The sequence below is a fragment of the Emydura macquarii genome, unplaced genomic scaffold, assembly GCF_026122565.2.
Source record: "Emydura macquarii macquarii isolate MOO-44397 ecotype Brisbane River unplaced genomic scaffold, CSIRO-AGI_Emac_v2 contig_1253, whole genome shotgun sequence".
NCBI classification, from domain to species: domain Eukaryota; kingdom Metazoa; phylum Chordata; order Testudines; family Chelidae; genus Emydura; species Emydura macquarii.
Window position 1 is genome coordinate 31,393,850 of NW_027131390.1, and position 144,179 is coordinate 31,538,028.

Consider the following 144,179-nt stretch of genomic DNA (forward strand, 5'->3'; position numbering starts at 1 on the left):
CTATAAAGCTTGATTAGGCAATTTGTACTTTTCATTATGGCCACTTATAGTACAAAAAATGGGGGAAACTAGTAAGAGACATGAATTTTAATATGAACAAACCTCGCTAAAGAGATGACACATATTAGTTCAGAAGCTATTCTTTATCTGTCTGGAGATGATGACAAACAATTATTTCATGGGATTAACATAACATTCTAATTATCACCAGCAAAACCTTCTGTGAAATTAAAGTTTCAAGATCGTTAAAGAGTCATGATATCATACTGACTGCTGTGTGTTCTGCTCCCAGTTATACCTGTGCAGACCCAATTTAACAGAGCAAAATTAGTTTCTAAAATACTATCATGGCCCACAGGCTGTAATGTGTCAGACCTGCTCAAAAGTGATTGGCTGTCATGTAAACAGCATACAGATGCTATTATTGTGCATTAATCATCAATAATGACTTTTCTCAGGGCTTGTCCAAACAAACTGTGCAGCTGTAGCACTTCACTGAAGACCTATGGCGATAGGAGGGCTTTTCCCATCAGCATAGGCACTCCACTGGCCAGAGAAGCAGTAGCTAGGTTAACAGGAGAATTCTCCCATCAACCTAGAGCGGTCTACGTTGGGGGTTAACTGCATCACTCAGGGCTGTGGATACTGAAGTAATTTCCAAGTATAGACCAGGCCTCAGTTTCAAGTATAAATTTTGGAAACAGAAAAATCATGAGTGTTACTCCCCATGCCATGTGAAAATTGTTAGGCCAGTCTATACTAAGTGGTGTTAAATCACTAATATATGAGACTATAAAAACAGTTTACATTTATCTCTACTAAAAACTGTTTGCCGAGCCCCCAAAAAAGATCTTTCAAAGCCTCTGATGATTTTTGAAAGAGATTTAACATCTGACTTTCACAAAAACAGTATAGATAGTACATAGAAAGTGCCATACAGGATAAAAGAAAAAAATGGTCCATCTAGTCTAATATCCTGTCTGACAGTGGCAGTACCAGAAACTTCAGAGGAATTTTATCAGACATACCTATAAATAATACAAACATGGTAAATAACTATATTTACAAAGTCTTAAACATTACTGCTAATGAGTAAATATTGATAGGATTAGTAATGCCTATTTTATTAATATTTTAAATTTTATTTAAATTTTAATATTTATATTAAATATATAAATATATTATATTAAATATTATTTAATCTTTAAATTTTAAATTTTCCAATGCTTTACAAATATTGACACACCATCAAGAAATTTTATTATACCATTTTACAGATCCAAAAAAGGAAGCGGCGAAGTTAAGTGACATGCCCAAGAATGACAGAGTTAATAGCAGGTTCAAGATTATTAGAAATAATCCAACTTCCCTCCTAATCAGAACTATCTTCCCAAAATCATCAGTACCATGTTTAACTGAATATGTTTTAAATATTACATACACACATACACTGAAAGTCCTGCACCTCTCAAGGATTATATCTGGGTACTCAATGTAGCTGGACATCTTGTGGAAAAGACTTAAGAAGCACCCACGATCAATATTTAAATACCATTTATATCACAAAGTCATCACATTGCAAGGTTACCCTGGGAAAGTGTATTGCCCTGAACATGGCAAAGGTAGGCAGAAGAGTCGGGACAAGAAGAGCTCTTTGTTGCAGGTGCTATGAAGAGAAAGTCAACATGGCCCTATTGAAATTTTGGCGGTAACTTCACCAGAGCCAGAATTTTACCCACAATACCTCACATATGGGCTACCCTATTCTTTCCATCCTAAAATGTCAGTCCTCTTCACTGAGTATGCAGATGTCTGAGGCACTATTTCAGGGAAGAATGTAATTCAAGATATCTGCAGTTCCACCACAGAGATGAGCTGGGCAGTTAAAATACCCTAACGATTTTCAAGCCTACAAAGTTTTATGAATCAGTTCAGATCACCTCCAATATTTATTACGTACAATATATTTTTATTCAAAAAAGAAAAAAATGTAATCAGCAAGAGAGCCAGTATCATTCATTTCAAAGTATGAAGCACAGTGATTTGACTTCTTCTCTGAACTGTACCTGAAAATGAGCATACTCACATTCCAATCTCTTTGAAATGTTCTAACTCATTTGTATCATTAGGTGTTATTTTCCTTTCACACAGGATTGTTAGATTCTTATTCTTCCCCTTTTCCCAGCTGGCTGGGATTCCAGGCACTGAATCAGTCTGCCCCAAGCTCACTGAACCAGTGCTCACTCCATATCCAGTCCATCCTCCTGTACACAGTCTATCCACCGTTTCTTGATGTCCTCTTGCTCTCGGCCCACGAACTCTAATCTCAGGTGCCTCCCAAACAAGATTCCATTCATACATCTTTTGTACATGCCCATACCATTGCAGCATCCTCTTTTGCAGCTTCTCTATTACCACAGACTTTGGTCTCACTCCTGATGACATCATTCCTCATGTGATTTGGCAACATCACCCATCTCATTTACCTCAAATATCTCATTTCAGTGGCTTCAAGTTCTCTTTGATCACTCCTGGTTCTGATCCATGCAGAATAGCTCATATTATCATGGTTCTGTACAGTTGCCCGTTAAGTAGTCTGGGCATCCATTTATCATAAATCACTCCACTTATCTTGCACCAGCATTCCCCCACACTCAGCAGCCTTGCTTGCTGTTCTCTGTCAGTGTCACCATTTACTGCTAACCAGTCCCCAAGATACTTAAACACAGAAACCTGATTTAAGTTCTGACCCTCGAGGCTGATATTCATATGTCTTGGTTTTGCATGAGTCACCTACATGACTTCAGACTTTTCTTTACTCATTTTGATGCCAGTTTGTTACTTCCAGGCATCAGTTGTCTAACCATATGTTCCTTACTATAGGCCATTAGCACAATATCATCTGCAATAGATCAGCTTTGAACCATCTTCCATATGGATTTGCTTTCTTATGAAGTCCACTACAATTATAAATAATAATGGACTAAGTGCTGATCCATGGTGGAGCCCACCACTTTGCAGTGGAACCATCATCAAATCCATCACCATCTGAACAAGGTCCTCCAACACCCAGAAGAATCACTGCAGAAGCACCAGCAGTCTAGGTACTTTATCTAATACTTTCTTCAGATCAAGGAAAGCCCATCCTTACTTGACATTTCCATCCAGCTTCTTTTCCATCAGCTGTCTACTGATGAACATATCTCTCTACTCTCTTCGTTTTCTAGAGATGGTTAGATTATTAATACAATTATTTGTATTACATTAGTCCCCAGGGGCTTCAAGCAGAATTAGGACTCCATTGCGGTGGGTGCTATATAAATTCATTCAAAGATAGCTCTTTGAGGCTGAGGCTCTCTCTTGAATAGAGTCATCGATGTGTAACTTAGGGCTTGTCTACATGAACAAGCCTGTTCCAAAAATGACTAAATATACACACAACAACAAACTATTAATGGACATTAGCAGGGTCCACACAGACAATTAATCCTAGCAGGCTAGTGCGGGGTAGATTCTCACCCCCAACTTGTCACAAACTAAATGTTCATGTAGACAAGCCCTCACAGATGGGCTTACAACCCAAAATTCATATCTGGAATTCAAACAAATATACCCAAAACGTGCGGTGATTTAGACCCATAGTTTTGGTTCCTATAATGGTGAAGGCAAATTGAAACTTTTAGGTTCATATTTCTATCACTACCAAAACTGAGGTTTTGTGCTCCTCACAAGCGTAATTAGTTGTACCCCTAATTACATCAAAGGCCTAACACTGCTCTCTTTACAACAATGCTGCTAATCATACAAGTAAGATGAGCATGATTTAATTTGATCTAACATTTAACTTTTACTTGTATATTGGCTTCTTTAATCAGGTTTTTCTTTTTACCTCTATGCAACACATCAGAAAGAGAAATAGGGACCATCAAAATTTCCCTGTTTGAACAGCTGTACTCATCTTGACCGGGAAACTTAGAAAAGAAAGAAGACAGCATGAACTTAAAGGGGGAAATCTAAAAAGTAAAATTAAATATTCATAAAAAATAAACAAGCATTTGTTGTCATGTCCTAAGCAGATTTCTTGACCAGGATTTTGGAATAGCTGGAAAAAAGACCACTTCCAAAGAATCAATGACAGGCTTTTCATGGAGCCTTGATTATGTAGGTACAGAATTATGTAGCCAGATCTTCAGCCGAAGCCATGCCAGTTTACAGCTGCTGGGAATCTGGCCCATAGATTTCAGCCAGTATTATGTCAATACCTGTTCAGTCATGCTCATATCTAAGTACTTTAATTGAGAGTCTTCGCACTTTGATTCAAGGAGCTCCAATCAACCTGGGACAACAAAATTGCTCTCATTCTTTTATGTCCTACTTTTCATGCTCATAATTATCAATGCTTGTTCTGGTAAGGAAGATCCTCTCAAGGGGGAGCTGAGACATCAAGTTCAAGAGAACTATATTGAACAATAAGCCCTATCAAAATGAAAGAGGAAGGCAATAATTAGTAGTTCATCCTATACTACTAAGGGTATGTCTACACTGCAGAGTGAAGTCGACTTCCTTAAAGTTGACTTTCACCTACCCATTTTTAGAAGTCGCTGGAGCGTGTACACACCACGGTCTTTGCGCCGGGCTCATGCATCCACACTCGCTATGCTTGTGTCGATATTCTAAGTACTGTACTGTGGGTTGCTATGAACTCGTCCCATGATGCAACACTCCTTCCCCCTCCCTTCTTCCCCCAAACAAATAGGAAATTGATTTTCATGCTGTTTGTTTATGCTGCGCACTCATCATTGCTGCAGACACATGGAGCCAGCTCAACTCTGCACTATTATTGTGAGCATCACAAATACATCACGACTTATCATTGAGTATTTTCGAAGTAGAGCAAGAAGCCGAAGGACAGGCAACTGTGATTCCATCGAGACTGCCCTGCTACAAACCATTGAGAGGAACAATTACCGATTGCTGCAGGTCGTAACACATCATCTGCAGTCCATGGAACACTGGTTCTGGTCCCAGGAAACAAGCACAGACTGGTGGGATCGTATCGTTATGCAGCTGAGGGATGACGACCAGTGGCTGCAAAACTTTTGTATGCGAAAGGCCACTTTCCTTGAACTTTGCTCAGAACTGGCCCCATCCCTGAAGCGCATAAATACTCTGTGGAAGCTGGCAACCCCCTACTGTTACAGCTCGGTTGGGAATCAATTCGGAGTCAGTAAATCTACAGTGGGCACTGCCATAATTCAAGTGTGCAGGGCCAACAATAGACTTCTGCTACAAAGGATAGTAACTTTGGGAAATGTGCAGGGCATAGTGCATGGGTTTGCCGCGATGGGGTTCTCAAACTGCTTGGAGGCCATTGATAGCACGCACATCCCTATCTTAGCACCTGCCCTCCTAGCAACTGAGTACATAAACCACAAGGGGTACTTTTCCGTGGTCCTGCAGAGCATTGTTATTTCACCCACATCTGTGTGGGGTGGTCTGAGAAGGTGCATTACACTCTGTCTACACTGATGCAAAATTGACCCAATAAAATCAATTTAGGCACTACGCCACTTGCAGAGGTGATCTTATTAAGTCGACTTTTGCTGTGACTTAAGTCGACTTAACAGCAGTGCCAGTGTAGATGCAGGCTTTCAGAGATTGATGTAAATGACGTTACATCGACCTCTGTCGCCAGTGTAGACCAGGCCTAAGATGACCTCCAGACTGAGACACATCAGCAAATGCCCAAGTGACAGTAGAGAAAAGGTAAGATACAAAAGTGCCACTAAGTGTGACTCTTATAACCTTTGAAGTGTCCACTACTAATGAGTTATAGGCATTAAATTATTATGCAGTTTACAGTAGTACATGGTAAGTAGATGCAGTCTGCCTTGTTTGTTGGAGATACTAAATAAAAGTTTAAATGTAAAAATGTATCAGTTGCTGTTGGGATTGGGGTAAAAAAATGTTACTCTAGTAATGAATCTTCTGTTATATCACTTTATACCCACTGATACATTTTTACTGACTCCCTCCCTATTAATATATATTTATATTTAAATAATATATACTTACATAAAATATAAATGTAAATATGTAATTTTATATTTAACCAATACTTTAAAAAGCTAGCTCTAATAACACAAAACTATCTATCTACACATTGAGAACTCATATGAGAAAATTTTTTAAATCATGTTATTTACAAATACTGTCACTTTTTCACCAGGTCCACGTCTATGAGTTATCTTTCAGTCGAAGCTGTCATTTTACTGACACTTCACAACATGAGCTTCAGCCTGATTATGTAGATCAGGATTCAAGTCCCCTTTGAGTGCATGAAAAAGTTGTGAGGCAAATTTGTAAATGTTTGGTTAATTTAATCAAATATTTTGCTGCATTCATATGAGAATTGGAGTTCCAAAATTTTGTGCTGCATCATCATCAGACTCACTTTGGATGCTTCTTATTTTATTGCTAATTATACACAGTGGGGATATTCATAAATAAAAGTCACTGTCTGGAAACAAAGATTTCGTAAAGTATCTGCGACTACAATAGGTTACCTCAGGTATGGAATATTTTATTTTATTCTATTTGAAACACACAACAAGAAATACATTTTAGAACCATCTGCACAAACTTGCCTGCACTTTACAGGACCTTCATTCCACTGAAAGTCAAAGACCCCCTAAAAAAAAAGAATGAACACTTATATTTTCTGTTAAGTTATCATACAAGTGATCCAATCCCACAGTTATTGTTACTGGATACCCCACCAGCTGAGAATAATGCTGAGAAGGACTAACATCAGAGAGGAAGTGGAGAGGATGACTATTTTTCTATGCTAACTGCCTTACTTATAAAAACCAGTAGCTGGAGATTACTTCATCTCTTCTTTTTTGGAAAGAGTAGTGTTCTCCATTGCGGTTAGGTTTATTTTATATTGACAGGGCCCAACAAGAGGTAAGAAACCTGTGGCCACCTAGGACTTCATGACTGTCACTGCAATGCACACCATAGTTATCTGGAACTCTACTGTGACACAATCAACAGAATTCATATCCTTGTGATGCAAAAGCACAGGCCCTAATTTGCTACCAGGTGTATAGAGCCTATGAAACACAAATACACAATTCTTAATTCCATCAAGCAGAGGTTAGTGGTGGGCACCTATGAGTTCATTGCCATTGAAGATAAGTAATAACATGTTTCTGCTTAGGTTACTTTTGATATTAGTGCCTTGATCTCTTGCTCAACCACTCTCATTCTAGCTCTGTTTCCATCTTATGTCAGTTATAGTGATCTCCTTGGTGGATGAAACAGTGGGGAAGGAATTTGAATGTAGAGAGAAGGAGAAGATTCTGTGTCAGACAGTCCTATGGGGTATCATTTCCCTGCCCCTAATGAGGACTGTGCAAGATTTCACATGGAGTTGGGCCTAACAAGAACCTAGAATCTGAATTCCTTCACTTGCTGGGAATATGCATGTTTGGATTAAAGTTTGCTTTAGGCTACACGCCCATTTTGCTAATGTGCTTCCACCACACCCAGCTCTTATTACCCTTGTATCTCCTGTACTCCCACTCATCCCATCACCTATCTACTTAGAGGGGGTCATCTTCATAATGCAGCCTTTCCCGCAACAAAGTCTCACCGTTACCATCAAGCCAACCAAGAAAGAGCACTGCTGCAGGAAGTTCAATTGACTTTGCCTGTTTTCTACCATATGAAGCAGAGATTTAACAAGAAAAGCTTGCATTGTGATTTATCCTAGACATTATTCAGTATTCAACATTCAATTAAGCATAATCAAGATCCAGATGTTGTCTCTTTGACTTATCTCTAGTTTTCTAGCTGGAGCTAGAGAAAGGGAGTCTTGGTTGTTACTGGGTGAATTCCTAACTAACTGTTTATTAGTTATTGGAATCCTCTTTGGCTAAAGATACTTACACAAAGGCTATGTCTACACTGACAGCGGCCAAGTCGCCGCCATCAGATTGACTTATCTGGATCAACTGAGCAGTCAGTGAAGACCCGCTCAGTCAATCCACAAATCGACGGTATTAATCCACCCCCGCAAGTGGCGTAGCGCTGCATCAACGGGAACACAGCTCCCATCAGCACAGTGCAGTGAAGACGGCATGCAGAAGAGAAGCACAGCAGTCGATAGGAGTTACACAAGTTTTCTGTGTAGTTTGCGTAACTCCCGTCGACTGCCGCCAAATCGCCGGGGTAAGTGTAGACCAAACCAAGATGAAGTAGTCAGCAAAGAGTACTGAATGATGAAAGACATTTTCCTCCTCCCTATCACAATGCCAGGCTGGTGTCAGTGAGGTGGATTTAAGCTTTGTAGGGAAAGTGCAAACAAACCCAAGGGAAACTGAGGAAATAACTATAGTTTTCTTTCATCCTCAGTTGTTTTCTCTAGGGACTCAGCTGAAGCAGAACTACCTATGAAATTATGAATAATCAATGAGCTGTTCAGCCTCTACTGCTTTCTAACTGGAATTGACCCAGATAGAAAAGAAAATTAAAAGCTGCCTTATCCATGCTTACCATTTCCTTTAAGTTCATAGAGGTAGCACTCTAACCAACATGTTTTCAACTGAGACCCTTCCTGCTGACCTTCCCTGGGAAGCTGAAAAATGTTTATTTGTTCCTTAGGAAAGGAAATTACAACAAAACATGAAAAACTTGTGTTTCAAGGCTTTGAGAGAAATATAAGTGCTTTTCCTCCTTTTTAAAGATGGATTAAGAAAATTCAGAGAGTATTATGAGGTGAAGAGTACACAGGCAGCCTTCCATTTAAAGTAAGAACAAACCAATACTTTTGTTCTTCTATTATGCTATCTCCTCCCTTCTTCCTATACCAACACCATAACCCTTCAGCCCAAGACAATGAATCTGCAGTTGAGGTTTGGTCACAGGCTATAATAGGACAATTAGTAAAATGTTATCCTAAATTGTGCCAGATAGATGGCCTGGACAAGCAGGCCTGAAGGCCAGATTTTGCTCTCAGTGAAGTTAGTATAAATTGGGAATTAATTGTGGTACTGATTTAGTTACTCCAAATTCACACCGCTGTAAATGAGAGCTGAATCTGGCCCAGTGAGTGGAGCAACACAGTACAGTATCAACTATTTTTTTCACATTCAGCTGATGGCTACATGCATTAATTCCCACTGACCTCAATGGGAGTTGCCCATGGGTGACTAATAGCAAAATTTGCAACTCATCCTTTACCTTCATCCTTACTATTAAATTGAAAAAAATATTTCCTGATTGTGTTTGTGATCGATAGGACAATTTCTGCAGTATCTTTGGGAGAAATATTGTATGAAGTGTATAACTAGTTCAGGGGTGGCCAAACTGTGGCTTGTGAGCTGCATGCAGTTCTTTTACAGTTAAAGTGAAGCTCACAGAGCCCCCGTGCCCTCCTAAAGTCTGCCTACCACACTGGGGAGCTTGGAGCTTCTGCCTTGTGGCAAGGTGGTGGGGCATCTCAAGGGTAGGTCAGTAAGTTTGGGCACCTCTGAACTTGTTTATGTATCGTTGCTGGCCAAAGATTGTTTGCACTGAGTGTAAGAGTCCTTCAGGAAGTGAAAACAGTAGGGGATAATGAAGGCAAATCACTCAGGTTGTTACACGTCCAGAGAGGTACCACCTCTTGGGAGGTTCACATTCTAGTTCAAACTGAATTCTCTAGAGACCAAAACAATAAAGAAAGGATTTTTGAATAAATAGCCTGTGCTTAAACTGAGTATGGGCCATCTCCTGATCCAGACAGATTGCCTGAACTCTTGCTGAAGGATTGGAAAGATTTTGACCAACTGGTGTTCACTTTTGTAGCCCCCAGAGAGAGGCTAACCACGTGTGCCAGACCCCCATCAGACCTCCTAGGAAAATCCACGGTGAAGTGGAGAGGTGATGGCTGATAGTAGGAAACCTAAATAGAGTACCCTTGAGGAAGACATGGAAGGGGAGATAAAAGGTGCCGCGAACACTGAAAATGTAACAGTATTAATGAAAAATTAAACAAAAAACAACTGAGTTATGCAAGCCAGTTAATAAGAGCAGGTGTTGTGAAGAGGAGAAGGGAAGGGAAGTGTAGTTGTTCATAAGAATTTAAAACTGCCTATCTCCTATTCAGGCTCAGCAGCTTCTCTCTGTCAAGACAGACATTAAAATAGTCGGTCTTGTTTACCTAGGCTGGATACCTCATCTATAGGCTTCTGTAACCCTGTGAAATACAAAGAGAAATACCCAGTATACTAACATTTCAGTTTTCTCTCCAAACCCTTCCCAAACAGTAGTTTAATCTCTTTTAAAATCTTGCCTGACTGTAGCGTTCTCCACATGCATTGATATCACAGTTAATATTGAATGCCTTCCAGTAATAAAGAAAAATTACAGCAAGGTATTTATTTTATTTTTCATTTCTTCTCAGATGTGAGTCATGCTTTTATTTTAAGACAAGAATTAGTTCATGGATAGTTAACTCATTGTATACCTCACAGAGATGGAAGATATGGTCTTAGTCTATTTTTTGTTCTGTGTTTTTACTGCTAATAAAGGGCAGGAGACTGATTTCCTGCAATTTCATGCTGATTAAATTCTGTATGAATCTGAGGCTTTTAATCATGGGAATTACCCTAGATTCCTTCAGGGATTTATCTCACAGAGGAACACGTCTGCACTTTCTCCCTGAAAAAAAAGCAGCCAGAAACAGCACGGAGGAGGGTTATCACCAATATTATTTTCCAGAATGCACTGCTTTTATAAATTGTTTGTCCTCTTAACACAAAATGCAATGATACATGCAGAGGGGTATGAGCTGGCATGAAGACTAACCCAATTCCTTTTTTAATTTCTGCAAACACTCATTTCTTGCTGGAATGGTTGAACTGAGTGTGTATATTATATATAGTTTCCTTCACAAGTGAGAGCATCTATTTCCCCTGACTTTCTTTGTGACAGAGTGCACAATCAAGTTCAAGCTGTGGGCAAGGCAGGAGATGTGCACAATGTTTTTTCTCCATGCTGGAGCCATTATCAGCAACAATAAAACCAACAGACAGACCCAGCAATATAATCCAACACTGCATCTCTCGGTTAAACCCATCCAGGAATTTGTATTAGGTGTGATCCACAGGGAAATACTATATTCAAAAGAAAGGCCATTTGGAAAACTTTTCATCTGCATCCAATGCAAAACAAAAGAAACCCAATGTGCTGCTAAATAGCATATTCAATCTCTACATCTGAGACAGAAAGAAATCTGGCTGATAGCTTAGCCCAACTGTCTGTGGTCAGATGCATTACACTTACCAAATGTATTTCTGAAGACATCTGCAACCAGAAACAAAACAGGATGAATTCAAAGAATTTCTGGCTCCATGAGAAAATTTGAAAAACAAGCTGATTCATCAACTAAAGTTAGGCAATGGAACAGACAAAATTTTAGGGTCACATACCAATTATGAGAGGTAGGGTGGTCTGATGGCTGGATTAGACTGGGTCTCCTGAGATTTGGGTTCTATATACACATCTACAGGGATACCATTTGCCATACAGAAGAGAGGCAGAGTTGTATGGGTTGTAGTTGGAAAGACTGGTCTGAATTAACTTAGATATGTAGGCATGAAAAATATCAGCAACATCAAGAAAAAGACAAAGCAGAATTTAATGGCTGCCTAGAGAGGGTACCTAGGCATTGCTGAAGGGTTCCAGGGACAATGGAAGGAAGTCCCGTGCTTTCATTCCTTTGTATCAAGGTAGGATATCTTAGATATTGGGAAGAGAGCAGTGGACCAGGAATAAAGACTGTTTTGGCTTGAACTTTTTCATACCCTGGAAGGAGCATACTATTACATCTGGTTGGAGGGCTGAACTACCCAGAAATTGAGGGGAAACTCAGGCAAAGCCAGAGGACAAACTAAGCAGCATCTACAATCGATGTTGGACCAAATAAGGCACTGTCACCCTGTCTAACTTCCATATGTCTTTAAAAACCATGACAAGGAAGAACTTCTGAATATTTTAAATAATCTCTACCAAACAGATCTGAAACTAGACACAAACAAGACTGACACAAGGAATGATGCTGACTGTGCCTTCCACCTTTTTCCATTTGCTTACTGATCAAGAGCTGACATAATCAGCATCATCTTCGACGGACCTTCAAGTTGCTCTTTTCAGTCAGTAGAGATGTTTATTTTCAGTGAAGGCAGTCAAGACTTAAGCTGGTATTGAAGGTGGGAAGCTGGTCATCTGCACTTAAAAGTTAATTGAGACACACATTTTTGACTGTAGCTATGTTTAGGCACTTGAAAAAGGGAGGTGCAGGTTTTCACACACATTTTTTCACAGACATTTTCCCACATCAAGACATATTTGTGAAACAGCTTAACAACAAGGAGTAATGTGTGCAAGTTTAAATAGAGAATGACTTAAAACTGGTAGGATGCAACATCAGGATTAGTATCAGAACAGTAGGAAAAAAGAATAACAGCTGGCTCAAAAAAGCATTTCCCTTTCCCCATTATCTTTAAGAGAACCAGGAGTATATTTCTGGAAATAAACTGGCTACAAATAAGTCATGCTTGATAAGGATTGCTGACCCACTAATATGGGGTTGGTAAAGACGAAGAACATAACTCCGAAGGAAAGCTTTTACTCTAACAAAACCATCTCTAATACGACATTTACCTTGCTGAGCTCAACTACAACAAACAAATAGTATTAGAGATTACAACTTTTTTTTAACCGTACCTAAGAGTAACAAAGTCATTTTTCAAGGGCTTGGTTCTACTCATTTCTACTTGTGCAAATTAGGAATATCTCCATGCATGGAAATCAATGGCATTATACTGGCTTAAAACTGGTGTGAGATCAGAAGCATGGTCACATTTTTTTCACCACTGTAAATCACGGATACAGAAGAGCCAAAGGGTAGTAGATATACAGGAAGAGTGCCGGCTCAGACATCACATCTGGGCTGAAAGAAAAATTGGAATGCTTAAAGGACCAAAACTGACAGCATGACTTAACACATTGGGTCATGGACACTTCATGTGCTCAACAGATTTGGGGGCTAGATTTTCAAACAATGTCCATTTGGATAGCTGTAGTGAGGCCAATGGACTTGTGCAGGTTTACAGAAGCTGAGGATCTGGCCCTTTGATCTTGAAAAGTGGAGGAAAAATTGCAGAGACATATCCCTGCAGGTCTTAGGGCAGGCGTGAAGAAAAAATAATTTTCCCATTCTAGAAAAGAAGGAAAATGCCTTCAATAGGGAGAAAAAAATGGGGAGACACACAAACCTAAAGAACAACATTACAAAATTTCAAGCAGTTGGGTAGCCATTTTTGTATTAACTTTTTCTACTTAAAATGTGACACTTCAATTCAGTCATTTGGCTATCTGTGACTCTGGCTCACTGTTCTCTTGTTCCCAGGCAACTATCACGCCATAGCTTCACATGCATTTTAATGTTCAACTGCCCTCATTTTAATGTATTTTTAAAGAGTCAAGCCCATGAATAGCCTAGTTTCTCCACTGCTAGATACTCCTTGGAATCTTGCTGCTAATATAAGACTCAGAGTTAGCAATCATTCCATCAAGAAGGTGATGAAAAGGCAGGGACAGCTCTACAGCAGAGTAAGTTGGCAATCTGATAACATAACACGTAGCAAGTGGCAGGTATAATTAATGCATAGAGGAAATCAAAATAATGTACAGCACGCGTTAAGTGGGATTTTGATGATCAATTCCAGTGATTTCAAGATAGCATGTTTGTTTCTCCCACCCTCTTTTCAAAGACTTTTTAAACCAATCCTTTAGTGATGACTAGTTTAAAAGGCACTAAGAACAGGGATGAAAAATTAAGGCTGCAGCTAAAGAAAATTTCCCATCCTCACTCTCTTTGCTCCATTTTTTACCTCAGCTCAGACCTGTATTTTTGAAAATCTGTATTTTATTCTGACAATGGACTATGATGTTGTATAATTGGCTTTGGCTTTATTGAGGCATCAAGAAGACAGACTTCCTGGGCAAAAAGCCTTGTTTAAAAGCAATTATAATTTAAAATGATAATTAGCAAAACAAAAGTGTCAGGAAGAATTTTTAAAACCGTATGAAAACCTGAGTCATGTACATTTCTTTCTCTCTCTTTTATTCTGTGTTTTGCTTCCTTACACTGTGTTTTATTCTATGCTGGTTATCTTTTTTTATATATATATTTGTTTTAAAATCCTAATGAGCAGTTTGAACACAAAAAAAGAACATGAAAGGTGGTGAGGATTTAAATATGACAGTTTTTAAAAATGTTTTTACCTGACATGAAAGTTCTTCTTTGAAAAGATTGTAACTCCCAAGGAAAGCTAGTAATTGGCTTAAAGTTTCTCTTTTCCTGAGACAAGAATGCTATAATTCTGGGGCACATATGTTATTTTATCAGGCATGCTTTCTCTCAAGCATATTTTATGCATTTCTTCTGTCGAACAATACTGCATACACAAACAGATTCGGTTTATCTGCTCTGTAGATTTTGGGGCCATAGCTTCTTTAGAGAATTGCCTTTCTCCCTATGCATCATGAGCTTTATTTTCAGGAGCTCACAGTATACAACACTTGCATTAAAGTTAACAAGAGCTGTGGGTACTCAGCTGTTTTGAATATCAGTCTGTATTTCAACTGACATCAGCTGTGCACTTTAGAAGAGTAAAATCAGGGTGTACATGGTGAAGCGTATCTAACTATGGACCAAAAGTTGGTGTGACTTCAACAGAGCCAGGATTTGTTCATCTTCTGAGCAGTAGGCAAGACTCTTACTTTTGCCAATCCTTTGCCAGATGTGTCTAAACTCTAGCACTGTCTTCTCTCTCTCATTCTGTGTGTATGCGCATGCACATTAAAGATTTTGAATAACATTTATTTTTAGTTTAGTCTATTAGATTTTCTGATTAATTGCAGCAGGGTTAGTGTTGATGCCCAAAAATGGATAGTTACAGAATAATGCTTGTTTTCATGGATTTTAATAAATACTTTTAATTGTTTGTGCCCTCACAAAGGGCATCTTGCAAGGACCAGTTGCTCCCCCCTACTTCTTTGCCCCACGGATACACAAGGCCTAAACAGCAGAAGGATCACCCTTCAATTGAGAATATTTTTAAAGTAATTAGAAACTGTATATACTTGAGCAACATCTGTGTAACATATTGCTTCCAAGATACACAAATATTTAAGTTGCCCTTCAACCTCTGAATCTATCTAGATTCTTGTCCGAGATTTTGTTCTTAAGCAGCTCCAAAGCCAAGTGAAAATGCTCATGTTTGAGTGTGTGCAGCTAGGAAGAAAGGGGAGCACAGCTGATCAAAGGGAGAGGAAAGGGAATGCTCTTTTCCCCTTTAGCAGAGGACGAGGAGCTGCAATCCCATGAAGCTACCTTTTATTTATATCCATGCTAACAGCTAAATGTGGGTCCCACTAAAGTGGGAGTTTTGTGTTGAACCTCAGTGGGAGCACGATTTGGTGTTAAATGTTTCTCTCCCATGAAGTGCTTAAAAACCCTAAGGAACATGTTTTGTGTGACTGATCGAAATATGGGGAACAGCTTAAAAATATTAACCCCAATTCACTGCAGGGTGTAAGCTGGCAGACTCCAGCCTACAGCCTGACACAAGGTAACGTTTGTCAGGGTGGTTGTGGCATCCTCCACTCCACTGAAGTACAAGGGCAACCAGCACAACCCAGAAGAGGGTGGTATTGGCTACGGAGCCATCATCAGGGCAGTTGGAATGGTGGTACCAACTCAATATATCCCTCTTGGAGCCGTCACCAACAGGGGTCTTTGTAAATTTAAAGCTGCCTTCTTCCATGGGCAACCCAGTACGGCTGATAGTGTAAACATCCCTTCCTCCATCAGGAACAAATTCCCCAGAGTGCAGCAGCATTCAATGGTGTGGCTGTTGAAGGGGGAATGTGTTTACGCTGCTACTCAAAAATGTAACAGTCATTATCCTTGAGAAAGTATTAAGTGACCCACCTTCCAGCTAGAGCCAAAAGGAGAGATAGAAAGCATCAGGGAACTTAACATAAGAAAGGAAATTGAGAAAGCACATTTTGTCAGTCAGATTTTTTGTAACCCTTTTTCCCCAAGCTTATAACTAGTACATTTTGTCACTTGGCTCTTTATGACATGCTGGCTCACCTTCCACTTGTTCCCAGGCAACCATCAAGGAGCTGCTCACATGATTAGCAGTTGTCTTGCTTTTTTGAAGGTTTTGTTGTTCTAACTAAGAAATAGTTGCAATTCCAAGAACATCTTGTTTTCTGTCAGCCATGGCATCTCTCGGAATTCTGCTGGCAGGCATGTATCTTATGTAAACACTCAAATTTGGCATCATTTTTAGACAAGTTTAGTAAGGAAAAATAATGATTTTGTGGTAGAACGTGTGGGCTCTGATGCTCTCATGCCTATATCTGCCAAAACATGTTAGAATTATAATTAGTGTTATAAGAAAAATCAAGACAACAGTTCATACACTATTAATGACCAGCAGCAACCAAGAAAAACATCTCTACTTACTACAGATATGATTTACTCATTCAACACTTGGAGAAAAAAATTCAGCAGAGAGATGCATTAAGATTAGGAGATAGCACAGACTATAAGCATCCTATTTTAAGTTCAAAAAGTGAGCAAATAATGAGCTTTTAAACTCAATTTTTCTAGCTAATAGAAGTCCTTTGCAAAGGCAAAGAAAAATCAGGAATTTCATTAAACAAAGCCATGACAGTTTTCATCAGTCCACAGGTATGAAATGCAAATGACATGGGAATTATAGATTTAAAAAATGTTTTACTGCCACACTGAAGACTCAAACTAATACTCTTGCTTACAGTTTCAGACTACACTAGTCTCTTGAATCATATTTCACAGGACAAGTTTTTCTACATGTTTTTACAGTTAAATGACTGTGCATGGAGATACAAAATGTGAAAAATAATGGTAAAAAAGGGTGAGAACTGTAGAATATACTGTACAGTTGAGAATTAATGTAGAATTTATACTGTGAAACATTTTCTTTTTTTCATGCACAAAATGTACATAGCATCTATATGTCACTAGGTAAATTAGTCTTACTTTGAATGCCATAAACATTTGTAAGTTTATTATTATAAATCTAGGAACATACTGATTAATATTTTGGAGTGTGAATTAAGTTATTATATAATATATATTAGATATTGCATAATTATAAACAGGGATTTTAGATATTGAACCAATTCAACAGAACCAGGAACCTGGTATGGGTAAATTATCCCTAAATACTTTGTGAGTTCATTTTCCTTTTACTGCACTGCTGAATAGCATCTAGTTTACAACGGGAGATAAAAGTATGGTAAAAAGGTAGCACATATACTATTTTTACCACCATTTTGTATAGGTTATTCACAATAAAAGTTAGAGCAATTATAAGGTGCAATTATAAAAACAAGGCCGGAACAAGGTTCAAAATAAAATATACATTATATTCATCCATGGTACTATGGGATAGAGATGTCACTTACCCTAATCAGATAAGGGGAGAAGCATAACAGGTAAATCAAGTAGTACATGTTAGATTATAATCCCAAAATTAAAGACAAGGTCCTTAGAAGTAGAACTAATGTAAGAAAGATAATGCACCTATGCTACTCTGAAGGAAATCCAAGGTAACTGTCTGCACTTGGGCCCAATTCACCACTGTGCTATTCCCATTTTGCAGTGGTACAAATTGACTGCTTTCAATGCAATACAATTCTTCGACCTAAGTTATCAACCAAGGCCTTGTAAAGTGGCAAACCACAACTAACAGAAATTTAGCCAACCAAATGCCAACGCTACAGGTTTTCTCTGCAGACTTTGTTTTCATACCTTCCTGTGGCGATAACCAGTACCCAAGAGTAAAATCCCTGCCTGTCTGGCTGCCCTTGTCTTATTCCCTGCATTCTGGGGAAATGCAGTCAGTCAGGGCTCCTGGATATACTGACTGACAGCCATCAGCACATGGAGGAGCTCATGTTCCCTCAACATCCCCAGGCTGAAAATTAGGAGCTCCTGCCAGCTTTGCAGCTCCTGACCTGACTTCCTTTGAAGTAACCTCCCCAAGCTTGGAGAAGGAGGTGAAAAAGCTGTGTGTGGTGGCTTCTATGGGACTAAAGATCTGGATATCTTCCTTGGAAAGAAAAGACACTAGGAACCACCCAACCCTGCAGGACTGAGAGGGAGATTACTTCCAGAATTGGTGAGGGTGGGGACCAATTAAATAATGATCTGGGCTACATCCAATTGTGAACAGAAAATTTGGTAGAGTATACAATACCAGTGAAGAGACAGGAAGTAAAATGGTGGCAGCAGGTAGGAACAGGAAGACAGAAAGAAATCCTTTGGAGGAGAGAGAGTCAAAACCTTTATTAATTGGTATTAGACTGTGGGAGGAGTAAGAATATTTTGGAGAGGAGAAGCCAGCAATTAAATTAAAGCAATTCCACTGTGAATTGACTTATTGATGTGGGAACTGCTGCTCCTCCCTGCCATAAAACAAAAAGGGGCCCCCATTCCTTTCACCGTTTGCCCTTACAACCTATCTCCTGCAGTTGTTGTCTTCATTTGTATGCAATTTAGTGAGAATGAGTAATTGTACCTACTTCTGCTTACATCATGCTGAGAAGTATGCAAGTGTGCACAAGGCTACTTTAACAGATCTGTGGAATTTCATGTTAAAGAGGAAGAAAGCTTCTGGTGTGGTTAAGGAACTCACTTTTTCTGCAGAGGAAAAAGGTGAGGTGGGAGGGGAACTGAAGACTTGAAGGCTGAGGAAGATAGACAGTCTATCCAGCTAACGGGCTAAGGAAAAAGTGGAAGTCTATCAATCTGAGCCTCACTTTTTTTTTTGCAGGCAGGGAAAGCGCTGACATTTTGAGGGATGAAAATCAAATCTCTTCTGTGTTTCGCATACACAGTCTTGTTTTCCTATTGATGCTATTACCAGTTTTAGCAAGGTGTGGATGAAAGCATAATATATGGACTCCATTTTCTTGAGTTATGTCTCTTCCCACACTCTCACATGAGTGGCTCTTGATGTCACGTCTGTTTTGAATTGTGGGTTGCAAATTTTGTTCCCATTAGAAAGATTTGTGTTTCTAGGAAAACAACACATTTGTAACAATTTACATGTTTGTTAAATCCAAAAACTTAAAACAGTTTTGCAGTTCTAGTACATGAGGAGAGTAATTTCAAGCTTTATGACATAAATAATGCATAACAATCTCATGAGAATTTCAGCACGCTTCTATGGGGGGTCACTGTTGCAAACGATCTAGAGGTGAGATTATGAAGAGAAAATTTTGTTAATACCAATCAATAGAGACTAAGTTACAAAATGAAACTATGTCAGTTATAATTGTATTGTTTATTACAATGAAAGGAACTAAATGAGTGGAAACAAGAAGCACTGAATATTGAAGGTTCTAATAAACTAAGAAATGAAAGGAATCCAAATACATTTTTCCCAGCACTCAACTTTATTTTTGCTACTGCCTGGGTCACTGGAGTCGAGTAGGACTACTCATGTGCTTACACAGATGTGCTCAAGTACCTTTCTAAATCAGAGCCTTTTGGGGATTTGATTTTACATTCTTTCCATCCACAGAAGACATTTATGGAGCTCTATAGGAGTTTTGGGTACACAGTAAATGCTGAGTTGGGATTCTTTACAATGTACCTAGCAGGCTCAGTAGGTCCCAGTCTGTCTAGCTCACAAACTAAGGGTCTCCACAGGACTGCCTAAATTCTGGCCCAGTGGTTGCTATCAGAGAATAGATTGCACATCATCCTACATCAGGATCAGGTGAACAGTCTTTCAGAAATATTCAGAATAGAACAATGAGAAATGTAATATATCAATCAATGTGCAGCAAATGTAAATTATAGTTGCCATGATACTAGCAAGTTTAGAGTTTATCAATTATTTCATCTCTTCTCTGATGTAGGCTACATACTAACTGTGAAGTGCTCTCTTCCTGAAAACGAATACCATCCTAACCTTAAAGAAAACCTTCATGTGCTGCATTATCGTCTGGCTTTAGCTTTTCCTGTTGTATATATGTTGGTGTTTCTGAAACATACTTATTCAGTGGAAGGGTTGCTACCTTCTGGGTTTCCTTCCTTGGAAAGAGCTCTATCCCAAAAGTGAGACATTTGGGCTTTTGGAGATGGTTTGTCTGCAAAAATGGCAGGTGGCTTTACTCTTCTATCATGAACCTTCTACTGTTGCCAAATGAGGACGTCCAAAGCTATATAGATACACTCAGCTTCATATTAACAGATAAAAAAATTGAGCAGTAACATCTTACTCAGATTACTGGGATGAGGAAGGCTGGCCTTGAGCACAGTTTTGATGGCCTGATCTGCTACGTTGAAGGAGGTGGCAAAGAGAGAGCTTGGAAAATGGTCCCATATATGGAACTGAAACACGGAAATTTTCCTTTTTTATCTGAAACAAAACTTTCAACCAGACATTGTTAGTGGATAAAATGGAAACACTGAACGCTGCCTACAATTACACTGTTGGAAACACAGAAGCTGACGTGAGGACAGGCAGAATGTGGTCAAGAGCCCAAAACTCCACAAGACAAGCTTGACTTGCCTCCTCTATTTGTGGGAAGAGAGAGGTCTAATTAGGTCTCAGACTGGAGCAGAGGTCAATAACCAGAAGTAGAGAAGAGTAGGTTAGTTTAAAGGTAAATGAATTCCTATAATGAAAGAAGGGGGACAGTGCATTAGTCAATCTGGATGTCTAGTGTACACCTATGGGAATAAATAAACATACTAGAAGCTTTTATCAGTATATAGTAATATTGTATTATTATCTGAGTAAATATTTACAACTCTAGGCAGATTAGCCTGAGCTTGACTCATAAGCGGGACATTTTTTCAGAAGCCTTGAAAATTTTATTTCATACATAACCAGTAATGCTGCTTGACCTTTAGCATGAGATTTTGAAAAAGAATTTATAGCTTGTTTGAATAAACATAGCCATATTTACAATTTACAAGCTGTGATGTTACCAGAAACCCAGTTTTCAAGTCTTTTTCCCCTTGTTGGTTATATGTCCAAAAATAGATAGTAAATAAAATTGTAATTCTTGCTTATTGAAAGGGAAAAGTACATATAATCTTTTATCATAAATGTTATGGCAACAAGCCAAATTAACTTTACTGGAACATTACAACATGATGTAATAGCTAATGATATACAGATGTAAAACTCTTAAATACTGTGTGTGTTGCTGAATGTAGAATATTATAGAAAGCGTCTCATCTTCATGCCATTTTACTAACTCAATAAAATAGAAGTAAATTTAAGGTCAGCTTCTGGTATAAACAAACCTGAAATCTTCCTATGATACTAAAACAGTATTCACAATACTAAGTCATATGTTCTTAATCTTAATAGATCACTTTCAGTATATGGAGTGAGATCTGGATAGTGAAAAATAGAACATAACTGCTCAAAAAATTAATCAAACCAGGAGATATCTTGGAAATAAATAGTAATGGCTCATCAGACAGGTTTAGCAACAACTTTTTCCTCCTTAATATTGACATGAAGTGAAACAGTAAACATGATGGATAAGACATAATATAAACTTGTCCTGCAAATAGGCATGCATGCACACAAGCAGGAGACTTCATATAACTGATGCAACAAAGGGAGATTTTCCCTAACATGGACAGATCAGTTACCTTAATAGTACTTGGAATACGAAGCTGGTAGATGGAACTGTAAACACCCAAGTTTGAATGCACGGCATAGTTACATATTAGCACTGTGGAAATAAACCACGGTATTAAAAAGCAGCAGCACAGTAGCAATTCAAGGGAAGCAGAGACACAGCTAGTATTTAGGACTAACCTTGCCACTGAGCACATTGTGGGGGACCTGGGAATACTGTTCAAATTACATACATAAAAATTTAATGAGATGCTAGGAAAAAAATCACAGATGTTTTCTACAGGTAATTCCAAATGATTCAAAATTCCTTAGCTTTAATCACTGATCAATATTCTCACATTAGGACATCATATGGTCCTGAGTTTACCAGTACATTTCCAATTTATCTATCATGCAATGTAAATATTTTAAAAATTAAAATAGTGCATCCATCTACTGTGTATATATTGTTGGCTACCTTAATCTGCTGTGTAATGAGATTGCATTTTACCGCAACAGTTTTATTTCAGTCATGGTTGCAGCGACTTAACACATTAGTGCCTGGAGACTTCATCAGGACTGGAGTTCCAGTTGTGCTGCTTCAGTAGTCTACAATCTATACAGTATGTATTGTTCCATATCTTCCTTCTCCTTCACATGAAAAGAAAGGACGTGCCTGTGAAAATGCATGACTTTTCAGTGTGGCAAAATCCACAAAATACTGTCTTCTTTAAGACAAAGCTACTAGAGAGAATGCTAGGGCCTTCACAACTACAGATGGGTGCTAAATAGTTCATGGGATTTCAAAAAGTTTCCCATTCTTAATCAGGACAAACCTGAGCCCTTTTAAATCTTTTTGCCAAAAAACTGAGACCCAGAAGAGCCAATATCCCAGATCTGATTCAGTCCTGGGACTTGAAAGTGAGACTCCTAAATCTCAGGTTTATATCCTAACCACTGGCTATTTGGGTTGATTCTCTTGTGCACGCTGCCACTCTTGTTTTAACCAAAAGTTCCATTCTGAACTGAGAAACCTTCCCTGACAAGTGTTTTGTCAAAATTTGCATGTTACAGCACAAACTTTTGGTTTAGATGAATCAGCGTTTCCCAACAAAAAGCATTTTATCAAAAAACTCCGAACCAGCTCTATTCCCCAAAAGCTGCCTAAATACAGTGACAAAGGGACCACTTCCTAGGACCCTCTCACTGTCCATACTCCTCCCAGGCATCCCACAGTTCAGCTGTTTAGTCTATGGAGATGTCATTAGCGGGCCTTCAAACTGATGAGCAAACAAGACCCCTTCATGATGTCTAAAAGCTGCGGAAGAAGAGTTACTGCAGTCTGGCATAATTGTATTTATGCACGCTGTGAAGTGAAAGTGGCTACGTTCAAAAGCTAACTCTTCCAACCCAGTGACCAGGCTATATATGAGCTCTATACTTTAAAAGAATGTAGAGCAGCTTGTGAGAGTTACACGACAGGGGAAAAGTTAGCTTAGCTACCTCTCTCCTCCACCTTTTCCCATGTCCTCCAAGACAAAATTTGGTTAGCATTTCCATGTATCTCATGCCCTCCATGCAGAGAGGAACAGATATGATACACTTGGTAAACTGCCTGGGGCTCCTGCGGGATTTAATTTGCTTTTTAAGTGTGCTGTTTATGTACATATAATGAATAAATACCAGGTAGAGAGTTTGTCTGTTACTATTGTACTCTTGTATCTATTAGGTGATAAATGTTACCTCCTCAACGCCAGTTAAGAACATGCATGGGTGAAGCTCCCCTAGCTTTTTCTGTTCATTAAGAGTTATACTGATTCTGGTTTTGCTCAAAATGTTATAAAGGCTACAAGTGTTTATAAGGCAGAGTTTACAATAAGCTGGATTTCAGTTTGTGTGTCAACTGGATGTATTTTTATCCCTCTAGTGTCTACACAGTTGATAGCTGTAGTCAGATAACTATGGAAAATTAAATGCTGGCAGGGATATGCACAACGTAGGCAAGTTAGGTCTCTGTAACGTGGAAGGATTTTCCTCCATGAAATTTTTAAAACATTAGATACAAAACAACAAGTCATTAATTGAGAAAGCCAACCAGGTCGGTTCCAGAAGAGTTTCACAAAAAACAGCTCTCTCTCGTCAATAACAGAGAGCCAAATCAGAAAGCTGGCAGTTTGACTCAGCAAATTAATGCACGAGCACATATTGCCAAAGATTTGAGAAATCAAAAGGCTAATTTTCAGCTCCAATAGCAAAATGGAAAATTCTAGGAACAGAGTTTTGCAGATTTTGTAGAGCTATGTATGTATTATCGCTCTCTAAAAAACATCATAGACTCCTTCAGAGCTAGTTCTTGCATTACACATCAGTTTATTAATAATCTTTCCAATATTAATTTATACTTCAAATGGAGCAGAATAGAGCCCTTACAGTCAGTACAGTCTACCACTTCAATAGGAGCAATAACAAGCAATGATAATGTGTTTGTGTTAGCACCTCACACATTACAAAGATTATGTACATTTTACACCACCTATGAGATAGTGCATATGATGGAAGTTATTGTAATATGTACTTATAGACAGAGAGTTAGGAACAATTATACCTTGGGTTTTTTTTAAATCTCTCTTCTGCTCTACAGGTAGAAGTTAACATACAAGAATGCCACATCTTCGATAACAGACTCATGGATCAAGGTTTCCTGAGTCAAATGAATATCTTGTATTTTCTCATACAATAATACATTTTATGCATCCATGCATGTATATATCTTTCAGGTATATAGCTTTCCATTACTACCTCTTACTGCACACAGTGATTAAATTCTGATAATTTGTCTTTTAAAATCCTGCTCTACCAGATAAACTGAATTTATCAGAAAAATTAGAAAGTTTAACACTGCAGGCACCAGTGACATCATGGTTACCATAGAAATAGGAATCTAGCAAAAAAAAAAAAAAAAAAAAAAAAGCTACAACATTTCTCTTTATCACCACCGCTATATTGCTAGTGCTCAGGTTTTCCAACCAAAGAAAGAAGGCCAAAGATCCTTACTACATGATTATTCAAAATTCCAAAACTCTTTATTTATGTAATACATACACTGAAAGAGAGGAGGGGGTTTTTATTTGTAACTAGCTTGTCAACTTCTGGAATAGTCACTTCTTCCTAAAATTAAATAATTTTAAATAGAGACAACAGGAAATGACATTAGATATAGGCCAACTCCTTTAGTCACTTTCAAGCCCCAGGAAACATCATGAATTTTAGACTTGGAGTCTATTTCCATGGGGTCTGTTCCACTTCCAGAGAATGAGTCTCAATGGGCAAAAAGAAAAACTCACTTAAAACATAATGAAAAATCGAACAGAGGAGAGGCAGAGAACAAGAAGACATAGAGCAAGATTAAATATAGAGCAAAAATTAACCAAAAAACAGGTCTGTGTATGTTGTACCATATAAGGGACAGCCAAACTAGTTTTTGGGGAGAACATTTATTCTATTCTAAGAAGCATACTCTTTAAATAGGAGTGTGTGGGGAAGGTTTGTGAATTCAAGCTAGATTTGCTAACTCAGAAATATTGTTTGAGAGTGTCACACAACGTCACACGTCTCACCTATCCCTATTCAACATTATGCACAACAGAACAGTTGGAGAGCCTGACACACAGCAAATAAAATCCCAACTCCAAGGTAGAGTATCCCAAATCGAAAGAGTCATGATAAAATAGGAAAATGGTCTCCTAGCGAGGATTTTTCCATACATGTACAAAGTTGCATTTGTTACTTTTAATAGCATGGCAATTAGCCTCTTAAAGTAGTATTGTGTTAACAGATATGTATATCTTTCTGTTTTGAAGGACGAGAAAAAAGCTGTGTGCGCGTTGTTTTTCACCTACTACTTCAATTTTCATTGTCAACCATCTGGCTTAAGACTGAATAAGCTAGCTGAGCTTCTGTCGTCAGTTAAATTTCTGAGCAAATAAAGACTAATGTCAGATACCAATTATTCAGCTCTGCTGTGCCTTGGTAACAAACAGAATTTCTCTTGACCATGACACACATTTTCCACCATCTCCAAACATATCCTCTAGCATTTTGGTGAGATTTGCATAATAGCACCATTTAGCTTTCCAAGGGGGAAACATAAAAAATGCATGTGATAAGAAAGAATGTCTCCCACAAAAGCATTGCACTGAACTTGTCAGATTTTCCAGCAAATCTTTTCCATAAATTGATGACTCTTTTGCAACCAAAAACAAAGCCTGTTCCCAAAAGAATATCAAGGTTGCAATCCAATCCTCTACTGCCTCTATTTGCCCAAGATGTGCTCCAAGATGTATCATAGTAGCAAAGATATTTTATTGAAATACATACTTTTAGTTAACATTCTGTCCATACTGGCATATTGAAATCTCTTAGCCTCCACAACCTTAGGAAATGGCTGTGCCCAGCAAGAACTTGGGTAGTTTTGAATATAGGTATGAGAAGATTTATTAGAATTTGAAATGGTCTGCTGAATGCACAAGTGGAAGCAAATAATGTCAATGGGTTTAAGCCAAGGCTGGATGATAGGCACAAAGTGAACATTCATACAAATACAATGACTGAAAAACATCTAATAGCTACGGTTCCAGGAAAGGTATATTTATTTATTTTCAGAGTTTCTGGGCAACTTTCCAGCACTCAAGACATTAGATACCATGGAATAAAGCTTATAAACATATTTTGTCTCAAAAAAAGATAAAACAAAATTAATTTAGGACAATGCAGAAAACATGCAAGTTATTTCCTCAGTGACGGCTTTTTCTCAAGCACACATCTGCAAAATTCCAAATGATCCATTCTACAGAGCAGTTAAGCAAAATATCTGTATTGTTTTTTCTCCCCTGGGTACTTAGCAACATCCTCAATGGACAGCAAGTATCTCGACTGTAAGTCAGTAGAGCTATGCCAGTTTACACCAGCTCAAATCTGGCCCAATATCTCTCAAAGAAGGCATCTGTGTCTGTTGATTAGGTCTTTCCAATCATCTTGTCAGGTTTAATTATTTAATTCTCCTTCCCACTTCTGTTCTGTGTGATCCAGGTTCTACTGAAACCCAGAATATTTCAACCATTCTTTTCAACTATCAACTCGATTATTCTGAATTTATGTTAAGTGTTATTTGATAGTTACATAGTGTCAGTTGAACATAACTGTTTCCTGGTTTTTTTGGTTAGCTGTTTTTTTGTGATGATACCGGAACAAAGGGGAGATTTTCAAAGGCACACAGGATAGTAAGGTGCCTCAAAGCTATTGCAAGTCAATGGAAGTTGGGCGCTGAACTCCCAGCTGACCTTTCAAAAACTCCCCCAAAATACTGTTTATCAATTGGCATATTTGGATCACAATTGTGTATTTATATTAAATCCATGTTAAAAGGGAGTTTTTGCATATAATTAGCAAAGTTACTTTATAATTATTTAAACAATAAGTTCACCAGGTAAAATTTATTTTTGTAAACACAAAAATTGGGCCAAGTTTTTCGAATGGTTGAGTGAATTCAAAATCCTTTGTGACAGGAACACAGAGTGCATTGAGATTCTCTTGATTTTCTTTATAAGGGATAGCCATACAAAATTTCACAGACATCAAAACGGATCAGTTCATCACAGTAGTGTTTTGGCGCAGCATGATTGCAAAATGATTTGTTATCATACAGCAATGGATAATGTTCTGCTTTTATGAAACAAGTCAAGAATTCCACTGTAACATGATTTGACTCATCATCTTGGCATCTCCTGCTGGCTATCTGGGGAATCAGCTCTCAGCCAGGCAGACGCCCCTCCGGTTGAGTCACAATCCCTTTTTTCCCCCCTTCTGGGGATCCTGCAGTTTATTCTCACCACTTCCCTTCCTGGCCACTGCAGAGCTGCCATCACTCCTGTGGTGATTGCGAGGGGTGGAGGGACCCATGCCCTCCCACTACTCCAGGTCCCAGCCCAGTGACCTTGTGTGTGGCAGCCTTTCACTGCGTCTCCTCACAACTCCTCCATGGATTTCCCTGGGCCACTTCCCAGCAGCCCCAGTACTTTTCTCCACCTTTGCTTCAGGGCCTTCAGCTATGCTGAGTCCCCGCATCCAGCCACTGCTCTGACAGTCCTTCCTTCAAGCTCCTGGGAGTCACTCCCTTTGCTCTGCAGCTCCCTTTTATACTGGCCTCCTGGATGCTGATTGGCTGCCACACAACCCCTTCCTACTGGCTACCCATTGCACAGCATCTCAAAGGGCCTTGTTAACACTTTCCCCACTAGCATGGGGCAGGCCCCCCCGCCACATCCACACATCTCTTGTTTTTAAATGCCAATAATTATCCATGACTTTGTGCATACAGAAATTTTTCAACTTGAGGTGAAGAATGTGCAAATAGGTGTGACAAGTTGCCTAAGAGTTCATTGAACCACCACATACAGATGCAGAAAAGGCAGAAGTCTTCAATAAATATTTCTGTTCTGTATTTGGAAAGAAATAGGATGATGTATTCATATCAATTGAGGATGTCCATTAATAACTAAGGAAGGATTGACTAAGTCCATTAATAAATAAGAGAGGATGTTCAAGAGCACTTACTAGAGATAAACATTTTTAAATCAACAAGCCTGTGTAACTTATACTCAGGAATCCTAAAGGAGTTGGGTGAGAGAAATTCCAGAAGAGTGGAAAAATGTTAATTCTGAGCCAATACTCAAAGAGGGTAAGTGAGATCACCTGGGTAATTATAGGTCTGTTAACCTGATATCAATCCCAGACAAAATAATGGAAAAGCTGACACAGGACTCAATTAATATATAATTGAAGGATGGTAATATATTTAATGCCAGTCAACATGTTTTTATGGAAAATCTGCAATCAAACAAATCTGATTTCATTCTTAGAGACTAAAAATTGTTGATAAAGGTAACTGCATAGGTATATTATAAAAGATATAACGTCGCTCTCCTTGTCTCTCTAGCTGTACTATATTTACACTTTTTGTAAGACATTTGACTTAGTATGGCATGACATTCTGATTTAAAAAATTGCACTATACAATATAAATAACACTTACATTAATGGATTAAGAGCCAGCTAACTGGCAGATCTCAAAAAGCAGTTGTTAACGGAAAATCATCACTGCATGGGGTCTTTCAAGGGATTTTTAACAGAGATTGGTGTAGACCTGACAGTACAAAATGTTTGATTCAATGATCTAGAGATATAACTAAAATCACTGTTGATAAAATTTGCAGATGACAAAGACTGGTGGAGTGATAAATAATGGCAGTAATACAGAGTGATCTGGATGATTTACTAAACTGGGACCATTCAAACAAAATGTGTTTCAATCCAGTCAAATGCAACGTTATATATGTAGGGAAAAGAAATTCAGGCCATACATACAGAATGGGGATTGTGTCCTGGAAAGCAAGGACCCCAAAAAGGATTTAGGGGTCATAATGGACGAGCAACTCAGCAGGGTTCCCTCTGTGATAATGTAGCAAGAAGGGCTAACGTAATCCTTCAATGTAAAAACAACTAAGTAGTGAGGTGATTTTATCTCCGTATACCTCATTGGTAGGACTGATACTGGAATATTGTGTACACTTCTGGTGGTCACATTTTTTAAAAGGATGTTAAAAAAATGGAGAAGGTGCAGAAAAGAGACACAAAAATGATTTGAGAGCTGGAGAAAATGCTTTACAGGGTGAGACAAATCTGTTTATCTCATCAAAAAGATGATTTAGAGGGTCAGTTGATTACATTGTGTAAGAACTATCATGGGAAGAGATATTGGATACTAAAGGGGTCTTTAATCTAGCAAAGAAAGGCATAAGAAGAACCAAAGGTGGGAAGCTAAAGCCAGACACATTCAAATAAAATATTAAGCACAATTTTTAAACACAGAGAATGATTAACCGTTGTAGCAAATTACCACAGGAAGTGGTTGATTCTCCTTTTCTTGATGTCTGTAAATCAAGACCGGAAGCGTACTTGAAGATGTGCTTGAATCAGATACAGTTTATTAGGCTTAATCTGAGGGTAACTGGGTGAAACTTAATGGCCTCTAACATACAAGTGCTCACACTAGATTATTAAATGGTCCATTCTGGTCCTTATGAATAAAGGGGCTCTGTACAAATCAGACAACCAGCAACAACACTGAATGAAAAAAGTCAACTGAGTATGGCTTGTAAGACTATCGCTGTTCTGGAAGTGACAAATCAGCACATATTGTGCAAGGTAACCATTGAAGGACAATGGAACATCACAAGCACAAATGCTTTCCATTTCACCAAAAAAAATTAATTTTTTTTATTTTATTTTATCTTTTAAAGGTATCCAGGATTTCAGGAAATAGTGAAGGCTTACTTTGTGATGTAGTCTAAATTATCAGTAGAAGAACATGAAAATGACTATCAACCACACTTATCTCCTCTTGGTGGAGTCTATGGCTTAGCTGTGCTCTCTTCACCAAAACTACTATTCATTTGCAAAACTAAAATAAGCCTACTGAGTACAGTCAGTTGCTACACCTGAAGTCTTTACCGTAAAGAAGTAGATTTATACTATATGCATGAAGCTGATCCAATAAAAGATATTGCCTCATTCACCTTGCCTCCCTAGATTTATCCTGGACTCTATTTTTAACACACAGGTATAGTAGGTCCTTATCTTTGCAACAGAGGCATGTCTCCAGTCTGTTCTCTTATAGGAAGGGATTTTTGACAAATTCAATACAGAGCACATGAGCAGTGGGTAACTCATGAGCTGAAAGTAACCAGTCAATACTTGTTACAATAAATGTCACATGATGCCACTGAATATTTAAGAACATAATGCTGAATTAAGTCAATTTGTTTTTGCTCCAAAGGTTATGATCAAATTTTCTGTAGTGTCCCAAGCAAGTATGAACCCAGTTTCTACTTCAAAATATAACATATACCCACAAAATTATCCTTGATTCCAATCCAATAAAAACACAACATAAAAGTTGATTAAACTGAGAGCTGAAGTGAATACAAGTCATAAACTATAGGGTCTTGGTCATTCAGCATCCATTAGGTAATTTAGGGTCTGCTTTGTAATCTATCATCATAATCCAATCATTTGTATATGCAGCAAAAGCTTTGTAATCCATGATCCATAACCAATCATTTGTATATGCAGCAACATATGAAAATGTTCTGTTCTGTCCTGTCATGATTCACTAATCACAAATTGATATTCATACCATTAGCACTAGCATGGCTGCCCCCTCTGCTGATGAAGCTGACAGCGGTTCACGACATACTGATTACGTGTGGTGACTTACAGACATCAGTACAACTCCCCTGGCTGCCTTCTGCCCTATGAAGATATTATATTAAGGTTTTTTCAAATTTTCTGAGGTATGAAAGATAACCTTCCCTCCTATGACATTGTTCAGCCAAGGATTTTCCAGAGTATACAAATGATATTTGATTCTAGAGCCTCTTCTGTTATGCGAAACAAATTCACCGATGGATATGGTACAATTAAAATGCATAGCCTATTCAGATATGCAGATGCAGAGAAAGAATTTTAAATTAAATCAGGCTAGATGAATTAACTATTGCTGCTTTTATCCTTACAATTCACATGGGCCGATCCTAATTAGATAACACATCCAAATTAATTTCTAGGTCTCTCAATAATCTTTTACATCAAAATCACCATATAGCATGATAAGCTACATTTGCTGTTCAAGAAATCAAAAGTATTAGACTAGCAGAAGTGTTGAAAATTAAAGAATCAAATCTCATTACACCAGTGTAAATTTGAAAGACACAAGGTAGGTGAGGTAATACCTTTTATTGGCAGCTCAAAAGCTTGTACTTTTCACCAACAGAAATTGGCCCAATAAAAAGATATTACATCACCCACCTTCTGTCTCATATAGCCTGGGACCAACATGGCAACAAGAGAACTATAAATGTGAAAACAACGAGAACCCTATAGCACCTTAAAGACTAACAAATTTCTGCGGGCATAAGCTTTCATGGGTTGCAACCCACTTCGTCAGATGCATGAAGTGGAAATCACAGATAGGAAGTATATATATATACGTCCAAGGGTAAGAAACAGTTTTATACCATTTTCACGAAGACCTGTACCTAGCTGCCAGACAGAGTTGTGCTGGCAGATCTGGAAGATTTCAAATCACATGCCTCTACTAGCTCCAGATATTATTTGCCTTCACAAACAATACAGACACTCAAATTCAACAAATTCGTAAGTTTCATCATATGCCTCCAAAACCCAATATTTATACCGCAGTCTTCTGAGGAATTTAAAAAAGGAAACCTGCCCCCCAGACCTGCTTTTTGTCATTTATCACTTTTACACATGGTGGAGTCAAAACACTTTGTTCTAGATATTAAATCTTGTTATATTACAGTTGAAGGACAAAAATGATGAAATTCAATTACCAAATGATTCAATATATAAACTGCAAGTAAACACACCCTTTGATTGGCTGATAAGATCACATGACCAACATGTTATTTTGTAAAAACAAAAGGCTTCAAACTAAATTTCATATCTCTAGAACATATTGGGGGGTAACTCAGACAGTATCTTCTGATAAAAAAAACAGAACCATACCTTTTGCTTTATCTTTTTAAGAACATGTAATTCAAATGATCCCAAATACATCAGAAGTATAGTATGGCCTATACCTATAGTAGAGTATGTTTCTGCATAATTCAGCCAGGTATCAAAACATTATCAAGCAGAATATTCCTTAGATTAACTTTAGGAATAATCACTGCAAGGGAATCTTGCTCAGCCATTGAACAGTGGAAACAAGGATCGAAGAAAGCAAATGGCTAGGAGGTTTAACTGAAGCAGTTTCATAGGAGAGAATTGCGAACTTGAGAAATGATTCTCAGAGGAGCTTAGGGACTGTAAAGGGGTTTATCCACTGCAGGAGTGCCTCCTTATGGCCCAGCCCAGTGTAGCAGCGGTCTCCCACCATGCCACCACCTATCAATGGCAACTCCATCGATGTGATTGTGTCTCTTCCTGAAACTTGGCCCTGGCTAGGTCACTCTTTTGTCTACCTCTTCTGGGATAACCAAATCCAACCAAGCTATAGTCCAATGAGCTTACAGCCAGTCCTTCCATCTGTTTTTGTGCTCCATGTGCCTTATACCCCTGAGCTCACAGGGTTTCACCCCACTTTTCTTGGTGGCAGGTAGGGGAACCCACCCAAGCCCTCCTTCTACTCCAGGCTCCATCCCAGGAACCATGTAATTAGCAACTAAGGTCACTCCCCCAGATGCTTTACTGCCTCCCTGGATTGCTTCCTACCTGTTCTATCCACCGTAAAGTGATAGTCCCTTATCGCTAAGGACTTGCCTGCTTTATGATCACCAGGCAGTCACACACCAACTGGGCTTCATTATCAAATAAGTCTGGCTTTCTCTTTCACTTGCAGGTACTACCAGGTATGTTAATTGGCCTCTCAGGCCCACATTAACCCCTTCAGGGACTATGTGAGGTACACACCCCATCATTGGATATTATAACAAAACATAAAAATATACTGCACAACTTTTGAAAATGTATCAATACCATCCAAGCCATTCTTCCCAATTTACCTTCTTTTCTATGATTTCATCCCAAAAATATTGGAATACATAATGTTTTAAAATTACTGTAATCACCAGTAAGATAACATACATTTAATATTAATAAACAAATCTATAGTACCGCTTCTACCAAAGTCCAATGTACTGTTTAGGAAATACTATTATGGTGCATCAGTTTCAGCATGAATTGATCTTGCCAAAACGTCTGGAACTAAACCTTGTTTTAATTATGTTACAGATTACAAAAACAAGGTCTAAAAGCCAAATTGCAAATTAGCACAGTAGTTTCAATACAGAAACTTAGCATTAGATATTGCTTACTGATTTGAAAATTTTTCTTCAATGCTTAACTATTCATTACATCTTTTGTTCAACTTATTCTATAAAAAAATCAATAAAGTAACTGAATTACTAAAAATCAGTTTAATAGTCTCCTAATGACAAACAGAGTCTGAACTGAAAAATGTTATTCACTTAGCTCTACAAATAATGTATACAGAGCATCCCAAAGGGGAGCAAAGAAAACCTTTATAACTCGCCAGCATGTATTGTGTACTTGTCACATATGTGTTTGAAAGAATATTCCAGAAAAAATTTGAAGTGTTTTGTTTTGTTTTGTTTTAACTGGGACTATTTCTTCTATTAGTCTATGAACCCAGGAGCCTTAGCAGGACCCAGAGGAAGCCACAGAAACTCAAAAAGTAATCTATTAACATTTTCTATAACAGTGATTTTCAACCTGTGGTTGGAAGATATCTGGAGGTCTACAGACTATGTCTAAGGGGTCCCTGAAATTTCAGATCCCAGAAAAGGCATTCCATTTTTCTGATCAAAAGTATGTGAATATCTCCACCTACAAGTCAAAAATGAGAAGTGTTGCTGTTACCATAAAAGCCAATAGTTCAGCACCCTTTCTCACTCTGTGCCAAATGCTGTGACGAGCAAACGCAACATTTATAGTGAAATTCTGTTCAGTTAGTTTTCAATTAGCCTAAGACTTCTCTGGTAAGGGTCCATGGACCACAAGTTGAATCGCCAAAGGGGTCCACACCTCCATTTGAAAATTTTTAGGGATCAGCAAATGAAAATGTTGAAAACCACTGTTCTATATCTAACAATTTCACAGCTTCAAGGTCCACTATTTCCACCCCTTTCAGAGCTAAAAGGAAGAGCTAATGGGAATCTCCAATCACCAGAAGGACAAAACTCCCATTTCAAGACTTGCAAGAATATGTGTCTTTAGATTTAGGATGTGATATTTTAAAGATATTTTAAAGATGATACTGGCCTAAATTGACTATCTTGAGTATCAGACAACCATAAATGGCAGTGGGAGTGGGAGAAATTCCACATTTGGAGGGTTGAGGGAAGAAAAACATTTGACTTTTTAAAAAAAATGATGGCTGTTTAAAACTTTTGAGGTAGTAGGGCTATTAGCATAAGTCCTGAGGTGGGGGAAATAGATAAGTGGGGAGAAGGGATTGTTAATGAAAACACACTCATTTGCTATATGCAATTATTTATATTATGAATAAAGAGGCTAAGAAAGGAATGCATAACAGTTAAGTGCTATATTTTATAGGTAGCTACTCTCTTATCTAAAACCAGCTTTACCACTGGAAGAAACTCTGTATAGAAAAAATACCTCCTTGACATTTCTTGAGCATACATCGCTGTGACTAGGCAAAGTAGCATAGCGAATGCCATCAATTCTACACAAAAAACAGATAAGAAACCTGGAGTTTGAACTCTGCCGAGAGCAGGGGACTTTGCTCATAGAAAATGTGTTGACAATGAGAAGGAATGACAGAATGCTAAAATCAGCAAGGCTTGCTTCAGGCTTTGATAGATTAGTGACGCTCCAGAAGAACACTCATTTATTCAGCTCCACCTGTCTTAACGTTCGGCTTGAAATCAGAGCTATGCCATCCTGATATTGTTCAGGAGAATGCTACAGATTGTCCTGACTGAACAATGAATGAATTGTGTTAATAACAGCAATTAAGGGATGTGCATGTCTTTTGCCTTTGTTATCTTCCAGGTCAGTAATAATGCAGTTTAGCTATTTGAAGTGCTTAGCTATCTGAAGACAAATTAGATATAGATAGAGCTTAGAGCTTTTGTAGATATAACTATATGAGTTGTGTTTATTTCCAGAAAATGCACTTATGAATGAGCCAATTCGGCAGTCTAAAACCCAGTGAGATTAGCACTATACTGAATTGCTGAGAAAATTATACATATGCTTGATAAACAGTTAGCTATCAGGGCAAAGATAGAGCAAGTATTTTAGGACTCAGTGTGCCATGTACTTTGGCAGCTGTTTTTATTTTCTTAACATACCATTTGAAAAAAAGATTGTATTTTCTCCCCACAAAGTACATTCCAAAAGAAGATATTAATACCAAAATATTTTTAAACAGGAGACCTGTTTCATATGTTGATAATATAAAATCATAGAACTGTAGGACTGGAAGGGACCTTGAGTATTTCCAACCTTTTCAGAGGTGAGACAGGACCAAGTAAACAGACATCTGTCCAACCTGTTCTTAAATACCTCTCGTGATGGGGATTCCACAATGTCTCTTGGAAGCTTATTCCCGTACATAACTATCCTTGCAGTTAGTAAGTTTTCCCTAATATCTAGCATAAATCTCCCTTGCTGCAGATTGAGCCCATTACTTCTTGTTCTACCTTCAGTGGACATGGGGAACAGTTGATCAACATCCTCTTTATGAGAGCCTTTAACATATTTGAAGACTGTTATTCTTTTTCTAAGAACTTAACATATCCAGGTTTTTTTTAACCTTTTCTCATAAGTAGGGCGACCAGATAGCAAATGTGAAAAATCGGGACTGAGAGGAGGGTAACAGTCACCTATGTAAGACAAAGCCCCAAATATCAGGACTAACCCTATAAAATCAGGACATCTGGATGCCTACTCATAAGCCAAGTTATCTAAATATTTTCTCATTTTTGTTGCTCTCCTCTGGATTCTTTCCAATTTGTCCACATCTTTCTTAAAGTATGTTCCAAATATACAACCTGAAGAAACTTTTTGGCTGAATTTTTTTTTGCCTAAAGCAATGCAGATTTGGCTCGTCCAAAATATTTTGCAAATTCATGTCAATGTCGGTAAATTGTTTCATCAAAATGAAAAAAGAAAAAAATTGGAACTGTCAAAATTAATCATTGCAATTTTATCAAAATGAAACATTTCAATTTTCTAGGCTAGATTTGCAAGGTGATAGAGTAGGAGGAGATGAGGTAGTGCATCTAATTACATCTAATTGTCCAGTGGTTAGGATAATCTTCCGCGATGTGGAAGACCCAGGTTCAAATACATTCCCCACTCTGAAGCAAGGACTTCAATCCAGGTCAACTTCTCCTCATAAGTACCCTAATCACTGGGGGGGTCTTGGCTATTCTGGGGTGGGTCTCTCTCTCTTCTCTTCTGTTGAAGTTATTACACTTCTTTATAAAATACCTGAATAGTCATGGGCCAGAAAGAGGGGGAAAAACTATAGCCCAGTGGTTCGACATAAGATTTTCTTGGCTTTTCTCTGTAACTATACTATGGGAAGCCTAGATCACTCAGGCGTACAAACTATTCTGTTAAAGTATATTGTACCAACAGTTTTGTTTTTTACCACCACTTACTCAGGGGAGAGGGGATGTTTTGTTGATTTTTAATAATCTTGATTCTAAGAATATGTTTTCAAGTTGTATTAGGTAATTACATACACATCTTGAAAGAGAAAAAAATCTCTCAACCTCTAGAGGGAGGTGCTGAAGAGTAAGGCACTCTGGAGCCTAACTCACCACTCTTGTTCTCAATTACACAGGACATGAACAGAAGTGTCAATTGACTCAGGTAATCAGGTTACGCATGCATCATTTTCCATCAAGTGTAGTTCCCTCAACTGGCAGTTTTATTAATTGCTACGGTCACAGAACCAGACAACAAAGCTGAACTATTATAGAACATACAGGTTTTCAGTACAGTAGTGTCACAAATAGGGGAAGCTTTGGACAACGGCCACTTTTGTTTGTACCTGCATTGAGCTGTTTAGGACATTGCTTGTAGTTGCCTCTCTGATCACAAGCTCAAATCACTGTTGCAAAATATGCAGTCTTGGCCAGCAAGGCCAGAATCTTATTGAACAGAAGGCAAAAGAAGAGTGACAAGAAAAAAGAAATAAGATGGGGGAGGCCAAATTTTGATGGGGGGGGGGAAGGGAAAGGGAAGGATGAAGTCTCATATCCCAGGTGTTGTTCAGGATTTAAATGTAGCCAGTAGATGTGGCAATTTCATCTGAATCTCCCTCTGTGGCCCATTCTTGTCAGGATATCTCTTAGGATTAGGTCAAAGGGGTCCAGGGTGCCAGGAGATAGTGGGGATAGCACCAAAGATGATAAAGCTTGCTGAACCAGTTACTGGCAGACAGCTGCTGCTTCTAAATTTGTTCAGAATTCTTGTTTACCAGACATAATCTGAACACAGTTATTGAGTGGTAGCAGTAAAACTTTTTCTGTTTAAATTAATTCAATCTGTCTCCTTCTTAAATTTTTTCTTAAACAATTGTATATAACAGGTAATTGTGATAATTTATGAACTTTCACTGACTTTTTACAGTTGAGCTTACAATCAGAGTAAATTTGTAGGCCAATTATCATAACAGTCCATTGAATCAAACAAACTAAAATGGGAGAAATTTTGTCTGACCTTTTCCTAGCTAAAAATCACTACAACTATCCCTAATGAGCAGCTTTTTCTGGAAGTCTTCCAGCTTTCTATTCGTTAATATACATGGTACTATCAGTGGTACCTCTGAAAGAAATTAGTCTTATCTCCAGCAGTCCAAATCCCATGCTGAAAGCTTTATTAAGAAAGGGGCTTATTAAAAAGCAGAATCACTGTTCATAACTGAGGAATCCTGATGCAGAGAGCCAGGCAGCAAAACAATTATCTATATTAAACATAGGTTATTTGTTGTGTAATACCACCACCATGCTAGAAAATTTCCTTAAGTAATACAACCACAAGACCTTTGCCCTGAATAGCTTGCAGTCAAAATAGACATAGTATAAATGAAAAAAGGGAGTTAAAGCATCAATAAAACCCATGTGTCTGAGCAATAAGGATTAGCATGTTAAGATGGATCCACAATTTGATTTTTGTCATCAAATTCCTCCAAACTTATCTGAGAGGAAGACTAAGGGCAATGGATTTGGAAGAAATTTATTCTAAAGAGGAAAGGCTGAAACAGCATATTGTATTGAGTACAAGTGGAAGTAAACAAGGAGAAGAAAATGGGGAAGATAGTACGGTGATGATTAGTCGTAGACCAAGAAGAAGAGAGCAAAAGAGTAGCTGAGAACTAGATTATAGAGAGCCTTGAAAACAGGGAGCCTAAATGTTATACAGAAGTCACAGGGAAATCAGTGTAACAGTTTTGGGTTGAGCTGTAAATATTGAGAACAGTGAGCATGGCTGATCATTTTTGCAACTGCATTTCTGATAAATTCAGGTTTGAATTGATGTAGGAACCCAGGAAGCCAGAAAAGGTACAGTTCCAGAAGTCCAGCGAAGAAATAAAGGCCCAAAGACATTTATCACAGTGAGAATGGAATTACACTGATTTTGATGATTTAGAGAGGAAAATGTCAATATGATTTATTGTTTGTAGCATAGTTGTAGTCGTGTTGATCCCAGGATATGAGAGATACAAGGTGGGTGAGGTAATATCTTTTATTGGACCAACCTTGTTTCCAACATTTTGTGACAGGATCACTATACAAGTTTGTATGCATATCTAATATAGTGAAGAGGTGGAAGACTGGTGGAAAGAGGTAAGAAGAAGATGACTGAACATTTGTGAGCAGGCAGTACAGGGAAGGTAGTGGAACTGTCCACTCTATTAGAAATGTAAAAGTGGGATGTTGGTAGATAAAGAAGGGAGTTAATTTTCACAAATAACAAATAAGTTGACTGCTGGGCCTCCAATATAGTGTCAGACCAGGAGTCACAGTGCAAGACAGAATGTAAGACTAGAGGTCAGGAATTGAAACAGGTCACAGGTGACGAGATGTTTGTTTTCATCTTAATTCAAAATGTTTAGGAAATTCACTGTATTTGGTACTCAGATGCTGTGATGAAGAGGACCATGGGAACAATTTTAACAGATAAATTGGGGCTGTCTGAGCAAACTTGTTTGCAGGGAATAAGGCAGAAAACCAAAGACAGTATCTGAGGGTTCTCATTAGAGTATAGAAAGGAGGAGGGAGAAAAGGAACCTCCCTCCAAAAGGCTCTCTGGAGCCTGGTTAGAAGTAGAAGGAGCTATCCAGGAGAGCACAGCCTCTGAAGCACGGCCAGGTAAAAGACTGAGATGCAGGGAGCTAACCACCACACTGAAGTTTACCCCCAGATTAAATACATGATCCAGATTGTGGAGAACGTTTCTAACAAATTTCTGGGTACAAGGTCATCTAACTACATTTAATTAAGTAGTATCTTCCGCATTTACGTTACAACCTGTTAATATTCATTATGATTAAAAATAAGAGCTTACACGTTGTTTCCAAGTTTAGTGTTCATGGAGAAATCATTCATTATAAAAAGCGAACAATTTATACTTGTTTCATTTGTTTGAACAATAATGAAGTTGTGAGCACTCAGCACCTTATAGGATTGTGCCCTAAATGAACACCACCTTATCTGCTTGGTCTTAAAATCATCCGACATCCCTAAGGTTTTTGTATAAAGTTCAAATCAGATTACATGTTTTACAAATGGCCTGTGAAAGATGCATTACTTCAAGGTGGTAACTGAGTTTTGATGGTCTACTGAAATGAGAGAAATTAAGGTTCCTTGCATGTGGAATAAACATATTAGCATTTATGCTCCCCCCATCCCTCTATTTTCCCTTTTCAAACCTTGGTATGTTTAAGCATTACAGTTGACTTGTGAACTAACACAAAATATTTGTATTCTCTCCCTCCTTCACATATTTTGACAACATTCACTACCCCATATATAATACCACAGAATCCCTCTGAGGGGAGTTTAATCTTTTGCCTGAATATATGCATGTGGAGTAATGTGCAGCTCAACTGAGACCAATATCTCCAGTGGAATTTTCATATAAACAGATCAACATTGAATATATATAGTATGCCCTATTTTGCCATAAATATTCTGTCATTCATGATTAAACTCCTCACTGCTTTCCCCTGAGAATTGTTTGAAACATGAGACCTTAATCAGTTGCACAGGAACCTGATAAAGATTTTTGCTATTAAGGTAGAATGTTTTGAAAGATGACCTATGAACCAATATTTTAAACATCATTTTTCTGTTATAGCTAAATGGGCATTTATCAAACACTTATTAAGATGGCTGTAGAACAAGAAGGAAAATGATGAATCCCTCGTGAAGGAGGATTGAGATTTTTTTTTCTCCTCTCTAACCAAGTAGCATTCATCATTTTCCATCTCCCCTGGTACACTCCCATTTCTTGTTCAAGTGATACGTTTGAAGCTGGACTTTTTGCTTAGTCATCCTATCTATCAAGTAAGATGAATTAAATCAATACTCCCACAGGGGAAATGAGCCCACTAATATTTACATTTATTTTCTCCTTTGCCTTTTCTTTGTTACTTTTACCAATGGTATGTTTACTACAAATTCAGATCACAATGCTCTCTAGTTAATGTTCTAATGATATTTTAAACATTATCTTTCATTACCAATTAGGATACTTAACTGGCCTGGACAATATGAAAAAAAAAGTAGTTATGATTAGAAATTTTAAGAGGTTTAAGCTTTATTGCAACTCATACTTATTCAATTAGTCCTTACTCCCTTGCATAGTGCCATTGACTTGAATGAATGCAAATAAGGACTATTTGCATGCCTAAGGTTTGATGGATGGCATAAGCAGGTTATAGCAAAGTTTCAAAATTTAAATTCTTGCTTTAACTTCAAGCTTTGTAATGAAATTTAACCTCTGTGGTTTAATCTTGGCAAACAAAGACTGAAGGGTTGGGTTTAAACAACAAAGCAAAACACTGTCTATACCTATCTTTAAGGAGACTTACCTAAAGAGTAGTTCCAATGACTCCTATAGGGCTACTTATGAAAACAACAAAGTCTTGTGTGACAAAGTTGTAGCAGGATTAGTTCCAAATGTGCTGGATGGTTACTGTGTAAGGGGTAAATGGGGACTGCTGAAGAAATTAGCAAGAAGCAGCAGCAGTTCACAGGCAGTAAATATGATCACCGATTCTGCAGCATGACTTTCTCTGTCCTGAGGAACTACAGTGGTGCCGCCATGTTCCAAGCCTCTCTTCTGATAGGAAGACTTCTTCATTTAAGGTGAAGTGATTAACTGTTGCTACTGTACCAAATCCATCAGTGATGTATTCTAACATCAATAGTCTAGAAAAGGAAGATGTTGCCAGATTATTGTTCTCCTGCTTTACTTAGGGCATATGTCTACCCTGGAGACATGTCAAAGCTCATGATTGTGCCTTAATCCCCACTCCCTCATGGTCCACGCTGAAACCCTTCAAGCATGTGTCTCAGAGAGACTAGATACTGATGAAGCTAGCATGCCTCAGGGATGTGGACATGTACCTGTGTTAGCTGTGTCATGGCCCTGTACATGGTCTCCTTTGCAGTGCTGGCAGAGGCAAGGGGCGGCAGTCCCAGATCTCAAGTTTCACTAGTTCTCCAACCCTATTCCCATAATGCACTGTACCAATTTCTTCCTCACCTTTATACAGTCTATAATGGTCCCTTCATTGCTGTATGTAGCAGTAGTCGTGTGCAGTGCTGACCACACTGTACTAACATTCTGCTGCTGCTGCCTAGAACATTCACTGCAGGTGAAAATGGATACAGATTTGACAGCACCTGCTTGCTCAGCCAAGCACACCAGAGAGTTCTCATAAGTGTCTGGTTGGAGTTTGTGGCCCTCCATGATTTCAGCCAGCATACGGGGAAACTTCAAAGGGGCTAGCATAAGAGGACATTCATCAAATCCATTTCAGTGCAGGGAACAGATGAAGCAGCTGAAGTGCATGTACAGAAAAGCCAAAGACTCCAACCATCAGTCTGGGAGGAGTCATTCAACATGCCCCTTCTACAAGAAATTTTAACATGTGTTGCCACAGGTGAGCCTGCAGCAACTCATGAGGTCCTACTTAAACCAGGTGGCCTCATTGTCTGACAGGACATTGATGTGGGTGAGGAATTCCCTGAAAACCTGTACCTGCACCTGTACCCAGATTACAAAATGACAACAAATGACAACAAAACAGAGAATACGTGACAATAACAAATATAGACCAGCATGTCAGCAGGACCCAGAACCCCAGGATGGTAAGTTACAATGGCCCCATTACACGCCCCCCCCCCCCCCCCGCTCCCCAAATTAAAAAAAAATCCCCTCGTTTTGCTAGTAAATTTCAAATTTTAGCCTCTGGGTTAAATGTGAATTTAGCTAAATGTGCTGTTGAAATGTGCATTATTTTCCTCCCTGGATAATAAGCCATGCATTGCTCTGTGTCTGAGAGTATGGAATGTTCATGCCCCATCCCCATAGCAAATTCTGCCAATTTCCCCCCTCCATCCATCCATTCTCTGCTATGCCCAACCCGAAAATGGTCCTCCAGCAAGACAGATTTCTTATATATAAACTATACTCATTTATGATAAACCATACTTACAAGGTGTGTGGCTTGACTTTCAGACCATATACCATAGACACTTTGGGAAAGAAAAATCACTGTGCCCGTCTGTCTGTCCATTTCTTGACTGACTGTGAGGCAGGGCTATGCAGAGTGGAGGGAAAGGGGTAGAGAATACAGTTTATGGCGCCATTAAAGTTGTCTGAGGAAAATGTTTCTACTGCTTTCCTGTGTTCCAGGAAGTTACAGAATTTGGAGTCTCTCTCCCTTCTTCACCCTTTGTCTCCGGGAATAGAAGCAGGCTGCTGTGGGTGAGCAGATCAGGTTGATGGAGGGCACCTCTGGTCTCATGGTGGAAGGAAAAGCAGTGCAACATACCTAGTTTAAAGTTGTGCAAAGAAAATATTGGAACCAAGGTGCATGTGTCCTAGGAAAGTTATTCAATTCATCACATATTTCTCCCTTCATCATTTCATAGATGACAGAAAACAAAGCTTTTGGGGATGGGCAAAAGGTGGTTTTGTGATTCCCATTTCCTGCTACATCAGATCTCTCCATCCTACCTCAGAATTTTGTTGATTTCCATTTCCATTTTCTCCCAATCCTGTATGCATATGCAAGCAAATTTCTCATGCAGCATGAACTCCAGCCAGTCTTTTTGATTTTGTTAAGGCCGCCTTCATAATTCAACAAACACCTCCATTGAGTAAGATATAGTGGGATTATCATTTTCACAAGCATCTCGCAGTCATAGATAGACAGATTTCCACCTCAGGACTGAGAAGTCACCTCTTTTTTCCAATCACAGTATTTGAAAAACTACTACATCCTCCAACTTTCACCCTTAAAAGAAGAAAATTAAAATTTCCATCTCCAACTCCTGAACACATTATTAAAATACTAATTATTTTTCTACCCACTGTGTCTTTCTGCTCTTTCCTCATGGGCTCCAATGGCTTCTGAGAACCAGGACACATAGAAGACAGTTACATTACTAAAATCTTGCAAAATTGTGGCCTTCTACAACAAAGTTATCTCATGTGGGGAGATTTATTAAGGGTATAAAACACTATAGCAGCACAGCTGCGGTGCTGTAGCACTTTTGTGTACACACTACCAATGCCGACAGGAGGGGCTCTCCCATTCAAGTAGTGAACCCACCTCCCTGAGAAGTGATAGCTAGGTTGATGGAAGAGTTCTTCTGTCAACCTAGTGCTGTCTACAGGGGAGAAGGGTAGGTTAGCTTAACTACACTGTTCAATGGATGTGGATTTTTCAAACCCTCTGAGCAACACAGTTGAAACAATTTAATTTTCAAGAGTAGACAAGGCCTGAGTTTCCCCCCGCCCAGGTTCAAAATATGATGTTCTCTATCTCATTGATTTGGTAAATTCATTGGTTCTTGAGAAAGCATCCCAGCAAAAGGACAGGACCAGAACCCAAGAGAGGACAGAGGAAGACCTAGAAGGATGCCACGGATTGCAGGCATGGATCAGAGAAATCAGAAGCAGTTTGATTTCCTGAAGGCAAGAGAAGTTCTCTATGCAGTGAGAGGAGATCCCTCTGGATCAGTTCTTAATGGAGGAGAGATATGGGAACATACCCTCATGGAACAGTTAATTGAACTGGTCTTTGACAGGGGCAAGCTGCTGAGGTCCCTTGACAAGCTCATTGACCATCTCCTTCTCCATCTCCTGCCCAGGATGCTGCTACACTGGAAACTCCATATCCAAATACTCCTCTGACAAGCCAGGAGGACAATGCTGGTCCTGCAGAAGTGATTACTGGCCCCTACAACCCCTGTTTGGACATACCGTCACATTGTACTGTGAGCCATTCTGCCTCTGCAGTTCTCCCAGTTGAACAGGAAAAGGATCAACCATTCCAAGATACTAGACTTTGGGCACAAATCTGGGATCCCACTCCTTTTGAAACCTTTTGTTTCTATTGTTAAATTTTGCCTTCCAAAATAATGTGAATAAGTTATACTTGGGAAAGTGTGTTTTGATTTTATGTTTTCAAAACTTACCATGTAAGCCATTTTGCTGCCCATGTCATATCAGTAGTACTGGGTGTTTGTGTGGTATTGTGATGTTGTACAGAAGCTGTGTTTAACTTGCACATTGATTCTATTGAACTTGTTAAGGTAACCATTTCCAAACGAGTTAAGTATTTATCTCACAGTTTCAGTAAATTTTAAAATGTAATTCAAAGTGTGTCTTTTCACTTAAGCATATGGTGAATTGAAGATGCTTTTGGGGGCTAAAATGGGCCCAAAATTTTCCACCTCAACTTCAAAACTTCTCTTGGATGACTGTGCAAATGGTTTCTAATTTCCCCGCAAGTTCACAGATATCAGAGGTTTCAGGGATATACAGCAGGGATGGGGAGAGTTATATATACATTCCATGTAGTAAGAAACCCTCTCCTCCTTTCCAACATAGCTCATGTCCCACACATAGGCTTGAAAGGGCAGATTTCCTTCCTTCTTAATGCCTTTATTGAACAGCTTCAATTAAATGTAAAAGAACCCCACAGAACATACTGGCAATCACACTGCAATTGTTCTGTAGCAAAACCCCACCATCCCTCAAAAAACTGTGCAGTATACCTGTGAAGATAGGTCAGAAAGAGCCATGAATTACTCTTTGTAACGGGGACATTGATCAGTTTAAAAATCAACGTAACGGCTTTACTTTTCCCCCTCAGGAATCACCCACCAACACATTACAAACATTGACATGATCCTGATAACAGCAGGTATCGAAATGGGTGTGAACTGTAGCAAGCATTTAGGGTAATGAAACCTAATCCCTGCACACAGTGGCTGTATTTTTGGTAATCAGCAGATGCACCTGACCTTAACCAGCTGTCACAAAGGCAGAGAAGAGCATTTCCATTCAGCTGTTAATTGTGCTCAGCAAAGTACTTCAAAGCCCAGTATGTATTACAAGACAGGAACCCATAAGCGAAACACAAAATCACTCTACAAGTTGTGGGAAATAGAGCTCTCCATATACTTGTAAAGTGCAATAAGAAGGCACAAAATGAAAAGCAATGCTACATAACGATGACTGCAGCTGTTGCCATCTGCAGACCCACACCAAGACTTATTAACAGTGCACAAGAGCTGATACCTGTGAATAATCCATCATATCAGTACTGAAAAGCACAAACAAATTGAACAATAAATACATCACACCACTTTCATGCCAGCCATCAACAGCAGAAACCCCACACCAATCTGTAAAAACAGTGTAGGTACTCTACAATGATTATTTTGATGCTGGCAAAATGCAATCCAAGGTCTCAACTCCATCTCATAAATATTTGTCCCACAACAAGGAACAGGACCACATCACCCATTAACAACACCACAAGAACGGCGATACTGGGTCAAACCAATGGTCCATCTTGCCAGTATTCTGTCTTCCAACAATGGCCAATGCCAGGTGTTTCAGAAGGAATTAAGAGAATGGATAATCAGGTGATCCATCCTCTGTCGCCCATTCCCAGCTTCTGGCAAACAGAGGCTAGGAACACTTCAGATCATGGTTGCATCCCTGTCCATCTTGGCTAATAGCTGTTAAAGGACCTATCCTCCATGAACTTATCTAGTTCTTTTAACTCTGTTATAGTCTTGGCCTTCACAACAGCCTCTGGCAAAAAATTTCACAGGTTGACTGTGAGTTGTGTGAAGAAATATTTCCTTTTTTTCATTTTGATCCATGACTTCAACCCAGTTTTGCATAGATAAAAGGGAGAGGCAACTTAATCAGGAAATACCAGCAACAAATGTACAAAGGCAAGGAAGGCTATCAACAAGACACCAAAAAGCAGTTTCTAGAGAGTCTCCATTTGTCTTAAAGAACCCTGGGATATACCCCTTGAGCACTAACCTCATGTACCTAGAGCAGCAGTGTGGACATAGATAGATGGGTAGACAGAGTGCTCTATGCGTATCCAGCACAGCAAATGTGGCCTCTTGGTGATATTGGGTGGGCACGCACCAAGATGAACACAAGCTAGTACTCAGCACAAATATAGACATAGCCCTAAAGGAAGTGGTTTCACCTATACATTAGTAGGCCAAGAGACCATTATCCTGTGACACTATTCTGACCTATTGACTATCTCCCTTAATTAAACTGCCTGTTTTTATTTCTGAACAGTTTAATGTACTGAATTTTATGACATCATTAGATTTCTTTTTATATCCATAACTGCTGATAAACGTTAAACTTTTTTAAACATGAAAATATTTAATCATTCAATGTTGATAAAATCTGGCAGGCAGAATGTTAAGTAATTATTTTATTTGAAGTTTTTAGATGGATAACTTAAATCCAATTAAATTTTATATTACCTCTTGTAAGCTGGAAATAAATGCTGTGATATAGTAAACCCATTGGGAGGGATATACATTACATAAACACAGTCCTGGAGGCGTAAAACAGTTTGCAAAGGGTTCCTCCCCCACAAGGTAAATTCCCTTGAATAATTGAGCATCTGTAAAAATACAAAACCACCCACTTCTTTCCTGTACTACAGGAATAATTTTAAAGGGCTAGTGCAGTATATCTTACGTATATATGCACACAGAAAACTGAGCCATGATAAACTAAGTTGGAAAAAGTAAGCTGGCAAAACAAGAATGGTGACTACCATCTGCAGTGCATAGGATTCAAGGAAAAATGGGAATTTGGCCCAGTGAATTTAGTTTTATTCATAAGACTTGATTTCTTCTGGGAAATATTATGGAAACAGGACACGTCAGCCAAATATTTCCAAGGAATAGCTAACTGGGACAACAATCAGATGTTCAAAAAATGGTGAATTACTTTGGACAGTTGGCAATCCCTATTACAAACTAAGCAGGTAAGACAGTGTCTTAAGCGTAGTGGACAATTAGTTCTACTCTTTTTTCCTAATAAATTTACTCTCTTTCTGTGTGGTGTGTGTGCAATATGATTTTTTATGTTAAAAAAGACAGAGGCCTGCTCTAAGCACTCCAGATGCTATACGCTGTGTCACAGCTCTGCCTCAGCCATCACCAAATTGGGCATGTTCTTGTGGCAAAGTTGCAAGGCCCAAGTGTACTGGGTGTGCCTGCCAAATTCCCTAACAAATTGATACAATTCCTCATTCGGGGAGTTAATGCCCCATGATTTGTCCAAGGCTGAGTCAAGCTACAAGCGGAGAGTGCAAGGGACTATAGGCCATATTTTGTGGGGGCAGGTGTTACCCCAGAAGTAGATTCAATGTCACTTGCTGCCGGATTGGGTGGAATCACCACTCTAACAAATTTGTTTTGGGGGCTTAGAACTGCCAGGGCTGGCCCAGAAATGGCTTTGTAGCTTTAAGAACAATTAGACCCACTGCACAAGTCATGCACCCTCAGGTGCCCTGGAGCTGCAGGCTTGATACAGACGTGATAGTGTAGATTGAGCAAGGCTGCTTGCCAAACGCTGCATGAATAACCTCCATATGCCAGCTAAAAGCAAAATCCCAGACAAATAGGATTTTACAGACTATTTATGTCTGTGAATGTAGTTTCTGGTGTGTAAGGTAAGGTTTAAAATAAAAAAAAAAAAAAAAAGATTTTATTATCAAATAATTATGTGCATTCCTTACCTCCTGCTTATCACCAGCCCCAGGCAGGAAGGTTGCACATTGGTATGGGAAGTACTGCAAGCACAGAGGGCGCCTTTATCTCACTTGCCGTGCACAGACAACCACCAACATGCCTGTGTACTTGGCTGCTCGGGAGGCACAGAATGGGAAATGGAGTCAGTTTAATGCTGTTGAATTTTCCCTTTGAAAAAAGACTGAGCCTCAGGATTACTCCAAGTGCAGCGTAGGCTAGGCTTCATATGGGAGTCTTCCATCCTTCAGACTCCATCATCCCATATTCTAGGCAGACGGGATGTTAGGTTTTTACACTGAACTAAATACATTTTATTTCAACATTCTTCCACCTTTTCCTGTGTTATCCCCATAATCTCACATGTGTATCTCAGGATAGATCACGCAACTAACGTTTAACCTTAGTGTCATACACTATACTTTTTTATAACCTAGAAAAAGTCACATCAGGATGTCTGCAATACAAGGTTTGGAAAGCCAGCTGCAAACTCCCTTTTCATTTTCATCTTTTTCCAAGAGTCTTGCTTGTGATTGCTTTTTCTCTGTGGGTGTTTATAAAGAAAGTCAGTCTAAAAGGTTATTTCAGAAACAGTTCAGAGTTTCCATAGTACCTGACAAACCTACATTAGGGAGGTAAAATACATACTTCAACATTTTTTACGTTATGGGAGAACCATGTAAATGAGCATTTGTGTTAACTTTTTCACCATTCGAATCAAGTGTTCTATTAATCTGTTCCATGCAGGATAATAAGTGGCTGATTAATTGCTTTAGTTGGCTTTTGATGAGTATCTGAGGCCCAAATAAACAGCAAAATAAAGGTCACTGCATGACAGAAAATCTTAAAACTGAAAATTGTGCTGATGAAAGTTTTCCTGTTTATTGCTGTTACCCCTACCCCTCTGGGACATGAATCAATTATTTAAAAATATTTGTTGGTCTTCCAGGCATGGACAGCATGGATCATCTGTCCTGGGCTTGGCCCATTTCCAAGGCTGTCAAGATGCAATGTTTGGGGCACAGCATGCACATGCCACTCTACATCCTGATCCAAAATTGCACATCAACAAACTGTATCTGTTGACAGCTCACACTGTCAGCGTGGTTTTCATGTTATTCAGCCAATAGATTGACTTTCAGACTTTGGGACACCACTATACGCAAGCTCTGTAATTAACTCCCTTAACCTGTGACATAGAACAACTGAGCTCCACGCAGCCTGCTGTTCCAGAGCCTGCCACACAACAAACTCATATTGAAAACATAGTTCACATCATTTTGCCCAGAAGAAACGAGAAATGTTTCCCTTTCTCATCCAATGTGTCTGCCTGGCCAGCATTCTCTTATCCCAGAAACAGATGCAGTTGCAGTGAAAGGCATAGTCATAGTAGTTTTAAAAAAAACCTCAACTATGAGATACAATTAATGAAGATTATGTGAAATGGGATATATTTCACATTGTTTAAAGCATCCGTAGCTTTTAATATCTTTTGCACATGCAGCTGGGAGCAAGTGAGCCAAATGCCCAAACTATTTAATGCACCATCTCTTATAGAAGATACCTTCTAGCAACAGCTTCAAGCAACACATTCCCATCAGTTTCTTGAACTTAAATCAGAGTGCTTCATACTTCCATCTGATTTCAAGCATAGAATTTAACTTTCTGCAAAAGTGAAGCCTTGGGCCCTAATAGCCAAAGCACACATCAGACAGAATTGAGCAGGGATGCTCTCCCCCTGCCTCACTCCCAGAAACTAGCAAACACATAGTGCCCACCTCTCCCCCCAGTCAGGTTGGGAAATATAGGTTCCAGGGAATAGCTAGCCCCCAGGACAAACTCTCAAGCCAATGGTAGCAGACACAGAAACAGCCTCAGCACATTCTGCAATAGGGAACCTCAGATTCTAATATCATCCTACTGCTTTCCAGCATTTTTACTCTGGAAATTCTCTTCCCTGTGCTGATTGGCTGTTTATTCCCAGACCTTCCCTCCATCTCTTCACCTGAGCGTCAATCCACCTGCCCAGCATGCTCCCTTCCTTCCAGCAATCCCTGAATTAGCCCTGATCCTTTTGTTTGTCTCTCTCTTGAGCTAATCCCCTTCTAATAGAACTTGTCCAAAGAGGTGTTGAAAAATTTATGACAGCATGATGCTTGCAAGCCTAAGTGTTATATCCCTTCCCTGTAACTCGATTTCTTGTGTCTATATAGATTGTAAACTCTTTTGGGCATATATTGCCTATAACTATACCTGTACAGTATACAATGGAGTCCTGGATCCTGGCTGGTCCACAGGCAGTACCTTAGTAAAAGTAAATAATTATATTAACATCCTCATCAAGTCTCCACTGGGTTGGGTTTGCGGGGATGTGGGGTTTGGGTGTTGGGTGTTAGTTTGTTTTATGGCAGCATTGAGTTGTGTTTTTGCCTGTCCACTAGAGTCACCAAATGATACCTTACAGTTTTCTGGGATATGGAGTGTTGTAGCTGTGTAGGTCCCAGGATATTAGAGAGACAAGGTGGGGGAAGTACTATCTTTTATTGGACCAACTTCGACTGATAAGACAGAGAGATAGAGAAGCATTCAAGTTACACAGAGCTCTTCTTCTGGTCTGGAAAAGGTACTCAGCATCACAGCTAAATACAAGAATGAACAGATAGTTTACCATAAGTAGTTAGCACATATTCTAGGGGATCATTCAAGGTTGTAACTTTGCTAGATACTAAAAATCATGGTCTTAATAAAAAAACACTGGATTTATGGTTTATTAAGACAATTTGTAATGCACTAAACCCTCTTTTTGTCCTCTGACTCCAGGGACGATAATGGGCCACTTCACCTTGAATGGTCCCTTAGAATATTCAGTAACTACTTATGCTAAACTATCTGTTCGATCTTGTATTTAGCTGTGACACTCTGAGTACCTTTCCCAAACCTGAAGAGCTCCATGTAACTCAAAAGCGTCTCTCTCTCACTAACAGAAGTTGGTCCAGTAAAATATATAACTTCACACACCTTGGGTCTCTAGTTTTCTGGTATAGCAGTTTCAGCTTCTGAGAAGGTTAAGAAGCCAAGACACGAGACACAAAATACTCTTTATGATAAAGAAAGGCACCAAATATACCATGAAGACATTTAACAATGGCTGACTGGCAACAATAATTTTAAGCGGCAAATGTGATAGCTGCTTTTTCGATCATTTTTCCTCTGCCTAATGGAAGCGCGTTACATTTAACAGAGATCAAAGGACAGAAAAATTTATAAGTAAAAATGACTAAAACTTAGAGCTGGGAAATACTGCACAATATTTTCTATTCACTAGTTCAGATTTTTTAAATATACTCACTGTAACGTCACACCTCCAAGTACTTTCTGCAAATATGCTAGCAACTGAGAGCTTAGAGCCAGTAACATTTGTGGATATTCATTTGGATGAATATTGCAAAATATTCACAGAAGGCAAGATTTCTCATGCATCATAATGAGAATTCACACCAGATTACAGAAGATGTGCTTATCCAGTCAGGTACCAGAAACATACCTTCTTGTGACATGGAGGGCACAAAAGAACTCCAAATTAACATATTACATAAAAATTTAATCAAGAATGAGTTAGGGATCAAAAATACATGAAATGTTGAATAGAGTGAGCAGAAAACGTCTCCTTACCCCCCAGAAAACAGACTTTTTGGAGAATATTTTTTAAACTGATTATCAGTTGAAAACATAGTATTTTGTTTCAGATATGCCAGTCTGGGGCCTTGAGAGAGTAGTAGAGAGAGTGCTTCATGCCCCCCATTCTCTATGAATAGAGTTCCAGAGCTGTACTACATCTCCCATGATGCACCATAGTCTACCCTCTTCTGGGACTGCTATAGCAAATCATTGGAACTTGTGGGCACCATGGCAGCATTTCTGAATAACAATTTTTTGGATTTCAGCTGAAAATTTTGGAGGGTAGGTTGTTTTTTTTTTGTTTTGTTTTGTTTTGTTTTGTTTTGGGGGGGGGGGGGTGTCAGAATTGTATGCAGAGACCAAAGAATTCTTTAAAAAAAATATTGTAAGAACCCAATTTTTCCACCCAAAATGGTTTAAACAAATAAACTGTCCACCAGCCCACCCTAGCATTGAACAAGTAATTATAAGAAAGAAATGCATTTCAGACAACGCTGGCAGGCAACGCAGTGAATTCCATTCCCCCATGTATTGAGTAAGTTGTTTGATGCACATCATCTGCCTTGCTGTTAACTAAGCAATCATTATTGGATGGGTGGGGAAATGGCAAGAGGATTTGCACTGGCAGAGTTTATGGAAGTATGTGAAAACTTGCAAATTGAAAGGGTGAACCAGGCTGTGGCTGCTGGACATTGTGACATTGTTGGCAACCTGGAAGTGCATTCTGAAACTGAGTAGCCAAAATCAAAACAAGAGTTGCCAACACAAAAAAATGTAGCCAGAAAGCAAAAATTGCCATTTGAATTGCAAACATCTGTGCATGTATTCTGTGCTCTGTTTTTGTTAAAAGGCCTGAAAGTCAAGTCTCTAGCAGGTATCTAAAACCTGGGGATTATATTCTCTCTTACATGCACAACCTCTTGTGTGCAGGAGAAGCCGCCTTTTATCAATAAAGATGAGGATGAGCATTGATGTGAAGCAGTTCTGCCACAGAAAACACTGGTTAAATGATGCAGTAAATTAAAGATGCAAGGTTAGAAATGGACCCTGAAATGGATCTTGACAGGTGACAGTACCCTGAAGGAAACCACCCTTTGCCAATGCAGTCTTAGTCTACAGCTCTGGGTTCACTCTCTTCACAGCCTTTGCAAAGTTCAGGTAATACAGTTAGGCAAGACTCAAAGGATGGAACTATGGGTTTTATTACATTACTTAATAAAAGCATATTTTAACACTTCTTTGTTTAATAACCCACAATAAAAATATGTATCCGTTCCCAAGTTATATAACCCTGGATTTAAGCACTTCTGCACGTTGGAACTAACTATTCACACAACTAAAAACACGTCTACTCAATGAAGTTAATCTCTTAATAATAATTAAAACATACATCTGTATACAAGGTACAAATTTAGACTTTACTTCTGCAGTCCAAGAGTAAAATTGGAAAGTTTTTGTTCCTGTTGAGAAAATTTGTTGTGACTGCCCACTCTCATTATCATTATCTTTTCCAAGAAGCCTTCAACTCAACATTAGGAGCAACTGACATATCTGAAATGAGAACTAAATTGCATGCCCAAAAGATAACCATGTATATAGATGACATATTGCTGTTTATATCAACCTTCTGGACTTCCCTTGCAGAACTGCTGTAGATACTTAATTGATACATTTCCATATCAGGATTCAAAGCTAATGCGCATAAATCAACTGCTACAGTCTTTAGGACTAAAGGCAGAGTCACGAAGGCTGGTTTAGACATATGTCCCTTTGAGTTGTCTTTCTTGGGATTTTGATAGTTGGGTTTGAATATTACCCCCCAATGTCTCTGATCTGTATAAAGCTAATTATGTGCTGCTATAAAGCAGATTGCATGAGACATTGACAGTTGGAAAGGACTAATGACCAGCTGGATGGAAAAAAAACTCACGTTGTCAAATGGTAATTTTGCCAGGATTTTTATGTTATTTATTTGCTACCAACTTGAATACCCAACCCTATGTTAAAAATCATTATCTAGTAACAAGTCACAGTTGGAAGCTGCAGTACGATTTGTTCTCTTAAATTCTGATTGTACTTTATGGCTTTATTCCCTCACATATCATTAAGTAGCTATAAGTAAATCTGCCCAGTCTACAGGAGAAAGAAAACACAAGGACAGTGAGAGTAATCCAAAAAGTAGACTTCAGGAAAAAGAACAAGCTGTTGCAACATGGGGAAGAGTTTGTAGAACTTTATCTCCAGTTTAAAACTTATTTTTAAGGGGAAGAACAATTGTGTAATGCCTTGATCCAGGAAAACATTTCTGCAAGTACTCAACTTTCAGAACCTGGTCAGTTCCACTGAAATCTATGTGATCACTCCAAATACTGAAATCGAAGCATGTGTTTCAGTGCTTTTTTAGAGTGGGGCCTTAATCAGGTGCAATGACGCTAAATCTATGAGGCTCCATTAGTATTTAAAAAAAAAAAAAAGAAAAGAAAAAAGAAAAAAGAAAAGAAAACTAAGCCCACCAACAGTGTATCTTTGCAGGGAAAAATAGCCTACTTGGGTACACCTAGTGACATGTAGAAAACCTGCCATAGGAAATAAATGAATTTGATGGGTCATGTTCTCCTCAATTCATAAATTTATACTCTTGTTCTTGAGAGCACAGAAGATCTCAATCCAAGTATCAAAAACTTGTGTGTGAAAATATAAAAGTACCAATGTTGCCAATAAATGTTAATAGCCTAAACGGACACTAAACTTGAATATGGGCCAAATTTTGAATTGGAAAGTAACATAAAACCAACCTTTTGAATAATTTGCATTTGTTAAAACAAAGTTACCAGTGAATGCTGCTCAAAATCAAAATGCTACAATGCTTACAACTGGCAGGAGAATCTGACTTGGTTGATTTGCATTGTCAAAAACAAAAGAAAGGCAAAATGTAAATGAAGTGTTTAAATAGTGAAAAGGAAATTAGAAGGTGGTATTGGAACAAGTATGTTTCTGTGCAGTATATGAGTTTTACATTGTTACAGTCTCCTTTAAATTTGTAAGTGTTTTGTAAATAATCATATGTTCTGTTCACCATTTTGGCTGTGTGTTTACATTTTGCATCTCTCTGCTCTTGAGCAATGGCCTCAGACTGGTCATTTATATAGAAAGACTTTCAGTGAATATCACATTTAGGTTTTAGGCGCTAACTTTAGATTTCGGGTTGCAGGCAATGCTGGGAAATGTTCGACTGTTTAAAACAATCTCCTATTGGAATTTACAGTATTATGGAGCAATTTCTTGGAAAATGTGTAAATATTTCCTTAATTAACTTACATCTTGGTGTCAAATTTGGTTCAACAGTGCTTCATTAGAGGTGGATGGAGAAGTCTTAGCAATAACCTCAAAATTTAGAAATCAAGTGTTGATTCTCATTCTTTTTCCAGTGATTTATTTATTTATTTATTTAGATTTACAGAAGGGAGCTATCAGAAAGGAACATTTTTATTTTGTATTATGCTACTTTTAAGAGTTTCATCAGAGAATGCCTTGAAAAATGATTCTGCTTGGGAGGCTGCTAGTTATGCAGAAATTAAGTTATCCTTATCATTAAAATTCTAAGCAAGGCAAATCTAGCCCCAGAAACAGGCAAAACAATCCTAAACCCCACATTCCTCAGTCAGATAGAAAAAAAATGGATTTTTTACATCAGGTTGAAAGAATGGATTGTAACAAATAATGTAGATGTGTGACTTCTGAAGTGACACTTCTTTATCCTTTTTTCAAATCCCTTGAATCTAGCCTGCTAATGGAAACACTGTCAATTCACATGAAAAGTGATTGTTTAGAGCTTAAGGTTTAACTAAATGTGATTCTCCATTTTGCACGGTGTGATTCATAATCCCCAATAAAACAGGTCTACTTACAGCCTTTCAATAGTAGATGTCAAACAGGAGCTTGCCATTTTGGCTAATTTAATTTTGGCTTTTTGCATTGTCTTTTAAAGTGAAAAAACGATCTGTTTAAGTTACTAGAAAAGAAATAAAAAATACCTTAGCTAATCTAAAATCCAGACATGGGTTTTAAGATACATGAGAGAATGTTTATTTTAATTAAGATATTGCACCTAAATGTTGAGAATCATCTTAAGCCACCAATTCAAGTCAGGGCATGTTTCCATGTGCACCTGTTAAGGAATGAACTAACACTAGTGCCACTCTACAAGGTAATCTCTGAGGAAGTGTATAAGGCATGTTACCTTCCTCCTGTAAACATCTCTGACCAACCAGATTTCATCGTAAACACAAGACATATATATAATGGAATGATAGCCTATATTATTTCCCTTGAACTTCAGTGGCACATATTACAATAAGTGATAATATTTTCGGTGTCTCAGGTACTTCAAAAAAAATCACTGTGGATAACAGCAATGACAGTGGGTCATCGGTTCTCATGTTTCTTTGCACCATAAAGGATGACGACTTTAAAGAGCTTGAAAGCAAGTTGAGACTATATGGTTACAATCCATTACCCTAAAATCCAAACACCTATAAAGTTTACAAGATAAAATCTATTTTCTGCTAAATCAAATTCTTTTTCAGTATCCATTGTTAAAATTACTATTTCCCTCTCCCATCGCTGAGCAAAGTAAATTTATTTAGGCAATAGAGATATGTGAGCAACCTGGGGTTTTTAATGAAACTGTCTAATTCATATGTATTGTAGACAGAAAAAATTCTCTATATTTGAACTTTGAGTAGAACTTTCCTGTTAACATCAGAGAAGGATATTAGTCAATAAAAAGCATATGTACTTTTCGTTAGAAGTAGAATATGGTGTTTTTCATTCGATATGGTAGGGAATAGCAAATTTACTTATTATAATTATACAACACTGTATGGAGGAAGTTTTATGATTACCTTATCCTGAAATTTTACCAGGTAATTTTTTTTCTTTTTTTGTGAGGGGAAGATATCTTTCAAATACATTATTAATGTATTGCTCAGTATTATGTCATGTAGATTTCATACATTAAAACAATGATACTCAGACTGAGTCGCAGGCTGCAAGTGGCTCTTCGGTGTCTCTCCTGCAGCTCTTTGCAGCACATGATATTAAAACACTGTGATTTAATTAACAACCAATCTAAGTTAGTAACCAATCAGAATGTTTTTAGTAGGTTATTAACCAACTCTAGTTGATGAAATAATATTACTTGGGCAGTCATAGCATAGTAAATGAAACAATGAATTCACACTATTGTGGTTCTTTTGGGTAATGTTGATCACTAATTTGGCTCCTGAACCACTGAGGTCTAATCACCACATTAAAATAGTTAGCTATTGAGGCCCCAATTCAGCAAAATACACAAGTAAATGCCTAACCTCAGTAATGTGAGTAGTCCCATTGACTTGAATGGACCTGAGACAAATGGGTGCTGCTGCGTGCTGACCACTTCTGAAGATTGGACCCCTAGCAGGGATGCCTAAATGGGAGCTGATTTGTTTGAAAGATCTAGCCATTAAGTAATAAAATTGCATAAATTAAATTATGCAAAGAAGAGAAGTCAGCCATTTCTAGTAGAAATACATATTTCTCTGTGATATTTTTCCTGTACTTATGTCTATACATGACAAACTGAATCAGCCCATTAACAAGACAATTATCCCTCCAGGTACAGTGCTGACTTCCTACTAATTGTATATAGCCAATGACACTTCTAAAATGAATAGTTCAAAGTAAAGTCTCTCCCCTGCAACAATTCACTCTTCAGACCCATCCTTGAGCACTGAATCATTTGTTATCCATGGTACTGTAATCAAGCCACCGATACATATATCAGCAGGAATCCTGAGGAAAAGGCAGCTCAGCATTTTGCACAATGTAATGAAAGAAAAAAGATATTTTTCCTCTCTTTTGTTAATAAGGCTGTTTTATACTAGCCCTAATTTCTATTGCTATGTAGCGTACACACAAATGGTTTTAGAGATTGATTAATAATCGAAGCAAAGCTGAAGCATTTAATCAGTCTCAGCAACAGTTTATTCCTTTGTATACTACAAAGAAATAAAGATAATCCTTTAATTATTGATCAGTCTGACTACAATCCTGTCAGCTGTGTTGCCCTTATTTATTAACATTTTTGTTGAGCAAGTTTTAAAATTCCACTGGCCTTGGAGACAAAAATGTGTTTACTGGAGCTTCAGACATATTGATCTACTATTCATGCCAGGACACTTTTGTGGGGGCAAATTATATAGTTAACATTCTAATGCCCACTAGCCAATCAGGGTCTCTCTTTTTTCAATCAAATGTATATCTGGGATAATTGCACCTCACATAAACATTTCATTACCCTCCTGCACTATCCAATCGAATCTACTCTTCGTAAACAAATCAAACAAACATCCAAGGACCTGAGTGTTTCATGAAGACATAGGGCCAAATTCACGGCTGAAATAAGTGAGCATAGCTTCACTGATTTCATTGAAGTCACATCCACTTATGGACCTGATGCTGAGCCCAGTCACTTAAACAGAAATAGAATCAGGCCTTCTGAGAGCAATTAATTGGACAAAATATCTATTGTGTAAAGAGAAATGTTTTTAATGACAAATGAAGAAGTTAGAAGGAGAACAGGAAGTGAAAGCAGGGTATGGGATTGGTTGCAATCGAAAATGGTGGGGACTAACAGATGAAAGGATACCAAAGAAAAAACAATGCAAAGGCAACCACGGTCAGTCTGATCTAGAAACCAACCACTGACTACATGGAGAGAGACATCACAGGCCGGCACATGACCAGACTTTGTTTAGTGGCGGAACAAGCCATGGACAGGAATAAATGGCAGTGCTGTACTGCTCCCTAGGTCTGTAAAGATGCTTTAGGATGAAAAACATTTTATCTATTGGTCTTACAATATGGGGAAATCAGTTTAGTACAATTTACAAGTTTTGGTAGCTGCATTATGGAATATTTATTGCGTAGTGAGTTGGCCATGAAATGAAGAGGCTCTAGTGTGACTCTCCCAGACCAGGCACAATGGTGGGCCTTTAAGTGGTTGCCTATTACAGTGGCAAGACCTCAGGATGATGGGATGGATGAAGCCTCAGGAAGCCAGTTTGACCAAGTTTGTCTGTAGGGAGGGTGGGAAATCCCCTGACAGAACAAGGAAGCCAAGATACTGATGCTAGACTTTCTAATCTCAGAGGGTGGGTGGGTCATGGAGCCTGGCAGAGACACCTAAGAAGCTTTAGGGGGGCAGAAAGAAAGAGAGGCATGCTTTCATAACAAGAGGTGGGTCCTCTTTAACTGCAGGACCAGCTGAGGAAGAAAGAAGATGCGACCCAAAAAACCCTCAAGGCCAACTGGCAAAGTATTCACTTCTACAACAGCAACACCTGCCAGATTTGACAAATCCATTACAACCCAACATTGCTGTCATCGTATTTACCTGTCAAGACTGTTGTGTGAAGTATCAAATTAAAGCATACATCATACTGATCATCGTAAGCATTTTGAGATGTGTATGGTTGGTATGTAAAGCATTGTGTGTACCTACTGATATATGTTTTAAACTATATAACCAGGCAGAGTTGACAAACAGGTTTTCTGCCAAACATATGCTTATTCACCTATCCCTGTCTCTGATGTAAATTAAACCAATACAATGGAATTCCTATTTACAAATGCAAATCAACAGGAAAAACATTGTCAATGGGAGGTGAGAGGGATGTGAAACAAACAGGAGTATGGGAAGACATCTTGGAGCTTGCATTCCAGGAAAGGTACCACAGGGGTCATCTTGGCTTTGGGAGACAAAACAAGTTTGAGAAATATAAGGGAAGCAAAAAGACATTTTGCCATCCATTTGTCAAGGGGGAGGAAACCCATTGAAGTACATGGGGTATTCATTAAAATCTGGATCCCAGTTATGACTGAAAAGCAGCAGCCCTGTGGAGACTGAATCCTTGGGAGAGAATCTACTGCATTAAGTAGGAAAGGTAACTATTAAGAAGAGTAGACCCACAATTGCATATTATGTTTTGTTTTATAAGAATTCTGCTTCTATTATTCTTGTGTCAGAGTTCACTCACCAGCATAGCGCCTCCTGCTGGCTGTCACGGGGATTAGCTCTGCCATCCAGTGCACCCTCTCCTGGTGGTGCCTCGCCCATTGTCATCATCATCTACACCCCACATCAGTCCAAGTACTGCAGTATTCTCTTCATGACTCAGCCTTCCAGTCGTATCACCATCCATGTTTTCCCCTTTCCAGGGCAGGATAGGGGGAGGAGAGTATTTTCTTAAATAGTCCAGCCATTTTCCCAGTGGCAAGTGTGGCTGGTCCCAGAGACCCTGTGGATTGCAGCCTCCTGTTGCACCTCAAATTCCTCTCACTGTTGCTGTGTCTCCCTGAGACTCTTCCCCATGATTCTAGAATCTTCTTCACCTTTCCTCAGGACCTGCAACTACCCAGTCTCAGCAGCCAGCCAAGAGCTCCTATTGTTTCCCCGGTCCTTGTCCACAGTTCCTCTGTGCAAGTTGGCACCGCTCTCTCAGGCTGCTAGAGACAGTCGTTACTTCTTGAGCTCCAGGCAGTGACGGACTCTGCTCTGCCCTGCAGCTCCCTTTTATGTGAACCTGCCAGACCCTGAATGGTTGCTTCCTGCAGCCTCCCTGGATTGGTTTCCCCCACACAGCCTCTCTAAGCTGCTTTTAACCCCTTTCTTGCTGGTGTGGGGTGAATACCCCATCACATTTACTAACTACTTATTTGAATCTTTGAATCTCCGTAGGTCAATAAACTTAGTTTTGCTTTTATTATAGATACATCTCAGTATTGTGGTATAAGCAAAATTGTGACTTCTCAGTTGAATCAAGAAAGTTGGTGTGTATAGTATTCCCTTGGAAACAGAGAACATGGTAATTACTAAGAGTGTCCAGTGATAGGGGTTATGAAGAAGTTCAGGAACTGGAGTGCACCAGATGTTAACCTCCAAGGCAAAGTAGGGACTGGCAGAGCCCTGAGGAGAGGGGTGCTTGAGTGGCCAAAGAATGGCAGTGGGAGGAAGCTGACATCCAGCTACCACAAGAAAGACTCCCTCATGGTGGAGGCAAAGAGGAAACAGTAACTCTCACTCCTGGGGGCCCTGATAAAGCCCGACAGAAGAGCTGACCTAGAGAGTGAGTTAGTGAGAGAACATCCATGTGCAGGAGAGGGATATCCTGGACACACTGGAGGATTCTGCCATAGTCCAAAGAACTCCCCTGAATAGTGAGGAAACTAAGGCAGGGAAATATGTACAGGTGTGTATTATTTTGTCTGTGTCTGGTGCTATCTACATGAAGAGTAAATGGGTTTGGAATCCCATGCAAAGTTTATCAGTGTGTCTGTTGACGTCACTATCACATGCCCCATAGAAGAAACCGCAAACCCACAGTGCCTCACAGTCACACCAACTCGTCCACACCAACTCGCCTACACAGTCTACACAGCTTACTTCTTTTGGCTGCGTGTAGAGTATATACCTGCACTGCATGCCCTTCCCGCCCCCGTTAGCAAGGGTATAAATAGAGTGTAGCCACTGAAGTATGGGTTCAGCAAGTGAAGACAAAGGCCTGGTCTACACTGGTGGCTTAATTCAAATTAAAGTCCCTTAATTCGAATTAATTACTCCCGTGTCTTGTGCATTGTTCATTCGAATTAAGGAGCCTTTAAAATTGAATTAATAAAACTACCTCTGCAAGTGGATTAGCGCCTGAAGCACATCAGTTAATTCGCATTAGTGAGAGTATGGACGCAATGGGATTTAATTCGAATTAATTGGCCTCCAGACTGTATCCCATGATGCCTCATTTCAGTACCTTCCCCCAAAACAGCCCTTGGAAGATTTAAATCTTCATTTCCTGTGGTGAATGGGTTTAAAATCCAAGCTGCGCTCAGCGCCCCCCTCCCCCCCGCGCACGCACGCATGCACGCACACACACAACAAGCCCTTTGCAGTTTGTCTCTTTAAGGGTTTGAAAGATTTCACCACCCACCCCCCTCTCCGCGTGGTGAATGCGTTTTAAATGCCTGCAGTGAGAGGAAATTCTTTGCTACATTGTTTCAGTGGCCACTCATGGAAATTGATACTTTCTTAAGAGTTTATTCACAGTGCTAAATGTGGATACATTATATCATGCTTTCCATCAGTGAAATGGAAACATTTGTATCACTGTATTAATATATGAACTGACTCCGTGGTTATTTATCTTACATTCTACAGACCCCTGTAGAATCAAAATCAAAGGCAAGCAATATACAGAGGGTGGGGGGGAGCATAAAAGGCAAACAGCACACAGTTCTAAAGTAATCCAGGATAAACTGAGATGTATTTGTCACAGTCAAAATGAGAGCATAGTGCAGCTGGCTCCATGTGCCTGCAGCAATGGCAATCAGGGGAGTAAAAAAACAGCATGAAAATCCTTTTCCTGGTTGTTTGGGGGTGGGGGAAGAAGGTGGGGGAAGCTGCGCTGCATCGTGGGATGACGACACTCGTCACAACAGCCTCTATGTTCAGTTGCAGTGTGGGATAGCTTCCCACATTGCACTGCTTTCTAATTCGAATTAAAGCTGGCCAGTGTGGATGCAAGAAACCAGCACAAACACAGTAGTGTGGACAGTCTGCAGCGCTTTCTATAAATCGCTTTCTGTAATTCGAATTAAGCTAATTCGAATTAGTGCTGCAGTGTAGATATAGCCAAAGACACACCTGATGGCTGTAGATATGTATACACATTCTCTACTTACCCAAGCAGTGTTTCTGCATCTACACTGGTATTTTTGGCAGTGTAGTGTCCCACTGCTTCTCTGTGGCTGGAGTCTCTCTCACCCTCCCAAAAAAAACTCCCTCAAAGGGAAAGGCTTGAGCAGGGTAGGATAAAGGAAAGTCTTGGGCAGCTTTCTGCTGCTTCCCTTCTGCCAGAGCTTTTCCCTGACATGTAGCAGGACACAACCTAGTTGTTACTGCAGTGTGTAGCTACATATATGCTATGTGCCACCACCTGTTGTGTGTAGTGCAGACCTAATCTTAGAGTTGTGGGAGAGGGTGTGCTTCTGGGTTGCATGAGGGGCTAGCACTGGTCCTAGGGACGAAGGGCAGCTGCACAACATGGTCTCTTTTCTCCAGGATGGTGATGTTTCCAAGGGGTGTCCAAAGTAAGATGTCTCAGGGATTTTTCCAGGGAGTTGCATATCTTCTTCAGAACTGTACCTTAAATCAGAATCTAGAACTTAAAGCATCAATACAGTATCTTTTAATGTATAATTGCTTTATAGCTAATATGTTATCATTATTAGTCTGGTCAAACAGACATTTAATTGGCCAGTGCTTGAAAACCAAACACAAGGCAGGCAGTAGTAAGCGATGGAGCTGCTTCAATTTCAAGCTTCAACAAAGTAAGGCATATTAATTTTATATGGCATATTTACAAAAAACTCACTATTTAACCTTGGGTTGGACTTTGGTAGATAATTACTGCAACCTTCCTTCTGGCAACAGGACAATCACATCAAGATAATACTGGCTTGTTCAAGGTGGGTAGTGAGGAATAGGGGCAATGGCAATCCTCACGCTGTTGCAGAACGGCAAGAACACTTCCATCATGTTATCTTATAAGGTACAAATATTAAAATAGTCTATAATAATGATGCATTTGGACTGGAAATGCAACTTCCAATACCCACAATGTAATCCAATTTAGATCACTCTGAACTTCCCCCAAATTATTTGAAAAGATCTCAAAACATGCGGTTCTTTATAATTAGTTGGGACAAGACTGCTTCTCATGTGTGACACTGTGTGAGATGTTTCATGTTAAATAATAAATTATCCATTTGCCTTCAGAGGCCCCTGCCCTAAGGCATAGTTTCTCAACCTGTGGTACACGTACCCCTGGGGTATGCGAGACACAGGCAAGAAGTACCTGTGGAAAAATAGAGTGACGGCGGCAGGGGGGGCGGCAGCTGCCAACTTCAGGAGAAACCGGGTGGCAGCAACCCATTTTACATCCAGTCACAGCTCCCAGATGGGAGACGTGTGGCAGCCCCTGGCTTCTGGGGAAGGTGGGCAGCAGACCCGCACTTCCCACCTAGTCACAACTTCCAGCTGGGATGTGGGTGGTAGCTGCCAGTTTTTGAGGAAGGCGCGCAGCAGCCTCCCACTTACCGCCGGTCCCAGTTCCCAGCTGGGAAGTGAGCAGCAGCCCCCAGTTTCTGGGGAAAGTTGGCAACAGCCTCCTGCTTCCCGCCTGGTCAGAGCTCTCACATGGGAGGCAGGTGGAAGTTGCTAGTTTCTGGGGGGAGGCAGGCAGCAGCACCTCACTTTCCACTGGGTTCCAGCTCCCAGGTGGGAGCCAGGTGGCAGCCTCCTGTGTCTCACAAGCTGGCCTCGCAACTGGGTGGCAGCCACCTGCACCCAGGCTCCGAGCCAGGGACAGCCTCCAGCACCCCAGCTTGAAGATGGGCAGCAGCCACCTGCCCACATCCCTGGGTCCCAGCTGGCGCAGAAGCCTCCTCTGCCCCAGCTCGGATTGGGTGTCAGTCACCCACCTCCCGGGCTGGCAGCCAGGCGGCAACCACCTACAACTTGCCCTGGTGGCAACCCCGCTCCCTGGCTCAAAGCCCAGTGCCCAGAAAACTTGTCAATTTCACTGTTCTAGCTGAGCAGTGAAATTGACAACTACGATTTCACCAGTTACCCTCTTTTCCTCTCTCTCTCTCGCCCTCCTTCCCTCTTTCTCTCACCTCTTCCTCCTTTCAAATCTATGGCATAAAATTTGGCACAGCGCTTTATATTCCCCAGCATTGGCATTCCACTCAAAGCCTCCTAGCTTTGGCCAACATCACCTCTAGCCCAGGTGCATACTTGAGTTGTGCACCCTTGGTGTAAAAGTAGTAACCCTACCCACACTAGATCTGACATCTGTCATATCACGGCCTTATATACTCAGCCCTTCTTCCAACATATGGCTCACATTAGTCTGTAAATATAAAATCCCATGGAAAATTGAGTGTTGGGGTACTTATTAAAATTTTCAGAATTTAGGTGTTACTTGCTACTTAAAAGGTTGAGAAACACTGCTCTAAGGAATCATGGTGGACCATATTGTATGGACCCAGTAACTCTATAGTGTGTTCAGACTGTTAGGTTTAAACACTCCTTAAAAATAAATACATAAATACATAAAAACAGAGCTGTGCTAAACTGGCAGTTTCTCTCTGCAGGGGGTTTGTGCAAACATTTTTTTCCTAATTATATGTTGCATCCCTCCAGCTTTACTTTGAGGTTCCAGTTCAAATGAGTTCCAAAAAAAAAAAAAAAAAAAAAAAAAACCAGAATAAAAAAAGAAAGACTCCGTCACAACCATCTAGTTCAACAGTTTTCTGTCAAAAACATGCAAAAACACCCAACTCCCCCATTGTGATGGTTTTGATGTGAAATGCTAAATTGGCTTGGGTTTGCTCAAAACTGGATCCATGTTCACTTGAAAAGATTTTTGAACTTAATGAACTTTTTGACAAACCTGGACTCAATCTCAAGTTTGTTAAGAACAAACCAAATCCTTTCATGTGGTTTCAGGTTTTGTTGTCAACATTGGTCATTGATATACAGAAAGGCCACAAAGATGTGGAAAACATTGAAGTACAGACTATTATAGAGGAAAGATCTCCACAGACTTTCTGTGTAACTACCGTGCTACACTACATTGAAAAACAGACGGAAGTGCTTAATGAAAGACAAAAACATTTCTCCCATTTTCAGTTGGAAATTCTGATGGAAAAAACTTTCGAATCAGGTTTACTCTTTGCAAACAAATCAAAGTTCCTTAACTTTTCTGAAATGCTTAAGAGCTCTAGATGCTCTGCTTGGTTAGGACCAGGTTCTGGTCCATTTCTGCTTGGGCACAGAAAGTAGAAAGACGAGTATAGGGAATGCAGTTCCTGTTCCCAGAAGAGATGGGTTTAGGATGGAACCATGTACTCAGTGGGCATGATGCACTTAATTAAAGGATAACAGAGCTACCACATGGACATATGCTCTCTGGGGGGTACAGAAAGAATTCTGTCTGACACATCCAAAAGTACTCAGCAAAAATAACCCCTCCTACGTAGTGCTTAATTTGTAATGAAAGAGATGAAATACAAAAGTTGCTTGAGCCCCAGCATAACAGACATGGCAAGCCTAGAGGAGCTGGGGCTCAGCCCTAGCAAGCCCTGGCATAAATTAAGCACTGCTCGTACAGCTCTTTTACCCCATGTCAGGGGGTTGGGGCTCTAAAATGAAATATCTCCAGTTAAATTTTGAAAATTAAGCTCCACTCTTACCACTGTCAAAGGTGCACACTGAGGACGCCAGACAAAAAAAAATATTAATAGTCTCCTTTTTAGATATATGTTCTAAGCCACATAGACAATGAACATCTTCTCCTTAGTTCAAGCCTTGGAATTCTTGTGTAGTTTGAACTCAGTATCTTTTACAAGAGGGTGCAAAATAAAAACCTTAGCATTCCTCCCCTCCATAGATTTTGTGCATCACCAGAGATCTTAACATGGACTTTTCTCTCCAAAAGTTGCACAATTACTTCAGTGAGAACGGGGTGGTTGCTTAATTTATGCACTTTTTTTAAACCTATAAACCACAAATTAACATAACAAATCCAACTTACAAATAGTTTCCCATAAGGTGATGTAACCAAGAGACACAAACGTAGTCCTTATCAGTTGAGAACTCACCAAATGCATGTGGAGTAGACAAAGATAAGACATCAGCATACCAACTCTGATTAAAGAGATCCCATTTCCAGACCTTGGGTTGAATTATAACTTGTGAATAGGGATTATGGAAAAGGTTTTCTAATGGACAACTCACCCAAAGATGGACAAGGAAGAAATGTTATTTGGTTCTTTCAAAAAATCATTGCTTGCTACTGTTGGCCTCAGACAATACAAATGGAGAAAATGAAAGAGCAATTTCAGTTAAGAGCAGCAGACAGCATTCCTTTCATGGGGCGAAATATCTTCTTTAAAGTACTGGGTTGCAACAATAAAATTTCAATTGTGAAGCTTCAAGGAAAGATATCAAAGATAACATCCAGTTATGGTATTGGTCAGGGGAGGGGAAAAAAATCAAAGTTCAACTCTTTAAAGAAATTCTTACACATAGCAAACATAACCTTTGGTTCAACACTTGGAGCTATCCTGATAGTTGATATCAATAGGGAAGAAAAAAGTTTAAGCCCAGAATACATTATATTCTTGCAAAAGTAACAAATTGGTTCATATAATGGATGCATTAACAATATCTAATTTCTGAAAGTGCAGTAGTCACACTCCATCTTCCCCATGTTTTGCCCATATAGAATAGAGTTTATTTAATTTAATTCTTAAGAGGATACATTTTTATATCAGTGGTTTTTCCACTCTTACTTTGAGAGATATTACTTTAGTTATTTGTTTAAATAGTCTGTCATATCCGCAGTAAGAGTTAGCAACTAATTGGACAGTCATATGGCCACTGGTAAGGTAAGCAGAAATCTTTAAAAGCTATTTTACAAGAGTGGACAAAAAATATCACACATAGTTAATAGATCATGTACAGTGGGGCTATTTTATAACACACACATTTCATTTTTACTTTATCTGTCAGCTTAGTAGACTTCTAAAATGTTGCCAACATCTTAGCAACTAATGCTGTAGTGAAGTGTCACAACACTATATATAGAAATTAGAGTGGATTCTGCTCTCCACCCCTTAGCATCTCGCTTGCTGTTGCTTTGGGGTTGGGGGGCTGCTTTGGTGATGTTTGTTTTTTGTTCACTTGGTTGGTTTTATTTGGGGTATATAGAAGTGTGTCTCTGGATAGGTTTGTCTTGACCTTGTCTTCAGTTCTGTGACTAGGTTTTGCAACACGCTTTAGAAATAGTCATAAGGCCCTGGATTACTGAACAACCTGCTAAAGGAGTTAAGACTCAACCCAAACCTGACAGAATCACATCTTCAGCTCCCATAAACATTGTGATGGGCTTTATTGGCTCCAGGGCCACAAAGAAACCAAGATGACTTGGTGAAACATAAATGCCACAGTGATGGCTGGTAAGGCTGGGTCCTAAGTCTCTGAAGGCCCTGAAAATTAATAACGGGACCTTGAATTAGCACTAGTGATGAACAGAGTCAGAGATAGGTGCAAAGAATAGGTGTGATATGCGAAACACAGCAGCATGCTTCCACAGCACAAGGAAGAATCTGTGTGTTGTCTTGGCCTTTTACCCTAGAGACATCAAATTAAAATAAACCAGCATGAAAATGAATGAGAGAGGTGTGAGCAGTGTCTTCTGGCAAGATAAAAGATAAAACATATATTCCTCACCAGTGTCATCTGGGTTTATACAATACAATGTACAGTCATACAATAATTTATTTAGTTTGCTGGCAATTCTGGAAAATGTTTTAAAACATGTTTGAGGCAACCCAAACATTATTTTTTCTCTAACTTTTTGGTGAATTGAAAGATCAAAAACTTTTATTTTGAGCCAAATGAAAATGTGTTTGACCCAAAAACTTAAATGTTTTAAAGTATTCAGAATTTGAGTAATCTTTTTTGGGGTGAGGGGAGTCATACAAATACAATTAAGGGACATTTCTAACTGCAAAATCATTCTCCAGTGAAAAATAGAAATGTTCTGAAAATGTCAAAATAATTTTTTTCTGGATTTTTTTTTCTCATCAAAACAATTGAGCACATTTAAAGTGAATTTGCAAAATTTTTCAAACCTGTCAAAGCCACATTTTTCGCTTAAAGAGTTGAAACAAAGAAGTTTCACCCGGTTCAAATGGTAAGGAAGACTGGTTAAAAAAATATATCCGAACAGCTTTTGATGGAAATTGCACTTTCAGATAAACAAAGTAATCTTTTGATTGGGAAATGCTGTCACTTGCCTCATGGGTTTTGTAGTTCAGTAGTCTGATTTCCCCCTTCTCCTCTATGGGATTGACTCCCTAACTGAAACACATTTTCCATGGTGCATTTTAGCAGAAACTCCCATGATGCACTGCCATCTCTTTCCCACAGCAGAGACTGATGCATCATGCAAAATATAGTCTAACCAGGGAGACTGATCTACAGAAGACGACAGGAACATGAGACACTCAGACTATAATTCCCATAAGGCACCATAGCAGCATTTCCAAATCAAAAGTTTTGGATTTGGGCTAAACATTTTTGGCTGAAATTTTTCAGTTTTTAATTTCTGCTGGAAAAAAATAATCATCAACATTTCCATAGAAAAGACTACCATTTTTTTACCAGTTTTAGTGATCAGTCCATTAAGATCTTCAGATGTCCTGTCATTTTAAATATCTTCAGATTGTATTATGTCTGCCATTTATACTTTGAAAATAATATTATTGGATAATTGACATTTCTATTTTTAGTTGACTTAATATGCAAGCCTCTCTCCACAAAAGGTATTAACTTTTCTCCCTATTTCTTTTAATCCTCTTACACAGTGCAGTGCCAAATTATTCTCGCTCTCTTGAGCACCTAGCAGTAGACACCCTTGAAGAGTTGATTGCAAGTTACAAACATTATACATTTTTATTTGCAAAACTTCTGTTAAATAAAGGAGGAAGTAAAAAATATCTGGCAATAGGCACCACAAATTTGCTTTTGTAGTAATTAAGGGCCCTGTGATCCTGTTACACACTGTTAAAATGATTAATCATTCCAAATCGACTTTGGGTTTTAACACAGCAGAATGGCAGCCTAACATTGCTGCTGCCCATCAAGATGTATTTGCCACCAACAGGACCATATTAGCCATGGCATGGCAGACTTTCTACCCCAACAGGATGAAAATAGGGACCTGCTCGTTCTTTCCCAGTGACAGAGGAACAGCAGCAGCGGCATGCACTACTTACCCATATCTGAGATGTATCTGCTTAAGTGGGTGGACTGCACCAGCTGCACAGAAGCCTTTTTTTTTTATTATTATTGGTGTTGTCATTGGTGTTTATTATTATTGGTGTTGTCTCCCCGCCCCCACCTCCGTCACTGGCACAGTTGGTTTTAGGAATGCATCGAATGGTTCCCTCCTCTCTGCGCTATTGTTTTAGACTCTCTGTAGAGTCTAGCAGACAATCCTGTGTTATTAATGTTCAGGTTCAGGTTTCCAAGCTCTTTTTTGTAACTCAGATGTAAAAATGTACTTAGTCTTTTAAAAAGTATGCAGATATTCTGAGGTAATTTCATGACACAAGGAGATAGTGGCATAACCATTAATACTTAGTGCCTACATCTTAATCCTTAACCCTTGCTACCAGTATCTCCATATTAACTATTCACTTTTGGAGAATTAATGAAATGGTAGATTAGCTTCCTTCATGACAATGAGGCTCTATTCCCTCTTAAAAAGACTCCTCTATCACTCACAGTTATTGAAAAATAACCGATACCTTAGCTTTCCAGCATCAGGAGAAGCATCAGTCACCTCTGTGTCCCCTCAAAGACTGTCCTCACCAGGCTAGAAGGCCTCTGGCCTCTTGGTGGAAACAATAAATCCATGGTCTGCCATGGTCTCCCCCCTCACTTAATACAAATGAGTGATGGGGAGTTTCTTCTATCAACCCTAGAAGAGCCTCCTAGAGTCCCTGCGCCTCAAACTCACATCAGTTCTGTTGCCCCAAGTTTTTTTCCCCCTCTCTTGCTTCAGCTCTCCCCAAGATCTGTGTTTTTCCCCTCCCTCTTCACAGATCTTTTCTATACTCACTACCGAGCTGAGAGCCTCCCCAGCTCTCCTGGTTGAAAGCTCTCAATTTTTCCCTGGTGTCTGTATGTTCTCGGCATTCCTTTCCAAGATGATTTGCAGTGGCATATGTTCACATGACCTCTGTGGAGAATAATTGTCAAAAAACTGATTCTTAAAGACCCCAGAACCCTAGCAGGGCTCCATTAGTGCAAGCCACCTTGTGACACACACCATCACATCTACTGAAAGTCAAGATGTTCTTTCCAATCATGAACTGCTATATATTATACTTAGCTTCCAAACTGTCAATTATCCCCCAGTATTTCACCTTAGAACTCTTTATAGCAATTTCTAAAACAGCAAAAAGAAAGAAATACAGAATGGGGAATCCCCCAAATAGTCTACCTTTTGCCAGACTAACCTCCTAAACTGCATCAAGTAAAGGAAGACATGTGCTGTTGGTATGCACTAACCTTGCATTATTACCAGTATCCAAAGTAGTATGTAATATGTTCAAGTTTTAGATTTACAGGTTTTTTGTTTTACAACTTATTCCTCTTGGTGCTGACTTTTCCTCTATTTGAAATTGATTCATCTACCTTTTATTTTTGCTAATCAAATGGTAATAAATGTGTTACCAACCATGGAGATACAATAGTGGTATATTTGCACTTTTAGAATGCTTTTGATTCAAGGATCTCAACATGGACAACGTCCAATTCTCATTGCAACTATAACTATGTATTTGTTATAAATGCCTCCTTAGTTAAGGACTCTCTTCTGATTGTTCAAGTTCTTGCATATTATTGGCCCTAATTTCTTATTAACTTTTCAATATAGATGGCATATTGCAAAAGATTGCTAAACAATGATCAATTGCCACCTACCTACTATATTGGAACCGCAGGTCAATGATCTTTGTAATATATGTTTGCATTCTAATTGCATCATCTACCAGGACTTAGCAAAAAGACAGCAGATTTCTACTTTCTACTTTGTTTTTCCCCTCTGAAAATTTGAACTAAACATTCAAAAATTTCAACTGTTGTTGGATGTAAATAAACTAACTTAGTTTAATGCCAAAAATCAAACCATTCTTGAGCAAAGCAATCACACACAGTGCAATCAAATATTTCGCAGGTGTCCAGGGACAAGGTTGTAAGATATATCCTTATTTTTAAATCCTTCAAAATAAAATAAGGATCTTAAATTATCTGCTGCTCTTCTGCCTGATATTTGAATCAAAGATGCTATGACTTCTGAATGTTATCTCAAGTGTTAGCAAGACTGTTGGACTCAGGAGTAACTAATATGTGTTTATAATTACATATTGTAAAAGATTCCTGCTGAGTTTAGGAAATAGTGTAATTGCATTATTCACTGTTGAGAAATGTTCCCACTTCTGTAAGATTTCCCTACGCACCTGCAACAATTTAGGAGCTAAAAGATGGTTGGATTCTTCTTAAAAAAAGAATTGGCCCCTGGGAAGGCAACATGTATGTCATTTAAATTTAAATCTCTAAAACTGCCATTTGCAAATAATTAATGCTGCCCTGGCATTCCCTATATGAATACTGCAGTAACATTAACATTAGTTAAACAGCTGTGGCGCCAGTCATACAAAGACTTAGGCATGTATTTTACTTTATGCACATGTGCAGCTCCAATTTTGACTAGAATACTCTTGTGCATAAACTGAAGCATATACTCTAGTCTTAGTAGAATCAGTGCCTAAGGGTATATCTACATTGCAGTCAGAGGTGTGACGGCAGTACGCACACACACATATCTAAGCTAGTTTTGAACTAGCTAGATGGAATCATAATAGCACTGAAGTCTAGGCAGCATGGGCTATAGATGCCTGCTCAGGACCCTGGGAATTTACTCGAGCATCTAGCCCATGCTTCTGCAGCTTCCTTGCTGTTGTTATTTCAGCTATCTAGATCTACATGTGTTGAAGCCACACCTCTGATTGCCATGTAGATTTATGTCCACTAACACTGTGAAGTTAAGGGTAACCATTCCTTCTAGGAGTATTACATGTCTTCTTGTTTACATCTTGAAGTAAGAGTTTTTTAATCTATACTTCTGCATTTTGGAACAGTAATTAATTTAAACAAACAAGGGAAAAGGTTTCAGTCCAATTTAAAATGGGGACAACTCTGAGTTGAGCTAGTTAGAGATCACTGAATTAATTTAGGAAGAATGGCATGTCCAGCTGTCAGTAACTTTAATTGGCTAGCTAGTAATCTAGCTACCTAATTTCCAGACAGATAGCATCCTATCTTAAATTGAAAACTGAAAAGAACACTTGCTTCCCATATTCTTTTTCTCAAGTTTTATTTAGTTCATCTCTCTATTAAGGTACTTCATTGAACAGCCTTTAGGAAGAACCGATAATTATGTTCTAGGAGAGAATACTTTTTTTATTTCACAGAAGGTTTATTCATGATCTCACCCCCCCCCCCCTTTTTTTTTCTTTTTCAATATGAAATATCTAATAAAATAGTCTTACCAAGCCCAGAAACTAGACTGAGGGTGGATACTGAACCTTCAGTAAAAGTCAAAAGAAAATTCAAAAGCCTGATTTTGATATATAGATACAGATATAATTGTAATTTTGTAATGTATTTAATCTCTATGGCCACATTTTTTATTAATATCTGTTTCTATTATAAGATCAACATGGACACAATCGTTAAGAAGAATAGAATATATTGTACAATTGGTTAGACTAATTTAAGTTTTAGTTCCCTTTTTTCAAACAGTTATATAAGGTGCAGCAAAATGAACAGAATGTGCACACACACGGTAAAGTATTCTCTCATTTGGAATTTCTGCAGAAGGCTTTGTGCTGTATGTCCTTACAGCTGTTCAGAGAAACAGGACTTTATATATTTCTGCAAGTAAATGAGTTGCACTAAGAATATACCAGAGTCATAGCACCCATTTTCCTTCAGTGGCCCAAGTTATGGCTTTTTGCTCAGCATAAGGACCTCTGATATATTTTTAACAATTCCATATCAGTGCACTATTTTTAAAAAACACTATATCCTACAGTGATGGAGTAGGCTCTCTCTCCAAAGCCCTAGTAAACATTCTGAAATGGGGGGTGGCAGATATTGAAACCCCATTCAGTGTCTTTGGGAGCCACTGTATTATATTTATGAATGGTTTATCTATTCTTATGTTCTACCCTATGGGAAAGAGTTACCACAGTTCCTCCAGTAACTAAAAAGAGTGATGGGTCATTAAGGTTACTCACTGAGACTGAACAACTCTAGAGAGGTACCCCTCACCCAAGGAGAGGTTTGCATATAATATTTGGAATGTAGTTTTCCAGAAACTCAAACAAAGAAAGGGCTTTTGGTATAAATGAGTTTGAACTGACATAGAAACTTCTTTCTGATCCAGAAAACCAACAGGGACCATTTGTCCAATCGAGTCCCACCCTTATGGTAAGTAAGGCCCATAAGGCCAGATATGTTTACTGTAATGCCCTAAACACAGGAGCTAAACATAGTGACAATGCACACCCAAGACTGACATCTATGCTGGCTATACTTAACTAATTCAGGTTAAGAGATGAATAAAAACCTGAGAAATCCTTCCTGAGAAGACCCAGAAAGAAGCATGCTACCTTCATAGCATTAGTCTTTCTTTTGTCTCACCCCAAAAATCCCCTCCATTGATGCTCCAAGTATCCGTCTCGGAGAAAAGGGCAAAGCTAAAAGGACAGCTGCTTTCTACCGCATTGTCTTCTTTGGGATTTCTCATGCAGCTTTAAATTTAGGTGGATTCTGCCTTTGCTACATTAAACCTCCTGAATAAAGGGATCCTGGAACAACAGCAGAGCCAATGAGGGAAGGGTTCAACTAAGCCATGCTGCTATAAGAGCATAGGAGGTAGGCACTGTAGAAGTATATTTCTTCCATTTCAATGACCTTGGCTTCCACTGTATTTTCAAGGATAGGTGATTCAACCACTAGACTCCAACTTCAATCTCTTTTTAACTAGTAGGTCATGAAATTTCATGTCTTCCTAACATGGGAAGAGCCCCCTAAAAGGGGGAAATCTAATCAGCACACAGCTCCATATAGAGAATTTACGATGGCTGATGAATTTCTTTAAAATGTGTGACTATTTTAAAATAATGGACAGCTAAGAAAGAATTCTGCAAACCTTTGTTAAGTAACTATTTAAAATGAGTTTGCTAGTGTGATATTACTTCAGACAAACACAGGTATTTCTGTTTATCCTATATTTTTCAGAGACATTTTGCAAAAGTCTCTCCTAGCTACAGAGAACTGGACTTCAATAAATTGTTTCCAACTTCATTCACAGCAAATGAGTTTTGTAAAGTATAAAAACTGGTGAGTTATCAGCAAGATCATTAGGGCATTAATTTTTATAACAATGCCCTAATTATTACACCTGCCAGAAATTGTGCTGAAATATGGGGCTCCGTTCATCTTTGTGGCATATTGGACTCAGCTATCAATTCTGCCCTTCTTATCATTAGTGATGCAACCTGGATAATTCCAGCCTCCGACTTTTTGGTCTTGGCTGGCACTGCTCCTCCAGAGATAAGGTGCAAAGGCAGGGCTCTAGCCACATTACTGCATGCAGCCAACTGCAAAGACCTCTTATGTCACAATTTCAACCCAAAGCCACATCACAAACACCCCCCTTTCTGAAACAGCTCATCCTCTCAGACAGCATATCAGACATGACCTTTCTAAAGAACAGCAGTAACAGGTGGCATGGGACTACATTTTGGATTTACGGGCATTTCTTGGCATATAGACAACTTGGATTTGCATCCCCTAGTCTGTCTGAATTAGCAAATTCATGTCTCTCAGAACATCCATATGAACTGTAAGATCCTTCTTCATTAAAACAGAGTACACTGGGGTCATGGGCAGTTTAACTTACATCTTCACTAGTGGGGCTTCTTACCCCTATGAAACTGAAGAACAAAGAGCATGCCATCTCATTATGGACAGCTCTCTATCATCTTGATCACGGATGGATGCACTTGACATCTCCAGATAATGATCCCACAATAGAGTGGCTACACCGCTCCAACATCGAAGCAATACAAGTTAGAAAAGGTATGATATTCTTTTTCCCCCAGCTTTGCATGACTGACATCACCAGTCCTCCCTTGACAATGTTCAAGAAGTCACCCAGAAGCCAAAAACCTTAACCTTATATCTCCTACCCAGACACAGATGTTGATACAAGGAATATAAAAGGATACTTTGTATACTCAGGAGGCATGCTTTGAATTACTAGTAAAAATGTGCTTTATTCCCAATATATCTGAAGCACAATCTATATTCAGCGTTACCACCAGCATTGCTTTGAATCAATTTAAAAAACAGTGAGTTAAACAACACCATTGTTCAAGTTACAGCTGGTTTATGTTCATTTAGATTGCTTCCCTGATCAACATAAGTCAAATTTAAATTAAAAAAAAGATGTTGACTCTGTCCTGTCAACTAATTCTCTTGAATATTACAGATAAGATTAGTTAAATCAGGAATACAGACAAGGCCACAGTATTAACCCAGCCATAGCCTGTTTAGTGTGGCCACAGGCAGGGTCTTATCCTACCCAGTACTGCATCCTAGGAAGTGTAAGTGCTCTGCATCTGGCAGCTTTGGGACCCTATATGTCAAGACATTGTAATGAGATTTTTCCTCCAGCTGAGAAGTGAATGTGAATCTGTTCATTGCCCATCAAAGAGTTTCTGAATCGGATAGAGCAAATCTTGGCACCTCCTCCTCCCAAGGGCTGACTCCATAACCCTGCCAATGTTTGCAGATCCAGGAGTAAAGATGGAACTTAGAATTTCATAAACAGACAAACCTCAAGGTCATTCTGAACACATTTTCCTCTTCAGTAAAATTCAGTGCCTATCACTACAGGGGATGTGGTGGGGGAAATCAGCATTAGCATGAAATCAAAGAAATCATAAGCCTTTCGCACTGGGTTTTGGGAATGTTTTCACACTGGCAACTGATGAAATATTTTGCTATGTCACAGTTCCAGGGAAGCTGAGTGCTGTGGGGTCCATGGGTAACAATTGCCACCAAAATTGTCAGCTGCAGAAAGGAGTTTAGAAGCACTGAGCCAACGGCTCCAACACAATAAGACAGAACTGGCAGCAATTTAGACACATTTCATGGACCAAAATGATGAGATCAGGCAAAGTCATCCATTAGCCCCCTATGTTCCCTAGCATACCAGAAAAAAAAACCAGTATATTATCACCACTATTACACAGGGACCAGTAATGATATCACCAATTATTTTCATGATCAGATTCACATCATCAGGATTCAAGGCGTTCTGTTAGTTGGCTTGATTTTTCCTACATCACCCTTAAAGGCAGGACACTAGAGAAACTTGCAATGTAGATTATTATTCATCACAGACAGTTGTCTATGCAGCCTAATACAATAACTTCAGCACCACAGTGTCACTTGTCACTCTCAGTGCATGAGATGAAATGATGCCATCTGTGAGAGAAAATAATGTGGGGAAATGAGTCATAGCAGACTCTGGTAAAATGGCACATTCAGTCTGTAGCTGGAGAGAAAATGACTGAGGCAGGGCAATCAGAAAGCCAGTGCACTAGTGATTCATTTCTTAATTTATGTAACGGCAAAGTTCTTTGTAGCCTATACGAGTCAGTCACTTGACAAGCCTGCTATGCACATCTGCACTTTTATTATAATTTTATTATACCTGCTAAGCACACCTGCACTTTTATGAGAGAGTTGGCCTCAGGGCATTGTAGCAACAGGGCCAGGAATACATTAGGAAAATTAGAAGAAATATCATCAAGCAAGTTCAGGTTGCTTATGAACAATTAGCAGTTCATGAATGGGGACTACATTTCTTTGAAACCCTATCTTTAAAACACAATTTTAAAGCTAGTTAATCAAAACGAGGCTTTGCAGCTTGGAGGGTCAATGCTCTTTCGAAGGCTTTTCTAGCATTCAAATGCCATGCTTTTGGCATACTCATTGCACTGGGAAAGAGTCTAGTGAATTATCCATATTTATGATAGCCCAACAAGAAAAAAAATCATATTTCCAAATTCTCTTCACTTCACACTTCTGCTTCTGTAATATTTCTCTCTTATTCTTGCTACCCTACGTTAAATAGATTTATAAATGCAGGTATAGATTAGCATTTGTAGAAGATTTAAACAAGTGTATTTTTTTATGCAGAAAGTAAAAAATAGTAAGAAATTTATGGTATAAAATGTGCTTAATTACTACAAAGGAAAGTACATGCCTTCCTCCCCTTTAAAGACATACCAGGTTGCCAAACATGCTTCTGTTCGGCAAAGACCCAAACTTCAACTGTTTTTAACCAATAGAATGTTGAAAGTTTGTCCTTTGCCACCAATTATTGTAGATTTCTGAAGACAGTTACTCACTCTTTCCCACATAAGTCTACATCATTCCAAGAATACCTGATCCATATAAATCTTAACTGAAATTAAAATGTTTTCATTGTTAAGCATTTATTGCAGTTAAAAGACACTAAAACAAGGTCCATCACTCAGTTTTGCCATGTGTAATGCATAAAAATAAGAGGTTAACAGGAATTGCATTCTACTGAAATAGTTTGCCAAAACTGACACCAGTGACCAATATCAAATAAGGGGTCATATTTAAAAGTTGAGAGTTCAGGTATGTGTACCACTCAGTTCAGAAGAAAATCACTTCTTAGCCTCCTGCTAAAACATTGCAGCATCTGAACAACTGCTAGAGATCCAAGACAACATATATGTGTATACAGATCCCTCAACCATCCACATAAGTGGTCAGTAGAATCCAGCCAGCATTCATTGTTTGTTTAGAATCCAGCCAGCATTCATTCATTCTATTATCACAAATGGGAAGTAACTCTGCTAAGCCCCCTTTCACTATCCTAAAAATATTCCCATTTCTTTCTTCCTTTAGCTGCATTATTGCTATGTTTTATTATTTTCTTAGAAGGCACTGAAAAAGTCGAACAGAAAGTGCTTAAAACTGCTAGTGCCTGAATAGGCCAGGTGTCCCAGTACTGTTCATTGTAACAGGTCAATAAGAGTTATGAATCCATCTTTGTAGGTCGACACTACATAGGGATGGCAAACTACTGTACAAAACCGGCTTAGAAAATTTCCTAGACTTAACTTGTATACTCGATTCAATTTTTTTTCCAAACTATGGAGAACTTAATCCTGCAACCTACTTCTACTGACTTTTTCATTCCTGTTTTTCTTTTTAAGTTTTCAAACAATTGCTTTTGCAAATAATGGGAACAGCTGACTTTGCATCGTTGCTTAAGAACATTAAGATTTGGTTAATGTTGGACCACAAATAAGGCAGTAAACCCATAAAGGGTCTACCCACTTACTACTGGGTTGCTAAACCAAAGTTACAAGGGTAATGGGCTACAGCGCCTGTGCCAAGCCTTACTAGCCAAGTTAATAGCAAGTATTAATAGCATTTTTGTTATTTGTCCTCTCTCCTTTCCACTTTTTTGAGGGCTTCATCCCTGAAATATTAGCTCCTTAAATTTGAAAGATTTACAAAAATACTATGATTTGCTTTTATTTGATATATTTGCACAGAGTTCTGTACCATATATACAATTTTATGTTAGCTCACCTAACATTGTGGTGCGGGTTGTATCACCACATGTGAAACTTATTCTACATATCACATTATACATGAAAAAATATTTATGTTCAAAAATAAAGAGGGGCTTAGATTCAGGGCTGCTGGTAGCAAATGCAACACCACTAGTATCAATTGAACTGCATCCTTTTACAGTAGATCTAAATTTTGGCTGACTAATCACAACATCCAAAAAATAGTTCAATAGAATAGAATAGAAGCAAAAAAAGCTAAACCTTAACACTAGTATGAAATCTTTCATATTTTCCTTCATGTAGAGATGCAAGTTATAGTGTCTATTAATAAGTGCCATGTATCAATTAAGAAATATCATTAACCTTATGACCAGGGTGCGGAGTTTCAGTAGCCCTAAAGTTTAATCTTTCCAATGGTAAGCAAAAATAAAGTTGGATGGCTCAACAGTGTACTAAAACACAAAATTGGCCATATCTACCCCAAAATCTAATTTCTACTGTTAGAATTTCTAATCTTTTGGGAATTCCTGCTATTCTAGGATGTCATCCATCTGTGTCTCAATTCTGCATAATTGGGTCCACTTTTGGCAGATGCCCAGGGTCAAACACATGAACATCTTTCAACGTGTTTGTCAGAAGTGTTGATTCTAATCCTTGACCAGCTTCCCAGTCTCTTGGCACTCACACAATTTTGCCACTGACCTGTAGCTCTCTGGTTTGGTTGTGCTGTTTTTCAGACTAGTCAAAAAATCTGTTCTTGCAACACTGATATTGTTTGCAGCTCTTCAGCAATTTTGCCAATTTCAGCTCAATGTCCTCCTACAGATACATCTAGAAGACAATTCTGCAGCTTTGGTCATCAATGTATCCTGTCGCAGTTTAAAATGTTACTTCATCTGATGGAGTGTTGATGAAATCGAGTAGAAATGGTGAGCATTCTGCTAAGTATTTGTCAGAGTTTCTCTAGATGTCCCAATCAAGTCCAGTCAACCTAAACTGATCCACAATAAGAAGCCTGCCTGTGCCTTCATAAAAGCCAACTATTGATCATTCCAAACACCACAGTAAACCTGAGCAATTTAAAGAAAAAAATACTATGAGAAAATGTTGCATTGGCCAATGTCTCCAAAACCAGATTAAGACTGGCCAGGTAGGTTATATGAAGATCCCAAAGGATGGATTGCTTTCTGTGTGATACTACTAATGACATCAACATCTTATCATAATTTGTACTGTAGATCTCCAAGTGCTGTTGCCTTAAAGTTATTGTTGAAAGTAAACACATTCCAAACTCTATCACAATTAAAACCAAGTTATTCTCCGATGCTCAATAAACATTTGGGCAGAACTCCAGGGCACTTTGTCTACTGACATTACACAAAACATTCCTACCTTTGACTCATTTTGTTTTCCTTTTCCCCCCTGCATAGGCTTAGAGTTCAATTTTCCAAACAGATGGTGGCTACTGCTAAGTGAGTAACTTATGCCCTGCACATAGCATGAGATCACTGGCACAGGAAAGAACTGAATTCTTAGGAAACATTATATATAAATTAATATTCTGTATCTAAAAATTAAATTTCTAGAACCTAGTATGCTCCACCAAAATAAGCCAGTGATGTCCTTTTCTCGCAGCTGAAGCTTTGCAGTCCCCATGATTCTGGATTTTATTTGTTCATCAGTGGTATGAGTCCAAATTTAATCTATTATTTGGCAACATAGCCAGCAAAATATTTGTTTACTTTCTTCTGGATACAGATACAATTGATTGTTCACACCAATGGTCTTAAAGATCCAATAAGGGATCTCTGTCTTATCATGGGAAAGGGCATGAGAAATTTGCATGGGAATCAGGGCAGTTTTTGCTAATAACCAAAGCAATAACAGAAGAATGGCACCCCTCCCCTTACATCAACAGAAGGGAATGCTAACCGGACCACAATACAGTACTCAGAAGGGCTGTGGGGAGAAGGAATCAGAACAATTCCCTCTTGGTGAGATGGGATGTGGCACCTCCCCATCCATAGGTCCTCTGGATTTCCTACTGCCTACAGCTCAGGGGACCAGGTTGATTTATTGGCTCTCACACACCCCTGCATGCCTATTTAATCTCTCCTGCAATGCATATACATAGGCAAGCCAGGACCCCTAAGCTACATGGTTGGAAGTTCCAGGGAAGTGGTTAGCAGTACATTTAGATTCACACTAAGAGTAGCTTGCAGATATGCCCAAGTCCAAAGCACCTTTCAAGCTGCCACATGAAGGGTTGGGGCAGTTAGCAGACTCACTGACTCCTCCCATGCCCAAAGTGTTAGGACACGAGTTTGACATGAGTAGCTCCTCCTTGGCAAGAAGGTACTTGTGGTGCAGGTATGAGGTAGAGATGATGTCCTCCAGCAGGCCACTGAGCCACAGAGGCAGGCACACAAAACAGTGTTTAGGTGACATCTTTGACACCAGGTGGCAGTGCACCCAAGACATAGATGGGGTATTGTGTACCATACTCCCTTCTAATGAGGGACACTGTGATGGGGTATTCACCTCACACAAGCCCTGAAGGGGCTCAGGGGGTGCATATAGGCCACACCTGGAGGAGAGTCTGGCTTGACTGAAAATGACTAATGGCTGATTAAACCTAGCCTGGGGAGGAGGCAGGGTTTACATATAGCCAGAAAGTTGAGCAACAGGAAGGGGCTGCAGCGTAGAAGAGGTCAGTCACTCTCTGTGCTGAGAGAGGGAAAAGGAGAAAACCCAGTGGGGGGGGGGGTGAGAGAAGCTCTTGGATCCTGGCCCTGAGGGAAGGGTTTACCGAGAAGGGTGGGTAAAAAATCCTGTGGGAAGCAGAGTAGGAAGCAGCCTGAGGAAAGAGCCCTAGCATTAAAGATTACGCTGACAAGGTCTGTGCTGATTGAAGGGTGCCTGAGATGGAAGCCAGAGTAAGAAGAGTTACCCTACAAGCCACTGGGAAGGATTGTGAGAGATGCCAACCAGACAACTGGTCTGGGGATTTTGATACCCTGGAAGAGGTGTGTGTGTGTGGGAGGGGTGGACGACTATAGAGTGACCTAGCCAGTGGAGTGTCACAAAGAGAGAGAATGCTTTAAGTCACAGACAGAGAGAGGTTGTGGGGTGAGTGAATAATGGAAGGGAGAGCCAGACCGGATGAGAGCTGATTCCCCAGACACAGCCACAAGGTGGCATTCTAGCAGTGAGTGAACCCTGTGATAGACACTCAGAGGATGCAAGTGTTACTGTCAGAGAACTGATGTGGGAACTGAAAAATCACTTGGAGCCTACTTGTCAAAGCTGTTAGGGAAGGGATTTGGAAAGGAGAGTACCAGGGCAAGTTCAAACTTCTATTTGGAGAAAATCAAGGGATGATAATGTGGAGGGAAAACAAAACAAAAAAGCAAAGAAAGACAAAGAGAAACCCAGGGGACTAGGACATTGGATAATTACACCACAACCCTTTGCACATTGACAAGTGTAATATGCAAAAGGAACCCAGACTAACATGCTCCCCTTCTCTAATATATGGACATTAGATCAAGGAAATACACTGCTTGTGGGCGTAGGGCATGGTTGAGATACAACTGGGTGTTTACACTTTTGGCCATCAGATGAGCTAAATTTGGCATGGAGGACTAAGATTTGTGCCTGGAATGCATTGCCCCATGCCGTCCAACCCAGACAGCAGTGGGAGTACCAAACCCACAGATAAGAGCAGATTCAGGTGAAGCATCTGTTTTGATTTTAAAGGAAGGTAAGTGTATTCATTCCTATTGCAAATACAAAAGTGTAAAATATGTTGAGGCCAACAATGTGCCTATGTTTGCTACAGAGGAAAGACACAACCTGATGAAAATAGGGGCAGTCACCAGGTGCCCAGTGCTTCAGCAGCAGGAGCAGTGGGAGGAAGCAGCAGTGCTGGAAGAAGATCCAACCCCATTAGGATTTTTGGAAGCTTTACGCTGCTTGTGCAGTTGTGGGATGGAGGCGGTTCTGCTCAAAGCAGTATTCATCATGGCCTTTTCTGGGGCTTTCAGAATTACTGAGCTGATCCTGCAGGGAGAAAGCAATGCCTATAGGCATGCATTAGAATTAGCAATTTATGCAAGGAGCAGTGTCATCATAGATTCCAAGGCCAGAAGGGTCCATTGTGATCATCCAGTCAGACTTCCTGTACAACACTTACCCAAAATAATTCCTAGAGCAGATCTTTTAGAAAAAAACATCCAATCTTGATTTTAAAATGGTCAATGATGAGAATCCACCTTGATCCTTGGCTAATTACTCTCACTGAAAAATGTATGCCTTATTTCTAGTACCAATTTGTCTACCTTCAACTTCCTACCATTGGATCATGTTGTACCATTCTCTGCTAAACTGAATAGCTTACCAACCTGGTGAAGCAAGGACAGACAGCATTGGAACACTGTGATTACTAACCAACCATTGTAATAAGAAATAAAAAAAATAAGACCATTTAAATGTAATTATTTTAAGGGATTAAGGACAAAAGAACGTGAAAACAAAAACATTGCAAAACAAAGGCACGGCACAGAGCACCGAACTGAGATAAAAATATTTTCAGGGCATCAAGCAGTGAAAGATGAAATAGAATGATTATCAAAGAAATGTAAGCCATAACAGTGTCACAGCAGTGATCCTGTAACTTTATAGTGCAGTTTTGCTCTGCAAGGCATCTATGCAAAAAATGGCTTTTTGAGTAAGAAAGGATATTCTACCATCTGTATTCTGAGTCATAGCTACTGCCTTCAGAACTAAACCAAGTTTATGCCGCATTTTACTCCTGTTGGCACTACAAGTCAACATTGGTAAGAGAGAGATTATAATTTCCTCTTGTGCATCTGCAGAAGGCTTTTCTAAGTTCCACACAGTTACACCTGTGCAAACCCATTCAAGGCCTGATTTGACCTGCAGAACCCTACTGGTGTTATATGTTAAGCCAAGACTTAATTGACTCATCCCCCTTACTGAATTTGCAGGCCTGAAGGTTGGAAAAATTCATTTATAAATTGAGCATATTTGATAGTCATTGTAACACAACCATGGAAACCCACAAGCCATCTTTAAAGTCACCTGCTGCGTACCAGTGTGTGGTAAGCAGTATTAAATTTACCCTTGATTGGAGCTAGCCTAATCCATAGCAGCTGAGAACCTGACCCTGAATTGGCTCTTGGCAGAATACTACTTTATAATGCTGGTTAAAATTTGATACTGTTGCTTACAAGTCCACTTGTATTCTGCAAAGTGACTAAACATTACATGTTTCCATCTTTTTACCATGTGCATTTTCAAGACTTAAATCAGTATAGCTCCATCAAACTAGCTGAGAATCTCAGTATTGCCGAACCCAACCAATCAGGAATCATGATTCAGACCTCAGAAATACATGAGATAGATTTAACCATGAAATCTGAAAACATCTGGGGTTCTTATTTGCCTTCTGGTTTTTGCACCTTTGCCATACCTGTTTTCTCCATGCCACGAGGGGCTGTACACCTTTAAAAATGAAAGCAGAGATTCTCACATATTCCAGGAAATACCAAACACCACAAAACTTATGATAAAGCTGTAAGAGTTGGTCACAAAAGGATCAGCCCCTAGATGTTTATGTACTTTCTCCTTATTTTCTGCTCCATCATTGCTGACATGTGCAAAAGATTTCCTCTTCATATTAAGACTGTTCCTGTTCCACATTTAGTCTGCAGTATCATAATCAGATGAATAAGAGGTTACTGAACTGTAACTCTACTAAGTGAGCCAAGCAACAGGAAGAGACTTTTTAGAATTGAGACAGCTCCTCTAAGAAGCAGTACATGGATTCAGGATGCTCTCAGATCACGAATACATGACAATTAAACAATGTTTAAGTAGAACACTGCATTATGTCAAGTTAGCCACCATGGCAGGAGCCACTCCTATAGTCACTGATTGTTAACTGTATTTTTAGTGTTTGTAATTTGGAAATTTTAAGGAAACAATTGCCTGTACACAAACTTGGCATTCAGTTCCCTCAAGCAGAGAACATTTACAAATTTTAAACACAAATCAGTTCAGCTATACAGTACAAAATAACCATCTTCCTACTGTTTGTACCACGTATTGTGTTTCACGAGTAAACTTTTATTAATATTTTAATTTCTATAATATTCATTCACATTACAAAGTATCAAAAGAAAAATTAGCATTTTCAGCATTCTTTCCAAGGCAATCTTTGTATCAAGAACCTTACTTCAAGTAGCACTAACCAAATACATGGGCACATAATCCATGTAGATTTTTCCCCCTGCATCTGTTTCTGAAAAAGATTGATTATATTTGCTTGTTTTCAAAACAAGTGGTTTAGTAATGCTCTTTTCTAAAATAGGGAATTCATCAGCCCAGCCTTTGGAAAAAACCTCCAAGAGCTAACCAAAGTTAATGAAATTGAGTAAATAGAGAAATTCCAGTTTCAAGCAATTGCTAAATCTGGCTGAATTATGCATTGTGAGTAAGTCAGACAAATTTAGCCCTTTTTATAGTTAATCAACAACTTGAACCAATCCAGATTTCTGCCTATGCATTCCTTCTTTGAAAATAAGCCCTGAGTATTTTCAAACAGTTTTCAGCTTTACAGGTCTGTTTGTTCACTGTTACATCATTGGATATTCAGGTCACATGTTAATTATTTTTACTCCTTGATTGGATAACTCAAGTAGTCTACCATCAAAATAGTTTGAAGGCAAATGACAAGGAAAACTTTAGTTATGCACAGACACCATAGAAAAGCTGTTGCCCAAACATTAGTGAAAACTCTCAACTGTTTGCTCAAAGATCATATCTGCAAACAGAAAAGGAGCATAGACATGGTTGAAGCAAGAAACTGAAGTCAAATAGCATTTCATTTGCTTGTCAGAATGTATGTTCTTTCACACACACACACACACACACACACACACACACGAGTAAGAGTCCAGCAGCCATTGAATTTTCCAAATAGGCCCCTTGGAAAGTCCCAGGTCTAGGTGAAAGGGGTGTAACATAGCACTGTTTGTTACCATTATTCAGTATATCATTAACATTAAGGGGTCTTTTATACTGGGGACATTTGAAACTATTTGGCTTCACCAGTGAAATCTCCAGTGTAAAAGCATTTCCCTCCAATGGAAAATTGGAGTTATACCAGTGCAGCTTACCCCCATTTCAAACTGGGCAAGCCCCATATTACACCAATGTAGTTCATCTTCATTAGACACTTGCACTACCATTGCTATACCAATGTGGCTACTTTGATGCAGTTTCACTGATATCCATAGAGGAGACAGTGTTATGGACTGAGATGTCAGTCATCTGGCCTAGTAGTAAGAGCAGGAGTCAGGTCTAGTGGGCAGAGCATGCACCCAGGTTGGGGAACAAAGTTTAAGGTCAGCTCCAAAGTAAGCTGTCAAGTCAGAGTCAGGAGTGAGGGGATGAGGTCAGAACCAGCCAGGACTGGAAACTGCTGGTTGGAAGTGAGGTATAAGGGCAGGAACCAGAGGAGAGGCAAGGATCAGGCCCAGAGTAGGAGCACAATGGGAAGCAGGCTCCAATGCAGCCACAACAGGCAGTCACCTGGTTGCTCAGACAACTTCCTGTGCCTTTTTCTGCCTTAAATAGCATGTTTGGACCGATCAGTGGAGGCAGGCGATCCCTCCATTCAGGGTTCCTGTGAGTGATGCGTTGGCTGAGGCTATAGACCTATTAGCTTCTTAGCTCAACACGTTTCAGCAGACACTGGGTGGAGGCCAGGGTGTGATGGCTGTTTGGGGTCTCTCGGGCCTAGGTTCAAGATCTGGTACATCACAGAAAGGCTCTCTGGCTCAGAATTCAAGATTTCAAAAGTTAAGGGTCTATTCCAATGTGCTAAAATTTCCCACTTTCTTATTAAAACAAACACCTTAACATACCATTAAAATTATTTAACCTTAACCATACGTCATGTATAATGCAGCAAAAGTGAATATGGCAGTAACTAATTTGAGTATTAATAACTTGAATGCTTGATGCATCATTTAAGTTGCAATGAACTTATTTTTTTATTTTAAAATGATTGCAGAGAAGGGATTTTATAGGGACAGAATGCTACCTAGTATTTCCATCTTTAAGTGTTATCCTTTTGTATAATGCAGTATTTGACACTGTTGAAAAAAGGTATTAGTGCTTGGGGTTTTTTTTTTTTAAACCTGATTTGTTCTTCTGCTTCTACCTGTTGTTGTCATATGCCCATCTGTGATACGAAGCCTACATTTTTTTGGGTTTCTGCTTCATTTTCTTAGTAAGCTACCAGGTAGATGTTCATGACATAATAGTTGACACTTCACAGTTGTACTAAGCTCTTTTTAGTACTGGATGAAGCAACTTAGCAATGATGCAATGATACTTTGACTATTAATCATAATATGCTATACAGTGGTAGGGATAAAATCCAACTTTACAAATGATCCTGCAACCTTTAGAATCTTATTAAGCAGACATTATTTACTTGACCGTTCATCACCCTCTGCGGAGTCTTATTGCCTCATTGGGATTGAATTATACCATTGTATGAGAATGTCATACAGTAGAGAACCTGGTTGTGACCTTTTCATTTGTTTCTTTTCTGCAATTTCCATTTTCAGATAGCTGTAAGTCACAATGTATTTCTAGAGATCACTAGGTAATTCCCACCACTGCAGTCACTCCACCTTTGACCTTGCACCATGAACCATGATGGAGATATGCAATCATCCTCAGAAATCAACTCTCAGCCATATATATTTATTTTTAAAATGACAATCTGAATTCATACAAATCAACAAACAGCATCCAGAACACAATTTTTAAAAACTAATTCTCCCCTCATCCCGCCTATGCTGTATAATACACTGCATTTCACATGATACACAGCCAGGAGATAGAGAAAGTCTGGGTATGCTCGTTTTATTGGTTTAATTGAGTATGCTCGTTTTATTGGTTTCATCTGATTTCTAAAATAATTGTGGGTAAGTATTCCAAAATTATGTGTGTAGTCCCAAAGGGAACTAACATTTTATTTCTTGCTTGAATTATCTGAGATACCTACGTGCTTCTTTGCAGTGACAGTCTCTTGTACCCTGATTTTCAGTTGTGCTGAGCTACTTTAAAAGTACCTGGTGGCTGCAACTGTTCAGCACCTTTGAAATTTAGGCCACAGATCTTGTATTGTACATCAACTGAAAATCCTCTGGTCAATTAAGTGAATGCCTGTTGATGCTTTTCTTTTAAATGCTTAACATTGACTTAATGGAAGCAATTGAAAAGCAGCAGTTCCTGCCTTCTGTGTAAATCCATATTTAGTATTTCATTATATACTGTTGTAATAAGCCTTGTCACAGCATGCATTAATACTGGAAAAAGCAATAATCTATTTTCAGACAAACATCATTTAGTTTAATTCATATAACATGACAGCATTTCCCCAAGTCGTCTAGTACTTTATGCTTTGCTTCTTGTAGTGAAGAATTATACGTGAGTGGTCTTTGTGGGAAGGGCCTCTTCAGACACACAAACTAATCACTGGAATTGCAGGCAAGACCCATTTCCCTTCGGGGTTCTTACAATTCCAGGATTTTATCTTGTTCTCTTAACTGAGACTGTTGATGGCCCACAGCAAGGATCAGTCTTCTTTCCAGCAACTGATCAAAAACAAAGGGTGTCCCAGTGGTGGTGTACCACAAGTGAAAGTCTAGAATGATTCTATCAACATATCTGAAAAACTCATTGCATGGCATGGTATTGTAAAATAAAAACTGACTGTTGCATATTGTTTTGGGTTTAGCTGAACACAACTGATCATCTTAAAAACCAATGCTTAGGATTTGCCATGAGGAATCGGACTAGAAATTGAAGTTGAAAGAGCAGAGACAATATAATATCAGTTTAGACATAGAAGTTACAAAATGGAATGACTAACTTGCATTGTATGGCATACCCTAAGTAACAACCAGTGCTGGTAAAAATAAACAAGGATGTTAAGTCAAGAGTAGAATTATTATGCAGATATTTATGAACCATTAAGCATATCCACATGAAAGGCAATAGCTTTCTGTTTTCAAGAGATAACCACTTCAAACTCTATACTTAATACATTCAGTACAATGAGGACTATGAGAATGTTTGCAGAGCAAACAGAATGAAATGCAGCATCTAGTTTTCTCAATACCATATAGCTAAAGAATAAATAAACTATTTATTCCACTCTATTGGTGGACTCAATAATAAATATGAAAGATTTGAGTAAACTTTATTACAAAAAACAAAGCTCCTTCTCTTTAGTTTCTCCTGTGCTCCATAGCCCATACTGCCACCGACTATTCTGGCTGTTCTCCATACTCAGTAATGACAGGGTATGATTCCTAGGTGCAACACCTGCTGTACCAAATTTTACAATCAACCAACATGCACAAAAATGGATGAGAAAAGATCTTTTTTGACCAATTTTGTTTTTTTTAAAGTTGAATGTCACTACATAGCTGGATTGTAGTGTCTTTGGTACACTGGATGGAATATCTTGATGCATTTATGTGCCTAATACTATAGGACCTTGAGTCTTAATTGGAGCCTCAATGTGCTGCTTTAGCAGAAATTAACTGTAATTTTATTATGCTGTGAGCCAATCCCTAAAAGTACTAACCCCAAAGGCTAAGAGTAGAGTACACATGTATGGCAACTACTGTCCCATGAGAAATGAAGCTAGTAAGCACTGGTAGTGTCCAGACAAGCTGCACTGAAGACAGGAAAAAAGGCTTGAGAGAATTTTGAGAGTTGCTAACCAGCATTTGGCACCAATTGGTATGTAGGCCTTTATGTCTATGGGAATTTACTCAGCCACAGTTCTTCAATTACTAGGGTAGAAATAGCTGAGACAATTGTTAACAGTTCCATGTAAACAGCCGCATGCACAAACACAAGCCATTTGCAGTGCACAATATCCACTAGTGTTACCGTTCGTGCAAAAACAAGCAACATCTTCTAGAGCATCACCTATTGTTATCTGATCTATTAACCTTTTACATACATCTCATCTATATAGCGTTTCTGTATCAATACTATTTTTATCACCACATTCTGAAGATGGAGTATATGGTTGTTCTTTACTGTATTATCTATGTCCATAGACATTTCTCAACATTTAGACAAGTCATTGGTAACAACTGTAACTTAATTCATCATTAATAGTCAAAATCAGAAAATTCAAAGGGTAAATGTTGCCCCTCAGCTGAGAAGTAATAAATTTCAGGGCTTCGTATGTCAACTTCCCATAGGAAGAGAAGGCAATATGGAGTTTGGGTATATGCCTATTGTAATTTATTCTAATTATACTATGCACACCTGTGCTTGAACAAGAGGTGGTTAAAGAGCATGCATGCAAGCCCACCTCTTTCAGCAACCATAGCCAAAACAATGCCCATTTTCCAAGCAACAGCCCTGTTTTAAGTAGTAACACTAGTTAGAGAGATTAAGAGAGAACTAACTCATGTCATCTCTCACTCCAAAAAGAAATATCACAAAAAACAGCATAACCGTTTCTTCAGTTGCTCAGAGCTTCCACGCTAAAAGAAGAACTTAAGACTAGCAGTGTCACCTGGTGAGTCCTGTAGTAATATCTTTAAATAATTTGCATAGACCCCAAATCTTGACTACACGTATGAAACTCACATTGTGGTCAGTGAGAGCTGAACAGGCATATTTTGAGGGCAAAAGTGGACCCCTTGCACCATTAGCAGAATGACTAATTATCAGAACATGGGACAACATGTAAAGTCAGTCATACAGAACAGAGCTAGGATATGATATTGCCCAGTCTCTGAGCCTGCCGCCATTTTGCCACTGCCACTGGCCAGTTGGAGACAATGGTGTGAAACTTTGAAATTTCTTCCCTGAACTTTGCTCATAGCTGCTTGCAGAAGGGACATCTCTGGATCCAGAACCACTGTTGTCATGGAGCAGCAGCAACAGAAGTTGCTGCCACAGTCCAATTCTTTCCCATGCTCTGAGAATAGGAGAATAGGAGGATGCAGAGAGAGAGAGGAGTGGGGTAAGAATTCCCCACAGGAGAAAAGGGAAAATGGGGCAATAGGAAAGGAAAAATCAGAAGGAGGTGAGAGCAGGGCAGGTGACTTGTCTTGAGGGAAATGCATAGAGAGGTAATTAGTGAATACAGCAGTTTCAGAAATGCATTTGTTACTAAATTTGTAATTGTCTTTAAATTTGATATTTAGCTTAATGTTCTAAGATAAACATTTTTTCTGAGGTTTTTGAAGCCTCTTTACACAGGTAAATGAAAGAGGTAATATTTATATCATGGCTTATGTTTACAGAATTGCAGAATATAAATATTTTCAGTTGTGTTACCTGTAGCATAACAATAGGCAAAAAAGACACGTCACTGTGCCCAGAATAGAGAAACATGGGAAATACTTTTATGATTTGATGTTAATTCAAGTGTCAAGGGAAGAGACCTTAGGTTGAATCCAGCTATTCATTTCCTCCACAGTAATCAATGCCAGGTGCACTGATAATACTCCTGACAAATAAAAAAAATATCATCAACTTTATGTCTCTGGTTAGGAAAATTTAAAGACCAGGTGGAATGGTTCCAGAAGAGTAGTATTGTTCACATTGGACTGCTGGCTCCTCATTCCTGGCAACAGAACTACTTTCAATATTTGATAAGAGCATAGTAAAATTAGGATTATAGAAGTGCATTAACGTGCACTGAGTAAATCTCATTACCATGGAGAAAAGATACATTACCACAAGAAATCTGTGCTCACTAGAGAAGGCAATGAAGACCTGAACAAATGTACTTGCAATAACAGAGAATAAAAACCTAATGAAAGGAAAGATATTTGGTTGCTGTAAATTCTGCAACTCTAGCTATAGTGGCAAGCAGCTTTTTACTTAAATAAAAAAGATAAAGTCAGTGCCTTTTGGAAGGTAATGTGGGATAAGTGTAAAAATGTAAGGTGAGCAGAACCTGTCACCTTATGCTGTACTAACAATAAATCTGAGGGTCTGGCCCATAATGACTGGTTTTCAGTAATCAGTGAAGATCTACTATTTAATTTATACAGAAGATGGTTTTGTATTTAAGGGTTTATTTTAGCATAATGGCGAGTGAGACATGCAAGTGCTAAGTTTTTCTAAAAATCAACTTATAATTACGTGCCTAAAATGGAAATGTGTGATCATCTTTGGCACCCACGTATGAAAAGCCATGTAAGATGTTATAAGAAACAATCCTTGTGGGGTCAGAGCTCGGGCGGCAGCCTGAATCCAAATGTCTACATGGCAAATTTACAACCCCACATCCCAAGCCCGAGCCTGTTGATCTGGGACAGCCACGTGTGTTTAATTGCTGAATAGACTTAACCTAAGAGACCCAGATTTGAGTCCCTTCTCCAAATCAAGCAGAACAGATACTTGAACCTCAGCCGTCCACAAAACAAACCAGTATGCTGACCATCATGCTGTTTTCTGGCATCTCTCCCTCTCCGCCCCAAATTCCATCTTGGACTAGAGAAACTTCTGTCATGCGGTTTGGCGTGCAAACCAGACCAGTAAGGGGTCGTGTAACCACTTGCCCTACAACAGTAGTAGACTTACAATGCTTTGCTGCTGGAGCTCCCAGCCTGGGATGCTCAGAGCCAGCCAACAAGCATGAAGGTCGCCTGAGTGTCTCTGTGTTAGACAGCCCTGGTTCATCAGCTCTGACCCCAGCAGCCTCACTACAGCCCCACAGCTTCACACTGGCTTCCACAAGCCTTGCTGACAACCAGTGAGGTGACCCCAACACATCCTGAGTCCTTGAATTACCGCAAAACCACATGGCCCTGAAATATCCAGCGCTCTTCTGGACAGCTCAGAGAAATAATAAAGTACATGGCTCATTTGAAGAGGCAAAAGCACAGGACCGTTTATTAACTTAAGGGGGGGGAGATGTACCCTTCTCCCTGCAAACGCAGCACTGGTTTCTAGTAATAATAAAGCAAATCTATTAATAAAATATACATAGGATCATGTGAGTTCCAGTAAAAGGAATGAAGTTAGACAGGGTTACAAGCAAATAGCAGAAAACACACATCTAAAGGTCTAAAACTTAATCTACCAAGGTACAGGTTTAGTTCAATATGGTTTCTCTCACCAGTCATTCTTCTTCCTAGCCATGGCTGACTTTCCCCTCAGTCAGGACCTGCCACAAAATACAAGATGCTGGCTTCTCTTGTCTTCCTAGGAAAAGAACTTTATGGAAGCAGATTTTTCACCTATATTCAATTCCCAGAGACTTGAGCCCCTCTTAGATTGAAAGACCTATCTTTCTCAGCTTGCATGAGCACTGGCCTCTTGTGTCTATCTAGTGATAGATGCCTACCATATTTGTTTATATTTCTCAAAGATAAATGACCTTGTTTCAACAGGCAGGATGATCTCATGCTGTTCTGTCCTTGTTGCAGGCTTCCCACCCCATTCCATGCTGATTTGAATTATAAATGGGACTTTCGTTATTTCTGGTCACACCTTGCTTAATTTCATTGGAGACAGGTAAATAGCTGCCTTCTCTCCTGTCAGGGAGGGAACCCGTTTCTCCCTGTTTGATCCACATTTTTAAACATATCATTTAAGTATCCATATTTCCTCATGTATTGTTAATACATACATTTCACAATGATATTACTCACCAGGGTGTCATTAGCTTTCAGAAAAGACCTCTATATACTTTTATAAGACAGTAATATCATATGCAATTAGTTGATTCAATTGCTTATTACTTGAGGTTCATCTTTCCTGTCTCTGTACAACAGTAAACCTTTTCAATGTATTCTTTGAAGAGTAAAACCCAGACAAAGCTTCTCTCTTCTGCTGGGGCATATATGTCATGCGGTCTCCTCTCCCATGTGTTAGCTTGATATCTTTATTTACTTGATATATAAATGTACTTTCATACCTCCACCCGATGACCAGGCTGGTCAGAGAAGCAAATACATGCTCCTTTGTCTAGGGCAGACCTGTTCATGAACTGCCCCTGACATGTCTGATTTTAAACACACTTTAATCATCAACACACCATAACTCTTACTAAACACCACACACACACACCATGCCCATGCAAGAATATTAATGCTTAGTGAGTTATTAATTTTTCAACAACGTATTACATGACACCTTTTAGATACAGATTATAACCATACATATCACTCACATTGGGTGTAGTGAGTATGTCAGTCTGACAAGAGTTGCTGACAAAGTGGTGAACCATAAGTGGGCCTCTGTCACACATTTGCAACAGAAATGTTGTCAAAACGGGCACATTCCCATTAAACTTTTTGGTTTTGATAAAATGGCATTTTCTGATAGAAAAATGTTTCATTGAAATTTTTCAACCAGCTTTACTTAGAAGGCTTTGGGGGCGGGAGGGGGAGGACGGAATTTTCAACTTATCATAATAAGGAGACAACACAACTGTATGATTTCATTTTCACTGGAAAAAGTACAAGTCCTGTGACAACACAGAAATTCTGCTAGTCTGTCATTTTATTTCTCTTTGAACCGGGTACCTCATGTGTCAGTAGTGTGAAGATAAGTTAAATTATCTTGATGGCTATAAAATGGATGGCAATTAGAGCAAGCGATTTACTAGGGTGTTCCCAAGGGAATGAATCACAGAGGATGGAACACCTGGTATAGTCCCTGATCCCTATCCTCATGCCAACACAGGAATTTGAGAAGGAAAAGAGAACTGAACATGAAATGAGTTTCACAGTAAGCTGAAACTTAGTGCGATAGCTTGGGTAAGTTTAAAAGCAAAAAAATACTTAACACTGTCTTTGTTCAAGGAATATTAATTCATCTCATCTCATTAATTCATTAATTCACTGGGGATCCCTGGTGTGCTACCTGATATTTAAGAACAATAATAAAATATTAAATGTAAATGCCCAATGCAGAAGCAATTCAACTAAAAAAAATATGGTAAAGTCTACCATATTTCTGGGCATAAATTGACCACAACCTAAAGCAGAATTAAATGGCTTTGAAAAGCAAATGCATCTGTTGATCATTTGGATTAAATAAAAAGTAGGAGAAGTGATCATTTTCTCAGTTATATTTCTTGCGAGATAGTTTAACAGTAAAGAAAACAGACAGCCACAAAAAACACCTTATCACATGGGAAGAGTAAGAGTCTTCTAGTACAGCTTGTAATAGATGCCTCTTTCAAACAACTTAAGGAAAAAAGGAGACAACAAAAACTGAAAGTCAGCTAAAATAGGCTTCAGTGGAACTACTTATGTGATTAATGTCAAGCACATGCCGAAGAGCTGAGCTGGATCAGGACCATGCTTCACACTTGTCATACTTAAAACTTAAGATTAGAACCAATCACAGAACTCTGCTGTGGTTCCTAAACAGTTTGGGTGGTTCTGATCTATGACTTCGGTTCAAGCAAGGCATCCAGTCTATTACTAGAAAGGTAAACTTTTCTGAAAACGAAGGACGTTTTACAGCTTTAAAAATTCTTCCAAATATTAGTTTTTGCCCAAATATACGTATGGTACTATAGTTTAAAGTTTATTTTGCTAAAAGGTATCGGGGTTCAAGTTTCCTTTGTATGTCTATAACAATTAATCTTGTGTGACCACTGCTCCCTATATTCACCATACAGAACACAATTACTTGAGGAGATCACATGGGCACATTCACATGTGCAATGGAATGATCATGAATAATACAGAAAAATTACTAAAGATGAATATATTAGAACTATGGCTGGTCAAAACTTTTCAGTCAAAACTGGTTTTTAAAAAGGAAATTGATTTTTCAACTAAACTAAGTGGCTCTAAAAGTATTTGCTTTCTATAGCAAGTTTTAATTTTTCATCAAAAAATTGGATGCCTGAAAATAAAATATTTCAATTTGCAACTGGTGCCACAGTGTCTCAGAGGCCTAATGCCTCAATTCAGCTATTTGGACTCGGCTCCCTGAGCAGACCACATATCACATAATGCACCATGGCCAGGGACTCCCATGGTTCACGAACTCTGCTCTTCAACAGTAGAGACCATGGTGCATTATGGGAGACATACTCTGACCAGGAAAGCTGAGCACCAGAGGGGAACAAGAGCTTGAGGCACTATTCCTATGACGTGCTGCAGCAGCATTTTTAAGTCAACATTTTTCTGTATTTAAAAATGCTGCAAAACTAAGTTTTCAAAAGAAAAATTCACATTTTGGACCATCTCTAACCAGAACCTCATTGTTCCCCAAACTGAAAACACTGACATGCTCCATCTCACAAATATTCTGCTTATTCAGAAAGTCAAACAATTTATCTCCTGGTTTTGAAAATACTCTCACCCAATTTTTACTATGCTTGATTCTGAAAAAAAAGCCACTCTATTTTTATATAACAACGATGAAGTGTTAAGCGTAGGGTGACCAGATTGTCCTGACTTTATAGGGGCACAGTCCCAATTTTTGGGGCTTTATCTTAAATAGGCGCCTATTGCCCGCTACCCCCATCCCGATTTTCCACAGTAGCTATCTGGTCACCCAAGTTAACTATATTACCAAATAGCACTAGATCACTCACACGTAATAATGAGTGGTAAACAAATGATTCATAATAGGAAGTGGAAAGTATGTCCTTCACTTTTTGTTTTCAAAAATATTGGCATTTGACTTGCAGATTGGTTCAATATCAAAAGAAATAACAGACAGTTAGAATAAGATTTTTCAATGAACACATATACAACAAAAGTTCTACCCGGAGTTTTGATTTAGCCCAATAGCCTCACACTTGTCAACATGGACTCCATCTCTAGTATCTAATTATCCATCTCCATTCAAGAAGATATTCTCTGATATTCAAAGTGTATACACCACAAAGAATTTAGTGAAGTTGTCTGCAAGCTGTTGTTTTTGTCTTTTTAGTAATTGTAACATGATTGAAAGATCAAATACTACATCATAAAGGGAACAAATAAATGTGTAACAAAACCAAGGTTAACTTTTGAAAAGTGATAAGCAGGTTGAATTTACATTCAGTATAAAGAGGCACACTACATTCTTCCCTCTACTGATGAATACATATTTTCTATTCATACATACAGAGGATAGAATATATCTTCTTTGTTTGTGTAGCAATAGGTAGCTGTTCCACAGTTATAATTCTAGTTTCTCCATTAAGTGCAATTCTGAAAATAACTCTATCCCATTATACATTTCCTCTATGTTCTCACAATGTATACTATAAAGGATGGTGCAAAACAGGTTTCCCACTAACTATGGGTTGCACAAAGCTTCACAGATGATTCCAAGGAGATGAAAGAAAGTAATTTAAACTTACTCAATTACTATTTTGGCTAAATTTTCCAATATTAAACGTGAAAAAAGTTTGGTATGAATATAAACCCTTCAGTTGTATATCCCTTTAACGCCACTCTGTTCTTTTAAACCCATGAGCACAGTTAGTGACACAGTGCAGACCAATCCAGTATGTGAGTGTGCTACTGCTAGAGCCTCTGCTAAGAAAACAGTGTTAAGCCTGTGCTCATGTCCAACATTCCTTGCACAAATAGCTCAAGCCCTATAAAGAAATGTTGTATACAATACAAAAAGCAAGTAATCCCATGCCCAGACCAAGACAAAACAGGGGTGATGAACTGAGTATCTGATGTGCTGGCTCTATTAACCAAGGGATGGGCCTTGATACAAATGTTCATTGTTTTGAGCTGGAGTATGGCCAAGAAGTGCTGCAGAAAGTGGGATAATTTAATTAAGGCAATGGTGTCAAGTTGTTTCCTTGATGGCTCAGTGAACAAAGGGGATAGGGAAATATAATGCCAAATGGCGATGGAGGCATCTGAAGACATTAATTTAACATGCTGTTAAGGGGTAGCTGCAGGATCATGACATTTTCTGAGCTGTTGCCGTAACTACAACCTGAAGTAGCCATCACTGATACATAACCTGAGCTATTCCCCACAAACACCACAAAGCTTCAAGTACTCAAACTGGCAGTATCAGCAAAAATGTCCTTCAGGAATCTTATGTAGTATCTCTGTAAGTCACAGAGCAGTGTAAGGCACAGTGCATCATTACAGAAATATTTTATCCTTCCTTGACCAAGGGAGATTTTTGCAAAGGCATCATGTTTTAATAATACTGTTATGAACTTTAGTGATGTGACTGAAGACGTCTAAGAGCAAATGTTTTAAAAAACTCAAGTTAACTGTTTAGCAATACAAATTTCATAATATAAAAAATAGAATCTGTGGTCCTAGATTGCTACCAACATATGGCTAGTATGGTTCAGATGGTGCTACTGAAGCAGATTTGCTCTTTTGGAATGCTGTGCAAGGATGAACAACAGGATAATGTGTTTTGGAGACATTTCAGGAAGCAGTTGGAGATTTCATAACTCAGTGGGAACAGGATACAGCAATCTGCATGGATAGCACCAGTACCATGACAGTTCATTATTGCCTGGTCACAAGGGTCCAAAATATTGCACCTAATGCCTCATGGCTACATTGTTTTATATGCTGCCAAGCACTGGTTGCTAAAAAAATTCCTGAAAGCCTGCTTCAGGCTCTTCATGAAAATGTCAAAGTGATGGACTTCATTAAGGGCCATCCAATGAGTTAGATATCGCATTTCTCCGTGGTAGTATGGGCTCCCTTTGCCATCAATTCCTTTCCCATTCAATTGAGCTGGCTTTCACAAGGAACATGCTAACCTAGGCAAAGAGAAGCAGAAGAAGGGCAGGTTTTACTTGAATAAGCAACCACTTCCCCTTGCTGACTTCTTCAAGAATTCATCCTGGGTGAAATGCTTTGCCTCATCACCTTTGGGTACCTAAATCAACCCAATTCTTATTTTAAGGAGCAGATATGATTTTTTCTACCTACTGGATAGAAACTTCTCACAGGCAACTTGAAAATTGGATTTCCCATGCACACCAGTGCCAGTAGGAGTCATTGCCTCACTTCAGACTGAGGAGCCAGCCATGAACAATCAGTAACACTTCAGCGAGTAATGGAACTTTAGACCACATCTAAGACTGTTTTCTTGATGGCCCACAGAGGGGGAGTGGTGATAAATTGCTCCCTTCATCCACTTTACTATTAATATGGCAGCTCTGACAGAGCCTTAGCAACACAGACAGACAGACCTTGCAATTGACTTCCAGCCATGAAATCAATTTTTGGTTATCTCTGAAGTAAAAGCAGAAGCCTTTTTCCATGCTTCAATCTAGAATGGTAGCAATAAGAATGAAGCATCACAAATGCTCGACTTAAAATGTCTTAATATTGTCTATGCTTCTAAACACACTTTGTGACACTTCTTTCATTAGTTAAAAAAAAAGTCATCCAGCACCTTGAATTCTCAGAGTATTTCTTACCTGGTTTACAGCAAGTTACTTCTTCAGCATTTCATCATAATGAAGTATTTCTATTACATCTGTGTTTAAATATGAACCAATGAATTTTTAAAGATAGAAGTCTTGAAGGGGAGAAATCATAAAATACTTTAGTCTAATGGGATGAGCTGTGAAACCCTAATATCAACTGTTACAATACCGTATAACTTTAACCATAATGTTTTGTGACCCATTGCCTGTTTGTGGCGTTAGGCTTCAGAAAATACGTTAGTACTTAAAATACCTATTAGTTGTGAATTCAGGCCATAATTATCTGTATTAAAAAGAACCATAGGAACAAACTGCTTTTACAAATATATGATTCTACCTCAGTAATTTCATTTTTCCCTTAATGATCTAATTATTTTAAGTGGTCTTACCCTAGTCATTAGCTGACTAATCTTTTAAGTGATTCCGGTTGTTCAATGATTATTGTCAAGCTGGAGAAATGATTTTACAGAATCATGTCACCACTTCTTTAAACTAAACTGGAGCGATGAGTATATGAAACCAGAAATTTTTGGGCTCATCTCAAATTAACGAGCTTTCCATCCTTGAATCTATATTATTCCTTCCCACAGTTGAAGTCCTCCTGATTACAGATTCCACATGTCCTACCAGCTCCTGATCCCTGCTGACCTATTTGCCAACAGGAAATGATGATTCCTGAATATTTAACTCTGCATAATATAGTGGCAAGTGAATAGGTGGACGGAAGCAGCAGCAAGAAAGCAGAAAGTAACATGCACTTGTCTGTCTTTTCTACTGTAACCATCCATTTATTTATCGACAAAAGAGCAGCTGATGTGATCATTCTCCAGTAGCTAGCCAACGTAACAGTATCACTGATGCCAACTTGGCAATTGCTGCTCTACACACCCAAGGTGTCTTGTGTGCCAATATAACCAAATCTGCATGGTTTATTGGGTTACAGCCTTTCGTGCTGCAGAAGGAAGTAAATTACAAAAGGCCAAATCCAATAGAATTGGCTGCTGTGTAGTGGGGAAACTGTCTCCATAATAGGATTGTTGTCCTTACTCATTTATCATCCTTTGGGACTCATAATTAACTTTCAGTTACAGCCTGAAAGAAGACTACTGAAATTAAGGAAGAGAATCCGAAACTGATTAGAAAGTTGAAGCAAAACAATCATGCTTGAAATGTCAACTGAAATTTTTCTACTGTCAAAATCCTGCATCAATACTCTAACTAGTTAGCTTTCAGCACCATAGGACAGAGGCTATGGCCATTGAATGCCACCATGAAAACAATTAAAGCATTTCCATCATAATGCAGCCACTGGGGCGGGGGGTGAGGGGAAGGAGATACAGCTACTATACAGCCATCTTGTATGACTGCTTCAGAACAATCGAATAGAAAAGCCTACCATTATCATCATCAAGTGATGAAGTTTTGTATTCCCTGACACAGAGCCTGCATAACTAAGAGCAAGCAAAATTACCCCTTAGGAAACATGACCTTTCCAAATTCTTATTTCATCTATATAAGCCAAACACCAAGACAGCAATCATATAATCATAAGACAATAATGCAACAACTAGACAATTGTACTACACAAATTGGTAGCACTGTTCTGTAGTACTCTGATGATCCACAATACCCCCTCTATCTTAATTATTTCCAATAGGTAGACTTTTTATTACTGCATAAAAGTAAGGTCATATTTATTTGATGTGCCTAGCTGATCTTTCAGTGAAACGAGGTATGATCCTTGAAAGTACTGAACACTAGTTCATACTAGTTTCCACATTACAAGTGCTCAAACACCACTCAAGAATACCAAGTGGCAGATGCCAAGCACATCTCAGGAACACATCTATCTGAAGCAGCACAGACATCTTCCACGGAGAATATTTAGAGAGAGAGAGAGAGAGAGAGATTCTATATATTGACAGACAAGAGTTTGTCCATTGAGCTGTTACATTGTGTACTGTTGCGCAACTCAGATCGAAGGAGGCTTTGATAAAGCTGCCGTATCACGGCTGATTGGGTGTTCTTGGGTTTTGTGGGTTCAAGTTTAATGCCTTATATTATTTAAATACAAGGACGACTGCTTAATGTGCGGATTTCTACAGTGAAAACTGAGACAATATACCAGAGAAAATTATACAATAGTTATGTAGCAATCCTATAGAATAAGTTTTTTGGTTAGCACTTTTATAATTACGTTATTAAAATCAGTGAGCAAACAATTAATCATGCAGAACCTATATAGAGATATACAAGAATGATAACCTGACAAGAGTTCGAGCACTGCATTTTGTTATAGGGATTGTTTTACCAGGGTCAGGAATGCTGACCAGGAGAACAGTATACTTAAAAGGTGAGCAGAGGATGTTCAAAATCCATATCAGCGTCTACTACAAATACAAAGAAGGGAAATAGGATTAATTCTTCCACTCAAGAAAATCTTTCTCCAGAAATCCTCTGCAGTATGAGCCCAAGTCCTGGTATAATATCAAGTAACGTCTCCCACATGGTATGCCTTGTTCAATGCTTCAGAGGTATACACCTGACTGCAGTTACAATAAAGTTTTATAGTTTTACTTTACTTATTTATTTGGAAGCTAGCAGACCTCTCTGGTAATCACACTTTTAAGAAAAAAAAAAAAAAAAGATTAAGTATTCAGGTGGTAGTGTCATCCATAGGCCAGATTTAAAGCTTCAATAGACAGTATAAACTCAGACATGATTGCTAAGCTTGTTTCGTATTTACCAGTACCAGCTGGAACTGCTGCATGGAAGGTAATTTAAAGGACCACCTCTTTAGTCAGTGCCATGCAATGGAGTTGTTAAGCACTTTGTATACACAGATACAAAGTATGCTTTTAGGATCTCATGTTCCTTCATTTCACAAGAAGGGAAAAATTAGGCCAGGAGGACCCGAAACTCAAAGTGAAGCAAGTAGGTGAGTCTCTGAAGCAAGCTCGCCATCACTTGAATAAACAGAAGTTGCTGCACACTTCATGTTGTAAGGGTTATCCAGTTCTAAAGGACATAGGAGATGGCATGTAAGGAATCACCACTGCACAGCATTGTCCCATAGGTCAGCAGTTCTCAACTGCAGGTCTGGGGACATGAGCAGGTTTCAGGGGGTCCATCAAGCAAGGCCAAAGTTAAACTCCCTGAGGCCCAGGGCAGAAAGACAAAGCCTGAGCCTTGCCACGCTGGTGGAGGAGCTATGGCTGTGCAGGCCAGCCATGACATTCATGAAAACAAAGTACTCAGCCAGGATGAACTCTGCCCAGGGCACATGTGCATGCTTGTCAAAGATACTACCATGGCTTGACAGAATTGTTGATCAGCACCAGCAACAAGTTCCACACGGATTAAGTAAAACAAAAATAATCAGTTTTTTATTTTTGTACCTGTTGTCCTTTTCTTTTTTATACTATGTATGTGTGTGTGTGTTTAACTGTATAACGACTGATTTAATACAGCTTTTAATCTACTGGATATGCAGGAAAACCATTGTGGCACAGATGGGCTGTGTTGTTTTTATAACATGTTGTGGGAAGGAGAGCTCAGAAAGAAAAAGGTTGAGAACCCCTGCCCTATGTGCTATACAATTGACTGGAGGATTTCTTATTAACTCTCTCCATGGCAGTTAATGTTGATCTGACCATCAATAACAACTCTTTCCATGCATTGTACTTGTGTAGTGGGATAGGGCACAGATGGGAGAAGACAGCTTTGTCTTCCCCCTGCTCGTCTATAAAATTCCTGGCTTTATGCCCTCTGGATTTCCCAAATCCCTTCTCCCTTGAGGGAGCAGGGAAAGAATGAGCAAGAGAAGGGCTTTCTATCTGCTAATTTGTATAAGGAGCCTTATACCAATAATTTTGGTTCCTCTTGGCCTGTCAGTGAATAGTGTTTCTATGACAAGTGCAGTAAGAAATGTACTAGGAGTCTTGGAAACCTTGACAGTTTTTAAGGTATAGTAAGGACAAGAGGAGTTAATGAGTTTTTGAACTTTAATTTGTTAACTTCCAGTCACATGCATAACCTTTGTCAACTGGATGGGGCGACTACACATCTGAATACGAGTGTCCTGCCAAACATTCAAATACTTGATTATTTTTACTCTTGATTTCTTCAAAGGTTTTCTCACGCCTTCTGCCTGTAATGTGTGAAGTTACCAGGCTGATTATAAATTCAATTCTATAACAAGATCAGGCTAGTTTTACAGCTCCCCTATGCTTGAAAGAAAAGAAAAGAAAACAGTTTCAATTTTTATGCAGTGTTTGAAAGTAACCTGTCAAATCTTGCCAATATGGAACTACTGTTTTGCAGTTTTATATCATCTCCCACTTTCCCCATTATGTTTTGTACTTTTCCAAGGAGATTTAATTGTCTTGTCTTTGCCCAGTTTTCCTTTATGATTTTTTTAAAAGGTAACATACCCGAGAATCATGTAGGTGTTGGTATATGCATTCAGAAAACTGTGCCTCTCGTTGCAACAAATCTGAGTCATTTTGCAGCAATTATTTTAAAACAAACATGTTTTCCATGAAGCTGAGAAGTGGAGCTCTTAGCTTTGAATACTGCTTAGTTTAAAACACTTGTTTTACCTAAATTTACCTTGAATTTTAAAACTGACTGAGACTGTTACAATCATTTAGATATATTTATAGAGGATAAGACATGTTCATATTTTCTGTATGTTTCCTTTCCCCTCTCCCCCATGAAATTCATGTTTATATTAATGCCTTGCAAAATATCCATTTTTCCACCCTTCATGATTGGAGCAATAAGAAATGCAGAATACATATACATCAAATCAAAGACAGTGTAGCAGGCTGGGGAAAAGGGGGAAGTTTTTTAAATCTCCAGTCATGTCTCAGTTTAAAAATAATTTTCATTAGTGCTTTACTTCAAGTATCTGTAGCAAGCCAGCTGTAGTGCTAGAATAGGAGAGCTCTCCACTGGTCTGCTTCCAGGGTTATGGCTGCAAATTAATTGCACTGCTGCCTCAATACTTACTACCCATTTGTTTTTAATTCTAGGTTAACGAAAGGGATTGTAACAGTATGTTCATGGGACCCATATATAAGGGACCAAGGCATAGGCAGTCTGGCCTACCAGTCACAGATGGGCTGAAGTCCACATGCCAAGGATAGGAGCTGGTGAGCAGTGGTTGGAGGAACCATTAGAACCAAGTTCAATACCAAGAGTCAGAGTTGGACTGTAGTGGGAGACTGGAGATTAGAGGCAGGGTCAGAGTCAGGCCGGACTCAAAGACCAGAAATCAGAGGTAGTACCTAGGCTGGAATCAGTCTGAGATCAGAGACCAGAGATCAGAAGAGAAGATGAGGTCGGGAGTCACAACAGGGCAGAGGTCTGTGTGGTTGCCTAGGTAACTTACTGAAGCACCCCTCAGAGTTAAATTGTGCACTTGGCTAATCAGAGGACCGCAAGGTACTGTCACTGTAGGTCCTTTGGATGGTACTTCCTGCAGGGCTTCCTCTCCAGAGTGCTCCTAGGCTCCTAGCTTTGCATGGCCTATAGGTGATGCTGCGGGAATGTCAGCAGTTGGCTCTGCAGACCCAGATTCTAATGCACACATTGTTACAACTGATTTTCTGAGTCAGCAATACTTTCTTAGAAGATATGTGGAACTAGAATAACCAAGACACTGAAGTTCAAGACTGTATACTGAGAGGGGAGAAACTCCCACAGAATTTGTCTCTGTAGACTGTCAATGATATTATAATCCAATCTTTTAAGGCATTAATTTCCCTCTTTAAGCGTAGAATTAAGTTCTCTCCAAGTAGCTTTATCTTTTTGTTACCTGCATGCAACTTCTGCATCTATACATCTTAGTTCCACCTCTGAATTGCATAGCTAATTATTTCTATTATCAGAAAAAGAATTAGGGTTCATATTTGCTATTGCAAGTAATTGCTCACTTACATTCACGTATTAATAGGATTGCAAATGGGGTATGCAAAGCTCAAACAGCTACATCAGTGAAATATGTTTTTATCTGCAATATTTATCCAGCATAAAAAGTTATAAAAATAAGCAAACAGTAAGGTGGTCATTAAATATTGAAGATTTACAACCTGAATTCTGGTAGCTTCACTGCAATTCACTGAAACAGCCTGAGGAACCAAACATCTGCTACTTCATATATACTATTCATTTTTAAAGACTGTCCAAGTGGTAGCTTCAAAAAACAGCATCTCAGATTTCAGAAGACAATTATCAGCCTTAAGGACAAAGGTGGAGAGGAGGCACCACAGAAAGTACTGCCCAAAGGACCTTGAGTGACAGTAGCTTGCAGCCCTCTGATTGGCTAAGCGCACTATTTAACCCTGAAGTGTGCTCCAGAAAATTATCGGGGCAATCACACAGACTTCTGGCCTGCTGCAACTCCAGACCTCTCCTCATCTTCTGATCTCAAGTCTCTGACCTCAGCCTGATTCTGATCCTAACTCCAACCTGATTCTGATCCTAACTCCAACCACTTCTGATTTCTGGTCTCCAAGTCCAGCCGGACTCTGATCATGCCACTTGAGCAATCCAAGTGTCTTATTCAGGGATGATAGAGAGGCAAAATGGTTGAATGAAAGATACAACAATGATTCCATTGATAGACTCCATTTATCTATTTTATTATTTATTTATTCTACTATATCGGGCAATTCTTTAGCTTTGTACATCTGCTCACTCAACCCTAAGTTTCACTGGACAAACATTAATCAGCATGGAATATCATGAAAACGATTAATCAGACACTGCAGGAGAGTAAGGATTTGGCATGTAGTATTTGGCTTGTGCTCAGATTTTGCATTTTCCCAGAAATAAGAAGCTTTCACTTGTAATGCTTTCAAAGTAGAGAGTGCTGTTTAGTTCCTCGTATTACAAAAAGGTGGCTATGCAGATTCCCATGTATTTTAACAACGTAGAGAAATTATAAAGCCTAACACTACACTGCAAGTGACTGCAACATCCAGGAAGATAGCAGAAGTACTAAAAGGAGCACAGCTGCATGCTTACGTAGAGAAAAATGAACCTGTTGAGTTTTTCCTATCAGCCTCAATGCTCTCATTAAGTCACAAATGTAGCTAAAAAATAATGTATTTGACAGTGTCATCATCTTAGTATGCCATCAGTGATATTTAATGAATTAGCCAACAAGGAATGAAAAAAGTTTACTCCACCCAAAAAGCAATGTATTCTGTTGCAATGCACCATTGTAGGAGTTTCAGGAATGCCAAAATTACTCCTATACCCAGATGTCCTGGAAGGCATTGTAGGTTTTTTACAACATGCCAGCAGGCTCATCAAAACAACACTGAAATAAAATGGTATCAGCTGAGAGATATGCAGTTGCCTTTGAGCTGTGTCCCAGCCAGGGCTTTTTTGTTTTGTTTTTATGCTTTTGTATTTCAGACAGCTTGGTGGTTCACTATTATCAATGATTCTACAAAATATGAAATACTTTACATGACAAGACTAAGGCTATGGCTACACTGACGGCGGCAAAGTCAGTGAAGACCCACTCAGTCTATCCAGAAATCGACATACGAAGACCACCTTCGCAAGCGACGCAGTGCACTGAAGACAGCGCGCAGAAGAGGAGCCCAGAAGTCGACGGGAGTTACGCAAGCTTTTTGCGTCACTTGCGTAACTCCCATTGACTGCCGCCAAATCCCAGAGGTAAGTATAGACAGGGTCTGAATGAGAGAGAAATGTCTAGTATTTGCATACTGGATGCTTATCATCTGATAGTATCTTCCTATGCACTAGGTCTATCCTAAACATAGGGCACTGTAGGCCTGTTTTCTGTGGCACTAGACACTTGAGTGTTGTGGCTGGAAAGGGCAGGAGGTACTCTGTTACCTATCATGAAGCTACTAAAAAAAGGTGAAAAATCTTACCACTCCTAAGGAATGAAGGTAGAGTCCTAAGAATGCTAGCAACACCAGAAAACTTGAATGGGGAAATGCTGGGGAACCTGTTTCTCTAGAAGGCAGAACAGCATGGTTCTGTCTTGGGAAAATAAGAATTGCTGCCCTATATCTCAAAAAACAAATAGTCAAGATTCTCATAGTTTAAGTTTTTGAAAATCGTGGAGCAGCCTTAGTTGTCCATTCCCTATTTGCCAGAATGCAGAGCCAGCATGGTAGGCAAACCAATTCAAAGCAACTCTTATATTTACATGTGTAGAACAACAATCACTAGTTTTCAATACAGACAAATTCCAGTGAACTAATAAGCTAGCTGAACATTCCACATAAATTTTAAGAGAAAATGAGAAACTGAGAAATGGGTTAAAGGACAGTTTGGTTTATGGAAACTAGCATGTGTGAAAAGGCACCGAAGTGGTTCAGGGAATCTTATCTTAGAAGAGAGTTGAGAAAAATATTTAGTAATAAAAGTATTGAATACAGACAGAAATAAGCATAATACCATCCCTTATGTTGCTTATCTTTGTACTAGGAACTACTTCTCAGAGAGAAGAATGCTTTGTATGAATGCCTACAACACAGCTTTTTTAGAACTATTTTGAAAAAAATTAATGAGCCATACTGATCTAGCAATAGACCACCTCAGAGTGTTTATTAGTTGGCTATTGGTCATCTTAGGAGACCAAAATACATCTTAAAGTGTGCATCAAGCAGCCTACTTATTAACATGCTATCATAGTTTATTGTTATAATAATATAGAATGGTAGCTTATAGTAGTGACCTGCAAACCCAGTTTGCCTAGGGTCACATTTTATCACTCTTATTCAGGTTGAGTAACACCTTACTCATTCTGTTCTCAACTCTGCCACGGATGCACTGTTTGGCCTTATTCGGCTCTTGTTCACCTAAATTTACCACCTGTGTAATGCATATGCCTAGGCATACTTTCATGGATTCATCAATTAACAAAGGTACTTGAAATTCTTTGAGATCTTCATATATGAAGGACTAAGTTAGTGCAAAGATTTATAGATTATTATTTCAATAAGACTACTTGGGACATCAAGCAACAAACAACTTGAATGGCAGTGGTACAATCTGAGCCTTCATGTATGTGCCAGGGAAAATGAAATGCATTTGTTTTAGCAATATAGCCTTTTATATATTACATGTTTTTCCAAACGGCCTGGTGGAATCATCTTTTCCTCCTTCGGTTTTGTAATGAACAGTGTAACCACTAAAAACTATTAGTTTATGTATGCATTGTTTGTGATAGACTTCCTTTTATGTAGTGCTATGCAACCAACTATCTCAAAGTACTTTACTAACATTAATTAACTGGTCACCCCATTAAGGTAGATATACCAGTTATTCAGATGGGTCAAGGCAAAAATACAGAGGTTCTAGCAATGGAAGAGCTGAAACTAGAACCCAGGTATTATGGCTCCTAGTCTCCTGAACTAATCAACTGACTCACTTTCCTTCTCTAAAGAGGTTCATGTGTAACTCATATTACATGTATACCATACTCATTCCTGCTGTATGCTATGTATTTAATGTGCAGAAAGAGTGACTGATGCCCAATTTGCTTATTGCACTCTGCTGCTTCAGAATCTTTTAAAAACAAAAAGACGAGCAATAATAAAATCATGAATTTACCACTCAAGACAAACATTTGCCTGTTCCACAAGGCTTTGCTTGGTTTCTTTATCTCAACTGTAAGACAGTTGCAAAAAAAAAAAAAAAAAAGCTGTGTGAAGATAGTCACAAAAATGGAAAATTGCCAAGCAAAGCAGTTTAGGTCTAAGATAAAATTGAAGAGCTTCATTGGGAAAGCACTGATATCCTTCCTTATCAATAAATGATCTGTTTTTTTTCTAGTCTTGTGTCAATTAACTTCAAAGGACGGTTGCAGCATTCAGTATGGGGAACATGCAAAAGAATATGCAGAGGACCTGCCAGAGATTCAGTTTTGAGTTTTTCCAGTTAGATTACAGGAAATTGTACTGCATAGGTCACCTCTTGGAACAGAGGAAAACAGAGTGTAACACTAAAGGAAGACATTAAAGCATTCAAATTTTCTATGTATTCTACATGAATTGTTTTATACCAACTTGTGTACCCAAGAGTGCACTAACAACAATGAAATCTAGCCCTCCTCTTTCTTGAATTGGTTTAACTATTATGATTCTCTATACCAAACATGATTAGAATTTACACTAGTAATTAAGGTTTCAGTTTTCAATTTCTAACTAAATGCTTACATAAAAGCAAAAAAAATGAAAGAATCTGAAATCATTGATTTTATTGTTGAACATTTGCCATCTCACTAAGGCCAAAGTCAATTACCACCTAAATTTAATTTACCAACTTACTTGCCCACAAGCAAAGATTAGTGTATGTTACTGCCCAGGACAGAGTCAAGGTGGCCAGAAAACATATCTAAGTATATCTTGAACTTTAAATGAGTATTTGTGCAATATATATTTCTCTAAACTTTGTATGTTTTATAAAGACAATTTATACTACTTATTGTTGACATTGTGTATGCAGTTTATACCAGGTTGTATTAGCCAGATATATGTGAAGAAATTCATTTTCAATTCCCTCATTACCTGACCCCCTTCTTAATTCATTTGGTGCCCTTAGTTCTTTATTTGACTCAAACTCATAGGCTTGCAGCATCTATCCTGTATTCCCTTCAGCATTTACTATGCTTCAAATAAAGTTCCATCTTAATCTTCTTTTCTGAAGAACAGACAGTGTCTCTTCTTTTTGAATAAGTAAGATCCTTTAGTCCGTGTATCATTCCAGCTGCCCTTCGCTTTATCTTCTCGATTTTATAGTATCCTTTAAAAACAAGTTGACCTAAACTAAGAACATTATTCAGAACATGGTCTCACTATTCCCTTATACAGGACTAGAATAATTCCCTTTGACTGATATTCAATACTCTATTCATACAATTGAAGACTGATTGTTTGCTTTTCTTTAAGCTGCTGCTATGCACTCCTTCAAAAGTTTTACAGCTTTATCTGCCATTAAGCAAGTTCTCTCACAAGTGTTTTTCAGTGTTTAGCCTAGAACAGTGGTTCCCAACCTGTGGCCTGAGAACCCGTAGTAGCCCACGTGGCTACTACAGGGGGGCCACGGAAAAGAAAAACAACAAATCCTCATCAAAGAAATGTACAATTTCAAATAAAACTAGTAGCATGTGGTGGTCTGCAAAATGTTTGGAGGTTGAAAAGGGATCCGCACACTCAAAAAGGTTGGGAACCGCTGGCCTAGAAGATATATTTCATTCTCTTCAAGGTATGGGGTGGGCAAAGGGGGTCCTAATACCACTTCATTGCAAAGTACGCTGAGTTAGAGTCTTACCGCCTCCAGGTCACACTACAAGTTTAGTCTTTTCCAGCCACCTTTCAAGGACTGAGTTGGGGAATAGCCTGTGCAACCCGCTCCCAGAAGCAAGTCACCCAACCTAGACTTATCAATAAACAAGTATTACTAATCACAAGGAGATGAAGTAGAGCTCTTGCTTGTTTATTGAGATAATGCTTGTACCTCAAAATGTGTATAATGGCACCCAGATGTTTCTGTGATGACAAATTTAAAACTAAATTTTCATTTAGTATTGTAAGTTAAAAGAGAATTCTGTTATCTAAGAGCAGAAGCTTCACTATACATGCAAAAAGTTTAGCAGCCCAGTGTTTAGGGTCCTTTGGTCTTTATATGTTGCTGAGCCTTGCTATTTGTTGAAGAAAAATCAAGTTAACTTTTTGTCTCGGTCAGTGAAATGGAAAATTGACAAGAATGTCTAAAACCATATCAACAACCTTAGGAGGCTAAGGCAGTGGGGCACTGCAGACACCTGACTCAGTCCTCTTAAAATTTAACAGTCTTGAAACCATGCATTTTATCTTAATGTCAGAAGTCCCGACTACCTTGTAGTACAGCAGGAGCCATGTATGATGATAGTAGGGACCAGCCGCCGCTCCCAAAAATCGAACAATCTAAATAGACAGACAGTGGGAGGGACAACAAAGGCACTGAGAGGTGAAGTGATTTGCCCAAGGTCACATACTGTGACAGTAGTGAAACCAAAAATAGAATGCAGTTCTCCCAACTCCTGACTGAGTGTTCACTAGATAACATCACCTTTATGATACTGCAATTTCAGTTGTACAAACCTCTCGCTATTTAACAAAACTTCTGTTATCCCTCATTATGGAAGTTTAAGCTGGTTGCTGGAGTCTTTATGTCCTACTTACTGTACATCAAAAACCAAATGTTGTAACTATTTATGGTCTCCTCAATACAATTATTTCTAAACTGCCATATGTCTAAAATCTGGCAAACTTGCATTCTGGTCAATTATAGTGAAAAGCAACATATCACTCCATATATATTCAACACGTTCTAAGCACACACAATTTAGACTCCTGCTTCGACTTGAATTATCTGGTTAAAATTACAACCTAGCATTCAGCCTCTAATGGCTTTTCTATGCAGAGACAGTTTGCAACAAGCCAGGGATGAACTTACAAAGCAGTAGCCCATCACACACTAAGTCGCCATGTGGACCTACACACTAAAAGCTCAGTAGTTTTGAAACAGCAATGTGTCAAAGAGCGCTATAGACTTTCTAGTCCATGGCAGCAGGGGGCATGCGACAGTGAGCAGTTGGCAGATCAGTGCACAGTATATTCACAGGCCAGCTTGCCGCACTCTAAGGGTGTGTCTACGCTGGAGTGAAAAAAATCCACATCTGGCTAAGGGGCTGTTTGACTGCAATGTAGACGTTCGGGCTTGGGCTGGAGCCTGGGCTCCTGGAGCTTGTGATGTTGGAGGCCAGCATCTTCTATTCTTCAAATAAATAGCTGCTTAGCCCCGCACTGTGAGCCCAAGTCAGCTGGCACGGGCCAGCTGCCGGTGTCCAATTGCAGTGTAAACATTCCTTCATGCTATGTAGGCAAGCCCTAAAAGCAGACATGGTCCAGAAAAAAATAAACCCAAGTAGAAATAATCCATACATTTGTAGACGCTCAAATCCAGAGGCCTCCTGTTCACTCTCCTTGAAATCTGTTGGTCAATGATGTCTTTCCCCACCCCACCACCCGCACTCCCCCTGAGCCAGGTATGCTTGAGTCATGTTTCTTTCAAAATTAAAAACATAAGACTTGAGAACCTTGTGTTGTTCCCCTCCTTTTGCATGAATCAATGTCTCTATAATCTGACTTTAAAGATTCTGATGTCCACAGACAACTTTGCCATAAGTTTAGAGAATTACTTCCTCCCATCTTATCCATTTCACATAACATTGCAGCACAGTCCAACAGACCATCTATCTTACAGTCATTGCCAACTTTACAACTCTATCCTCAGAGCAACAATCATCTTTCTTTTCTTCTCATTCTGGATGCATCTCCCCTTACAACACTGCTCCAAATGTCAATTGCTGTATTTAGTTAGCATACCTGAATGGACAGCAGTACACCAAAAAGGACATTTTGTCATATGCAAGTTCTAATCAGGAACACTCTAACCTTAACTGCAGTTCCTTCGTTTGTTACTGTGGAAACAAGAAGCACCTTAGCTTACCTAGAGGGCACTAATATGTAAATTGCTCTGTGTTTGTATTTGGTTACATCTGTAGAACTCTCCATTGTTGATTCCAATAGTTCTCCTACTGTTCATCAACACTTATCCCAAAAATCTAATACTGAAACATTTTCTGCTATAAATTCAAGTTCTGAATCTGCCAGTATTCTTAGTGCTTGGACCGTAACTGCAAACAGCAGCAATATTTCTTTAAGGAATCTTAAAGGCAGTTTGTTCTTACTTTTTTATATTAACTCCCAAATATTTCCATTATAACCAAAAACTCATTCTTATACAGCCTTCTGAATGGAAAGCAAGAATGATCAGTTTGGCATCTGAGGCCCACAGGCAGGAAACATTACTATCAGAACTTACAACACTCATCAAAGCTCAGTGAGCACCCTGCAGACAACATGAGAAGTTGTGCAGTATAGGGTTAAAAGAGAGGTTTTTAAAGGTCACAGGCAGCCCCTAATTGGACTTGGATATCCTTAGTTGATCTGAGGTAACCTCTTTCCCGCTTATGGGGGAAAAGAGCCTTTACCATTCTAGAGCTGAGACACCTTACTTCCATCACACTCCAGAAGCTGTTCAGTCTGAATTTGTCACCCTACCATATCCACATTTACTGCAATATGTACAGCATTTCATTGTCTTTGGGGAAAAAAGCTTACTTCCATCGTCTCCATAACCTAGTAAAACTTTGTCTGACATCTCTATGACTTGCCAAACATTCATACCAAAGTCCTGATGGATGGAAGAAAACATGACCCCCATCATGGATTTTGATGGCATGGTAGTAGATGGTGAAAAATGGTGCAAAGTTTTTGTTTCAAGCTTCCATGAAAGGCTATCTTTTTACCATCCTGAACTAATATTCATGGACATAGCCATGGACTGCATAAGAGTAGGCTTCCAGCAGCAGCATTCCCATTTCTTTCTTAAGGATTGCCATACAGCGATATGGACAGTAGCAGAACTTCCTTTATGGCAAGGCATCTCTCCTTGTCTGACCAGCAGAGGACATCATTACTGGCTTATGTGCGTGCTCTAGCTCTGTAGGATAGATTCATATGAGTATAACCCAAAGAAGAAGCTGGTTATAAATCTTCAAAACTAACAACAAAATTCTTCTGTAGTTCTAGTGTTCCTGAAGTTCAGGTTTCCAAGTTTTATTTCTTGTTCCCTTTGTGTATCACGCAGCTGTTGATTATGTCATTTAACCACAGAAAGGAACAAAACAATTACACAAAATGGTTCCATCTAATGCTTGGGATCAATTCACAGAAGGTTTGCAAGATGCTGTGGTAAAAGCTGAGTAATACATGTGATGGAAGTCAAAGTTCTGCATCTCAACTGCTCTGGAAAAAATTCGTAAGTAATGCTTACAACCATGGAAAAGTGAGCTCTAAAGTAAATGTCATAATTCATTGCCATTAAAAATAAAAATATTCAGGGCTTGATAGCAAGATGGATTATTGCAAGATATCCAGCCCAAAAAACCTTCACTTGGTTCTATGTGCAACTACATTAAAATGATCTGAATGATAAAAAAAAAATATTGCTGATTAGTTTATCACTGAATGATTGAGCAATGCCATTCAGGCATGAAACTAAACTTTTGTCCTTCTGTGTTATTTACAGTTGAGTCTAGAGTCAGTTTCTTCAGAGTGATGTGATCAAATACCTTCTAGGTCACCAAAATGCAGACTAAGAGCTTTGCAGGGAGATCTGCCTTGATTTGGGGGAGCAAAAAGACTTCTCATTCTACCCTGCCCCATACACACTTCAATATGATCAATTAAATAAAATTAAGTATTGCCATTAGAAACAATTAAATCATGCACATCAGTAAGTGGAATTTAGTAGTATTATATCTCCAAACACACATACAATCGTTTGGCCACAATCACTTAGCACACATTTCAAAACCAATATTCATAGCTAAGGTACCAGTATATCCTAGTTTGTCTGCTAACTCACAGCTCAAGGAATGCAATCTTGGTGAAGGAGATTCACCTACACAAAGATGGTGCAAGAAGTTTGTAAAGTAAAAATAAAGTAAAAAGAGTTTAAAGCTGGACAAGTGGTCAGGCCTAAGCTACAGGGAATGGGGTGAAGGCACGGGCGACCTTGTTTCTGTTAATTGGTGTGAATTCTAGTTAGTCTGTTATTTCTCTTCTTTTCATCCCTTCCTGGCCATCTGTGCCAGGGATGAGGCTAATAAAATAATCACCATTTCTGTGCAAGGCCTTTTGGTGGGAAGAAAGCAATATCTTCCTTCTCCCCCAGCATACCTTTACTTCAAAGAATGTTAATGTAAAATTTATCGGTTTTAAGGTGATGTGCCTGCCCTCTGTGTGGTAATCCTGTAAACAACGAACAGGGGCAGGTATACTTGTATTAATTATGTAGTTGTTAATATTCATTTTATAGTTGTCAACATAACCAAATAAGGGTCTATGGGGAGTTGCTGGAAATGTATACATTTACATATGGTTATGGATAAAAGAATTGTAAAGTAACCCCCTCATTGCTCACTCGTGGCATCGAGGTGGAACGAGCAGGCAATAAAGGGTTCCGTCTCCCCAGTCCGCCCCAGGGACAATCTGTTTGGTTATTTCTAACAAAGTTGTCCCTTGTTCTGTCTCTCCAGTGGGCATGTAACCTGACCCACACTATGCAACTACAATGTCATCGATTGGTTACCTTTAAATAAATTGTCCTTTCACAATATATTTCTGTTAAATTTATTCCTGTCCACCTTAATGTACCTATGTACTGGTGACTAGCCACTGTTAAATTCTTAAGTTTCATTCTCTTTGCCATAATACCAAAGGAAATTTTCACAAATACTCTGTGAACAAGGAAAGATTTTACATGAAAGTGAGATGACCATATACAATGCTATGCACATCTTTAACATATTGTGGCTTGCAAACTGAAGGAACTCTAACTCTGTTTCCTCCCTATCTTCCCAAGAAGGGAATGGAATGTCAGCTCTTCCCCATTTCTCTTCCCCTCAACATCCATGAAAGTATGTGGGGGGATAGAATTCCATGATGGATGTCCCCATGATATATATACTCTCAGGAAAGCCAGGCTCAAGTTAAGTGTTCCTTCTCAACTTCCTGGGCTAATGCTTCCCCTGTAGCAGCAGGGACTCCTCAGGAAATCCCACTACAGTTAGATCCTGGTTACTGTTTGTTACAGAGTCAGCGGTGGGGCAGGGGACACAGCAAAGTTAGCCCTCTTAAGGGGATTGCCGCTAGTCTGACCAGCAATAGCTGCTGGACCTCCTGCCTGGAATTGCACCCAGACTCTGGAAGACCATGCTGTGGAGAATAGCTGCTTCCATCTCCTCCCACTTGGAAAGCCAGTGAATTTCAAAGCATACATACCTAAGAATGTCACCACATCCCCAGCGATCATGTGGGCACCAAAAACATCAGTGGCACGATAAAATTGCCAATGAGGAATATAAATTAAATACCCAGCCAGCCCATCTTATGGACCTAGCTAGACACTCATTTGTGTGGCGCTCAATCTGCAAGAAGGCCACATCTCTTGGGGGTTTGCCCTGATGATGAATCTGTCAATCTTCTCCCACGCTGGAACCTCAGAAGCATGGTGGGGCTTCCTGAGTCAGAGGGTGGGCAGGGAGGAATCCAGTTGAAATGCTGCTTTTACTCCCCTTCTGTTTTGAGACTCAGTGCAGTACAGTACAGCATAGGTAACTTGAGGCCTGTGGTGTAAAAACTGCTTACTTGTTGAACAGGAGTCTTAATATCCCCATAGTACCCTAAAGGCATTAACTAACTGCTCTCTGCTTAGTAACATTTTTCCTACAACTTTTCTGTAAGGTATCACATAGTACCAGAGTTTTTCGTTTTGCAAAATGAAAGCTACAGGTCAACACTGATTTTAAAACAAGTCCTGCTATCCCCTCTCAATCTCATTTCCACCATATCCTGGGCCTTACTGTGGAAATACCAGATACCAAACTAGAGGTTTAGAACCTTGTCTTCATTCTTTTCGTTTTGAAGTAGTAAGGCTTTTCTAAAATTTCAATGATCTGAGTTTAGTTTAATTAAAAGCAAACAAATTAATGAGGCTTCCAAACTAAGATCAATGTAATATATTATTCTTTTATTTCATTTAAACTCAATTCCATTTCCATTATAATTTTAAGTGGAAATGATTGAACACAATTAAGGAGCATCACTTCATCATTGTACATCATCTAACTCCTCTAGATGCAGCAGCAATTCTCTGCCACCTACCCCAGAGCCCACAAGTAAAACAGGTTCTACCAGCCAACTCTCTTCTCAGCCAGGAGGCAACAAAAAGGAGCAACCATCTTTGTTACTGTAGTCACAAGAATACGATTCAGGGAACACAGACTGAGGATGGTCTGCAACATATAATCTTTCTGTTGCAACCATATTAAGGGGTGGATAAAGTCTTTTACATGGAGATACACAGGAATACTACCTAGGCATGAACTGCTGGAAGCAATGTGCCTGTGCAAAGTGTAATTCTTTCCTAAAGAAGATACACCAAAGCAGCATCACAATATCCTTTTACAGACTGCAGGTAGTTCTCCTCCCACCAACTACCATCAAAACTGCTCATTGGGTTGGAAATGGAGTCCCATCATACTCCCAGTAGCACCACACTCAGGATTCTCTGCATTCAAAGAAGAGGATTTTAGGTAACCTCTTCAAGGAGAGGATGATATTAGGCAAGAGGCACATTGTGAATGAGGATCAGAAAGGGAAGAGTCATTCATGTGTAAACAGGTAAAGATAGTTACCTGTCACCTGGAGAAATACACCTGTTTCATACCCAGCTGCTGGTATTCTAACCACAGCCACGCAGCTGGACAGGCATAATACTCTGACTTGTTTAAGTGTTGCACTGCTAAGAAGGTTCACATGGGCAAGGAGCAATTCCAGAATAGAAGACAGTTCCTCCTCCCATTTCTTCCTATTTGCAAGTGAATCCTATGCTAGATCAACACAAACTGATGCTTGCATCTTACTTTGTATTGAGCACTTCCTCTTTATTCCTTCTGCACTATTGTACATGTTCGGGTGCTTCAGACTCATTAAACACAAGCATTAAACTCAAACACATTTTCAACTGCTGTCCTGAAGAGCTGATCCCAAATTGGATCATCTTTATTGAAGGACATTAATGCATCACAGCGAAGAAGATTAACTCATACAAACAATGAACGTCCTCTGCTTTGTCAATAAAACCTGCTAGTTTGGTTATAACTGCAACGCTAAAGGGTTACAACTTCAAGGAAGGTATAGATATTATTCTCCTTTGATGCTGCTCCAACAGCCAAAATGGAGATCTGAGGAATGTAAAAATGGCTGCCCAAAGCACTATGAAACAATGGGGACAAATGCATTCAGTCATGTGAAAGAGAACGAGTGCTCCAGTGTTGCTTTTTGGCTGCACTCTGCAGCTAAGTACTTCAGTGCCACTGGCTGATGGATGGGAGATCGTGGAACTGTTGCATTCATTCATAAATTCAATCATTTCATTTAACAATTCAAATAGAAGCGAAGGGGTCAAACATGACAGCTTTAATATAGCGTGAAGCACTGCACTTCCCAGCATTAGAGCTGAACAGCTTCAAAATGATCCAGTGATGACCAGAGAGTACAAAGCAGCAGGTGCATAATTTAGCAGCAATATGCCGATATGTGACCACACACATATCGAGCTGTCCAAGGAAGCATGGTATAACAGTTCTAGAATTGTGAGCAACAATCACATAAGATTTATTCCTTATTCCAATTGGCTCACCAAAACCAAATTAGCTTAATGCTGCCAAGAAGGTAATAGTAAAAAACAATATTTAACTGACAGGGGAAAACTTCCTAATGCTTACTAAAGATACTTACATCCTGCAATTTTTAAAAATATATACAAGGCAAAGCTGTCAATGACAATTATAGTTAAGATTGCTTAATACTTCCTAACGCAAGACCCTGCTTTCAATTGCTTGTAAGTTGGCCAAATTTAACCATACAAGCTGCAATTTTCCCATGCCACATCTCTACCTTAGGTTGAATTTGTAAATTTTCAGCAAAAATCATTCAGCCACTTGAAAATTTTGTTCCTGATATTAAATAATTGTTTTTGTAGATTATCTCTAGCACTTCCTGTGCACTACATAAAGACATGGTCATGTTGACAAAACATTGTCATGTAATTATCTAATGTGTACGCACAAAAGGGCAGAATTAAGGTTTTATGGCAACACTTATTTCTGGCATTTCCTTGCTTTCAAGTGCTTGACTTTTCAAACTTCATATTTTTATAATGTGGATTTTTGTTTATATATTTTGTTTAAAAAAAAAATTAGCTCCAGCAAAATTAAAAATAACATTAAGTCTTACAGACTTCCATCTAACTCAAGACAAGCAGATAACACGTAAAGAGTTGGCAAATGTAAGCCAGTGGAAAGGGCTGTACATGATTCAAACAAATGCTGAGGTTAAGATTCATGGCTTTATTATGAGAAAATTCATCAGACTGGAGGGAAAAAAACACATTTTAAGTAACTACAGAAATACTTACTGGGGGGGAAGACAAGGTAGTGGAATCTGACAGCATGTTCACTCTGAAGGCGGAGGAAATGATGAGAAGGAGAAGAAATGGTAGAATAGATGGGAAGAACCTTAAGAAGATCTGGAGGTTGGGAAGATAACTTATTTGAAGGAGGAGAGATAGGAGCTTATTGAGAGATTGTAGTTGAGGATGCGGAAGAGGGCTGCAGTAAGAAAGAGCAAGTGTCAATGGATGTAAGTAGGGGAGACATCTGTGCTGAAGACAGGGCTAAGAAAGAAAGGATTGCTGTGGGGACAACTGACACTGCTGCACCCATGTGCTCTTCAAGCACCTTGGCAAAATTCTGGACTTGAATGAACAGGGGAAAAAGTGGGGGTAGATAAAATTATAACGTGAAGAAGAGGTGACGGGTTGTAGGAACAGCATTCAGAACTCTGCCAACAAGATGGCTGAGCTCAATGAGGAGAAGGCAAGTTTGTAGTTTAACAAGACCATGTTTTTCCCAGTTTCCTCCATTTTTCTGCTTCCAAAATGAAATGATAGTGTTCACCATTAGTCTGAGATGCCATTACAATTTTCATTTCAGTTCCCATGAGGATGCTGTGATGTCACTTCACTTCCACAGAAGTAAAGCTCTGCTCCAAAAGAAAAACTAAATACAGCATTATTTTAAGCTTTGAAACATTTAAAAAACTTAGAAAGCATGATTTACCCAGAAGCTCTATTTGCAATTTTTATAGCTCTTGACAGTATCCCAAAGTACTAACCAAGGTGGGTACATATAAATCTCTTTGTTGGAGAAACTGAGGCACAGAAAACTGATCAGTGTCACATAGAAGTGAGTGTCAGTTAGGAAGAGCATCCAAGTCTGACTCCTTGTCTGGATGATCTTACTAGTGGACTATATTGCTTTGACATTTTTGGTGCTTCCTCCAAGAATAGCACCAGCTGGACATATGTCAAATACTGTACCTGAAATTAGTATGACAATTTACACTGTCACTTTGTTAGCATATGGCAGTGTTGAACACATGACTTGATGAGCCTGTTGCTTGTTTTTGCTTACATTTATCCATTTAACTTCCAGCCTTCACTACTGCATCACTGATTAAGGATTCCACTGAAATGTAAGGAAGTACCTGGTAGCAAGGGCAACAAGTGCATTTTCTGACATATTAGCCAACAAAACAAATTGATGAAGATAATAAGTTTATCACATTAAGAGGTGTTCATCACCATACCATCTTGTGACAGCCCTGTAAACATTTGTATGAGATGGTTGCCAGTCTAATTTAGAGCTATTTATATCTATGCATTCCTTGCTCAGAAAATTTTCTTCTTTTCCATCCAGTAAGTGACAGAAGAAAAAATATAAAATTCAAAGCCCAAAAGTGAGGAAACCTTTTCTTTGACTCCAAACAAGTTTTCAGCTTATTTCAATAAAAAGGCATGTTAGCATAATCACTCTTCAGCAGTAGAGTTGGTACTTAGCCTCTCTTCCACTGCAGCTTCATGTTCATGATTATAGTGAATGATAATATACTTAAGCAAGTTAAAAATAGAGTTGGCAATAGAGTATGGTGTCTCTCCCACTAATTGTGAACTGTGATCACAACGGTAAGAAAAAGGAGTATGTCTTTCATGGGACTGCCATCTTGATATGGTATCTGAAGTGCTTTTTAATACATCTATGGACACTAAGTCAACGGTATCTTGGATCAAGTCTCTTCTGTCTCCAATTTCATAAAATATAAATTCATGTTTTCCTTCATTCTGAAGTTTTCCTTAATGAACTGACAAAGTTAATGCTAGCTGGCTGGTAAACTTCTGCGCATTGCCTGTAGTTTTTGAAATCCCAGAATGGGTATATGTCTGGAATAACTTCTCTGAAGAAGCAGCGGAACGTCACCCAGGTTTCTATGTAGTTCACTTTACAAAGCTATAATTTATGAGGAACTTCCTTTTCTTTTATATAACTTCTCTTTTATATAATTTTCCTATTTGTGCCCTGTTCTCCAGGCCCATCACAGCACTCCCTCTAAAAATTGTCAAATATATTGTCTCAGTGGTCTCTTTTTAATCCCAAACTGCATTACCTCCTGCAGATAGTTTGCTTGAGTATTTGTGTAAATTTCAGGACAGAACATCAATCCAGATGATCCAATAAGCATACTATCAATTTGTCCACAACCTCAGGGACTAGAAAAACAATTCATCCATTACTATCAGAAATTACACCTATGTGTACTGGGACACTCCTAAAGTAGATAGTGCTATCTACTATGCATTGAGAATTCCAGTATCCGAATGATCTATTTGCTTTTAATCAGTTTTTTAATCTTCAGCCTTTAAAATATGATTAAGATAGAATCCACTGACTCGGACTTTAAGGTGCTCCTAAACCAAGGCAACATGCATGACCTTTCACTGAAGCTGGCTGTCTCCTTGATTTCCAATTTACTTCTTACAGGAAGCAGATGGATCCTTAATTTGAAGAAGGATTTGAATAATCTGGAAGGCAAAGGTCTCGATTAACACCACCACAGTGGAAGGTTTTGTGTACAGATGATGTGCAAAAGAGGACATGAAAAGTATATCAAGTAATGACTGGTGTGGGGAAATCCAGAGTGAAATCTGAAGCAAAATTTTAAAATGGTAGAAGTAAACACATCATCTACACCTGACTTTACCATAATTAGTCTGTGGAACTCACTACCACAAGCTATTTTTTAAGGCAAGAGCTTTATAGAGTCATTCAAAGAATTAGACATGTATATAACTTATGAAAACTGCCAGTTAAATAAAGTTAATGTAATAAAGGAAAAGGATAAAGGTTGTATTATGCTATTAAATTAGGAAAGAAGAAATTTCCTTTTGGAAAATGATTTAAGTAATTGTTAGAGTTTATTGCACGTTCCTATGAATGATGGGCTACCAAAATGAGTCATGACATTGCTTGAATTATGTATCCTAAGTGTCCTGGGACTTGCAACATCTAGTAGCTTCAACTACTTTATTACAATTCATGAATGAATACACTTAATGTTTCCACTCTATGCCACCAAGTACAATAGCCAGATCAGATTTAGCCTCAGCAGACTTCAGCATTTGTTCAACCTAATTACCACAATATTCATACTCAATAGCCACTAGATGTCACTAAAAGTAGTGCAGTACTTACCATAAAGAGGCATTCTTCTTGCCCATTGGATTTGCCACCCATTTTTTGCGATCTGCAAACCTACCTTTAGAAAATGGACAAACACAGAAGTGCTCAAGGAGATCAAGATGGATTTCACAGTTGGGTGTATTTCACTAATCAGAATGCTGAGAAGCACTTCATACTCACAGATTTAAGCACTCTTGTTTGATTGTCTCAGGAAACCAGAGATAACAAGAGCAACTTAGCATAATAACTGAAGTATCTAAACATATCTATAATTGGAGAAACTGTAAAGGTGCAGGACCAAATGCTTTTACTGATCTGCATCGTGTTTCATTACAACTAGGAAGAAATGAGATTGACAGTTGAATCAGTGTGTGTGGATATGCAAATCAGACTTTAGAAACTCATATCCATTGATGAGGCACTGTAACTGATGTTCAGAATATATTCATATATCAGATACGACATTAGAAGAACGTTAAGGATTGTAACAAAATAAAGCAACAAAAAAATCAGTTAAGATTGATATGTACCATATGTCCTAGTCCAATAAGCACAATGAGATGTATTAAGGAATTCATTCAAGTGGTGGCCCATTTTATCTCTGTGTTGGAAAACATATGGTAGATTTATTCTACAACTGAATTACCTCGTTAAAGTTTCTTGCCTTGGATTCTTCCCATGCTAAAGATGAATCTTGAGTAAATCCCAGCCACATATGATTTTTGCCAAGTTTACTTGTTACTCTGTATAGAGGGCACTATCACTATAGGACTGGTTCCCTACCCCAGTTCATTTACAGCCTCAAGGTATAAAATAGGTCCCTTACAGGAGACTTATATGGACAGTAACTATGAATTTTGCAGAATAGGGGGGATTCTTCAGTATGATTAATGAAATTCTGGCTGATTTAGATTCCCAATACTACCATGTTTGAAAGAAAGTAAGGAGGAACAAAAGGGCAAGAAGCTCGCAGTACTTGTCTGTAAATGAAGGACTAGGAGCTGAAAAGGGGTTTTTCCTGAAAAGAGCTTGAGTTCATAAATATTCTGAGGGCCAAGAGAAAAGTATTATTTAGACGACCAATCTAGACTGTCTGTCTGATTATATGGCATGAGGCTAGACTGTTATTTGTAGCTTTGCGATAGAAAAAAGAATAAAATCAATCAAGGAATATGTTTTCCTTCTCTGAAAGATGTACCAAATTGATATATCATTTGTCAACATGTTTTTTAAAGAGCAGGAAAGTACTGTTTAAACATTTGATCTGTTCACATTATAGCAAGAGTAGCATGCTTTTTTTATTTTTTCCTCTTTATAAGTGATTAGCCAATTAACCTTGAATCAGGATGAAAATTAAAAATCTTAAATATTAATGAACCCAAAAAACATTTTTTTCATTTTGGATCAAACTATTACGTTTCAATAATTTTGAAACAATCAGTTTACATTTAGCCCCATGTTTTAAGAAACTTTTTCAGTCTAATTACTTTAAATATCTAAACAAAAATCATGTTGAAATTAAAAAAGAAATTTTCATTTTGAAAAGGCTGAAATGTTTTGACACTTCTGAAACTTTTCTTCTCCACATTCTTTAAATCAGGAAATTGTCAAGCCTGGCCCTGTATTGAGAGCAGTTTCAGTGATGACTAATCAGCATTTCTCAACAAAAATGATGAGTCTCAAATTCCTAATTAGCTCTACTATAAGTACTGAATCAAAGTTACCAGCATTTATGCAGGTAGCTCTGGACAATAACGAGACAAAGGCAGCTGGGAAACTATGGGAGTTAGCCAGCTGAGTTCACCAGCACAGGAAGAGTGGTAGGGTAAGGTTCTCCCTCCTTTCCCCCACTTCTACTCTCCCACTCCTTTTCTCCTAACTTGCAGAAACTCTACAAGAAAGATCCCACAAATGGAAAAAAAAGACACATCACCAAGACCACTGCTAGCTGTTCATCTGTCTTCACGCGTGGGTCCCAGGCCAGACAGGCATCCTGACCCTGGAGATGTCTATCCAGGTCCTGGTCTTAACTTGCTGGGGATGCAGCCTACATGTCCCTGCTAAAGAAAGGCAGGCAGGGGGAACTTATCCTGTGTGAGATGTGTCTGTTAGTGGAGTCCCTTAGGAAGAAAATAAGAGAGTTGCAGGAGGAGGCGGCTCGTCCATGTAGCATCCAGCAGTATGAGGACTTCACTGACAAGTTGCACATCTGAAACCTAGGATGTTAGCTGACTAAAGATGAGTGCGGTGGAACCAAAGGACAAAGAAGAGCCAGCTGCTCTTGGGGGAGGAGGATTGGCTGCTAGCCACCTCAAGCAGCAGACAATGCTCCACCCACCACCCAGGTCCCCAGTCTATTGCAGTCCAGAACCAGTATGCTGTACTGGCAACTGGAGGAGAGGTGCAAACCCCAATGGCTGAGAAGGAGCAGCCAAGTGGCCAAAGCCAGGAGGCTCACAGCCATTGCACCCATAAGAAGAAGATGTAGAGTAGTGATAGTCATGGACTCCCTTCTAAAAGGGACAGAGGCATCCATCTGCTGACCTGCCATGATGTACCAGGAGATGCGCTGCTCATGTGGAGCCTGCATCCAAGATGTAATGGAAAGATTGCTGAGGCTTATCCTTCCCTCTCAACGCTACCACATGCTGCTCATCTATGTAGGCACTAGCAATACTGCCAGGTATGACCATGAGCAAAACAGCAGTGACTACATGGTTATAGGAGGAAAGGTGAAGGAGTTGGGGGCACAGATGATGTTCTTGTTCATCGTCCCAGTTCAGGGTCAGAGTCCTGGCAGGACATACACATCCTGGAGGTGAAGGGATGACTGTGCAGACAGCGTTGACAAGAGGACTTTGGCTTCCTCAACCATGGGATGTTGTTCCCAGAAGGAAGTTCCTGATCAATGAAGGGAAAAGCATCTTCACACACCTCCTTACCAACCTAGTGAGGAGGGCTTAAAACTCATCTCAAGGGTGTAGATGACAGAGGCCCACGGGTAAGTAAAAAGGTGACCTTGACAAAGGGCTGAAAATTGTGGAGGGTGGAATAGAAAATTACAATAGGGCTGTAACGGAGTTTGTGGAAAATCCTTACTGGCGAGAGGTTGTGTCATCACTTGCCCTGCAACCCTGGCTACTGCACAATGCTTTGCTACTGGACCTTCCAACTTGGGATGCTCAGAGCCAGGCAGATCACACCGTGGGTGTCTGTTTACTAGACAGTCCTGGTTCAGCAGCTCTGACCCCAACAGTCTCTTTACAGTCTCACAGCCCTACTCTGGCTTCCACCAGCCTTGGTTATGTAACCCTTCTGCTAGACAGAGTTGGCAGCAGCAAGGGCTGGGTTCTATATCTCGGGGTCCCCGTCAATGATACCACACCGAACTGGCTCGAGCCCCCACCCAGTCACCTGGGAAATCACACACTATCCCTTGGGCGCCCCAAAGGCAATACTTCCCCTCTTGCAAGCACAGAGTCTGAAAGTAGAAAGTAAACCTTTTAATAACAGAAGGGAAGTAACACAGCACTGGTTTGGGAAACAGTGTAAACAGAATTCAGGAACTCAATGAGCCAAACCCCAGAGTACCGGGCATGTCCTTCGCCTCTCCCTTCTTGCTTTCCCTCTGTACTGACCAACATAGCTGCAATGTCCACCTCTCAGTTGGGGATCAGCCAGTCCCCCTCTGCAGGCTCCTGCCAGATGCAGGCTTGACCAGGCCTCCTCCACTGCTACCTCCTGCCACCTCCGGGTCTCACTGAGTCCCCGCTGCTGGCTCTCGTTGTCTGCTGGCGCCAACCTCTCCTGACTCCCGCTGTCTACAGGCCCCCAGCTGTCTACAGCTGCTAACCGATCCCAGCACCTGCAGGCACTGACCGCTCCTGGATCCCGCTATCTGATGGTGCCGACCAATCCCGCAATATGCAGGTGCCTACTGTCTGCTGACATTGACCACTATTGCTACTGCCATCTACTGGTGCTGACCAATCCTGCCATCTGCAGGTGCCACCCACTGGTGGACTTCTCTGCTGGTTGTCAGTCAAGGTTTCCCAGTTTCTCTAGTGATTCAGCTCTCAGTGAATTTCAGCTCATGGGAAAACCTTCTGCTGACACAGGAGCAATGTCTCTGCTTTTAACAAACAAAAGACTCCAAGAGAAATCTTTAATTCTACCTTTTAACAGTGGGAGGAGATTGCCAATCCATGCCTGAGGGTAGCCCTTTGCCAGGGCTAGTACAATCTCAACAGGAGACTGACTTCTTACCCCTCCCGCTCCCCTTGCAATGCTGAAACATCTGTCCACCAGCCTTTTTGGGCTCTGTTTAGGTGAGAGTGAATTTTTCATCAGATCTGATGCCATTTGTTCATACAATTGAAGGACAACATCTCATTACCCCTGCAGTTAGCACAAAAGTGACTTGTAACACAATACCAGACACATTGACCATTTCCTGTCATGCTCAACACCTAGTGTGCTTATGCAATATGCTGAGTACTTAATTGCACTTATGCAAATACAAAGCCCATGCAAATAACATGCCCCCATTTCAACTGCTGATCAGGGAAAGTGCCACTCAGACACTTAGACCTTGCTTACAGTTACAACAAGCAAAGTGATTCCATAACCCTTCCAGTCCTCAATTTCCCCTAAATCCAGAAAGTGTTCAGTCCTCTTCTGGACAGCTCAGAGAAATAGTAGTGTTTGTTGCTCCTTTAAAGAGACAAGCACATTACAGCTTATCAACTTAACAGGGGTAAATACACCCCTCCCTGCAAACACAGCATTGAGTTGAGAGTATGCTTATAAAATTTGCAGATGACACCAAGTGGGAAGAGGTTGGTAGCACTTGGAGGAGATAATTAGAATACAAATGAGCTTGACAAATAGGAAAATTCATCCGATATCAACAAAAAGAAATTCAATCAAGACAAATATAAACTGTTACACATAGGAAGGAAAAAAATCAAATACACACCTACCAAATTGGGAATGACTGACTAAGCAGTAGCACTGCTGATAAACAATCTGGGGGTTTTAGTGTATCACAAATTTAATGAGAGTCAACTATATACTGCAGTTGCAAAAAAAGCTAATATTCTGGAGATATTTATAGCAGCATTGTATGTAAAACACGAGAGAGAATCGTCCCTCTCTACTCATCACTAGTGAGACTGTGGCTTAAGTATTGCGTCCAGTTCTGGGCACCACACTTAAATGAAGATGTGGACAAATTGGAGAAAGTCCAGGGAAGAGCAACAAAAATGATAAAAGGTTTAGCAAACCTGTCCTATGAGGAAAGGTTAATCAGCAGTTTTAATCTTGAGAAGAGAAGACTGAGGAGTGATCTGATAAAGTCTTCAAAATGTGTTAAGGGATGTTATAAAAAGGTTGGTAATCAATTGTTCTCCATGTCTACTGAAGTTAAGACAAGTAGTAATGGGCTTAATCTGCAGCAAGGGAATTTAGATTAGATACTAGGAAAAATTTTCTAACTATAAGGATAATTAAACACTAGAATAGGTTACCAAGGGATTTGTGGAATCCCCATCACTGGAGATATTTAAAAATATACTGGACAAACACCTGTCAGAGATAGTTTATGTGTGCTCTAACCCTGGCCTACCTTCCTATTCTGGACATGTACTCATTTGAAGGAATCCCCCATCTACCCGTTTAATGCATTTTTAAGTCCCCTCTGTGCCACTGCCAGTCACAAAGACTGGGGGGGCAGAACTTATTTTTCCTTTCCTAAAAACTCTTCAAAGTGCAGTTGTAGGGAGTAGTTTTTGCTAGAAATTTCAGATACAGACAAGGCAGTGAAGAAACAGAACTACCAATTACCTTTAATACACAATGCTTGATTTCTCAAGGAAAAATTTCCCCTGATCTTGAACCATAAAAGAAGCTTACCCATTCAGAATCACTCTAGCAACAACAATTTAAACAAACAGCTTTCTCATTTCTTGTTTTTGGTACAGAAGCACCTAACAGTTTTAGAGATTTTTATTCCAGTTTTAGAGATTTTAGTATCTGCTGTACATCAGGCTATGAAGAGTCAAGAAATAAAGCTGAGGTCTAAGGAATCTGAATTACTTTTGCACACTGATGGCATTTTGTTCAATATACAAATTTCTTCTTTCAATTTATCTGTTCAGTCTTTAACAGATCATTTTGGCAGCATCCCTGGATATGAAATTAATTGGTCCAAGACAGCATTATTTCCCATTTCACAGGGTGACTGGTATTTCTATCTTGTTTTGTCTTTAAGATTGCTTTGGATAAGATTAAGTATCCGGAAATATGGTTAACCCCAGGGTTGAAATATTTAGTTCAGAGAAACTTTGATCTCTTAATTATTCACATCAGATTGAACACTGGGGGAAATTGCATTTTTCATTGCTCAGGGAAATTAATCTGGTGAAAACAGCCCCTGATGCACAATTTGATTATCTTTTGTGTAGTAGTCCCCTTGATGTTCCCAATATCCATTATGAACACAAGATGAAGATATTTGTATGAAAGTTCTTTAGAACTTATGCCATTCACAGTAGTGGGAGCAAGTTAGTCAACATCAAAATGTACCATTAGGCAATTACCTTAAGACAAGATCTCTTGCTGATTGGGGTCGGGGCATGGATTGTTTTGTTTTTGAATGGGAGGAGGGTGAAAGAGGCTATCAGTGCTAGAACTGGGTAAGACACTTGGGTCTGGTATACACTGGTGACGGAGGTCAACGTAACGTCACTTACGTCGATCTCTGAAAGCCTGCATCTACATTGGCACGGTAGTCCCATCGACTTCACATGCGGCAAAAGTCGACGTAATAAAACCACCTCTGCAAGTGAAGTAGTGCAGACTTTATTGGTCGACTTGGCATCAGTGTAGACAAAGCATAATATAATTCGACATTCATGGCCTCCGGGAGGTTTCCCACAATGTCCCGTTTTGACTGCTCTGGACATTAGCGCTCTGCTGTTACGTGGTCACTATCACCGGAAATGGCCCCTCCCCTCATGCCCCAGGAAAATTTCAATGTTCATTTCCTGTCCGGCCAGTGTGGAAGGAGCTTGTAGTTGAACTCCACATGGCTACTGCAAGGCCGAAACGCACTCCAGCATCAAGTCGGCCAGAGGTCTTAGATCTCATTGGTCTTTGGGGCGAGGAGTCCATTATGGCTCAGCTCAGAGCCAGCAAAAGAAATTTGGACATTTATTGGAAGATATCCCAGGGCATGTTGGAGAAGAGGCACAACAGGGATGCATGGCAGTTCCACGTGAAGATCAAGGAGCTAGCACAGGCATATCAAAAGGCCAGGGAAGCTAACAGTCATTCTGGCTCCTCATCCAAAAAATGCCGCTTCTACAAGGAGCTGCATACCATTCTCGGCGGGGACCCCACCACAGTGCCTCCACACAGCATCGATACCTCTGCTCCATCCCACTCCAGGGACAATGATAAGGACTCCATGGATGAGGAGGAGGAGGAGGAGAGCAGGGTGCAGGAAAGTGGGGTGTCCCTTCTCCCAGACAGTCAGGACCTATTCCTGATTGCACAGCAGTCCAGCAGCACGCAGGACAGCACTAATGATCCCGGGGAAGGCGCATCTGGTGAGTTTTTTGTCTTCTAAGCAGTTAAGTTCTTCTTTAAGGGTGGGTGCGGGGAAGGAAAGGTGATTTCAGGGGTTTAGTGTACTATCTTGGGCAGCTACTCCCGGAACAGATTATTTATGTGCAGACATACGCTCCAAGAATCATCAGTTGATATCTCAAGGAAATTTTCATGTATGTAATCTGTTATCCTTTGCAAAAGGTTTCGGGGCAAGGCAGCCTTGTTCCTTCCCCCCGGTAGGATACTTTGCCATGCCACGCTGCAATCAAGGGAGCCGGAATCATGGCGGAACACAGCATAATGGCATTAGGGCCAGGCTGGTATCCCGCTGCATGCAGCAAATCTTCCCTTTCCTTGTGCCTTACCCTCAGGAGACTGATATCGCTCATGGTCACCTAGGGAAGACGGCGCATATTTATTCCCCATTGTCCCAGTAAAGTCACTTTAATTATTTGGCTATAGTTTCAGACAACACTATTAATACCCCCGCGCTGTCCCCAGATCCCCAGTGGCCACTTCGTGACAAAATGGTCATCTTAATTAAACCATGGCGCTCAGGCACCCTTCTCATACAGGGCATTTGAGTGAGCTTTTTTAATCCTCTCCTAAACAGAGTAAAGTGCCCCTAGCTTACCACCTCTGCAATGGCACAGCGAGCCAACCCTTCTGGGACTTGCGGAATGGAATGAGGGTCTGTCTTACCCTTGTACACAGCAAAGGGAGTTTTTTAATACATGGTTGCATTTCTTTCATTTCCCTGGGTATCCTAACAATGGCACCGTTGTGCCTTTCTTTTCATTCTGTAGACGCCTCGGCTTTGTCCCAGCCCGCTCGAACTGCTGCGGAAAGACTATCACAGATTAGGAAGAGGGAAAAAAAAAGAGACATGTTTGGCAAGCTCATGAATGCCTCCGCAGCCGCAGAGACAGAGCTCTGAGTGTGGTGGATGACCTTGTCCCAGAACATGGACATGGGGAGTTGAAGAGCGATGCAGGAGCATGATTGCAGTATCACGCAGGAGATGCTGCGAATCATGCGTGAACAAGCAGACATGCTCCGGCGGCTTGTGGAACTTCAGGAGGAGTGTGGCTGGACAGTGTCCCATTGCAGCCCCTCCATAACGCTCCTCAGCCTATGGCTTTGCTACCCTCCCCTTTCCCCACCCCCAAGTGGTCTCGAAGGAGAATGTCCAGGCTGCAGTATGTGGTGCATTCCACCCCGGTGGAGGCAAGCAGAAAGCAACGGCAGCCCCACTAATAGCTGGCCTGCAAGCAATCACGCTACCATTGGAGACAATGAACGAGTAAGTCGACTTCACTCAGCAGTATAGACATACCCTTGAAAAAGGTTAGTTTCTTCTCTGATCATTTGTACCTCCAAGCTGAGTTAGAGTAAGTAAAGAAGCCACCATCATTAGCCTGCTCCATTAGTATTTGGACTCTGTCATATTCTAAATCTTATAGAGAAATCTACCCAACCAAGAGGCTGAGAAAGGGGACATTACCAAAGCAGGGTTTCTAGTCTAATTACAACTAGACACATATTTGTGACATCCTGGTTTGATTATTTCAATTCATAATTGGGAATAAAGCCATACCCCTGAAAAAGCTTCATCTGGTATAAAAACACAGCACAGGTCACCCAAAGTTGTGCGTCAGCATCGGCTACCCATTGAATACTTAAGTCTGGTTCCAAATCAGTCAAACACATTCAAAGATCTCCATTAGACTGGCCCAAGCTATCTGAGAATGTCTTTCTTACACAACATTAACAGCTATTTTCTACTAGAACATAATACACAGGGAAGGCTTTAGAGTTTGAGCAACACCTAGCCTTTCCCTCCTCCCCCCTCATCCGTCATTGTTACTGACCATTTACCTTATCACCATCAGAAAAATTCATTACTTCTGCTTATGTTTACCTCAAGTAAATTGTTCTCACACAAAAAGTCAAAAGGGAACACATAAACCAATCAAGCTTCATCTTCTACAGGCTCAAAATCAAAAAATGAGTGATTGGGAGGCACTCAAAGTACAGCAGTGTGAACTGTGTAAAGGAGTGATTTGTTGCCATGGATGGTGTATTGAGGACTGCGCTGGAATTGCAAGCTACTGCATGAAGAACAAAGGGTTTTCTAGGCTCTGCAAGAAGGCTAGTAGGCTCGTAGTGAAGTATGCGAGCTGAGTCAGTCTGCAGAAAACCAGTCCACTGTAAGGTGGGGTGTGCCCCTCTGTTTTAGGACGCAGCCAGCTTTGTCTCTCTCTCTCTGCTTTGGGGTTCTTGTGTGTTGTCTTTCTGAATTCTAAAAAATAAAATAGTGTCACGTTGCACCTTCCAGCCAGAGTATTTTTGTTTTTATCTAGCATTTCTTTGTGTATGCCATGAATCTAACAATGAACTCCAAAGCTTGCTGTTACCTGTTGAGGAAAAAAAGTTTACATTTTATGCATTTCATGTCTAAGACTATTTCCTTCTGTGTTTATGAAGCGCCTACCAAGATCAGGAGCTATCACAATCAAATCAAGACTTAAGTCAACACTGTTCGGAGAAGGGAGATAATTAATGAAGCTGGCACATACCACTACCTTTTGCCATCATTTTCAGAATGACACCTCTGGAGTAGCAATCGAAGTGTTTCCTCCAGCCTGTTAGAGAAGCATGAATCCTACCATCTCACCCCCAGTGTGGAAATCTTGCTGGAATGGTTTCAAAGTGAAGAATGAAGTGCTCTGTTTTTGAAGTGTTTCCATTTTGCATCACAGTGATGAATTTCTCCATCTTATTTAGTACTTGAGCAGAAGAAAACAATGTCAGCTGTAGCTGCTATCTATTCTATACCCTGAATGTGTAAGTGGTGCTTACACCGCAGATGATATCTAACAATATATAGTGTAAATCATTTTTCTGAACTTACATTATAGATTCCAGTGAGTGCCTCCAATGTCATGTGTGTGCAGGGAACTACATGTTATTGCTACTGCTGAATTGCCAAGAGCTTCTACTTTCTTTCTTCATGGAAATTTGTCTTTAAAACATAAAATATTGAGGCCATGACTAAACTGATACCAATTTTCAAGTAGTTACATTTTTTGTAGCTCTTACCATTGGACAGCAGCAAGCAGTTACATGGACAGTCCATCCTTACCCCTCAAAATCACCATTTGTCAAATTGGCACTGGAAACCACACAAGGAGGTATTCCGTCTTCATTCTCAATTATACCACAACACATCAGTACCTAATATATGAATTTAACATGTTTAGAGGTAAGATTTTCCCATTTGAAAATACAAACTCAAAAAACCCTAAACTTGGATATTAGTTTTATCTTGGCTGTAGTCAGACACATCATACACAGTAGCTACAAAATCTTATCACTGCAGTTTCACTAGGGCAACAGAGATTGTTTATATAGAAATAAAATGACCTTGAAATATTCTGATCCCCTTTCCTTGGGGTTGGGATTCAAGATTCCTTGGCTAAAATTCATTAGTAATGTGTGTCAATAATCTTCGCTGCAGACACAAAGGGTTTAAACTCGCTAGATCACTTCAATGCTCATTACATCTTTATCTGATCATAAACTGATCACCTCTTTGGGATTTCTGATGTGCTAGCAATGCTATTTGGTGCACAGAATGACGACAGTGCAATTGCAAATCAGTATTCTAATTTATAACTGCTAGGGTCTTATTATATTCTAAATTATACAATTGCTTGCTTGAGCAAAGGAGGCTGGAATCCTCTGGCACTTGGCTTCTTAGGTCTTTATTTGTATTAATGTCACAAAATATGCCTTTTATTTATAGTTGTTCTATCAGCCAGTATATATACATCTGAGTCACATCTCATGCTAGTCAGATGCTTGAAGCACGTTATATGAACTTTCATAATATAATAGTCTCCAGTCTAAAGTGGGTCATTCCAGAGAAGCTAAATCCCTGCCCTAATTAATTTATAAACCTAAAGCCGATTAACCTTTGAGGACTAAATTACACTCTCCAATAAAACACACATTCTTAATAAGGATTAATGCAGAGTTGAGATTTATTCAACTAACTAATAAATGCATCACTAAGCTATAGATGTTAACCATTTCTTACTAAAAATTAAACTTCCATAGATATTATTTGGGGTCGGCATTTAAGAATCTATAAGAGTGTTTATGTTGTAAACAGGTGTTTTAAATTTCTTGAAGGCCTTGGCACCTTGCTATCCAGGGATAGAAATGTACACTGTTTAAGCTGGAGTTCTAGGGATACTGTAAAATCAACTCTGATAGCCATGCAAAAAAGCAGCCATGCTCAGGGGCTCCCAGAGCTGGGTCAGGCTCTCTTTTTCAGGCTCTCTTTTTTACTTGGATGTACACAAACATCCAAGTAAACCATGAATTCCACCTTTTCAATCTTATGTTGTCAATATTTCCTCCTCTGCCTTCACCTTTCAAGAAAGTATTGCTTTGGTATAAGAATTGTTAGCTGTGTGCTTCTAATAAGAGTCTCATATGGCTTCAGGAGTGATGCATAGAAAAGCTTAATAATGGAAGGAATTATCAGCACAAGCAGTGCCTGTGGCACTGGTCCAAGAATCTAGATTTCCACATCTACAGGAGTAGCCCATCCTTTGTAATTCTTAAGTGAACCTGTTCACCCACTTCACCAGGAGACCAAGGGCCAAATCCTGCAATTCTTACTCATACAACGATTGCAATCATCTCTATGATGTCAAGCGGTTCTCTCTCCAGCTCATGTCAAAGTCGTCTCATTGCCATGGGAAAGCAAGAGATAAGGAGGCATATTCAAGTTCTCAGACACTTGCATTCTGTTTCCATGCCTTGTTGAATATCTGTTTTGTTGGACACTATTGAACCCTTGATGTCATCAGTGGTTTGCTAATGTGTCAACTGTCCTGGAATCTTTGGATGAAAGACACTGCCTCCTTCATCTAGCAGCATTATTAACCTCTCAACCACCAAACCACATGTCTCTTTCTCAGAGTCATCACTGTGATTTCAAATCAGTAATAAGCATTATACCTGTAACAGGGTTATGAATATTGTTCCTAGTTCATTTAAAAAAAAAAAAAAACAAGCTTTTTCTTCAGTGGACACATTTTTAATGTGTGTCTCAGAGACCCATCAATGTCTTCTACAATGAAATGTTGTCTTCATCTGTAATTTTCCATCTTAAAGTTGCAACAAGCACAGAAAAAAATATTCCCCTTTATTAGTGGTTTAAATCTGTCATAAAATTGTGAGGTAACAATTCCTTTGTTATATACACATTCTAAAACATACAAAGGAGTTCCATATCATATAATACAGTTGGGTGAAGCTAAAAAAAGCCCATTGCCTTTATTTTTATCACCACTATATTAAATAAGCAGCATTTCCTCTGAGACTTTAATAACGGTCTTTAAGTAGCTTTCAAGAGTGACTTCACTGTTGCACTAGATGGCATGTTTGTCCTTTATTGTGCTTTTCATCTTTATTAAAAAGAATGGTATAAACATCCAAAGCATCCAAAGAAACAGCCGAAGTAAATAAGGTATCACGAGAGATCAGCTACAGCAGGTAGGTTTTCTATTTGAAAATTATTTGCAGTGTGTTGTAGCTGTGTTTTTCCCTGGATATTACAGAAAAAAGAAGTATAGGAGAGAAACAAGGTGAGGTAATATGTTTTATTGGACAAACTTCTGTTGGTGAAAGACATCGTTTTGAACTTAGAGTGCTTTTCTTCAGGTTTGGGAAATGTACTGAGTGTCACAAAAAAGTGATAAAAGACAACACACATCATATCACCCAAGGGCCAGCACTTGTCCTCCCAGGAAACCTGCACAACACCTTCAAAAGATGAACCTGGGAGCTTGAATTCATAACTTTGCTAGAAACTAAACATCAGTAAAGATGCTGAATATATATTACAATAATCTGTAATTTATTAACCCTCTTTTGTCCTAATACTGCAATGCTAGAGGCCCTCTTCATCTTGAATGTCTCTTACAACGTCAACTCCTTATCTGTTCCAGCTTTTATTTGACTCTGACACTCGAAGTACCTTTCCCAGACCTGAAGAATCACTCCATGTAAGCTTGAAATGCTTGTCTCTTTCACTAACAGAACTTGATCCAGCAAAAGATATTACCTCCCCACCTCACCTCTCTGATTTTACAACGGTGAACTAGGACAATGCACAAGAAATAGAATAAAAACGGTGAATACAGGGAATGCAGGAGGAAGCAAAGGAAAAATAACCGTTACATTTAATGTTTTTATAGTCCACTCCTATTTTACTTGTTAAGCTTACTCTGAAGTTTGTTGCAGAAATGTCCTGCTGTGTGATCTTCTCCAAAAATTTCCTCTTCCCACCTTAGGTTTGTCTTTTCCCACCTTAGGCTTGTCTATCTACGCAGTCTGGCATAAACACCACTGTTGCAACCTGATAATATGACTGTAAAACCCCTCACATCTACACATCAAGCTTCCTCACAATGCACTAGATTTCTCAGCACTTCCTCTGAGAAAAGCTAAGCATTAGGATGCACTTTCCCACTTAGTGGCCTCTCTAGTCCAACTACTTGATTTTAATGTCATTGTATTACCTAGTGTTAACTCCCATGGAAGTCTGTGCCAAATGAAGCCAATTTAAATTAAGAAGCTAATTATGTTGTTGCCCTTCTAAATGCATGTAAACCTGGGTAAGCTGAGCTAAAATTCCGCAGCCACCGCCCACTCCCTCCCCCCCACACACACAGAAAAATACAGATTTGCATCACCTGAAACATTTCACAGATTTATCTCAATTCCACAGAAGTGTTTTGATGGGGGGAAGAAAATCTTCCAAAAAGTCAAAATGGTGTTTTTTATTTTAAAATCTTTAAAAATTTCTTTCCATTTTTATTTTAAAAGCTCAAAATCAAAACAGATTATTTTGACCCCAATTTTTTTTTTTTTTTTTTTTTTTTTTTTTTGAAGAACTGTCTGTGAACCAAAAATAAATAAATAAATAAATAGTTATTCACGTGTCATTAGTGATTTTTTTCCCATCTAGAAGTCTACTCTAATTAGGAAATTCTGCTAAGGTAAACAGGTCAAGTTAGAGATCCAAAACTTCTCGGAGCTGCATGGAAAATATTACCTCTTGAGCATGGAGGAACAAACCTTTCCTCCTAAACATTGAAGTGCAAAGCTTGTTTTTTCACAGCATGAGGCCAAAGTATTCTGGAGGAAACCATCTATCAAGCATCTGCTGGTCCGATGTTTCCTCTGATGCCCGTAGCTACCCTTCATTATGCCCATGGCAGGCACACAGAGATGTTGCATAAAAACAAATACTGTTCCTGGAAGGTTGCAACATAACCCTACTTTATGTTTTATAATTCAGAATAATTACACAAGAACTCAAAAAAGAGAGAGCCACAAAGCAGGCTGCTCACTAAAACAGAAAGGCACAGCTCACCCCCACCTTATTCTAGGACAGCTCTCTGCAGACTGACTCGGATTGCACACTTGCATACAAAGCCTGGTAGAACTAGGCAGCCTTTTTTCCTGTGGGGATGGGATTAACAATTAAAGCCTCAATCTAAGTATGACTAGTGTATGTGTTCAGAAAGTAGACAAGTACATTCACTACAGTGTTCAGAACAAAATCAGTACTCCTGGACTGTATTCCCTACTTTTTTCTGACCAGGCATCTTGGACAAGCCAGAGCCTCTCATTATCTAAAGAACCCCTGTTCAACATTCCTATGCTATTTCTGAATACTGGTAAACTAAGGTTTGTTTTGCCAGGCTGATTCTCTACGTCCTCTGTACGTGGAGATCCCATTTCCAGGAATCCAGTGTTTTAAGCTTCAAGATTCTCAGAAGAGGAGTCTTCACGAAATTCAAGATTGAAGTTAAGATTCTGTACAGCTCCTTTCATAGCCCTCATAACCGTAACTCTGGGTAAGGGAGACAATGTTTATTGCATCATCCAATTGCTTTAAACATGCTATAGTACGAAGGAGGTTGATGAACGAACAAAAGATGTTGTTGTAAAGGCCAAAATAAGCAATAAAAATAGGTTTGCTTTTCCTTTCAATATTCTGTACACGCTAGGGCTTTGGGGGGCTCTGTCTGGGCTTAACTTGACTACTAATAGTGTAGCTCATTAGTTACTGCTCTGTAACAAAAGTGGCATGTAGATTCTATGTGCACTGGATTGACAAGAATTTCTCATTTCATACGTCATTTACATTTTGCTTGCTGTGGCAATTCCACAAAGCCAGGAGGCTTCAAGCAGCTGATGAGAAAAAGCTGAGCTAATTGTAAACATTCTAAATTGGTTTAGAGCTGGGTACATTGGGCAGCTGAACATACCACGTTTACTAATTCCCTTCTTTTCCACTCCTCCCCACTACTGCACTGCACTCAAAATACAGCAGCTTACATGGACATTAATGAATGAAAAAGGTATGCAAGTTGTATACTTCAGCATGTTCAACTTTCCATTTTCAAGTGGGGATTTTTCAAGAGAAAGATCCAGATGCCATGCCAGTTTCCATGGGTACGGGTTTAAGGTCTTTTGGTGCACTAAACATTGCAAGGCCTTACTGATTTAGAAGCCTAAATCCCATTTTTTAAAGGGATTTAAACACTGATGAGCCTTGCAATGCTGAGCACAGGAAAGGCTGTATACCTTCAAAAATCTAGGCCTATGTCAAGGTAAAGAAATTGATAATGACTGCAAGCAAGGAGGGACAATACCACGTGTCACTCAGGCACAACACTTAAGACCATTATGATAATTAAAAGCTAATAGACAAGGGATAAAATGTTCAAAATCTCCATGGGATTTAAACTAAGGCCACATTTTGAATGTATTGAGGCACCTAAAAATGCAGAGAGGCACCTAGTGGGAGTTTCAAAAGCACCTTTATACCTAACTCCTAATATGTACAGGTTCCATACTCCATCACATTCAGCACAATAGACTCAAGGGCAGTTAGGCACCCAGAATACAAAATCCCTCTATGTGCATCGTTAAGTGCCCAAATACTTTAAAAATCTGGCCCAAAATGCTTCATCCACTGTTGCAAATTAAACGTAGGTACATTTGAAAATGTTAACCATATGCTTCTTGTACCAAAAATATAACGACGGCCTCAACTCTCCACAACTCAACGCTACAGTATGGACACTGGCTAGGAAACAAATGTAAGTTAGTAGATTCACAGGGAAGATAAACACAGCTGTGTCATCTAGTCCTGCTGATACACTGCCAAAGCACCTTGCATGGCAGCTGATTTATCATGGATAGATGCACACAGGATTTTATTAAACAGATGTCAACACCACATCACTTTAAGCAACATCTTACACTTCATCATTTATAGTTTATAATTTGGAGGCTTTGCTGAATCAACATCTTAAAGGGTACGCCTACATTAGCACCTGAAGTTGTGCTATAATCCTCCTATTATCAGAACCTAAACCGCAGAAGCACATGTCTTAAGGCAAGTAGAAGGTGAGTGATCCTGAAGGGTGTGGGTAAGAACATGCTTCAGACTGTGGCACAGTCCTGTTACCATGCCAGTTTGCAGTGTAGATGGGATAAGAGGTTCCATGTCTTGAGTTTCAATAGTCCTTCATCTCCATTCCCATAGTGCACTGAGCCCTTTCCTGACTGGTCCTTACCCAAATTTTTGAAGTTCCTTGTCCCCACAATTGTCACCAGTAGTAGTGTGCTACACAACCCACATCAGAACAGTTTTCTGCTGTACTCTTTAGATTCATATAGGTAAACACAAATTCTGCTCCAAGAGCAGAGACCTGCCACACCCCGTGCTGATCAACATGTAATCAGAGTACATCATTCTCTACAACTTCTTCTGGAGCTGCAGGAATATACACCTTGAGCAGGCAAGTATTCAGCAGATTCAGCAGATTCCAGTGCCGGCAACACATCAAGTGCTTGAGGCTCCTGCACAGGAGGGCAAAAGATTCAAACAGTCACTCTCAAACAGTCACCCTCCCCTCCTCATACGTTCCTCTTCTACAAAGAGCTGGACCAGGTGCTCTCACGGGCTCCCAATCAAGAGCCTTAAGAGGCTCACAACCCCCAGCTCAGCACCACTGGCATTGTCTGACAGAATACTGATGAGGTGAAGAGGCAGCAGCACTGTGTAGGATGCTCCAGAAGACCCAAATGACAAGGAGCATGTGATTTTGCACCTCTAGCTCCAGGACCCAGTTGAGGAAACTCCACTTCCCACAGACCAAACTGAGACGGACCCTATCCACAGTAGGAATCAGAACTCAAGACTAGTAGGTTATAGTGGACTCCCCTCCCCACCACCACTATCTTCTCTTGCTTTGGTGCTACATGCCTGATTTTAAAATCCAGAGCATTTTAAGTACTGTGTACTGATGTTTTCTCCCTGGATAATATACCATGAAACATGAGTTTGATCTGCAGTACTGACGATACAGTATTAACACGTCCCATCCCCTTTCCAGACTCCTCCAACTCCCCTCTGCTCCACTCTGAAACAGTCTTCAAGCAAGACAGCAATAAATCAATGATTTCATTGATTTCTGTTTAATCTCTATTATTTATTTAGCTAAGCCTAGATCTTAAAAACAGATTATTAACAAAAAATCATTGTGCCCATGTCTCTGCATTTATCACCAAGCTGTCAAGTAGGAATGATCCCAGGGCCACATGGACTGGGGGAAAGGAGAAGTTTTTTTTCCTCTAAAGTTAGTAACTGCTGTCTTTTGTCCCTTGCAAGATGACACACTTTCAGTGCTTCTCCCACCCACCACCTTACCATCCCCTTAAAAACAGGAGCCTCAGAGAACAGGAGGGAAGAGTGGTGGGGGGATAGGTCCAGGATGGAGGAATGGGAGCAGTTGTAAAACACATTGGTTGTCTGAGGAAAAAGTTAGTCACAGCAGTTCTTTTATCCCTTGTATGATGACAATTTTTTACCTACCCTATGTCTGGCCTCTCCGCACACCAGGACATGCTGCACAAGTCAATGGAAATGAAGGTGGGAGAAGTATCCTGTCTGGTGGCTGGATAAACACAGTAAAATGTCCCTTTTCAGCAGACAGACAAGTTTGAGGTGCTCAGCTGAATCTTCAGGGTACCAAATGAATTTGCAGTGTCTCTCTCTCTCTTTCCTGGTCCACTTCATTACTGTTAGGCAGGCACAGGGGCAGGATTTTCTGGTGATGCCTGGGCCGGGGTGTGGCACTGTGTTTGTGGTTCACATCTCCCTTTGCATGGAAACTTTGTATGATTATATTCCCAGGTAGCAATTTACAGTGAAGTTGCCTCCTAAATCTTGAAAGCATATTTCAGCAAATTTCTGGTGTAGCAGAAACTCCAACTGGCTCCTGAAGTTAACCAGCAGTGCCCATCTGTTTTGTCCACCTTCACAGCTCACCTGTCCCAACTCCTCCATTCAGCAATTTCTAGACAGTGACCATTAGCATAAATAATTCTCTGGCACAAACTAATGAATCTCCTCCACATACCTGAAAAGCCACCTCTCTTTTCCATACTGTTACCTTGAAATGACTATATTCTCCAAATCCTAGCCAGTCTTTAAAAAAATTGCAAATTGGTAACATATCCTCTGGAAGCAACTGCCACCCCCTTCCTTATGACACTATGAACATTTTTATTTTTTTAAAAAAATTAGTACATTTTTCTTATTACTAGCCTCTGCTCCATCCTCAGGGGTTGCAAAAGTTGTCTCAGAATCAAGGATTCTAACAGTCCCCTTGTTGGAATGCTGAAAAGTATCAAAATTGTAACCTTTCTACACCAAAGTTACGTTATGTGGGGGAATTTCTTGCTTCTTTCCAAAAGAAGGGGGGTGAAGATATGCTACCCTTGTCTTTGCATTATCAGGACCTTCAGCTCCAGAGAAGGAAACTATTCCACCAGGAATCAACCTCCAGAAGCAGTACCCCCAGAGAGAGAGAGAGCAGGGGCAGACAGAGAAGGACCCTGGAAGATATGTTCATAGAGATGGTTAGAAGAAACCAGGAACAGTTTGAATTCATCAGGACATGGCAGGATAGGGCTCTTCAGCAGGAAGAGACTTTTCTAAAGTGGTTCATGGAACAGGAGACATGCCATAGAGAAAGGAAACATTCCCTGATGGAGAAGCTCATAGAGCTGGAGGTCAAACGAGTTTGGGATCCGCCTCCTGTAGGGGCCACTGCACCTGTTGATGAACTGCCACCCAGCATGCTGCTGAGATAGAAGACACTCTTTCAAAAGCCGCATCAAGTGACTAGAAGGAGAACCTGAGCCTGCATGACTCCTGGGACAACGCTTTCTACCAGCACCCCTTGCCCGGGGAGAATCCAGAAGAGAGAGTATGAGTCTGGTAGAGTCCTGGAAGACCCCCCCAAAGACATCTCAGGTTTTTCCCCCATTCATTCCTCCTTGTAGGAGAAGGACAAGGAGAAGTTAGAGACATTAACCTTTGGCTGGGTGTTCTCAGATTCATTCCCTTCATGTTTTAAACATTTTGGTTGACATTTGTTTTAAAAAATATTTTAATTACACATTTCATCTAGTACTTAAATAGATGTTAAAGTTTCCTTGACCTCTACATGGCCTCTTCTTCCTAAGTATTATGAACTGAAGATGTTTTCATGTTCAGGCATGGACAATTCACATAACATGAAACTGAGTGGTCTAACTATCTGATGCCATGATACTGCAAACACTTTTCTGTCTGTACCACAGCCACATCCACCCACAACCAGATTCATAAACACCCGAGGTCCCAAGGATTTGCTGTAAGTATGGGGAAAGGGGAAAGTGCAGTTAGTGTTATGTGCTTACAAAAAAGTACTGCTAGTTCAAAATGAACTAGAACTAGAACTCTAGAACACATGGCTTAGTTCATATATAGAAAGTCAAAATATAAT